A 140,885-nucleotide genomic window follows, 5' to 3' on the forward strand; every position below is an offset into this window, starting at 1 on the left:
CTTCTTATCTTAAAATTACATCCTCTCTATGTCAATTTAGTGCATCCATGAAAAAAACTAACCTTCAAACTCGAGTATATAAAATAAAATAAAAGCAAATATACATATTTAATTATTAGACCAATCACTTAAAATTAAAAAATATATATTATTTAAATTAAACCTCTAATAAAAAGATATAAAAGGGATTTTCTAGTTTAATTATTAGACCAATCTCTTAAAATTAAAAAAAATATTATTTAAATTAAACCTCTGATAAAAAGATAGAAAAGGGATTGTCTAGTTTAATTATTAGACCAATATTTTAAAATTAAAAATAAATATTATTTAAATTAAACCTCTGATAAAAAGATAGAAAAGGGATTGTCTAGTTTAATTATTAGACCAATATTTTAAAATTAAAAATAAATATTATTTAAATTAAACCTTTAATAAAAAGATAGAAAAAGGATTGTCTAGTTTAATTATTAGATCAATATTTTAAAATTAAAAATAAATATTATTTAAATTAAACCTCTAATAAAAAGATAGAAAAGAGATTTTCTACTTTGGAGAGAGAAAATATTATACAAGCGTTTTTATACATCAATTTTGAAAGCTAAAATTGTAGATATTTTTTTTTCTGTTGGATGGCGATTCCATGTGATCCGCCTTTTCTAAATACAATTTGTGTTTAGAATTGTATTTATATGTATTTTAAAAATATTTTTGATTAAAAAAATAAATATTAAATAAATATTTTTATTTTTAATATTTTAAAATTTGTTTGAGGTGTTATATCAAAAATAAAAAAATATTTTTAAAAAATACCATCAAATACACTGCTAAACCTTAACATTGCTGATCAATCGGCCACTTTTCAAATTCAAAACATTTCCGACCAAACCATGCGATATATTTGCATTTCCTTGACGGACTTTCCCAGCAACCAAACACGACATTACTTCCACGACACAACATCCCAAGATTCTCTTCCATCCTAAATTTACAGACATTTGAAAAATTCAAAAAACCTCTTTACCTCTTAAAACATAACATTCCATGAAATCACCTTAAAAAACCCAGAAGATCCACATTTAAAATCCGACCACCCCAGAATGGACTTCGTTGAATTGGAGGCGATCGAAGGCCTACGTTGGTCGTGGAACGCATGGCCAACTACCAAGAACCAAGTTTCTTCCCTTGTAATCCCACTTAGCATCATGTGCACTCCACTGATGCAATCAACTGAGCTTCCGATTCTGACTTATGACCCTCTAATCTGCACTCGCTGTGCTGCTGTTTTGAACCCTTATGCTCGTGTAGATTATCAGTCTCGCATTTGGGTTTGTCCTTTCTGCTACAACAGGAATCCTTTCCCTATTTCTTATTCAGGTATCGGCGAAACCAATCTTCCTGCTGAACTTTTTCCTACTTACAATACTGTAGAATACAAAATTGACAAGGTTGATTCTAAATTTCGGTCTAATTTGCATTTGGGTTACGGTTGGTCTAATGGGCTTTCTTCGTCTAATGTGTCATTGTCGTCTATGATGTCCGTGGGGACTCCGAGGAGCATTGGTGGTGCTGGTGTTGGTGGGGAGGTCAGGGGATTTGCGGGGCCTGTACCGGTGTTTGTGTTTCTAGTGGATGCTTGTATGGTCGAGGAGGAGTTGAGGGCAGTGAAGAACGAGTTGTTGTTGGTTGTTGAGCAGTTGCCGGAGAATGCCTTGGTTGGGCTAATTACTTTCGATGCAATGGTTAGGGTTTATGATTTGGGGTTTTCTGACTGCTCTAGGGTTGTTGTGTTTCATGGAGGACGTGAGGTTTCGTCAGAGCAGGTACTTGGATCAAACATTCAATTGTAGAATTACTTGAGTGTTTATTAAATTGTTGATTCTAATCTTTTGAAGCTTGGACATTAGTTTCCATGTGCAATTGTATGTTTTAGTGGGTCTTGTGCATATTTATTGGATGCTTCAAAAATTTTAATTTTTATTAAGTGTGCATTAATTGGGAAGGACTTAAATTTTTTATGACAAAAGGATTACTGTTTTCTGAAATGACTGATAAAAATTTCTGATTAGGAAAGCCAAACTAAGCAGCAGTTTGCTGTTGTGATTTGTGTAGTCTCTTGTGCTGGAGGTTTTATTTTTTAATTAGATGGCTCAAGCTTTATGCTTTTCAGGGACATGCTTGCATTACTTGAAAGCCGAATGGGATTTGATCATACTGCTTGATCCATACTTGCCTCTAGCACTGTTCGTTCACTTCACCTCTATAGCTTGATCCACACTAGCCATTTTTCCTAGATACCAGATAAGTGAAGGAGTATCATTGTTTTGCATCTATACCACAAATCATCAAAAAACTTTTTGATATGCGCGCGCGTGTGGTTAAATAAAAAATTTCTGTGTTACTTAAAATCACTGTTTTTCTTTCACCTTGGAACCTGCAGACCCAACAATTTCTGGGTATATACAGCACCAAGCAGCAGCAACAGCAACTTGGGAAGACTCCAGTTATCCAAAAGCTGGGATTTTTGCTACCTGTATCTGAATGTGAGTTCAATATCACCACTGCCATTGAAGAAATCTGTTCTTTAGCTGTAGTCATGCCAGGACATCGCCCTCAAAGGTGTACAGGAGCTGCAATATCAGTTGCACTTGGACTTCTTGAAGGATGCTCAGTGAATACAGGCTCCCGGATCATGATTTTCACATCTGGACCTGCAACTTTGGGGCCAGGGATTGTTGTGGACTCAGATCTTAGCAATGCCATCAGAACTCATGGAGACCTCATTAATGGTCATGCATCGTACTATACAAAATCCTGTAGCTTCTACAATCAGCTTTCACAGAGATTATCTGATGCATCTGTTGTCCTAGATCTTTTTGCTTGTTCTCTTGATCAAGTAGGTGCAGCAGAATTAAAAGGCCCTGTTGAGAGCTCTGGTGGGTTCATGATGTTAGGGGAGTTGTTTGAGTCTGATCAATTCAGAAAGTGCTTGCGGCAAATTTTTAGTCATGACGAAGAGGGGAATTTGAAGATGTATTTTGATGCAACAATTGAAGTGGTGACAACTAAAGATGTAAAAATCTGTGGAGCACTTGGACCATGCATTTCTCTTCGGAAAAAGAACAGTGTAGTCAGTGACCGTGAGACTGGGGAGGGTGGCACCTATAAGTGGAAGCTTGGTACACTAACTAATAGAACATGCATAGCTTTTTTCTTTGAATTATGTGATGAACAGAGGGCTGAACCTGGGTCTGCGTTTTTAGTACAGTTTATAACACGCTACAGGCATGGGAACATGGGAGTCCGGAAGAGGGTTACGACTGCTGCAAGAAGATGGGTTGAAAACAAGTCACCAGAAATCACTGCTGGTTTTGATCAGGAAACAGCAGCTTCAGTAATGGCCAGGCTAGCCATTTACCGAGCAGAGAGATGTTTTGCTCGAGATGTTATAAGATGGCTGGATGACGACCTTATTTGCTTTGCTTCCAAGTTTGGAGACTATATCCAGGAAGATCCGTCTTCCTTCCGCTTGTCATCGAACTTTTCTCTTTACCCTCAGTTCATGTATTACTTGAGGAGGTCCCAGTTCATAGATGTTTTCAACTGTACCCCTGATGAGACTGCATTCTTCCGCCTGATGCTGAACCGTGAAGGGGTAGTGGGTTCCCTTATCATGATACAACCTACACTTTTTCAATACTCTTTTGATGGGCCTCCTGTTCCTGTGCTCCTAGATGTTCGCTCCATTTTTGCTGACGTTATTTTGCTCTTTGATTCCTACTTCCATGTGGTGATTCATTATGGGTCCAAGATTGCTCAGTGGAAAAAGCTTGGTTACCACAAAGATCCAAACCATGAGAATCTGAGAAAGCTTTTGGAAGCTCCTGAAATTGATGCACAGCAAGTGATGGTGGAACGAGTTCCAGCACCCAAGCTAATAAAGTGCGATCAACACAGTAGTCAAGCTAGGTTTCTTCTAGCCAAGTTAAATCCATCCGTGACTCAGAATTCAACATTCATAGATGGGTCAGAAATCATACTTACTGATGATTTGAGCTTGCAAGATTTTATAGATCATTTGCAGGCCCTGGCTGTGAAGGGTTAACAAAGAGTGGTGTCGTGTAGTTTTTCCCACGTTTCTGTTTCTTTCACTAAACTACATTACGAGTTGAGAGTTCTTTGTACATAAATTTATCTGAGTCGAGGGTTTTGTTTCTATTTAGAAATAGAAGCACCTTGTATTGGGTACAATGAATATTATTTGTTTGTGCTTTGCAAGGAGAGCTGCTGGCATTCTCTTGCTGGCCTTGTTCAATGTGCATAGAGTTTTAGTGGATGTTCGATAGGTTTTGAAGATTTTGCCAAATAGGCTTCCTTTTACATATTGTTATCCTGTTTTCTTCCTTTGTTACCACCATATCAGTCTCTCGAGATTTTTCAACGTAGGATGACAAGAACCAGAAGAAATCCCGGAACCATACTTCCAGCAAAGTGCACTCCTTTTGGGTTTCTCCCTTTTGTGTTTAAAAACGATAACAGTGTTCATTGTTTGAAAATTTCAGTACACAGGTTTGAGTAACAACTCGAGGCACCGTCTCCAATTAAACATTTAACAGACGAGGGCCAGTTCTAATACAGACGCGCTCACTTCAGCTCGTCTCGCCACAAAACGAGCTGCACAATTCTGAGCCCTAGCGGACGTGCTGTCTGTGAAGCTTGGAGGGCAGGGGAGGGGGAAGGAAGGGTAGGGAAGGGGCTATTTGGTGTTCGCTTCATTGGATTGCAATGTTATCAAAATCGAGCGATTTGATGGAGGTTGAGGACTATGATATGGCAGTTTATGAATCATTGTGGAGTTTTAGAAAGAGAGAGAAGCGTATAGAGTTATTGAAAATAGAGAGGAATAATAATGAGCTAAACTCAATAGTTTTATCTTGTGTGTTTCATCAATTCATGAAAAAAGTTAATTTATTATCAATTTGATAGATTAATCACTTTTATTTTCAATTCCGTTCAATTGAGTATAGTTTTTACCATATGATTTATTATTATCAACTTTAATTTCATTCTTGTAAAACGCCCACCCTTCCTATCAAATATTATTATTTTTAATTTAGATAAATTATACCCAGTTTATTGAAATTGAGAATATAGATATTTATTTGAATGAGCACAATTTTTAAACTGTCTTGATTCATGGATTTTAATTGGATTATCTCCGGTAATCCCGGATTAATTTTTAATTATTTTTTATAAAATAAAATAATGTTATTTTTATTAAAAAAATAAATAATTAATGGATTGCAATTGAATTTTTTATTTGGTTAACCTATATTTTTGCTTTACTTTATTTTTTCTAAACCTACCATAATTTCATTTTCAAATGGAGCTGATATTTGAAACTTTGTTGAAGAGTTTCATCACCTCCTCTTTAATTGTTCTATTTATTTTTTAAAATAAATAATAAATTATTAAATAAATCTAAAAAAAATCATGTCTATTTTTTCCCTTCAAAACTTTAATATGATTTTAAAAAAATATCTTAAAAAATAATATCTACCGCTTGCTAAAAAAAAAATACAAAAAAACTCAACTTCACCGGATGACACCTCAGTCCCAAAGTACACTAATAAGTAATCCACACCGACTCCAAAAATCACACGTCGATCGATTAAAAAAAATTGAGAATATGATTTTAATAAGAAATAATGTTTTTCTTTTATGTTTCAGCTTCACCGGATGACACGTCAGTCCCAAAGTATTTGAGAATATGATTTTATTAAGAAATTAAGATTTTTCTTTTATGTTTCCACCGGGAAGCAGCCAGCCGTCAATTACGTGTCAAACCAGCATTGATGCTCTCCTAAATCATTTTTAAACAAACACCCGTCGCATGTGTAAATTAAAGAAACCACTCCCAGTCTCACATCCTTGATCTTCTTGATTGATCACTCCATCATCTCATCTCTTTCGATAATAACGCAACCGTCATTCACCCCTTCCCTGCGTTCACCCTCACCCAAATCAAACCGCTCACTCTTTTTTTTTTGTTTTCCTTCTATATAGTAAATAAATAGAGTAAAATAAATACAAACGCATTCTTTCTGGTGCGTGGGTGGGTGGGTGGGGTTGTAGAATTGTAGAAATTAGTAAGCGAACCCTGACAGGGACGGAGGAGATGTGATGTGATACGGTGATGAGAGATGGCGAGGGACGGGTACGTGGTGCCGGCGGACCCTCTGGCGGTGGCTGCCGTCAAGAAGAAGACGCATCCTGCCAGGAGTTGGATTCTCGTCGACGCTACCGGACAAGGAACCATTCTCGATGCGGACAAACACGCTATCATGAATCGAGTTCAGATTCACGCCCGCGATCTCCGAATTTTAGACCCTCTCTTGTCTTATCCCTCCACCATTCTCGGTCGTGAGGGGGCCATCGTCTTGAACTTGGAGGTTTCTTTCTTTTTTAGATTTTGATTCTTTTTTCTAAGTATTTCTTTATTTTTTTTGTTGCGCTTATTTGCTTGTTTTGAATGGTTGCAGCATATCAAGGCAATTATTACTTCCGAGGAGGTTTGTGGCTTCTGTTTTCTTTCTTTTTCCATGCCTTTTTTTTTAAAAAAAAATTGAGATTTTGAAATTAAATTTTTTGATAGCTGAATGAGTGAATTTTTGGTTTTGGGTTTAGAAAATAGTTTTCTTTGGTAGTGATCAATTGAATTTGAATTGATAATCCCCCTCCTTTGAAAAAAAAAAAGTCTCAAAGAAATCATGCTTATAGCTTTGATTATTTCGTTTTAAAACTGGAATAGGTATTGCTTCGAGACCCTTTGGATGAAAATGTTATTCCTGTTGTCGAGGAACTTCAAAGGCGATTGCCTCCTTCAAGTGTATTTCGTCAAGGTCAAGGAGATGGGAAAGAATACCCTGGTGGACAGCAGGATGTTGAAGCTGGCGAAGAGGATGGTATGCCTCATTGATTTATTCATTCTTGCATTGATAATTAAGAGTAGAGGTTTTTTTTTCTGCTGGTACTGCAAATATGTTTTCCTTGCATCATGGTTGGTTCATCTAGAAAATTCTTGCTTGTTGAGTGATCTGGGTTGTACAATACAGAGTCTCCATTTGAATTCCGTGCCTTGGAGGTAGCCCTCGAAGCCATTTGTAGTTTTCTAGCTGCACGTACAACAGAGCTGGAGACTGCTGCTTATCCTGCTTTAGATGAGCTCACCTCCAAAGTAAGTGTTTGTTTTTTCCCTTGTAATTAGTATTCTTTTATTATTTAATAATCTCCTCCTTTTACTTCTGTTGATTATTTTTCCTCAGAGAGGGAAATATGCCTGCCACATCCTGGTTAAGGAATTGGATAAAAAACTTGCAACAGATAATGTAAAATCACAAAAAAATATTGTTTGGGAGATAGATAACTATGGTGACTATTGCACGATTGTGTGTTTACTGGTTAACACTATTTGTTTTCAATGGTGCCGTATCTCTTTTTCTGTCCGCTGTGGTGGTTTTTCCTCCATTTCGAGTATGGCAGTGTGGCATATTTGCTGTTTACTGTTTCTTGACACCTTGTAGGAATGCAATAGCGTTGTGTGATGCATGTTTGATCTGGCTGGAAGAACATCTTTGAGATTTTGACTTCATAGATTTGTACTTGTGTTCTTAGGCGGAGCCCTTAGGAATTGTATTGGAAGATTGATCTTCTTCCTGAATTTAACTGTGGGTGTTTTATTTAGTTAAGTTGGTGAGTTTTACTATTTATTTTGTTAAAATGTTTTGTTGAGTTTCGTTTATTTTTCCGATTGCTACTATCAATGATGTTGCTCCTTTTATCCTTTTATAAAGCTGGCTGGGTGAAATTTTGACATACACCCCCCTAAACAAATTAAGGGTTTTGGAGGATCCCAATGTATGGTGATATAGGAGATGGTGGAATTTTGTTTATCATTGTTAGTGGTGTTATCTTTTATGTGTTCCTTCGAGTTTAAAATTTATTTTGTAATTGTGTGCATATACTGTGCATTCAACAATTTGAACTCAATAAATTACTGTATAAACAGAACCCTGCGTGTTCTAATTCCATTGCTCGAGGTTTTTCTTTCTTCCTGCAAGGCAAAATTTAGGCTGGATAAAGTTAATTTTACCTTATATGCAGAACCCTGCATGCATTGTTTATCACTATTTTGACTCTCTCCTTTCCCCTTTATAAATGGGCAGATTAGTAGCCGAAATTTGGATAGAGTTCGTAAATTGAAGAGTGCAATGACGAGGCTGACTGCTCGGGTACAAAAGGTAGGTGTATAACGTTGGTGGTGTTTGCAAAATATTTCAGTGTAAAATACTTAACATTTTAGCATCTTTAGTCATTTCAAATGTCCAGGAGACTGAAATACTTGAATGTAATAAATGAGAATAGGACCTTGAGTTGCTTTAGATCATAATACTCGGGAAAGATTCAGTGCCCTCTGATTTTGCAATCTTCTAGGCCAATTGTACTGGATTCAGTCATCTGTCACAGAAAATGTTGACTGACAGTTTAGCAGATGCACTCCAACAACTTGCATTTTTGGATAATAGCAGTTTCAACTGATTCATATACAGTGTGAGTGTTCTTTGCAAGGAGTACACGTAGCTAAGGATGTCGCTCATTCAGGGATTATGTAAATCTACATCCAGCTGGGAGGTTCTTGGCCCAAGAAATCTGCTATATAACAAATAAGTTAGGTCTTAGTTTGTGAATTTGCTGAAGGGACTGGAAAAAAACTTTCCTGGCCTAACATTAACAAAAAATAACATGCTTAACTGTCCCCTTAAATTGCAAATGTGATAGGTAATGATATTCTCATCAATTTATTGCAGGTGCGAGATGAACTTGAGCAGTTACTGGATGATGATGATGATATGGCTGACCTTTACCTATCAAGAAAGCTGGCTGGCGCATCTTCACCAGTAAGTATATCTGGCGGTGCAAATTGGTTTCCCGCTTCCCCAACAATAGGTTCAAAAATTTCTAGAGCAAGTAGAGCAAGTGTGGCAACAATTCGTGGAGACGAGAATGATGTTGAGGAGCTTGAAATGTTATTAGAGGTAGGGTTTCTGACGTGTTTTACCTTTCATTTTAGATGCTTATTTTTAATTTTAATTGGGACAAAGGGCCTATTCTTGAAAATGGATGAATTTTTGCAGGCTTACTTTATGCAAATTGATAGCTCATTGAACAAATTGACAACGGTATGTGCTTTTTATTTGCTTTTCCTTTTTTTACCACAAAAGGCACACACATTATGGCCAGAATTACAAAGCTATTTCCATCCTTTTAAATTGCATTTTGAAATATGCAGTTGCGAGAGTACATTGATGACACAGAGGATTACATTAATATTCAGGTAGGCAATGTTAAATTGAAAACTAAAGTTTGTATTCTTGTTTATGCATGTTTTCTTAAATTAAATTCATGCATCCTTTTTCTGCAGCTTGACAATCATCGAAATCAGCTGATTCAGGTGCTTACGATTTTCTCTTTGTGAATTGTATTGGGAGTCTGGGACCCATTCTCACTCACAAGCAAGCACACGCAACACGCATATGGATTGTTTATGTGTTTTGACCTGTTATTCATGTTGTGTCTTTTCACTTTTTGCTGCAGTTAGAGCTCTTTCTGAGTTCAGGGACTGTTTGTTTATCCATATATTCCTTGGTGGCTGGAATATTTGGCATGAACATCCCATATACATGGAATGACAATCATGGTTACATGTTTAAATGGGTAGGCAGAATACTTTTACTGGTGAATTTAGCTCCTGGTTATAAATTGCTTTTATTTGGTGAATCAATTTTTTTTTTTTTTTTGTATTGCCCAGGTGGTAATTGTCACAGGTGTATTCTGTGCTTCTTTGTTCATAGTTCTAATGACATACGCTCGCCACAAGGGTTTGGTTGGATCTTGAACGGTCCCATGTTCTCTAAGGGAATGTCTTGAGATTCTATACAGAGGGTCGAGTTTCTCTCTACCTCCCTCTTCACTCCCATATGCATCTCTGTTGAGACCGAGATTTGGTAAAGCAGTTCAGCCCGCAGACCATGGCAAAATCTTATAATTTGTCAAATCCTTGATCAAAGGCATCCGAAGCGGAAATTGTAAAACCGCATGCAGATTTTTTAGATACACGTTTTAATTATTTTTTGCCCGTGATAGTAAATCTTAATTTTTTAAAATTGCATACAGTATTTTACTTATTAAGATGTAATCATTGCCATAATTTTACATATCTATACATGTTTTTATATGATTGACATGAAGCATTATAGAGTAGGGGGGAATTTGAATTTGTAAGAATATTTTTTTGTGATGTATTGCGTCACGTCAGTGTGGGTGTTTAAGTTCTTGTTTGGAAATGTAAAAAAATTTATTTTTAATATTAACGTATTAAAACAAAACTATTCAAAAATATATAAAAAAAAAACAAATTAACTTAAAGCTCCATTTATTTTTTGGTTGAAAAATGTTTTTGTAAAAATTTAAAATTTTTTACTTAAAATTATTATTATTTTTATTAAATTGTTAAAATATATATATTATTTTAATGTATTTAAAAAAATACTTAAAAAATAAATTTCTTTCTAAATCTAATTTTTGTCCTAAATGCCTTGTTTCACTGTTCATACTCTAGCCTGGGACAAGGGAGACTCGCCGCGTGTTTTTGGTGAAACATACTCTCTTGTAAGAAAATAATTTTGTAAGTGAATAAATTTGTTGTTTTTTTTTTTTTTTTTTTTTTTTCTGTAAGGATAGCACAATCGATCGTAATATACGTGTGTGACTTTATCAGATAAAGTGATCCTTCTCAGGCAGTTTGTTTTTTGATGTGTGATGTTAAGTTAAAATCACTAGAGAAATATTGATAGGTATATTATATTAACTCTTAAGAACAACATTATATTAATTCCAATATATTGGGATTTAATTTCTCCTTTTCTTTTAAAAATTAAGTACACTTATCCATTCAATCAAACTTGGCCTCTGTACGTAGGAGATTTGCTAATGTTAGATATTTACCAAAGTTAACCTCTAGGAAGGGATCTGAATCAGTTTAGGGGGTTAATTAGCGTTTCCTAGCAGATTTGGCAACTTAATCTGTAGCTAATTAAGTTTGCTTTCCTGCTTGCAAAATTAACGATACATATATTTGGTATTTCTTGCTGGATCAAATTTAATATCAGCGATCACAGCTTCGATCTCCCAAGGAAACTGTGTTGGTGATTCCCTTTAGAGCTTGTAATTGTATGAATATATATTGATGAATCACCAAGAAAAGAAAAATAAATTCTAAGAATTAAGTTATTCCTTGATTATTTCCTTTTGAGTTAATTATCGTTTAGTCCTTATAGTTTATCAAAATAAATTAATTAATAAAAAATCTAATGATTAGTACTCTCCTTAAACATTATAATGCGTTTATTAAACTTCACTAATTGCTGAATTGTGTTAAAAAATAAAAATCATGATATTTATTGAATTAACATTGTAAATAATTATTATTTTATATGACAATGTTCTTAAGTGCTTACAATAAATTAAAAAAAAAAAAACATATGAATTGATTAGGAGCATCAAATTACTTTTTAACAACAACGCGTCACTAAGGCACCCTGGATCCTTAATTAATACTTGTAGTATAAATTAAAAAAAGTTAAATATTATTTATTTATTACTATTTATGTTTTTTAAAGTAAAGAAAAAATAACATAAAAAACAGGTTATAGATATATTTATAAAGATTAAATATATCGTTTCCCAAACCATGAAAACTAATAATCAATATTAATTACTTTGTGTAAACTATATATTACGAAGATCGATTAAGTTACAAGTGACAACATAACTTCTTGTTTATTATACAGTCGGACAGAGGGAAATTAGCTCTCTATCTGTTTATGATCTCTCTAAAACTGGACAGGATGAATCTAGAAATATACAGAGTCATAGAACTAATAGCAACACCCGGCACCTGCTCGTGCGTGCATGGCCCATGCGCCAGAAATACAACGAGAAAAGAACATGGGAAGTGGTCATACAGTGCTTCTGCGATCAGTTCCTCTAGCAAATCAAGGTGCATCAAGATCCCACAAAGAACTTGATTGTCCAGATAGCGGCATCGATTTCATGTTTTTTAAGGCAACAGTAGCACTGCCAGCTGAGCTGGAAATATCTGACACATCACAGCCTTGTTGTGGCCAGGAAAGTTGGAGCATCAAAATATGGCTATTGCGTTGCCAAATGCTGCCCGGTAAAGCCAGCTTGCCAGGGGAGATAGAAATGACATAGAGAGGTTACAAGGACCGGAGGAAAATCACAGTTCACAGGTAGCTGGCTAGCTCAATGACAATATTGAGCCCACCACCATGGTTGGAGCATCTTAATTTCTGGTGACCATTTTCGATAATCATCATCTTTGTTTGTTTATTTGTGTGATAGAAATCCAATGTTGATGTGACACATTTTGTAAATATGAAAAAGAAAACAATGGCCGCTAGTGGGAGTTAGAAACCAATGTGGATTTCTCGTTATCTCGGAGGCGGACTGTTGATAAGTAGTAGTGAACAAATGCTTGAAATTAGTAGTTAGCTTTGAAGAACTAGCTAGTATATTGAGCTGAGGATGTGATCCTGAGCTCGAGCTCGTGAAAGAGCTGGGTGCACTCCATGCCTGCACCAAGGGTGCTGAGCATTTTATTTGGATAAATCAATTTTAATTGACAGTACTACCATAGGAGAACTATCCTCCCAGTATGCCAAGTAAATACGTTTCTTTCTCTTGAAATCCTGTTTATTCCATAAACACAATCTGTTGAAAAAAGAAAAGTAGTTGCCATAATCACTCACAATCATATCGACGACGCCGTACCACAGGTGAAAGCCCACGTTAGTACTTTCGAATCCAATAACCAGTTGGTCTGTCATTGTCATGGTACCTTATATTGTATACAACCTTTGAATTTCGAACACAACACTCACGTGAGACACACGTGCCCGGAACCAATACTCCAAGGCACGGCTGGATAATTAATAAGTAATCAACCCTTTACTTATACCAAACAATATGAGATCTGCACCGAAGAAGAAAAAAACTACACGGTATCCGCACAGGCCACAGCGCTGCGCGGAGCAGCAGCACCAGCCACCTGCGAGCTGCAACCAAACGGTGAAACAAAAAAGCATGACAAACAGAAGCAGTGTAGGGTGCTCTACGCGCGCGTGCATACATATCAATTCACTGTAGTACTATTCTCTTTCATTATCATCGAATATGATTTGGTAAAATCATTATATAAATATTAATATGATAAAAAATGTATTCATTTATAAATAATCAGACCATCAAGTTAAAATGGATAATTCCACATCACAGGGATATAGCCAAGTAATATGTCATGAAGTTCAGAGAAAACATTAATTATAAATATATCAGTTATGTGTCTATAATAAAATTGACTTTAATAAATGATAAAGTTGACTGTGAGATCAATATATAATACCAGACATTCAAGAATAAAGGAAAATGACAATAGGCCTTCCATCGAAGTCGAATAACCGATTAATTATTATTATTATTAACGGGAATTAATTGAGGAGATAACATTATTATCCCCTTCTCTTAATACATTCTTTACTTAAAAAGTAGTATCTTTTCCTTTTTTCTTGTTTTCTTTTATCTTTTAAGAGTTTGTTTATCCCGGTCTCATAATCTAGATCGCAAGTTTAACGAGTTAACTCGTTTTTTTATTTTTAGTTTAATTTTATTCACATTTTATTCTTCAACATTTAGTTGATTTCGAACTAGATTTTTTTAAATTTTTTTTTTTTATGAGGTTATCCCGTTTCATTACTTGATTTATGGGTTTGACGAGTTAACCCGAACTAATTCGAGTTATTTTTTTGTATCTTTTGTTTAATTGATTTTTTTTCAATTCCGTCTTTGAATACTGAGTTGATTGAGAATTCAACTTTATATTTTTTTTATTTGTTTTTTATGAATTTATCCGGTCACATAACTCTAGTTACGGGTTTGGTAAGTTAACTCAGATTGACTCGAGTTGTTTTTTTATTAAATTTTTTTTTTCATTTTATCAATTGAAATTGAGTTGATTAAAATTTGAGTTTCATAATTTTTTTTATAGAATTATCCTGTCTCATAATCTAGATCATGGATTTAGCAAATTAACTTAGATTGATATAGGTCGGTCTAATATGTTGTTGTTTTAATATTTTAAAAACACATCATTTTGAATTTTTTTTAATCAAATTATGTTTTTAACCATCATACAGATTATTTTTGAACAAGTTAAATTAACATAGTTATATTAGATGAACTTTTATATATTTTATTTTTTTTCTAGAAAAACATATTTTAGTAATATCTAAATATTATTTTATATTAAAAATATTAATGTGACCCGCAATATTACTAAAGGCAATAATCAAACATAAACATAAAACACCAAGCTTCCTACAAAAAGGTTGGGTTTTTTTTTCTCCATGAAAAAGTTAAATATTTGAGTAGAATCCATTAGCAAATCGGACTTTAAGGCACATTCTCCAACTCCAAATAGAACTGCACCAAGCCAGCCTGGACAAGGGAAGTAAATTGAGAATTTTAAAACTAAATTAAGGATTTAATTAGGATAAAAAAGTGTATTTGGAAACTCAATCTAAAATTACTATATAGTTGAGGGACTTGTTCGAGGTTTGGCCAAAACAGTTCGGTTGCTTCTTTTTAAAAAACAGGCATCGTTAATAGCTCACCGTATAAGTTTTGTTTTGTAGGGAGGAGTTTCTGTGAATGTATTCGAAAACATTGAGAGCCTCGAACAAATCACATCATACCAAAGCCATTGCCATTGTCCAAATCGAACAAGACCCACTTCCAATCAATTCCTCCAGAATCTCACTCTCTTCATTCTTTTGTTTTTATTAATAATACCCCTCTCTTTAATTCCTTTTTCTCGCCCACCAAACACAAAGCCACCACCAAAACGAATTCTTTGAAATCGTTAATCACCAACCAACTCAACCCCTACTGTTTCTTCACCGATTCTTGCTTGTGATTGTCGTGGTTTTTTTTTTGGAAAAGAATAAAGAAGTTTCGTGATTTGTGGGGTCTTGATTACATGCACCATGTGGGGCACGTGAAACAAAGGAGAGTGTTAGTGTCACAGTGAGAGAGCCAAAAGGCAGGTGGTGGTGTTCGCGAAGATGATGTTAGGCCAGGTGGTGAAGGTTCAAAAAGAGAGGATAGCGGCATGCATGACTTGTCCTCTTTGCAACAAGCTCTTTAGAGAAGCCACTACTATCTCTGAGTGCCTCCATACTTGTGAGTCTCTCTCTCGCTTTTTATATGTGTGTTTATCTTGTGTTATTCCTTTTTCTTTTTGTTTCTTGATTTGGGCCTTTAATTGTTAGTTCACGTAATTCGTGTATCATCTTTTAATGCTTGAAGTTGAGCATGGCTTATATATTGTTTTGGTTATTTTGTGATATGTAGAGTATTAGTGTAAATGAAATGCGATTTTATGATCTTGGTATTTCTTTATTTTGTTTTCTTGGTCTATTTTTGCTGAATGGATTGGGAGTTTTATTTTGAAATAAAGGAAAACATTGAAATTTGATTGGCAAATTTAGCTTCCTTATTTTGCGTAGGAGCAATGTAAATGATGTGAGCCTGCAAGCTTTATAGTAATTCATCAACCATAAAGTCATCATTCTGTTAATGTTCATATATATGTAAATGTTTCAATGTTTGTTGCCATAAAGGTAAAATTATAACTTGGGGTTGTTGGGAGCTTTTGCGCTCTTCAAGTTCGTCAAAATTGCCATGTCCTTGCTTAGTTCATGCTGTCAAATGAGAACAGTAATGTGTTTGGGGATGATGAATAAAGGTTTAGATTTTGTATTTTCCTTTAGAAATAGATTTCTTTTTTAGTATTCTATCATTTAATCAGTACGTTTTAAGTGATGTCTTGCCTAGATGTTACATAAATCTCTCATCGAGTATATCTAATGCCTGCTTCTTCTTCTTTTTAATTTTTTAAAATAGTTTGCAGAAAATGCATATACATGAAGATAACTGATGAGGAGTTGGATAGTTGTCCAGTTTGTGATATTAAATTAGGTTGTTCTCCACTTGAGAAGCTCAGGTATTTGATAATGTCATTTTCTTATAAATTATTCAGTTTATGCCACAGCAATTTTGTATGATACATCTTTTGCATGCCATGGAAAAGCAATATATATGTAGCGGTTTCTTATATAAATGGACTATAGTGTCACACATATCTAGGACGTGTGCAAATGCTGTTCGAGTATTATCCATGCAGTGCAAGTGAAATTGTCTTAGGGTGTCAGCATGAATGAGAAATGAGGGTGAAATAATTTTCTAGACACTCCTCTGCCTTTTGAAACTGTAGAACCAATCCTTGAGTGAACTGATTAATGTTCTTGGGAAAAAGATATCAAAATTGCCAAGTCAATTTATTAGATATTTATACCACACAGAAAGCATATGCTTCAAACAGTAGACATGCATTGTGACACTTGAAAATCAATTATCGTGTTGCTTATACCTGACCAACATCCCTGCCCTGCAGCTCAGGTGGGATGCATGCATGCATGATTTATTTATTTGGATTCTCTGATATGGCATCTTGCAAATATTATGAACATTTGCCTCAATCTGTTTATATGCCAGAAAAATTAGAAGTCCATTTTCAAGGTACTCATAATGCTTGGAAGACAGACCAAAATTGAGAAAGTGGACATGGATTTAACTACAGCTGCAGAATCTTGAGCTTGTTTTAACTTGCTTTCATTATGTTAATCCACAGGGCAGACCACAGCTTGCAAGATTTAAGGGCCAGAATCTTCCCTTCCAAAAGGAAAAAGGCCAGGGAACCTGCAACAGTTTCCTCAGTCCCAGAAGATGTGCCCTCAGTCCCAGAAGCTGTGATGGCAGTCCCAGAAGCTGTGCCAGTCCAAGAATCTGAGCACTCGGTTCCATTGATAGGCAGAAGAAAGGAGAGATCTCTCTCTTCATTGGTAGTCAGCACACCTAAGATATCTGTCAAGTCTGTTCTGACAGGAAAAAGATCAAAATCTGTAGCTAGAAAACGAGAATCTCCCATTCCTGTTGAGGAACAGATTAAGAAAATGGATGATTACTATGAGAGTTTAAGCTCTCCCGAGACTCTAAGAAAAATTGCACAAACTAAAAGGCAGGTAGAAGTGTTTAAGCTTGAAGCTTTCTTGCCACTACCTTTTTCCTCCTTTTTTTGGTCTTTTGAAAATGATCTGCTTTTCCTTTGATGCATAGTAATTTCCTGTAATTATTTTTTCATGGTGTAGAATTCTTCTACTGCTGAGTCATCCAAACAACAGAAGCCTAATAAATTAGATGTAGAGAATGATGTTAAACCATGTAAAGAGAAAATTGATTTGTGGAAACCCTTAAATTGCTTGGTTGAAGCTGCAACTAAAACAAAGTCTAATAAGTCAGACTTACAGGAAATTATTGTCCAAATAAAGAAGCTTGACGCCCAGGAGGAAGAAGCTCAAGCACTCAAAACCAGCATTAAGGAGCATGGTGATAAATCAAAAGTTATCGGTGCAGAATCTAACTCAACTTCATCACCTTCAGGTTCAGTGAAACCTAGAAGGCTGCAAGCCATGCGACAAAAAAGAGAGGGGTTTAATATCCCAGCACAGGCTGCTGTTGATGCAAACAGTAAATGTGATAGAAGATTTAGTCCAATTTGGTTGTCATTAGTTGCTTCTGATGAGCAGTGAGATATTGTTTCTTTACCATTACTGAAGATTTATTGATGATTGAAGTCAAGTATACAATGACATGTTGTTAAATATAGTTTCTCTTTGGCATAATTTCAGGGAAGGAGTTGCGCCCTTGCCACAGATATCTTCTTGCTACTTGAGGGTTAAGTGAGTTTCATTATCCTCACCATCTGGCTTATAATCATAATGTTGGTTTGCATGTCAGTTTCCTTTTGATCATGAGTTTTGATACACACACACACACACACACACACACACACACACACACACACACAGACTCCTGGTTAAACTGTGTTTTCTAGCACCATTCTTCAGTTTTGTAAGAAATTCCATGGTTTGCTATATGTGAAATGGTAATTGCATTTTGGTACGCTAAGCTTTGTAGATATATTTTGATGTTGTATCTTATCCAACGTTTTCTATGCTACTTTGATTTCCCACATAGAATTTCCCTTAGCTTCTGTTGTAAGCTTGATATGCTCTTGTTCTCCATCATAATAGTATGATGTCTATTTCCATTTACACGTTTTGGTTTCAATGAATATGTGCTCCAGATATTCTGCAGGGAAAAAAAAACTAAATCACAGCCTAGAAGTAAACTATATTATGCTGTGCGCCAAAAAAAAAAGATAGTCATGGGAAATCACACATCACTCTGGTGGACCTTATTTTACAATCCTGGGCACATTATAGAGCTAGAGCTAACTTTACAGCCTGTTCGGTATTGTTGTCAATTGCATTTGGAAATGCTAAAGGCATCAATATGGTGCCTTTTCAACCCAACCGCTTTTCCAAACTCACACTTGGTATATGATGAGATTACCTGTTTGAAGTAGCGAAATTGATTAACTAGATTTAGGTGAACTGGTTCCTAACTGATCACATAAAATATATGCTTAAACATAGTTCTATCATTTTGGAATCTGTGATCTTTCAACATATTATTAACCTCTAATACAAATCACTCCATGACCATGAATATAATAGCTAACATACAATTCTATTGTCCTTCAGGACTCGCATGAATTGTGAGGGTGTATCTATGTTTGCTTTTTAAAATACGCAAATTATGATTTATCTGAGAAATGAACTTGATACTTGCCTCTTTCTCTCATAAAAACGTTAGAAAAATAATTATCTACATTTTTAAGCCTACTCTTATTTCGCTATATTTATGACTCTTGTGCTCTTTCATTGCCATCCCATTCTTTCGCTTTACAGAGCTACAAATTTCTGTGAAGAATATAAGATTGAAGGAATGATATTAAAAGTCCAGGAGCAAACATTCTTTTCAAATATCGGCAACACCTGAAACCCTGTTTTTCAAAATCCTGAATGTTAGAAAGCGTCAGAAAATAGGGTGTTTCCCTGCATTGCTTTATGGGCAGTTGCAGATACAATACTGTGTAAAATATTGTCTGTGAAGTTTTGCATGCTTAGCCATGTTTAAGTTTCTGATTGCACACTGGTGGTCACATTAAAATAGTGGCACATAGAATTAAAAAAAAAATGATGGTGTTGTCCCGTGAAAGAGAAGATCATGAAGCATTTTAATTGGATACATGAATTCTGCCCACCACATATGATGTTGATTTTCTTTTTCTACGCCAGAATTTCATTTGGAATATTAATAATGAATATCCAGAAGAATCTTTGCCTTTGAAGTTATATTACTTCTAAGAGCAGCTTTATGGGGGGATTCAATGCCAAGAACTTTTATTTTGAAACAAATATACGAAGAACTATTTTGGAGCTTTCTTTTAATTGTTCATACTGTTATGAAGAAATATCATCACTGGAGATGTTCTTTATTCATTTAACCCATCTATAAATTTTGTTGATTAGTTTTTGCAATTTCGCTGTAGGGATGGTAGTTTGCCTGTTTCACATATAAAGAAGTATCTTGTTCAGAAGCTGGGTCTTGTCAGTGAGGCTGAGGTAACTTCATCCTCTCTTTTTTCCCTCTAGCATGTTAATGAGTTTGTGCATGTTAAATAGTTTTATTTCCTCCATTCCCTCTTCTTTTCCTGTTGGTAGTGAAAGTGGACAGTATTTATTTCTTATCATTATCATTCAAAGATTTCTTTCCTTTGAACTTGAATGTCCAAATTACCCTGTGGTTCCTTCAAGTCATCTTCAACAACGTATGGCAGGGAAAAGGCTTGCTACTCTCTTGGTTTCTGATATTGCAATCAACCCTTTTTTATACTGTCCTCCTTAACAAGACCTGCAACAGTTTTTGTTTTGATGGAAGTGTTTACCATCTTTTTAAAAGATAAATGCCGGTGAAGTGTGTTCCAAAAATTATTTGGAAAGTACAGGCTATGAAATTGAAGAAATTTTAAAACACCGTGCGTAATGTTCAAATTTTCATAGGTGGATATCTTATTGCTTGGTCAGCCAGTGGCTTCAACGTTGCAGCTGCATAACTTGGTAGACTGGTGGTCTCAGACAGCTTCAGCATCTGAAAGAATACAGACAACCGTAGGCAGTTCAGCTAAAGATTTTGTAATGGTTCTCTCATATGGTCGTAAAGTCAGCCTCCAAAAACATCTTGCTACGGCGGCAGAATTCCATCTCTTGCAACAGTGATCTTGGTCCAGGTGGTCGGAAACAGGAGCCTTTTTTTTATCTATTTTTCTTGTAATCAAAGAATATTAGACACGGTAGAAACTATAGAAGTTATAAACGGACATAGAATGTTTATGATTATCTAATTTGGATCCACGGGTTACATTTAAAAACAGCATAACTAGGGCTCATGTTACTGGCGAAACAAGTTGGGATGGCCTTAGAAACGTTTGGCAATGGCAATCATGGGCTAGAATGGTGAATTGGTCGTCATTTTACATGGGACGTGTTAGGTTCATGCTGAATAGCGAAGATCCAAAAAAAAAACCTTGGAAATCCCAGGATGTGCATGTCTGGTCAGCTTTGAACGTTTGTTTCTGTGTTTCAAAAGCGCTTTTAATAAAATTTAAAATTTTTTTATTTTTTTATTAACTTCAAATTAATATGTTTTTAGTGTTTTCAAATCATTTTGATGTGCTGATGTCAAAAATAATTTTTAAAAAATAAAAGAACATCATTGGCATGTATTTTGGCACGAAAAGCTATTTGAAAAGCAACCGCAACCACACTGCCAAATAAACCTAAACCACGTGAAGATTTCTTTTCTTTGTAGCTTTATATGTAGATTACTGTGGATTTCTAGGGGTTTTTTGAATTTTTTTTTCTAGCTTAGTAGTTATTAAAAAATTGTTTGGGGTAGTATAAGTATCTGCAAATATTTTAATATAATAAAATTATTTTTGTACTCTTAGAATTAATAAAATTTAGAACTTTGATCATGGGTTTTCTTGACTTTTCATAATTTTGATAACAGTAAAAATATTTCATTACCTCTAGGATAAAAAAAAAATGACCTACTAGACAAGGGTATTTTAGGTTTTTAAAATTTATATGTACTGTAAAATGACTTTTTTAGCCTTAGAAAAGACAAAAAAGAAGCTATGCCTTTAGGGGTATTTTGATATTTTCATATGGGTATTTTGTGTAATTAAAAAGACCATAAGGGTGTTTTGGTATTTTTTATTTTTGATGTTTTAATCGAAAAGTTGTCGACGCGTGTTCCACACGCACCAACGAGTGGGTAGAGTCCGCGCTATTCAAGTGGCACATGCGACGCCTTCCGGTGGTCTAATCTGGTCATTCATCGTCTCACTGGATGTGTAACCGTGCTCTCTTTCACATAGTGCGGCGCGTGTAGGCCTATAATGGTTGGATTGCCGCCGATGATTGATTTTTTGTTTTTTCTTTCTTCTCTCTTGACAATTAAAGTGCACAATTACCCTCTTTATTTGTTGTTTTTCAATTTCAGTCCTCATTCTTTGAATTTCTTATTTCATCCTTATTCCTTTTATAGAAGTTTTTTTTTAATTTTTTCCTTCGGTTACAATTTCTTATATGTTTTGTTTTTCATTTTAGTCCTCATTCTTTTAATTTCTTGTTTTATTTTTATTTTTTTTATAGTTTCAGTCCTTCTAAATTTGTTCCTATTTTTTGTTGGTGTTTCATAATCCTCTTTATTTTGATTTTTTATTTTGGTCATTTTCTCTTTTATTTGAGTTTTATTTGTTTACAATTTAGCCCTTCAATTGTAATGTGTGTGTATTATGTTTTTCAATTTGGTCCTTCTACTTTCGATTTCTTATTTTTTTTCCCTTGGATTTTTTCAAAGTTTTTATAATTTTTAATTTTACCCTTCAAATCAAATTAATGATTTTTTTTCAATAGTAATAATATTTTTTCAAATTTAATAATAATAGTAATAATAATAATAATAGCTAATATTAATTGTGATTGTAGTAGTAGTAGTAGTAGTAGTATTAGTTATAGTGGCGGTTATAATAATTATAACAATAGTATAAACAGTAATAATAATAATGATGATAATAACAACGATAATAATGATAGTGGTAATGGTCACGATAATAATATTAATAACAATTATGATATTACTTATTGATAATAGTAGTAATGGTAGTAGTTGTAATGATAGTGTTAATATTAGTAATGATAATAATAATAATGATGAGAATACTAATTGTTATAATAATAATGGTGATAATTCATCATTAAATGTTATATTCGATGAGAATTGAGTTTTGTTGCTTTTTCAAGGATGGTATTTTTTTATCTAATATCCAGGATTACTAATTCGAATGGCTTGACGTTCTCTTTTATTTTTTGTCTTATGTTTTTTTAATTTTATCGTTCAACATTTATTTTTGAAAATATAAAAAGATCATTGAAGTTTTCTTTAAATTTGTTAAATAAAAAAATTTACATCGAGTTAGCTCTTGAAGATTTATCATTTATAGAGTTTATAACATTGTAAAAAAATAATTTATACTTTTAATAAAAAAAAATTAAAAAGAAATAATTTGGCATGCAGTGAAACACAAGCAAATAAACTAGTAGTTTCCTACATAGTCTCAGGCTGACTGTATCATGTTTAGTCATGATTTTTCATGATATATCTGATTGCGCAGAATTGATGCTGGAATACAGCACCAATACTCATCACATTATGTCCTTTTTAAGTCCTACGAGACATTAGCCTGATCCTGTAAAATCAAGGTCTAGTTTGCGACTCTGTGAGCATCTTTATGTTCAAGCTACATTTTCTTTTAAGACATGAAATGAATTCACCACCTACTCAGAGCACCAGTATTTCTACTGGCATGATAAAACTCTTGTAGCCAAGATCTAGATGGATTTGTGAAAAAGTTGATGGTTTAGGGTCGCTCATTTTATAACTAGTGGAATGCCATCAATTAGCCACTGCACCAAAATTCTCTAGTCACGTTGAACCTTCTTTGAATTTCTGGGGTCTTTGAAGCCTCTCTTTTGGAGGTGCCCTGCCCCAATCAACCCAATACGAGCTACTGTATTCGAGTAGCTTGATCAATCATCCAGCCATTCAATCATTCCACATATTGTGCTAACCCTAGCGAGCTAATATTCCTTTGGCATCCCAACAAGTTTATAGCCACATCATAGCCCAGAAGTTAAAGGATACAGTGAGGATAAGTTAATCCACCCATAGACGAGCAGTCAGCTACGTTCTCTTCATGTTCTGGTACATAAGACATAGGAAGATTAAGATGAACTGAAGAAAAAATCCAAGGCTAATGGGTGAGACTAAAATCATTAGAATCTCTACGTTCTTAAAGAGATGCTTGAAGAAATACATTACATAAGCAATTATTACTTCATGCAGTCATAATCCATAAGCACACTGCAGGACCTTAATTATACAGTCAATCCACCAGTATCCCCCATACATTGAGGATAAACGATTTATTTGTGCATATATATATATATATATATGTATATATCATCTTCAGGAATCATGGGATCGGATAAATGACCACTTTTCCAACAGCTCTGCTGGTTTCAAGATAGGAAAATGCCTCTGCAGTTTGAGAAAATGGGAATGGACCCTTGGGATCTAGCACCGGCTTCACCTTTCCACTCTCCAAGTAAGGCTTCAGTTTGTCCAAGACAGAGCCATTAGAAGTGAGCACGAATATCAAAGCCGGGGGAGTTATAGGACCAACTATTGTCACAACACTTCCATCTTCTTTCACTGCCTTGACTGCCCTGTCACACTGCCCTGTTTTTTGTTTTGAATATTGAACGCCAACCATTAGTGTCATGGTGGTTTAGAATAAATCTTAAGCATTAGCAGTTTAGAATACACCCAGTAATAAAACTCGCATATGCCTAGAGTACCAGTGGTAATATTTAACAAACAGAACTCACTACAGTTCATTCATGCAAATCGCGAGTAAATGGGCATGCCAGAAAATATCGAAGTATTTAATAAGTATAGAAGTGCAGCAAGAAAGAAGTTAGAAGTCAATAATGGATCTAGAATCATACCAACTGCATCATATACTACATCAAACTTCTCTGGCAGGTCCTCAAAGTTTTCCTTGGTGTAATCAATAGCCAAATCTGCTCCTAAGCTTTTCAGCAACTCCAATTTTGATGTGCTAGAGGTGGCTGCTACTGTAGATGCACCAAAAACATGCTTTGCTAGCTGTCTCAAAACGAAAAGAAAACATCAAGGAAGAAACCCAACTTGGAAAATCAAAGGGCGGACAGAAGATGATAAAATTTTTATCTATATAGAATTAGAAAGGCTACCTGAATTATTTGGGTACCAACTCCACCAGCACCTCCTAAAACAAGGATAGATTTGCCCGCAGAGAACCCAGTTCTTTCAAGACCTTCATGAGCGGTTTCAATGACAAGGGGCAGGCTGGCTGCTTCAGCAAAACTCAGATTTTTGGGCTTAAGAGCCACTAGATTCTCTTCAACAGCAGTGTACTCGGCTAAAGAGCCAAATCGTTTGGGGTGGTCCAGAGCCTTCTCATTGATGTCTCCGTATACTTCATCTCCTACCTTCAGCCTTTTAACTTGGCTTCCAACCTTAACCACCACACCAGCCACATCATAGCCCGGAACAGTCTGCAAATTCAGAGACAAAAACAAAATCAGAAGTCCTTGAAAGAAGTGTCTCATCTTCAATTTGCGAAACTATCTCAATAATTCATTATCCCTGGACCATTTAAAATTCTTCAAAACATATAGAGCATCAAACATGGCCAGCAATCATCTTCGAGTCCTAGTTTGTGCGAGGACTTGAAAGTCAGAGGCCATGCATGGCAATCTTATAACAAAAGCCAAAGATGTAGAACTAAGATTGCAACACGCAAAATTTTCTTACAGGCGCGAATATTCTAAAGTAGAAGACCCAAGAAAGAACAAACAAGCATATATAGCACTATAGCAGGAAATTAATTAAGAGTCAGAAGAGTTCTCCTTACCGGCACAGGAGAGTCACTGACTTTGAACATGCCAAGCATCCTTTTAGCATCAACTGGATTAATGGATGCAGCAACAACCTTGATCAGAACCTGATCTTCTTTCACTTGAGGAACTGTAACGTTCGAGTCTAATTTTAAGACATTGGAAACGTTCCCATATTCACCATAGACCCAAGCCTTCATTTTAGACGGAATGGAAGTACTCGATGGGATCTCCATGGTTACTGAGGAATGTGGATTCTACACTAAAAAAGGCCTCAACTACTACTACTCTTCGTTTTTCTTTTTTCACAAAGGAGAAACTCAACCCTTGAAACTTTTGAAGTCATATGAGGTACAAAACCACTGATGGCCTGCACCACTCTTTGCTTGTGTACGAATTCGGGAGTGTTTTGAAGTCTTTAAAACTACGGTAATATTTTTTTATTTTTAAAAAAATTATTTAAAACACTTAAAAAAAATAATTTAAAAAAAAATAAATAAATAAAATTTAAGATTTTTAAATAGTGTAAATATAATAATTATCTTTTTTGTTCATATACACTTTAATGTTAAAAAATCATTTAGTAAGGATAATTTTTTTTTAATATATTTAATTTATAATTATTTTAATAATTTAATATAATTTAGTTGATTTAAAAATAATTCGAACAAATCTTAATCAACTCAATATTAAATAATAAAACTAAAACAATTCATTTAAAAATAACTAAAAACCAAAAAAATATTATTACAATAAATAGTATTTTATAAAGTTTTGATATCTTTACAAAATATATAAAAATAGTGTTTTTATAAGAGAAATTGTATTTTAGCAAAAACAAATTAAAGCATGAAAAACAAGTATTGAAAAAATAAATTAATATTTTATTTTTTATTTTTAACTTTGATGCCCTTGCCAATTATAAACCATTGAGATGAATGGTGAATTTTTTTGCGGTAGAAACTAATGATGAGATTTGTGGTAGGTGAACGTCAAAATGTATATAGACTGTTTTTTGGTTCAAGTTCAATGCTCCGGTTTGGTTGGGGTGAACCCTGCTCTCTATTAGCGTGACGTGATCACATGCCACGTTAAACTACGACTTGTCAACGATGTTTTGGCATTCAATTTATCCACTGTCTCTTGCCAGCCGAGAAATTCAACTAGATAATTTCCTGATATATGCTGCGGGTTAGTTTTTTTAAAAAATAAAAAATAAAAAATATTTAGATATTATTAATATATTTTTTAGTAAAAAATATTAATTATATGGTGTTAATTTGATGTGATTTAGTGAACTATATAAATTTAAAAATAACTTTACGTAATTTGATTAAAATAATTAAAATAATATTTTTTAAAAATATTAAAATGATAATATATTAAATCGTCTTGATTTACTCAAATTAATTAACATTAATTTACTAAATTTTTAGTTAAATTTTAAAAATAATTGAATTTAAATAAATAAAAAAACCCTTAAACCAAATTTAAAAGGCGAAAACACTGCAAAGAAATGACAGCTATTTTTTAAGTAAATTTTAATAATCAATCAGTGATCCAATTTTCAACATCTGATTAATTACTGGGAGCAGTCTTTCGTAGCTGCATCACGCTGACGCTTGCATGGTGTCATTCCCCAGTTTCCTCAGCTTGGGGAGGACAGGAGGGAGCCTTGAATGATTTCAAATATTTTAAACTAATTAACCTCGATTATTTTATTTTAAGTAAATTAACTTTTAGCTTGTATGGATTTTAATTATACTGTTTATTAGTTCTGTTTACTAATAAAATTATGTAATGTTTTGATTATTTTTTATTTTTACTTCTATTTTTTAATATTTGTATGTTTTCCTTTGTTTAATTTCTTGAGTTATGTTTTTAATGTTTATTTGGATTGAAGTAATTCTACTAACGACACAACATAACTTAAATAGATATTTTTTTTCAATATGGTATTAGAATTAGTAATCCTACCACTCTCATAAAAAAAAGTTTTATGAGATTTTATTATGTTGGTATCAAAGATGGATAGCAGGAGCAAAATAATATAAATATATAACTAAATATTCAAAAATCCTAAAAATTATAAGTTTTTAATACAAAATTCAAAAATTCACATCTTGTTATAAATTTATCTCAATGAAGTGCCTTTTATTCGCTCAATGGTCTGCACATAATGCACGCTTCAAATTTATCTAGGCCATCTGCTCTAAAGCATATTACAAAAAACCAGCAGCTGCGTTAGCATTCCTGGAAATAAGTATGACACTACAGTTTGGCATGGTCAACAAAGTCTCTTTGATTTCTGCAATTTGAGCTTCCACTTCCCAATAGCGAGTGCATTAGTTGTCGCGCAAATACTTTAACCACCATGCTGGAGTCAGACTCGATATCGATCCCTCTTGCTCTTAGCCCTTAAGTGCAACAGCCTCTTTTAGCGCAGTCACTTCTGCTGCCAGTGCTGAATTGCAGCAAGTCTCTGTCTGTCCATCAACAATGCGACCTATGTAGTCTCTGCCGATCACAAAATATCTGAGAGTAGTTGTAAGGCAACTAAGCCAATATAGCTGATGGTTTTAAACTACAAAAAAGCTTTGAATATTATCATAGAACCTGCCAACAACTGAGTTTCAGTTCTCAATCTCCCATCACAAACCGTCAGTTCAAGACAATATAAAAGCTAGAACTGGTACACCGTACACAAGCACACCAACTAAAGATGAGATGTCCTAAAATCAGGATATAATATCTGTAAACATCTGCAACAGAAGGAAACACGAAGTTGCTCAACTTATAGTCTAGCAATCACTGGAGTTGCAAGAACTCAAAGATGACAGTCACAAAAGGAAGTAGAGTGGCACAAGAATATACAACACCATAAACAACCAACAAGCTGGCAGTTATGCCAATCTGATAAAAAGATTTCAGAAGATATGTATCTTCAGCCGAGTGCAGATGAGACCTTTAAGACACCGGTCCAAGATAATCGCCCTCTAAACTGACCAAAGCCTGGAATTCCCTCTCTGCCTCTAGCCACTTTGTTCCAAGCACAACAAAACGAACCACCACATCCTTTTCAATCTTTGATGTCTTGTCATTCAAGAATACTGGATTCTCTCCAGGCACATAGCGGTAATCAGGCATTTTCATACAAGAGAGGTAGATATTCTCAATTGGCCCACATCTCAAGAGAACCCCATGCTTAAGCACCTTGTGAACAATCCCGTCTAAGATCTCCCCCCTGAAAATCTTGAAGGTGATACCACTGAAGACAACAGGAAATAGCACATCCCCTGTGTGCTGCCTGACTTTTCCCTCCCCTATGCTCTCCAAAGTCGAGACAGCAAGATAGTATCCGAGATCTTTGGTGGCCCGTTTTTTTGCAAAGTCATCTAAAAGGCGGACAACAATTGACCTTTGGAGCATTAGTCCTTTGGCATCCAAGTTCTCAGCAGGTATTATGACATTCCAGGGCAACTGCACTTTGAGAAACATCTTTTTGCTGTCCACTTTTTTCACCTGTAATAAACCAAAAGGTGAGAAATAAATCAATTTCAGTTCCGATTTCAGAGTTTTACCAAGAATTTCTTTGGTGATGCAAATCAGCTATACAGAAGGGACTCTAGAGGTGCAAATTATAGATTAAGTAGCCAATCTAAGTACATTTTAAATCACAATGCACCCTACATAACCCAAACAATACAATAAGGACCAGTTATTCAACTAATACATCTTGATAATAACATGTCATGTTTTACCAACCTTAAGTGGCACCAACTAAAATGCTTAAGATACACTAACAAACAATAATGGAAAGAAGAAACCAAGTGCTTATGAGGACCTCCTAGCAGACTGACCATTGCAAACTCAACCACAGTGCCAAAAACTCATTACTTCTTGAATTAACTAGGTAGCCCAGATGCATTCTTTAGGTCCCCAAAGGTTTGCATGGATAATATTATTAATTAGAAGAAAATTTTAAAGAATTCTAACCACATGTACAGGTCAGCTGAGTAAGGACAAAATATGATCTAGAATAGAAACCACAAAAGACAGCAGCAGAATTGTTAAGCCCAGGACCTGAGAATGCAGCTGGAACTTGGGACCATGCATTCACAAAGGCATGCAGTGGATGAAGACGAGTTAAACAGCATTTTAGCACACAAAGGCCATTGGCAGACTTTAAACCAAGCAAACATTAACTATATCATCCTTTTCCCACACAATCAAACATCCCCGAGGTTTCAGAGGGGATGTTTTGCATTCATGTCAAGTATATTGCGTTGGAGTGATGAGGAGAATAAATATAACTCCTAGATTTTAAGGTGGAAATAAAACAAAGGAGAGAAATCACAGAGTAAGGATAGAGTTTGAAAGAACAGAGAGGGGACAACATTTAGCAATAACTCTAATCGTATTTTATTTCTGTTCAAGGATGCATATACCTAGAATACAAAACAACAAGAAGAAGAAACCACTGCACCAGTCAAAGGCGCAGAAAATATAGATGGTTGTCTAGTACAGTCCACAACGTACTGCAGAGAATATTAAATCTTAACTACAGCAGGTTCTCCTACATCAGACAGGAGTCTCGATTACCTAAACCTAGTGAAATAGATATTTGCAGTTCTTCCCTACAACTTAAGTTCTGTTATGAGCTAAACTTTCTATCACACTCAACTAAGATACTTCGAATGTTTCATACATGTATCATGTGTACTGTTAATATGCATCAGTCTTCTCTAGCACTACCAGAGACTGGTGAAGTGTTTCAAAATCATTTACACCTAGAACCCTGACATAGCATTATGTGTGACTCGATTTTAAATGCAAGCTTTCGATCTAAACCCAAATCAGGTGTTATGTTTTTTCCGTGATCCAAAACATAACCAAATGTTGATTAAGTTCTACAGACACATTCTTATTTGCTGATTTAGAAGGCCCAACATTGTATCATACTTGAAAAAAAATTGTAAGTCTTCCTGAAACCAAACAACTCCATCCATTTACGCATTTACACAATATCTAGTATTTAGAGTTCTCTCCTCTCTCCAATGCCACCAACAGATAATACCATGGCATGTTAAAATAAGAAAGCACAATTTGAATAATAGCCTCTAAACTCATTTCCATCAACTTTAATACAATATTTTCATAGCTAACAAAGTCCACATTAATAACCTCTTAACTTTTCTTGCTTTCTCCTCATGTTGAATAAAAACATACCCATCAACCGGCCTTTACCAAAAACCATTATGAAAAAGAACAGCTACTGACAACCAAGGAAAATTTTACAGACTTGAAAATAAACATGCTCTCGTATGACAAAAAGACGAAATCTTACTAGAATCAATAGAAACGGAAGAATTTAGAGGGGGGGGGGAACCAACTTTCGCGAAATAGGTGCGTTACAATAGACCAACATCAAAAGGGTTTCAATAATGGAGAACCTGAAATCGTTCGAGATGATGAAAGAACGCCCTTGTTGTTGATGACTCACTGAGGTGCGACTCGTTCTCCTCCTCGGTTCTCTCTTCCCAATTCGCAACGCCTCAGCTGGCACTTGTGCGTGACTGCCCATTTTTGCTTTCGTGCGGCTACTGACTGGATCCAATACAACCCTCTATTGTGTAGTTATGGTGACGGAGGATTTGTATTCAGTAGTGGCACGCCACGTGATTCGCTTTTTGTGACGATGATTTACTTTTTCCCTAAGACCCAACCGTTTTTATCCTGGCCATACAGTGTGTTTTTATATTTTAAAAAAAATAAAAAAATATTTTTTTATTTTAATTAATTTTTTATGTTTTTAAATTGTTTTAATATGTTAATGTAAAAAATAAATTTTTAAAAATAAAATAATATTATTTTAATATATTTTCAAATAAAAATTATTTTAAAAAATAATTGCTACCATAATATTAAATAAATTACCACATTATATTAATAAAAAATATATTTGAAATAAATTTAGTTTGGCATAAGCCAGATATTATAATTAGGTTTTTTTCTTGTTGGAAAGTAATAAAATAAAATTTTGAAAGGTAGAGAAATTATTAAAACGGCATCATGGCGCATTTATCAATTAAAATCACATGAAACATGTCATTAGCCATGATGGTCCTTATTGCAAAGGTGGATTTTGACCTATAAAAATCCTTGGTTTTGTTTGTCTACGCAGTTGGAAAATATTTTTAAATTTTTTTGAAATCTTTTAATTTTTTTGTTATAAATTAATATATTTTTAATATTTTCAGATCATTTTGATGTGCTGATATAAAAAATAATTTTTAAAATGTAAAAAAATATTATTTTAATGTGTTTTGGAATGAAAAGCACTTTGAAAAACAACTGTTACCACACTCTCAAACACCGTTTAAAATCCATAAGACTATAAGCACGAAATTTCTAGCGCCTAAAACCAATCCAGTTCTGTCCAAGGTTTCAACAATGATTCTGACATTACTGAGGACCTCACTTCACCGAACATACTAGTACCTCACTTCACCGAACATACTAGTGATCCACTCCAAAACAACTTTGGTAAAAAAGAATAAGGCCTCGAGATCGAACAACCAGCTTCCTCAAGAAATGCATCAAAACAATTCTTTCACGTAGTTAAACAGAGATTATCAATGAAAAAAGTTTTCAAGACAAAACCTGATTCAAATAATCTAATGAATGGGATAAGAATGTTTAAAACTATAATATTGATGGGTCATGGTTTCTCTAATCAGCCTCATTTAAGAGATAACGCAGGAAAGTCAAAACCCAAAATAGGGCTACCGGCTACGTCTTTTCAGGTGTACAGTCCCACGACTGGCCCTGGGCGCGACACGCCCAACTCTACATTAGGCGAGGACGCGTCTACGCCCAGTCTCATGTTGGGCCCGAGGGCGACGACGCCTAACTCTACGTGTCCGCGCCCCGTCCCACGACTTGACCCAGGTGCGTCCACGCCCAGTCCCATGCTGGGCTCGGGGGCGACCACGCCCAACTCTACGTTGGGCGCGGACGTGTCCACGCCCGGTCCCACGACTAGGCCTGGGTGCGTCCACGCCAAACTCTACGTTGGGCGAGGACGCGTCCATGCCTAGTTCCACGATTGGACCCGGGCGCGACCGTGCCCATCTCTATGTTGGGCGCGGACGCGTCGACGCCCAGCTATCTCTTGGGCTTGTGGCATGAATTAAGTCCAACATCCCTCAAATTGGGTGTGAAGCTGAAGGGTCACTCTACATTAAGCCCCCCATACCCTGAGCCTGAATTAATAATCATGATGCCCATTATAATACCATTAAATACGAACAAGTAGCTCATGCTTATATTAATTAGATGTGATGGCACGAACAATAAAATAATATTATTTTACTATTACAAGATTAAATCTCTACCCCTCCTACGTTATATGAAGCAAGTCAAGTCAGGTAATATAAAAAGAAAAAACCTTATACTGGGGAGGGAGATTCTGGGCTTCTTCCTCCTTAATCCTCCATCTTCTTCCTTCTACTCTTCTCTATCTTCATAAAAGCTCATTAATATCTCCATTAATGTCTTTTGCTACATAAAAAATACTTGGTACTGACTTGATTTTTGAAGGGTCCCCCATCAACACTCCCGGGGGACTTTGTGCAGATATTTATTCCAGAAATAGCTGATATTCCTCCAAAGAAAGATTTGTCCAAGAAAAAGTGGAGGTCATTGTAGGGTGATTTCAAGGTACCTGTAATTTTTACAATCTCATCAAATATGATACAAGTAGTTATTGATAAACTATGAATACCTAACCTACTTTTCATTAAACAAAAGAAGAAAGTAGCCATAGGACAGCACAGTGATAGCCAGCCATAGGCATCTTGCACCAAAGGTGGGTTGCTACAATGCTGGTGCTTCAAGCATAAACATAATGCTGGTGCCATTAGGCCACTGGAATTGAATCAAGTGAGTCCCATTTCACTATTTTACTCAATCCTAATGGCCATTGGCATCGTGCTGATGCTTTGATCATCAGCACTCTAGTCTCCCCCTGCATCAATAGAGTCTGCTCATTCCAACTCTTCTCAAATAACTGTCAACACATTCACCAAGAAAAGCAGATCTTATTATTATCCATAATAGCACACTTGAATTTCCACAGTTTATACATCATTGAAGCACATGATCCTGGCTTCTCTCGATCCAAATGAAATCCTTCTTCCAAATAACCTGACCCTCCATCTCCAAAACACCTTTGACTTGTAACCCAACAAGCATAAAGTATTCCTATTAATCCACATACACTTAACTTACTCAACAGCCTAACAGCAGTGAAAGATTATCTGAAAATGTTCAGCGAATTGAATTTGAAACAGAGTTCAAACCAAACACATGTCCATCTATCAGAAAATGTAGAAAAGGAAATTCCTTTTCTACATAGGACGTGATTTTTAACGGAATATATTTAATTAATGACGGAAGAACAATCAATGACGTGATTTTTTTGTCTTTTTAAAAAAAATATAATTATTGAAGAACAAAATACACCTTTTTTTCTGTCTTTTATCCCCTTAGTCCTTACATAGGACAGCTACGGAGATGAGGTATATCTTGGGACGTATGACAGTGAAACTGATGGTGATGATGATGATTTTGAAACAGAGAACAATTTGGTTCAGAATCTTCGTACAAATTTTCCATATGATGTCCCAAACCAGCTGTCCGGAAAATGACTCGTTTGTTTTCATATTATTTTATGTGTAAGTATTAAAAATAATATTTTAAAAAATATATATTATTTTAAAATAAAAAATATTTTAAAAAATATACAAATCAAGATAAAAACGAGCTATTAATCTTGCTAATCAATTGGCCAAGTGCGTCCTAGGAGATGAAAAATAAAAAGTTTGTTTCATGACCGGTCCTTACTGATATATTTTTTAAAGGGTATTTAATAACGTGGTAACAGTTATTTTTTTAAATTAATTTTTACTCGGAAATATATTAAAATAATATTTTTTTATTTTTTAAAAATTATTTTTACCATCAACATATTAAAATAATATAAAAATACCAAAAAATAATTAAAAATAAAAATAAAATAAAATCATTTTAATTTGTTTTCAAGAAAACCTTTGAAACAAAAAAAAAAACACACTAATCTTCGTGAAAGCTGACATTTAGTTTAGGAAAAAGCCACGATATGACAAACTATACGTTGATCCTTGAATTGTAAAATTGTGTAATTGAATCCTTATTTCATCAAATTAAAAAAAAAACAAGTAGATATCCCAAAAAAATAAAGGTGCGTGAGTTTTTCCCTTTTCTGTAATTTTATCTACTTAAGGGACCGTGCTGAAATTGTGTATCAAATATTAGGAATAAAAATGAAGATATAGTGAAAAGACGAGATAAGATGAGATTAAAAACAAAAAAATCAATGGTCAGGATTCATTGCGTCATAGAATTGTGTTGGAAATTTGGGTCACTGTATCCGTCAGTTCAAAGTTCTTGCCATATATTAAGTGGCTTGTTATTGCAGATAGATCGTGTTTTTTTGTAAAATATTAAATTTTTTAGTTTTAAATTATTTTTTTAAAATGTTTTTAAATTATATTGATATAATAAAATCAAAAATAAAATTAAATAATATATATTATTTTAATATATTTTTAAATAAAAACTGCTTTGAAAATTAACTCTTACCGAACTTCCAGACAATTAAATAGTATACGATGTTTAAGATACAATCTGTGTACCGTTGTTTAGCATGAGAAGTAAAAGAGCTGTTGCACAAATGGGAACACTCGAAAAATTTGTGTTAATCGAGGACTGTAAAAAAACAAATTGATTACATAATGTTATTGAGTACTCAATTACATAACTTGTAAAATTAGTTAAAAAACACGAAAATTAACCTAAATATTCATATTAATAATAAAAAAAAACTAATAATTACAACTTAAATATTATAAAATTTCTTTCTAAGAATTGTGTGATGAGAATTCCAATCCCAATATAATTTTTTGATATGTTGGAGTAAATATTAAGTGCGTTAATTTAAATATTAAAAAATAATTTTTATCCTTCTCTCCAACATCTCCTTAACCTTACTCGGCAAGTCCTTTTCAGATGTGAAACTCATCCACACAAAAAAAAAAAAAAACACCAAAAAAGAAAAACTGAAAGGCGAGGAGAGAGTTCATGGAAACGACATCGTTTGTTCGGGACCCTGCACTCGCACATAAATACCTGTTTCGATGAACGAAAATTGCGAAACTTGACACTCAAGAGAAAAAATTAATAATAAGAACGGAGAATATGCAGAAGCACCAGCATGGTGCTCCCGTGTCTACCAAGATTTCCTTCCTCGATTGCATCGATCTTTCCACCCCTGATATCCAGCAATCCTTTTCCCTTACAAACAGGTAATTTAAAATAATCTCTTTCTTTTTAATTTCTCCCTGATAATTAATTAATTCTGTTTTGATTCTATAAAATGGTTTTGTTTAGAGTAGGCGTGTTTGGATTGTGGATTTTTTTTCTTTTTACGTGAAAAACCATGGAATAAGCCAATAATTCATGGAGGAGGCATTAACGCAGAGTAAGAAATTTTCTGAATTGCCATTAAGTGCGAAAATAAAGGTTTTATTTAAGGGATGAGAAGCATAGACGTTATATTCCTGTTTTGGATGAGCTTTTAGATCCTGATAATCAACTTCATGGTTGGTTTCTTTTCATTTAAATTTTTTTCCTTTTTAATTCCAAAATTGTTACCTTTTCTTTTGTTTTATGAATTTACCGACAATAAAATGGAAGCAGTGATTGATTGTTTGTTTGTTTGTTTGTTTTTGGATATATTATATGGTAGTAGGAGACTATAAGGAGAGGGGTATTACATTGGAATTGAAGTCCCCGAAGATGATCCTGAAGCTCCCAGTGTCTGGTCTGCCGATGGTATTTCAATTCTTTTTTTTCTTTTTAATCCACTAATTTTTATTGAAAAGATTTTTCTTGGTGTTTTTAGAAGAAAAAAAATGGGTTGTTATTAGCAATTTCCTTTTTTTGGTGGTTGGTGTCTCAGATATTTTGCCTGGTTTGAGGCGGGCTACGTAGAAGTTTCATCAACAACCACTGTAAGTTCTTGCAAACATATTTGAAAGTATTAAGGATATTTGTGAGTCACAGTTATTTATTCATGACATGAAGTGCGATGTAAACCCTACACATGCACATGATTACATGTCATGCAAGGACATTGGGTATTAGACATTTATTGCCTTCAAATTCAGAACAGAGCCCATTTATCGTTTGGACTTTTCATATGATACGAAAATGGCCCCTAAAAGAAGCTAAGCCAACCACAAAATTTACTCAACAGAAATCGCCATGACCTGAACAACAAAACTGACCAATTGCTAAATGTGCCTCATTTGCAATTACCCTGCGTTTTGAACACAAAATCCAGTTTAAGGAGACAGTTATCTATAGCAGTTGGAAACTGAAGTTTGAACTTCCTGGCAAAGGGCAAGGGAGAGGACTGGAGATGGATCATTTCTTTCAACAGCAATTCCTGCAAGGTGATGTCTTCTGCTATGCGAATGGTCCTGTAAATCAAAGTGCTTTTGTGCCATATATATGCAGACCTTGGGGTGGAAGCGAAGTTGGGGTAGGGAGTTCTTCTATGGGGGTATATCCTACTAACATGAACAGAAGAATGATAGAATTCATGAGGAGAAGTTTCACGGTAAAGATTGAAACTCAAGAACCTGATAGCAAACGATGTTATCGTCATAAGATGAGTGAGAGATTGAGGAGACAGAGGGAGAGAAATGGTTACTTGGCTCTGCATTCTTTGTTACCCCATGACACCAAGGTTAGTTATCAATAACTTGAGTGCTAATTAATCACCATTCACTGGTGTTTATTATGCATTGCAGGTATATATGGTAGTTGCTTTTAGTTATTAATCAAAATGGTTATTTTATCAATTTCTTTTGTGTGATCTTGATTTGCAGAAAGATAAGAACTCGATTATGCTAATGGCAGCAAAGAAGATTCAAGAGCTGGAGATGTACAAGGAGATGTTGAAGAGGAGAAATGATGAGATTGAAGAGAGATTGGCAGCAAGTGGAATCAGAAATGTTGAGAGTACAAAGATTAGAATTGAAGTAGCCAATCCAACATCAGGGGTGGATCCTATGATAGATGTTCTCAAGTGCTTGAAGAGTTTGGGAACAAAAACCAGAAGCATTCAATCACAGTTTTCTGATCAGGAACTTGTGGCAGTAATGGAAATTGAAACTAAGGTATTCCCACCACTCGTTATCTCTTGTTACTTTCCAACAATGGTCTTTTTAACTGGGCAAATTTTGATGCAGCATATCACGCATGGTATACTTGTGCTTGTTATTATCACTTTAGTGCTTAGTAATAAATAGCAGCTGCAGCCTATTAGTCTCGACAGAGAGAATTGGAAACAAAGACACCATTTTTCACGATCCGTCAGTATTTACTTCGTTGTATCTATTTCAGGCATAGCAGCCAAAACGCACTAAAACGAGTTATCTTTGGCCACAAACTTGTTCTATTTTTCATCCATGGAATGGAAGGGTCAATTTCAACTTTCTCCTCTTGCTGATGCTGGCCTTGTGAACATAAAAACATAGACATGATAAAATATGCACGATTATAATATATATATATATACACACACCTTTTATTGATGCTAATTGTGTGTTTCAAATGTTGCCAGATTGAAGCTGCTGAGATAGAAAATGCGGTGAAAAGGACACTAGCATGATATTGACAAGAATTCCCACGCCGTTTCCTGGAAGGTTAGATAGAAGCCAAAGGAGAAAACCAAAACAAACGTGATCGTAACACCAGTCAGCTTGACTGTACAGTTTCGACAGATTGTAAAGTAATTGAGGTTAACAACGTTGAATATCACTGACTGGTTAGCTTCTCGATGGTTGAATTGTCTTTGAACTTTGATTGACTAAAATAAAAGCTTGAAAGACTTTTATTTGCGGCTAGGCAAGCGTTGTATTATGTTTAATTTATTATACTATTATCCATGATCAAAGGAAGGTTCAATAAAAAGACCAGTTGAGCAGTCGGCCATTTTCAAACCTGTTAAGTTAGGCCAGGACACCTTGCATTTCCTCTGGAAAGCAGTGATCTGTGTACCTCCCCTTTCAGAAATTAATAAACAAGGAAAGCGGCAAATGTCATTCTTTTTTCTTACTTAGGAAGTGATACGAGGATTTATCATAGTTAGCTGAGTGCCAGAAGCCCAGAGCACCCGTAATCCTATTAGGCTTCATCAACATAGCTTCTTTTTTAAGACATTTTATCAAAGCTGGCATAATAACAAAGAGTCTGGGAATTGACTTTTAACTTTATATTATAATTCAGAGGTTATTTTCATGAATAATTTATGACAAAAATAACTTTAAATTAGAGGTGTATATGACAAAAAAGACTCGTGACAAAGAAGGAGACATGACAGGCTAGGACTGGGTCGGAAAAGCCAGCACAATTCTGAGAACAGACAAGAGAAGCTACGATCAAGTCAAATAAGCCAGCAAGGAGATATTCCAATCTCAGAAGCTTGCAAACACTAAAAAGACCGTGTCTTTTCAGTTTATCTTATCAAAGAATGAAAGGTCACAAAAAACTGAAAAGATATGGCGCAGCTTACCAGACATCTAAAACAACATAGTAAAAGTGGAAGCAGAAAATCCAAAAACATGTTTAAGCTAATATAAAATATTATAATAAACCATCCTGAATCATCTCTCTAACCCGGATAAATGAGTGAAATTCTTTAGAATTATAAATGGAAACACAAAATGACACCATTAATCAACTAAATCGACAAAAATTTGACCACCTCAGATGTCATCAAAAGATAGGAAAGAACTGGAGTATCCTAGCTGCTGCAGAACATCTCACTTGAGAGGAATGAACCTAGAGGAATGGGTAGCACCAATACCAGGCCTACCATGCTTGACAGGCTTGTATGAGATTGAGAACTCGGCAAGATAATGCCCAATCATTTCAGGCTTGATTTCAACCTGATTGAATGTCTTGCCATTGTACACTCCAATGATGCTTCCAATCATTTCAGGTACAATGATCATGTTTCTTAAGTGTGTTCGGACTGGTTCCGGCTTCTCGCCAGCAGGGCCTCCCTTTTCTGTACCAAAACATTAAAAAAGAAATAAATCTCAAATTTATACAATCAGAAATCAATGAAAAGTTATCAAACAAACCCGATCAAGTGAACTATAGATGGACATATGAGCCCCATCAATTGATTTGAGTTTAAATAAGACTTCATACACCTAAAGTTTTCTATTATAAATGGTACAGTGGATAGAGCATTTGGAAACAAACATTTTAACACGCAACATATGATTAAGGCCTAATAGGACGATTGCTCTAAATCATAAGGGAGCTTGAAAAACAATATGCCTCTAAAAAGCCCCAATTAAGACTGGAAAACACTCTCAAGGTAAGTGGGATTAAGACCTTGTTCGTTTCTTAGACTAGAAACCATTTTTCTCACTTTTTCATGTTTGGTGGACTTCAGCGAAGTGGTTTCTCGTCAAAGAAAAAAATTAGACTTTTGAAAAGAAAAGTGTTTTTCTTTTTTTATTTTCAGATAATACTTTCCAAAACACCTCTCCTCTCATAACACCTCTCTTTCAATATGAAAATATATTTTATCTAAAAAAAACCCATCAAAATATTCTTATATCTATTTACCATTAACTAATTTGACCTTTTCAATGTGAAAAAAAATATTTTAAGGTTTTAAAAATGAAAAAAAATATTAATAGATTTTACGTAAAAATATATTTAATAAGGTTATATGTCAATAATATTATATTTAAAATATTTATATTATTTGTATAATTACAATTTATAAAATAAAATTTGCATGAATATATGATATAATAAGATTCTACATCGACCATGGTGTGTCAAATGAATCATTTACATCCACGTTCCAAATCCTTCAGCGTGATTTTTTATTAGTTATTTAAAGCTAACCTCTCCGGCTACAAAACTAACTATAAACCACGTTAAAATCTAGTTAACCTAATTAAATGTTTACTTGTTGTTCAGGTCTTATTTAGCGTTATGGTCTAATTATAATTTTTTTAAAAGTTATTTTTTTTATTTTAATACATTAATACAAAAAATAAATTTTAAAAAATAAAAAATATATTTTAAAAAGCAATATTTATCACATTTTCAAACAAAAATTCAAGCTTCCCAATTATCTCTAGCCTACAAGATATTTCACTATTCATTGGAATAGTTGGGGTAAGGTGATATTTTCATTGTAATATAATTGTCTTTTATAAATTATATGGAGTTAGATTGATTTTTTTTATTGTGCGTTAAAATTATTAATTTAACCATATGATGAAAAAAATATATTGTCTATTACTCAAGGTTGTTTTTGTCTTCTCATTTTTTTTAAACACTGTAGCTACTTTGATGCCTTTTGAGGCAAAATCAACATATCTCTCTCACAAGTTATTTTTTCCTCATTTTACATTGGTTTTATTGTGAATTTTAATGTTACTTGTGGACATTACTGTAATTGACATGTATTGAATATTATTTGAAATAAAAAAACTTGTCAAGGCGTGCATAGTAAGCGCCAACATTTGGACGACCCCTATGTTGTTCGAGCAATGCATGTGGGATCGTCCAGCCATGAAACGCCACCTTTCAAGTTGGTGTTTAGAAGGTCTCGACACCTCCTATATGATGGGGTGGCACATGGCCTAGAAGTGCCTTTAGTTTGGCGTCGATATCTTTTTTTTTTTTTTTTCATGTTCCTTTTTCTCCCCTTCTCAAATTCAACGTAATTCCCTTCAAAAATTCAGACCAATTCCTTCAATTTCTTTTTCATTCTCATTTGGTCGATGTCATCTTGACTATTATTTTTTTTTACCATGTACAAGTCATTAAATTAAAAATATTTTTCAATCCCTCTCCTTTTATTTTTTAATTTTTCGGATTTGATCCTTATTTTTTATATTATTGTTTTTTATTTTCAATAAGCTATAAAATTATTATTTTTTCAATGTCACTCCTTTTTTATTTTATTTTTTTATCTTTCAAATTTTGGTTATCATTTTTTTAATTACTATTTATTTTGTTCGGATCATTTTTTAGTTTCGTTTTTACAATTTCATTATCCATGATTTTTTTTCCTATCAAATAAATATACTTTTAAAACTCATATAAACACAGGTTAAATTTCACGAAAAGAGTAAAATAATTCAAAGTTAATAGCGTAGCATCATCCATTTGGCAGAAAGCACAATCATGATTTTTCGATGTTTAGAATAGAGGTTTTGAGCTCCGATTGAACAGTGGGCCTGGAAGGATCCAAGACGATGTCTTTCCAAACAGAGCCCGGCTTGAAAATGGGGCTTGGGTCTGTGTAAAGCTCGTAGATGGACTCTGCATCAGCCCTCAAATTGCTTGCATTTGTCAAGCATTTGTACCCCTCTGGATCAATCAGGAGCTTGTTGTCCCCATCTTTCCATGCTATCAGCTGCATTCATTTTGTGCCAATCAGAAAGTCAGTGTATAAGAAAAATGCAGTCCCTACTTGTCTTTTGAATCGATACCAGTAAGGAAATCTACAGGCAAGAACTAAGATAACTGCTGCTACTTCTGAGCTATGAGGTCTGGAAGGTGGGGCTAATTTTCGTACATAATGCAGTGTGTTCGAGGTCCATTTCTTGTCGAGGCCTCGAGATACAGAATAGTGCATCCAGGGGACAACAATCTACTATTCCAAGCTTAAATTTATCAAAAATATACAGTGGTTGAAGGTTGAAATTATAATTGAAATTAAAGATAAATAAAAATAATTTAATGTGTTTAATAAAAAAATATTTTTTAAATTGAGATTATAAAATAATTAAAAATATATATATATATATATTAATATTAATAATTTTTAATTTAAATATTATAGATTTAATTATTATTATATTATTAAATAAATAATATTTTTATATTAAATTCTACAAATACTACTTCATCATATAATCTCTTTCTATCTAATTTATATAGTATCATTCAATAATATTAAATATTATTTTTTCAAGTAAAACATAATTAAAAAAAAATTAATTTTTTTTTTCAAATCCACTTCAAATGAAATAGTTAAAAACAAAATTTAGGCTGAATTCGGTCCTGCCGGACAGTGAAAAACATCTCCACTGTCTACACACGGTAGAAAGTCAATTAAATTCACTGAACAGTGTTGAGTGAATTAAATTCACTCTCCACTGTTTATTGTTACAAAAGTGAACAGCTATCGTATGGAGACAGAGAGAAGCAGCATGAAACTGCTATTTGCTGATCTGCGTTCAAAACACAAAACATGGTGGGTCGCTCCTGAAATAAATCACGTTTCCTTAATTACCAAACACTTGTTTTCTGAAATTTATTCCAAAAGTAGAAGCAACCCAAAAACCCTCGAAATCTATTGAAATAAATTAGACCCATCACCCATCTGTCAGTTCTAAGAAGTTAAGGGTAGTTGGCAAACTCTCTTCCCTAATCGATGTGTTGTTTTAGAGGTGCCATGCTTGACACACCCTGTCATGAAACTTGAGGCGCTGTGCATTTGTGTGTGCCAGTCATTTTGTGAAAGAAAACAAGCACGAGATGCATGCGGATAAGCCTGATGGAAGAGTCTACTTACACTAGGCGGTGCTCCCACTGAATTGGTGCAATAAAGCCTGGCATTATCAACAAGTTGGCAGTATCTTTCAAATGCGCTGGCGAATCTCTTGTGGGACTTTAACTGGGAATTCACCCTCACTGCCCTTCTTGTCGTTATGGCTCTCCTGTTCAAAATCCCAGAAAAACATACCCTCTTTCATTGCTACCATGTACCATATGACAATCAACGAGAATGATGTTGATTACTACATAGCTAGTTTTATGTTTAATTACCGGAAAGAAAAACCCACTAGTTTTATCATGTTTCGATTGTTACCTGATGCCCCTAACAACAGCTAGGTAGGGGTCACAGACAACTCCAACCAGCTCTATTCTGTATGGTTTCCTGCCAGTCAATTCTCCTTTCTCGTTGTTTAATCGCTGGTCTTCTTCCTCTTGCTCTACCTTTTCCCAGTAATTTTCATCGACGGTCCCATCCTCAGCAACCTGGTACCCTGGTCCCATTCGGTAACGACACGTGTGCACATTACGAGCCATGGCAATTGTTTGCTCCACAAAAGGCTCCCATGAAAGGGTGCCATCCATGATCACATCCCGTCCTTCATTCAGTGCAGTTACTAGGAGTGATGATGCAGCATCGGTTGATGATTGGTGCACCTATAACAGACAATAAGATTAATTGCAGAATGGGATTGATTTCAACTTTATGATCCTGGAATGTTCTGTTTTTTAAAGCTAAAAATCTCTACCCAGGTGGGAAAAAAGAGGGGTGGAGTATTACCAGTTCAGCAGTTTGAAGCATGTCATCGTGATGGCCCATGTAGCTAATGGCTCTGTAGATGACATCCGACTCTTTGAATGCATCAGCCTCTACCACAACCGCCTTTGCCTTTGCTCCTGACCAGAACGGTCTGCCCAATTATTGATCAGTGTCCCGTCAATTCACAATCACAATCACAATGCATGCGCTATTTGCCACTGCTAAACATCTTTACTCCCGGCCCCATTGTTTATCGAATTCCGTAAATTAAATTTTCTTTCGACAAGATATTTGGCATGTTAAAAGGGGTATTCTAGAATCCTAACAAGGCTTTATAACGGTTTCGGGAAAGTAACGAAAGTTCAAAAAATATATGAGAAATAAAACAATTTGAATAGTAATTTTAAATTACTATTAAAAATAGTGTTCGAATACAATCGTTATTATATAAAAATTAATTCAAAATTTTATATTCAATAATCAATAAATAAGATTTATAATTCAATAATCAAGAATAAACAAGTCATCATGAAACGTTGAAATTCCCTTTTCAATACAGTCAATATCATTAAAAAGATCTGGATGAAACAATTCTAACCACATATTTAGAAACCATCACATATAATTATAATTTATTAAAGGTTTTGTTTAGAGTTAGTTTAGGGTTAATTACGATCTCATTTGGTATTCTTCAAAGATGTAGTTAGAATCATCTCGTTAAGATATTTTTAATGATACCGAGTGTGTCAAAAACAGAGCTCCAGTATATCCCTAATGATCCATTCTTTCTTTTCTTTTCTTTTTCTTTATTTATTTTTTTCTCTTGCCACATTACCTTATCTTATCTTTCTTCCTTTCTTTTTATTATTGAATCTTAAATTTCATTTTTCGACCATCGCATTTTCATAAAATTCCAAGTTAATTTTTGTTTAGATTGTTTAATTTACAAAAGAAACATGTCTTGAAATATAACTAAACAACCTCTACAAAAACATATTTTAAAATACAATTATTATTTCAAATAGTAGTTGTATATAAAAATAATATTCTCAAACACAATTATATTTGTGCTATTTTTCAAATATTTTTTAATATATGTTATTTTTTCAATATTTTTAGCGTTATTTAAAAAAAAAAGACCATGTTGAAGCCCTATTACTCTCAAAGTCTTTCGTTTTTCTGGGTTGCTGATACCCTTCTTTCATGCATGTTATACATATTTCTATTTCTATATTTAAATTATGCAGATAATAGAAAAATCATGAAAGTTATTTTTAATGTTTACGAGGTAAAATTTGATAAATGCATACTCTTTGAGAATATCTTTGGTGACAGTGCTCTTGCCAGCCCCCATACCACCACCCATAAGCAGCAGCACCGGACTTCTCTCACTCAGTGCCACAGGCACCATGACCTCCGTACAATGTGATTCCCCCTGGCCGATTGCTTTCAATTCCTCAACTATAGTAGAAAATGCCCTTGTAACCTTCAAGTTCTTGGTCACCCTCTCAAATCTTTGTTTTCTGCCAAAACCCACAAAAATTAAAACCATGACGATAATATAAATGAAAAACCATTCGATTCCTGAAACCATAAAGTTTGGTGTGGTATAAATGAAAAACCACGGCACCTCTGGCCCTTCATAAAAGAGAAAAATGAGGCCAAGTGGAAGTGGGTGAATTGAAAAATAAAAAAATTAAAGTGCCTAGAAAATACATAATTAAAAAAATAATAATCTAATGTTATTTTTTTTATTATTAAACCTAAGTCGATTGAAGTAATTTCTATTCTAAAAAAAACAATTCTACTTAAAAAAAATTAAATAACAGGAGTCGTAATTATGAATTAGATCTGCTGGAGAAGCACTTCCCTAGCCACTCCTTCAATGAGTTACGACAGGCACGATAAGATCATTGTACTTCAAAGTTCAAACTTGTCAATAATGAAGAACATTCATTGTGTCGTGCAAAGCAGCACTACTTTATAAAATATAATATTTTATATTACATTATTATAATATCACATTTCAAGCTGTGCAAGGCATGGACGGGTTAAGTCAATAAGTAATATAATATTACAAGTCATTGTCATCAAACCCTGTCTGGGATTTGATCTAGTAAAGTCGTTGGTTGTGGCTGGGATGCATTCGGGTTAATTTAAAAATAATAAAAATAAAAATTATATTTAATATTTTAATATCTCATATTTTATGATTACCCATGTTATGTTACTTGACCCCGGATTACCCTGTCGAGCCGGGTTTTATGAATATGCTAAGAGGTAAAACAAACCTATAATTAATAATTACTGCATGTTAAAATCGTTTGAAAAATGTAAAAGAAATTGCAGAATGTGAATTACCTTGTGGCAGCCATTACAATGCCTTTGAGCTTTGGTTTCTTCACGGATTCAACATCTATAACCTGCCATCCATACAGAAAATTAGAGTAAAGAGCATAAGACAAGAACAGAAAATAAAAGGTACTGTTCCTTTTCTTTTTATTATTTGGTTCTGAAAATTGATGATAAACCTGACTGATAAACAGAGATGCTCTGCTCCAATGGAATGCGAAATAAGTGAGGATGCATTTTTCAAATTCCTCCATCAGCTTCACGTACAGAGATTCAAACTCAGGTAGATTAGCAAAAAAATCATAGATGTTATTCTCACACCCTTCAGATCTTTTCAGATAATCATAAGCCAATTTGCATAGCCGTGGACACTCATCTGCATCTACAAATCCCATCTGCCTAGCTACAAAGACCAGTACAGTGAAAAATGGGTAAAATTTCTTCTTTCTTGACTCTTGAGAAAAAAACATTATTTGTCTAGAAAAAGTAGTACAACTGAACAGTTTATAATTACTTAAATTAATTTACCAACATAATCGGAGAATCTTTCAAGATTTCCCAAACGGCCAGATTCTGTCCTGACTAAGCCTGGAATGATGTGCTGGTCTATTTTAGCCTTTGATTTTCTCCGATAGTAGAGAGTTGTGGCAGCAGTACTGATGAAACCCAGTAACGAAGCGGCAAGAACTCGTGTCAAAATGACCTTGGCATGGCCGCTATTATTATCTAAAAGAAAGGAAGGAACTTTCGTCAGAGCTTATTTTCTTACTAGAAAACGATCAGACAGAGAGATTACGCAGAGAAAGAAAAAAGAAGGCTTACCTGGCTGCATCTTGTTGAAGCTTAGAGGAGGCTTCACTGCAGATTTGAGATAGTTTGCCGGGCTTTAGATGATTTTACCGATTACAGATGGAGCTCATCTCATGATAAAACAAAGATGTGACTTTGTGGGCCTTCGTTTTCATGATAAAGGATGATAAATAAATTTTTAAATGCTTAGCGATTCCCACATGACAAAAAAAAAACATTTCTTTGATTTGATGCACATCCTTCCACGTTTTATTAATTAAAATAAAAGTTAAAATATATGGAATTTTTATTCTACATGTGTCTTTATTTGTTATGTATTGTAATAGTTAATCCACGATTTTATTCTTTAAAAATTCTTATTTAAATGTTTTTCAAGAGGTAAAACGGGTTTTTTTAGTTCATTTGTTAAATGACTTCGTTGCCCTTTAGTTAACAATGATTTATGGTTTTTTTTGGCATTTTGTATTTTTAGCTACAGTGTAATGATTCTATCACGATTCAATTTTTTTAAAGCTTGATTCTATGAAGTAATTTGTAATTGAAAAATATTTCTTTTTTGTTTTAATAATTATTGAGTTCAAAGGGGTAGGATGATGTTTTTGGAAAAAAAACATTAAAAGCTAACTCGTGAGCGTGTCAATTGCGTTCGGGCAATGTGTATGGTTACACATGGTGGTTAAAAACTTGATTTCATCGCATCATTAGATTTGTCTCAGCTTCATCTTCCTCCCTGTGCGACGCGTGTGCTTATTGGACCTCCAATGAGTCACCAACATCCTTTTCTTTTCTTTTCCTCTTGAAAAATTATTGGAATTGACATCTCGCTAGACCTCTGGACACTTGATCTTAGAGCATAGTCGAATCTAATAGAGTTGAGTCTGATACCTTACTAGACTTATTAGCGCTTGGGTTCCATGCGCAACCAAACCCAATAAAATTTATATTTAATATCTATTCATAGTTTCATATTCCTTAAGTATTTGAGGTGTAGGGTAAGGCCTTTCAAGGAAAAGGAATTTGTGTAAAATATGTTGATACCGAATATAATAAAAACAAAAAAGACCAATGTCATTTCACTGGGAGCGAGTTAGAGTAAGGGTCAGTATGCAAATAGAACAAAAATGAAGATATAATTGAACTTAAATAAATGGGTATAAAATGAAATAACCATATTGTTTAGGGGTTTAAAAACATATTGGGGGTGGGGGGCCTCGCCTACATAGATAATTAAATTAAGAGCTTGAGTGGTAAATGGATGTGATACATTTTGTTGGAATAACATTATGTACATTTATAATTGATGGCTATTTTAGGAAAGATCTCATATATTTTCATTTGGAATTTTTTTTTTTTGTGTTTTAAAAGTATTTTTTTAAAAAAATTAATTTTTAATTTTTTTTCTTGGTTTGAATTAATATTTTTTTGGTATTTTTAAATTATTTTGATACACTGATATCAAAAATAATTTTTTAAAAATAAAAAAATATTATTTTAATGCATTTCTGAGTAAAAAATATTTTAAATAGTAACCGCAACCACACTTCCAAATACCCTTTAAGTGGCCTATTTACCCGTGTAGTTCATATAAAAATCTAGCTATTTCATAAAAAGAAAATTAGCTAGAAGAAAATTTTGTTTTGTAAACAAAACAACTAATGTATATTTAAATAAATAAATCGGTAATACTTATAAATAAAATTCACAGGTTGGATTATATAACTCTAGTTTGATTTACAAACGAATTTATGTTGGCCTTATTTGTAAGAGAAAAATAAAAGTTACGACTGTTTGTTTATTTGCTAGTTTTTGAATAATTGAGAGGTGGTAGAGTTTTTTTAATCTAAAAATTTATTTCTAAATACATTTTCATCTAAAAATACATGATAAATATTCTTATCATGTTAATAAATTAATTTTTAACTCTAAACACTTCAAAAAGGGTCTAAAAAACAAAATCAAACTAGAATTTTTTTTTTTTTGAACTCAATCTATTTTTCCCAACAATATAAAATTTTGACATGTTGACATTAAGATTGATATTTGTTTTTTGTTGGAATGTGGTTAATTAATATTTTTCTCTTTTCCTCAACATTTATCGACGAGTTTCTCTTCTCTCTTAGATTCATGGATTGAAAGAAATAGAAAATAATTTTTTGAACCTAAACTAAGATTACAAAAGTTAAAGGGTCCAAATTAAAGAAGAAAGGAAAATAGGTGGGCTGAAAAATATATATATATATATTTTTTTTTTTTTTATTTTGCTGATTTTGAGACCGACGACGTGGTTTTCACATGATTTACGTTGTGGGTGGAGGGCTCCGTCCAGCTCATAATGATCTTTAATATTAAAAGCATATATAATTTTATATGCTTTTGAATAATCAATAATAATGGTGTGGTTGCGTTAGGATTCAACAACCACATATAAAATAATAATAAAAAAAATACACAGCTGGAAATCACTTTACACTATTCTAACTCTATCGCCAAAGCATCTCACATATTATTGCATCAACTTGGCATTAAAATATTCTTAATATTAACAGCTGATGTGTATGTTTCACTTTTACCTGCTGCTGTATTAATGGTAGAAATTATATCATGATGTTATTGGTCTGCAAATCACTGTCTTTTACACGACACTCACAGAGGTATTTGTCGTCACTGAGGGTAAACACATCATTTTATATATCAATCTTAATTATAAAAAAACACACACACAGAGACAATTAAAGAATCTATGGTTATATCAGCACAAATATGAAGGTAAGCTTTCTTTCCCTAGCCATTCCTCCATGCCAAACGTACTTGAAATTGGACGATGGTGTCATGTTTACGAGGGACAGATGAAAAGCAATAGAAATGGCAAATCAAAACTATATATGCAAAAGCTTACTCAAGCGCTTTGTTCTTCTCACTTTTTATGTATTTTTGCAAGCGACACCTGAATCTATATCTGCCTAAAACCGTAACATTTTCATCTCTTCAATTTTCAATCTTAAATCTTCTTCGGAGGGTGTCTTGCCACCATCCTTCAAGGTTGCACACCACCATGCCATTAGCTCTATTAAGGAAACTAAAGCAATCACAGCAATGCCATCTCCAATATAGCTGTCACCATTTATGTCAATACCATATATGTGTATTCCATGATTTTAGGATCAGGTTTTTCTTTCTGTTACATGACTTTGATTGCCTAAACTTATGGTTTCGGGTTGTATAAAGATATTAAAGATGTACAGAGATAAGCGTGCATTTGTAATAAGAATAATTACAACAGTTTTTGTATCCGCTTTAAGCTCACCCTGCAAAATACAGGAGTTGGGCTTAACCGCCACTTTTGAAAGTAAAAAAAATGAGAGCAAAACCATCTAGGTGGTGGTCCAGTGGTAAAAGTTTGGGATTAAGAGGTTTGCTCCCTCTATGGTCTCAGGTTCGAGTCTTGTGATTGCTCATATGATGGCCACTAGAGGCTTACATGGTCGTTCACTTCAGGGCCCGTAGGATTAGTCGAGGTGCTCGCAAGCTAGCCCGGACACCCGCGTTAAACTAAAAAAATAAAATAAAAATCAGAGCAACATAAGAGTAGGATCACTTTCTTTCTCATGTACAAGGATAATATTTCCACCATTTTTAAATGAACGTGGAACTTGAAGGTCCATTCTTAAATAGTCCTTATATATATGATAATATATTAAGAAACTCAGAGTCATTGACTTCCTTTACAATCGTGCATTCAAAACATACAAACATGATTCAACAAGGGGGAAAAGGCTATAAATAGCCAGATTAATTAAATGGAGCCCATGAATAAAGATATCAAGCTCGCAGATTCAGCTGGAAATCTATAGATCAAAGATTGAAATTTAAATTGCTAGATTATATAAAACATGAATTCGTTTTCAGAGTCGGGCTTTTACCTCGGTGAAGTCGTGGTTGGAGATATATTGACTCTCAACTAAACATTTGACGCCACCTACAATTACAGCAATAGAATTTTTGAACTTTTGTTTTGAACTCTGACTTTGAACTCCTGTATGATCAAAAGAAAGAACAGGGGAAAAAGGGGAGGGGGTGAGTCGTCAACAGAAAAGGAAGCTAATTAATGACAACTATGCAACTCGTCCATCTATCATGGATAGGAGACAGGGTAAACAATTTTGGCTTACCAGTAATGCAGGCAACATAATACCCAGTTCCCCCCAGTCCCTGTTCCCACTTCCCAAGCCGCAAGCGCATGAAAAGCCATCAAGATGTGATGGTGGTGTATGGGAATTCATCCATCTGGTGCCAATGCATGCAACATAGCAAATATAAAAAAAAGGATAAAAACTTTTACGACAATAATTTCTAGAAAAGAAAAACTCAAGCTTTGATGAATGTTACAGATAAAACCAAGGTTATTCCTTGAAAGTAGTTTTGAGTTTTTGTTCATATTGGTGTTGATAAGTAGGACTTTCAGGGGAGAAAATCATAAATGAGAAAGCAGGACTAGGTTTATAATTATCTTGTAATTCAGTTTTCTAGAATGACCAGCGATTGCCTTCAATTGCAGTGTAGCTGATGTAATTGTGCAGTTATCATAAAAATGCCACAAACACATTATCACACAGTTACTCCTCTTTGTTCAAATTTTGCATGGAGGTATGCCAACAGAAGATGAAAAAAGTGCTACTAAAATTTACCCCCCCATTGATATTGACTATGAAGTACATTAATTTTTTAGTTTAATGTGGGTGTCCGGGTCAGCTTGCGCGTACCTTGACTAATCCCACGGGCCCTGAAGATAATGACCATGTAAGTCTCTAGTGGCCATCATATGAGCAACCACAGGGCTCGAACCTAAGACCACAGAGGGAGCAAACCTCTTGGTCCCAAATTCTTACCACTAGCCGTAAGATAGGTATGCAGAGAGCTATCCGAGCAATTCAAACTATGAAAAACAGTACTATCCTTTTCTTCTGACGATTTATGCAGGCTGGTACTCTCAATCTATGTCTTGCAATCCTTCCTTTTCTTCTGACACTCTCTCTTCTTCAGCCACAATCATTTCTCTTTTTTCTTCCTTATGCTTCACCGATGCAATATCTAATACATTTAAGTTATTGGTTCTGATCCTGGACCTTCTTGCATAAGTTGTAAAATATGTCACCTCATTATACTTCTATCATAGGATTCTCATAGCCACTATCCTGAGCTCCTCACCACGTGTTTCCTTGGAATTAATTTTCCTAGAAGGTCACTCAGATTTCACTTCAAGTTCAAAAAGTTTCAAAGTTATGGAGAAGAAGAAAAAAGGTCATCCTTCAGTGGTCCTGAACACCACAGCCAGATTACAATTTGATCTGCATCAGAAGGTAACACAGTTACCCAAATGCCATCTTCTTGCCACAAGGCCAGACTGTCTACCATAAAACCATGTTGCAGAAACAAAGGTTGTAAGATATGCAAAAGCAAAATTGAAAAGAACTGACTTCGAGGGGGAGAAAAATGCCAAAATCATGAGCCAAAGTAATATGAGGATAAAGTAGCAGAAGATGATTTGATAGAATAAGCATGGACAGACCAATATTAAGCCAGATGTTCAAGCCAATGCATTTCAAAATTACCAGCTCACGAATTTTCTGGTTCAAATCTGTCATACTAGGTTCATATTTAGGAAAATGAGGCTTTAATGCCCTTACCAGAAGTTTATTAGATTTTCTACGCAATCAAACAAATTCCCACCTCGGACTTGGTTTATCTAGTTAAGAAAATAAATCAGATGTCTTTAGTTATTGCATGGCAGTTTATAGGAAAGATCTAAAAAAAGAATAACAGTGAAGATGACAGTTTAGTTGGAATGATCTACTTACTTGAGAATAATTGTTCGAGATAAACGAAGCCTTTTTACTGCATCAAAAATTCCCTTCGGTACGTCCGCTATCTGGCTATTGATAAAATTGCTCAAAGGCATGACCTGGTTTTCTTTCAACTTCTTTTCCCCAGAACTTGAAGCAGTGTCTCTCTCAAACGGTTTCATATTCATATTTATTTTCCCAGAGGCAGAAGCTTCATGCAATTTCCCATTGCGAACTGTAGGTGCATCAGCAGCTTGCAATTGACTATCCTTGCCATCTGACTGCTTTGCATCGTCTTCATTTCTTGGATTGAGAAGAATTTTACAAGGGCTGGATTCATGGACCAGAGAAGCGCCATATTCTGCTTGATGTCTTGTTCTTGAAGAGGCACTAGGACATGCAACAGCCCAGTGATTTGACTGGAAACATCTTATGCACACACATGGAAATTCGTTTGCTCCGTTAAATGAATTAGCATTTCTTAGAATATCTGCAAGCTCACTATCTATTATCTCTGGACAATCTCGCACATGGTGACATTTTATGCCACAAAAGAAACATGTCAGGTTTCCATGAGAAGAATCATCTGTCCCGTATGATGGCATGATGTGCATGAGGGCATCCAATCTCCTTGCAAAGACAGAAGCCATCGCCTCTGAATTTCTGAATCTTGAAAAAGGCAAGGTAGAGTTCATTTTACACATGGACTTCTCATCATGGTGTCCATTTACTTTATTTATGCTAAATGAAACTTCAGTACTGTTGGCACAATTATGCATGCATACCGGGTCCTCAGTGAAGTGCTCCTCCTCCCTAGCCCCCACAATGTTTTTATCTTGGTAAGAAGAAGGATGATTCTGCCACTGAGCCTTCAGCCTTATGAAATCGGTAAAGCCATCAAGAGCTTCGCCAGTTCTTCTGTGGCAAAGATCCCGGTTCGACAATGGACCAGAAGTTTTTGGAGAAAGCCGAGTTATCCACAAGCTTGTGAGTGGGTCACTTCTGTACCCGGAAGTATTTGTGGCCTTGCCTTCAGATGGCTGTTCAGCATCGTTCATCTTACGTTTACCCGGAGAGGAATTGGAGCTTGTCCCATTTTTCTCCTTATCAGTTGCCATGTTGCATGAATTTTTTTTCTCTGCAGAGTTACTCCCGCTGATCTCCTGACTAGAAGCAATATTGGTGGATAAAAGTTTGGTCAAGGCTGGTGAAGCTGCACCATTTCCAGATGTCGACTCATTTAACTTCTCATTTGGTTGAAGAAACCGTCTGTACACATTGTCAGTCACCATACGACAGGGTATTGGAGTAGCATTAGAGTCACAGATCTTGTTGTCGAGCCCAAGTTCTTTAGATACTTCAGTTTGAGTATTGGCATTCAAAGCGACAGTTTCTTGAGCCTTTGTCTTGGGACAATACAATGACTGAAAAAGCGAATGAAATCCTATAGTTTTGCACCCTTTATCTTGATTTCTGTTACATGAAATGAGATTCTTATCACGATCCTCATGTCCATGCTTGTGATTTGCGAGGGTAAGAGCAAGAGACGGTGCCTCATCTTCATTTGATTTTAAGAACCCCTTCATCATGTTTGAGATCCAATTTGTTGGAGTTATGCCTTAAGTTGCTGCCTTTATTTTATTTTAGTATTGTCTATCTTTTTTAGTTTAATTCTGCTGAAATAAAAGACTACAGCTGGTCTTCAGGACGTGAACTAGTCTTTAGAAGTCAGTTATGTTGTTAGCTGAACAAGGTACATTTATGTTAGTGGTCATGTTAGTGGTCAGCTGAATGTGGCACATTGTAGTGCTACAAACCAGCAATTTCAGTTTGTTTCAAGTCTATTTAAACGTGTAAAGATTGCTGAAACAAGTAAGCAATCAACAATATTTTTCAGTTCAATAAAACAGTAAAAAACTTCCACTGTACAAATCAAAATCTGCATTTTGTTTTTCACCTTTTCTTTTCAATCTCTTCAAACTCTTTCAATTGGTATCAGAGCAATTTTCTTGAAGGGCCTGTGATGGATTCTGAATCAAGTTTCACTCATATTTCTCCTCCAATCTTCAATGAAGAGAATTTTCAACTATGGGCAGTAAGAATGGAAACTCACCTAGAAGCCTTAGATTTGTGGGAAGCTGTTGAAGAGGATTATGAGGTGCCACCACTGCCTAATAATCCAACTATGACTCAGATCAAAAGTCATAAGGAGAGAAAGACCAAGAAATCAAAGGCGAAGGCATGTCTGTTTGCTGCTGTTTCCACAACCATTTTCACCAGGATCATGTCACTTCAATCAGCAAAGGATGTTTGGGATTACTTGAAGAAGGAATATGCAGGAGATGAAAGAATTCGTGGAATGCAAAGCTTAAACTTGATACGTGAATTTGAGCTGCAAAGGATGAAGGATTCTGAGACTATAAAGGAGTACTCAGACAAATTGATGGGGATTGCTAACAGAGTCAGGCTGCTGGGAACATCATTTGCAGATTCCAGAATTGTTGAAAAACTTCTGGTCACAGTACCAGAAAAGTATGAAGCTTCAATTACAACATTGGAGAATACTAAAGACCTGTCAAAAATTACATTGACAGAGTTGCTAAATGCCTTACAAGCTCAGGAGCAGAGAAGGCTTATGAGGCAGGATCATGCAATTGAAGGTGCTTTGCAAGCAAAATTTGCAGACTATGACAAGAAGAAGTTCTTCAGGAAGAACGCAGCTTCAGGCAGCATTAAACCAAATCAAGGTTACAACAAAGGAAAATTTATTAAAAGGAATTTTCCACCTTGTCAACACTGCAACAAGAGTGGTCACCCACCATTCAAATGCTGGAAGAGGCCTGATCCAAGGTGCAGCAAGTGCAATCAGCTAGGACATGAGGCAATAGTCTGCAGATTCAAAAATAAAAAACAAGAAGAAGATGCTCAAGTCGCGAACCAAGATGATGAGGATCAGATGTTTGTGGCTGCATGCTTCTCGGTTCAAACCACCTCAGACCATTGGCTAATTGATAGTGGTTGCACCAACCACATGACTTTTGATAAAAGTCTTTTCCGAAATTTGCAGCCTACAGAAGCTGCAAAAGTCAGAATTGGAAATGGTGAATGCATTGAAGCCAAGGGAAAGGGAACAATTGCCATCACAACAAATTCAGGTACAAAAACAATTGCAGATGTTCTTTATGTGCCTAATATAGATCAGAATTTGTTGAGTGTGGGGCAATTAATTGAGAAAGGAATGAAGGTGATTTTTGAAAATCAACATTGCTGTATTTTTTATGCTGCTGGGTGTAAAATTCTACAAGTTAGAATGAAGAGCAAAAGTTTCTCGTTTCTGCCATTTGAGGAGGACATAATGCTTTCCCAACAAAACTCAATTATACTAAGTTATGGCACAAAAGGTTGGGGCACTGCCATCAACAAAGGATGCTTACCATGAAGAATTCTGAGGCTGTCAGAGGTATACCTCCATTTACTGAAATTACATTGAACTGTCATGCTTGTCAGTTTGGTAAGCAGAATAGAAAATCATTTCCGAGATCAACTTGGAGATCATCCCAAAAGCTGCAGCTGATTCATACCGATGTGGCTGGTCCTCTAAGCACACCATCATTAAATGACAGTAAATATTACCTGCTGTTTATTGACGATTTCTCTCGAATGTGCTGGATTTATTTCATGAAATTCAAATCAGAAGTGGCTGGAATTTTCTGGAGATTCAAGAAGAATGTGGAGAATCAAAGCAACTGCAGAATTCAAGCAATTCGTTCAGACAATGGCAGAGAATACACATCAACAGAATTCAATCTTTATTGTGAAGAAGCTGGCATTGAGCATCAACTCACAGCCCCTTACACTCCAGAGCAGAATGGGGTTAGTGAGAGAAGAAATCGATACATAATGGAGATGGCTAGATGCATGCTACATGAGAAGAACTTGCCTAAAGTTTTTTGGGCAGAAGCTGCTAACACAACAGTATTCCTGCAAAATCATCTCCTAACAAAGCTTTTGGCAGAAAAAACTCCTTTTGAAGTGTGGTATAATTACAAACCCTCACTTAGTTTTCTTAAGGTTTTTGGCAGCACATGTTTTGTTCACATTCCACAGATTAAGAGGGACAAGCTGGACAAGAAGGCAATGCAAGGTATCTTTGTTGGCTATAGCACAATTTCTAAAGCCTACAAAGTATACCTCCCTCAAACCCAGAAGATTACAATTACACGGGATGTGCAGTTCCATGAAGACGACAAATGGAACTGGGATGAAACACAAGAGATCACGGTGCTTGATGATCAAATTATTACTCCCCTGCAAAATGAATCAATTGATGAATCACCAGTACGAGGCACCAGATCACTTGAAGAAATCTATCAAAGGAGCAATGTGGCTGTTTGTGAACCAGAAAATTATGAAGATGCGCAGATGAATCCAGCATGGCAGGAAGCAATGAAGGAGGAAATACACATGATTGAAAAGAATCATACGTGGGAACTTGTTGATCGACCTGCAGACAAGAACATTATTGGCGTCAAGTGGATTTTCAGGACCAAACTGAATGCTGACAGCTCCATCAACAAATTCAAGGCAAGGCTGGTTGTCAAGGGGTATGCTCAAGTGTATGGGGTGGATTATTCAGACACATTCGCTCCAGTAGCAAGGATGGACACCATCAGATTGTTGCTTGCTGTTGCTGCACACAAAAACTGGAAAGTGTTCCAGATGGACGTAAAATCAGCCTTCCTCAATGGCGATTTACAAGAAGAAATTTATGTTGAACAACCTGCTGGATTTGTTGTTCAAGGAGAAGAAGACAAGGTGTACATGCTGAAGAAGGCACTTTATGGATTAAAACAGGCACCAAGGGCTTGGTATGGCCGAATTGATGACTACTTGACAGGGTTTGGATTTCAGAAAAGTCTTTCTGAATCAACCCTCTATGTGAAGAAAATTGATGATGATGTTCTTATTGTGTCCCTCTATGTTGATGATTTACTTGTAACTGGAAGTAATTTGCAGCAAATTGAAAGGTTCAAGCAGGACATGATGCAAGCTTTCGAAATGAGTGACCTTGGACTCATGAGTTTTTTTCTTGGCATGGAGATTAAACAAAGCAGAGGAGTGATCTTCATTGGTCAAGAAAAATATGCGAAGGAGATTTTGAAGAAATTCCAAATGGAGAATTGCAAACCAACTGCTACTCCAATAATCAGAAGGATAAATTCAGCAAAGAGGATGGGACTGCCAGGGTAAATGAAGAAAAGTACAGAAGCTTGATTGGTTGCTTGCTGTATTTGACAGCAACCCGACCTGACATTCTTTATGCAACAAACCTTCTATCAAGGTTTATGCATTGTCCAAGTGAGCTACATATGAGGGCAGCCAAACGTATCCTGCGATACATCAAAGGAACATGCAGTTTTGGTGTTAAATTTATGCAATGTAAAACACTGAAATTGCATGGCTTTTCTGACAGTGATTGGGGTGGATTCATTGATGACATGAAAAGCACTTCTGGTTTTTGTTTCAATCTAGGCTCAACAATATTTTCATGGTCATCCAAGAAGCAAAGCATTGTTGCACAATCAACTGCAGAGGCAGAGTTCATTGCTGCCACAGCTGCAGTTAACCAAGCTTTATGGCTTCAAAAGTTACTGCGTGATCTACATATGGAAGAGGAAGAAGCAACTGAAATCTCAGTTGACAATCAAGCAGCTATAGCAATCTCTAACAATCTTGTGTTTCATGGGAAAACCAAACATTTCAACATCAAATTATATTTTATCCGAGAGGTGCAGAAGAATGGAGATGTTAAGCTACTTTATTGCAGGACTGAAGATCAAATGACTGATTTGTTTACCAAAGCACTTCCTGCTAACAGGTTCGAATTTCTCACAAGGCTGATAGGAGTATGCAGCCCTTAATGCAAGGAGGAGTGTTGGAGTTATGCCTTAAGTTGCTGCCTTTGTTTTATTTTAGTATTGTCTGTCTTTGTTATTTTAATTCTGCTGAAATAAAAGACTAGAGCTGGTCTTCAGGACGTGAACTAGTCTTTAGGAGTCAGTTATGTTGTTAGCTGAACATGGTACATTTATGTTAGTGGTCATGTTAGTGGTCAGCTGAATGTGGCACATTGTAGTGCTACAAACCAGCAATTTCAGTTTGTTTCAAGTCTATTTAAACGTGTAAAGATTGCTGAAACAAGTAAGCAATCAACGATATTTTTCAGTTCAATAAAACAGTAAAAAACTTCCACTGTACAAATCAAAATCTGCATTTTGTTTTTCACTTTTTCTTTTTAATCTCTTCAAACTCTTTCACAATTCATGAATGAACTATCATGTTTAACAAATGAAGAGGAACCGGGACTTAATTTCTTGAATTTTTGTTTTGATACTTTTTCTCCCAACATACGAATGTGGATCAAGGTTCCGTTGCCTTTTGCCAGTAGAAAATAACCCAACACTGTTGCAACTTTCAACACTTTCATGGCTGTCATCATCCATGTCCAGCATTCTTTCATTTAAATTTCCATCAGATAAAGCCTTAGCCTTGCCTTTCATTTGATACCTCCGGGTTCTGCTGTATGTGGGAGACTGTTTAATGGCACAATCATTGTCTTTAGGAAGTATCTCATCATCCTGCTGAGAGCTACTCCGGACTTCCTTGGCATTTTGTGATCCTACAATCTCAGTTGCCACATCACACACATTTTCACTATGTGGAGTTTTAAAATCATTCTCTGCTGTTGACTCCAGTTTTTCTAGAGGACAGATGTAGGGACCAGTCTCCATATAATTGTCTCTCTCTTTTTCCATGCATGCAGGTGATCGATTCAAAATGTTCTCTTCCTACTGATGGTGCTTTCTGCATATTAGTGTCATGAGATTCACATTCTTCCACATAGCAAACAGGAGTGAGTTCATGGAAACGACATCGTTTGTTCTGCACCCTACACTCGCACATAAATACCTGTTTCGATGAACAAAAGTTTCGAAACTTGACACTCTCAAGAAAAAAATAATAAGAAGAATGGAGAATATGCAGAAGCAGCAGCATGGTGCTCCCGCGTCTACCAAGATTTCCTTCCTCAATTGCATCGATCTTTCCACCCCAGATATCCAGCAATCTTTTTCCCTTACAAACAGGTAATTTAAAATAATATCTTTCTTTTTAATTTCTCCCTGATAATTAATTAATTCTGTTTTGATTCTATAAAATGGTTTTGTTTAGAGCAGGCGTGTTTGGATAGTGGATTTTTTTCTTTTTACGTGAAAAACCATGGAATAAGCCAATAATTCATAGAGGAGGGATTAACGCAGAGTAAGAAATTTTCTGAATTGCCATTAAGTGCGAAAATAAAGGTTTTATTTAAGGAATGAGAAGCATAGCCCGTTTAGAAGGTCTCGGCAACTCCTACATGGTGGGGTGGCACATGGCCTAAAAGTGCTTTTAATTTAGTGTCGATAACTTTTTTTTTTTCCCTGTTTTTTTTTCTCCTCTCCTCGTATTCAACACCATCCCCTTCAAAAATTCATATTAACTCCTTCAATTTCTTTTTTCTTCACATTTAGTCTATGTATTTTTTACTATTTTTTTTTATTATGTATAAACCATTAAATTACAAATATTTTTCAATCCCCCCTCTTTTTATTTTTTAATCTTTTAGATTTAATCATTATTTTTTATATTGTTGTTTTTTTATTTTCAATAAGCTATTAAATTTTATTTTTTTCAATTTCACCCCCTTTTATTTTTTTCTTTTAAACTTGGTTATCATTATTTTGATTGCTATTTATTTTGTTTGAGATTATTTTTTAGTTTTTTTTTTAATTTCATCATCCATGGTTTTTTTTTCCTATCAATTTAATCTTTTTTTTCTTCTATTGCTATCTTTTATCATTTGATGAATTTTTTCAACTGATATTTTTTTTATATAATTTCATCATTCAAAATTAAATTGGTTGATAATTGAGCTTCTTGATTGAACATGTTTCAAGGATTTCATGGATTGTGAGTTTTAGATATGAGACCGGGTTTAGAAGGTTTGCCCGAGTTGATTTGTTTTTATTTTTTCTTTTTTTAAAACCTAATGATTTTTTATTCTGCGCCCTATTTTTAGAGTTTTGCTTTATTATTATTTTTATGTTTTGTCTTTCATGGAATTAGTTTTATGTCCATGACTAAAGTCACTAGTTTAAGAAGTTGACGTGAGTTGACTTTTGATTTTTTAGGGTTTTTTTAAATTGATTTATTTTAATTTCATCATTTAACATTTAACTTATTTTAAATTAGCCTTCCTATATTTTTTTTATTGGGTTATCTCAATCTTATGCTCATGGTAGCGAAGTTTGCAAGTTGACTTAGGTTGATTCTTTTTTTTTTTATTGCTACGGGGTTAGTCTAGGTCCATGACCAGAATCACTGGTTTCAAAGGTTAACGTGAATTGACTTTTTTAGTATCCTTGTTAAAATTGATTTATTTCAATTCCACCGTTCAATATATGATTTGTTGGAAATTAATCTTTGTACTTTTTTTTTGTTTCCTTTATGTTGGATTATCTTGATCTCGTGTCAATGATTGCGGGTTTTGAAGGTTAATCAAAATCAACTCATATTTTTTCCATTGCTTTTTTAAATTAAATTTATTTTTTTTTCTTATTTTTATCATTTGACATTGAGTTATTCGATAATCGAGCTTCATGTATTTAGAATTGACTTTCAAACTTTTTCTCTTACATTTCTTTTGATGAGATTGACCTAACCTTATATTTATGGTCGTGAAATTAGCGAGTTAATCTAATTTAATTGGTTTTTTTATTTTATTTTAGTAACATTGAGTTATTTCAAAATCCAAGTAGACTTAGAGTGGTTTTTTTTACTTTTTTTCATTGTCATATATTTTTTTGTTAGTTTATTTATTATTATTATTATTATATGTTTTAATTATATTGTTTAAATTATAAATTAAATAAACAACTCGGTTTCATATTTTTTTTCTTTAATATTATTTTTTTTACATTGAAAAACGTTTTATTCGACCCGCATAGTCTCTCACTATTTTTTCCCAATTCACCTCAACAAATCATTTATTTATAGCTCACCCTTCAAAGTTCAAAGAGAACAATCTTCGTCAATTCTCTCTCCACCAATTACACAGCCCACTTCCCCAAATGCACTTTTCACTTTAAAACTACATCCTTCACCGTAGATAACGTCCAATCCAACGGCAGACGTTAAATCATTCCTCCTGCGATAGCAATCCGCGTCCGCCTCAAGTCAATTTCCACCGATTACAACTCCTCCTTTTCATTTTCTCTCTCCTATAAATCCCCACTTTCTTCTGCCGCCAAATACCAGATTAAAAAACATTCTCTCAATTCGTCTAATATCTCGAAGTTCCCCAAATACCAGACTCTTGATTTCTTAATTCTCTGTAACCAATCATGCCCTCCTCCGCCACCGCAGCTCCGTCGAAGGCCAAAGCCAACCTCTCTAAATCGAAGAAAACCGCAGCTGCATTAACCTCTGGTGGTGCCAAGAAACCCAGAGCCTACCCTACTTATCATGAGGTAATCAATCAATCATAAAACAGCTTATGACTAATCAAATGACACGTCGTTTCATACTGTAATGCTATTTTTGGGATTTTGATGTATGCAGATGGTCAAGGAGGCGATTGTGGCTTTGAAGGAAAGGAGTGGATCGAGCCAGATTGCAATTGCTAAGTTCATCGAAGAGAAGCATAAGTCCAACCTCCCTGTAAATTTCAAGAAACTGCTGCTTGTTCAATTGAAGAAACTTGTTGCTAATGGCAAGCTAGTTAAGGTCAAGAACTCCTTCAAGCTCCCTCCTAAATCTTCCGCTAAGGATGCTGCTTCTGTGAAGAAAGCGGCTCCGGCGAATCCCAAGGCCGAGGCTAAGCCTAAGCCGGAAAAGGCTGCGAAGGCCGAGGCTGTAAAGTCTCCGGCGAAGAAAGCTGTTGTTGGGGCTAAAAATAAGACTCCGGCGAAAAAGGCAGTAAAGAAAACCAAGAGTATTAAGTCGCCGGTGAAGAAGGCAGTTAAGAAGACCAAGAAGTGAAAGCAGTTTGTGGATAGAATGACAGGACTTGTAAATTGAGGGTTTACACGGGGTTATTTGGGTATAGAATTGCTTGATTTCTTTAGGAGAAATTATTTCAATGTAATTCAACTTCATTTTGAAAGGGAATTATTTGTTTTAGTGAATATTTGGTATTGGTGTGGTTAATATTTTTTAAAAATGTTTTTTTATTTAAAAATATATTTTTAAAATTTTTAACATCATTACTACCAGAAATTAAAAAAATAAATAAATATACTTTTAAAACTAATATAAACACAGGTTAAATTTCACGAAAAGAGTAAAATAATTCGAAGTTAATAGCGTAGCATCATCCATTTGGCAGAAAGCACAATCATGATTTTTCGATGTTTAGAATAGAGGTTCTGAGCTCCGATTGAACAGTGGGCCTGGAAGGATCCATGACGATGTCTTTCCAAAAAGAGCCCGGCTCGAAAATGGGGCTTGGGTCTGTGTAAAGCTCGTAGATGGATTCTGCTTCAGCCCTCAAATTGCTTGCATTTGTCAAGCATTTGTACCCCTCTGGATTAATCAGGAGCATGTTGTCGCCATCTTTCCATGCTATCTGCTGCATTCATTTTGTGCCAATCAAAAAGTCAGTGTATAAGAAAAATGCAGTCCCTACTTGTCTTTTGAATCGATACCAGTACGGAAATCTACAGGCAAGAACTAAGGTAACTGCTGCTAGTTCTGAGCTACGAGGTCCGGAAGGTGGGGCTAATTTTCGTACATAATGCGTGTTCGAGGTCCATTTCTTGTCGAGGCCTCGAGATACAGAATAGTGCATCTAGGGGACCACAATCCAGGATTCCAAGCTCAAACTTACCAGTTTTCTTAGAACTGACAGATGGGTGATGGGTCTAATTTATTTCAATAGATTTCGACACTAGTGACTCAAATAGCATGGTGGCCCGACAAAAACTCAAGGGTAGTTGGCAGACTCTCTTCGCTAATCGATGTGTTGTTTCAGAGGTGCCACGTTCATGCTTGACAAACCCTGTCATGAAATTTGAGGCGTTGTGCATTTGTGTGTGCCAGGCACTACGAGAAAGAAGAGAAGAAGCACGGGATGCATGGCGGATAAACCTGATGGAAGAGTCGTACTTACACTAGGCGGTGCTCCCACTGAATTGGTGCAATAAAGCCTGGCATTATCAACAAGTTGGCAGTATCTTTCAAATGCGCTGGCAAATCTCTTGTGGGACTTTAACTGGGAATCCACCCTCACTGCCCCTCTTGTCGTTATAGCTCTCCTGTTCAAAATCCCAGAAAAACATACCCCCTTTCATTACTACCATGTACCGTACGACAATAAACGAGAATGATGTTGATTACTACACAGCTAGTTTTATCATGTTTCGATTGTTACCTGATGCCTCTAACAACAGCTAGATAAGGGTCACAGACAACTCCAACCAGCTCTATTCTGTATGGTTTCCTGCCAGTTAATTCTCCTTTCTCGTTGTTTAATCGCTGGTCTTCTTCCTCTTGCTCTACCTTTTCCCAGTAATTTACATCAACGGTCCAATCCTCAGCAACCTGGTACCCTGGTCTCATTCGGTAACGACATTTGTGCACATTACGAGCCATGGCAATTGTTTGCTCCACGAAAGACTCCCATGAAAGGGTGCCATCAATGATTACATCCTGTCCTTCATTCAGTGCAGTTACTAGGAGTGATGATTGGTGCACCTATAACAGACAATAAGATAAATTACAGAATGGGATTGATTTCAACTTTTGATCCTGGAATGTTTTGTTTTTTAAAGCTAAAAATCTCTACCCAGGTGGAAAAAAAGAGGGGGGGATGGATTCTTTACCAGTTCAGCAGTTTGAAGCATGTCATCGTGATGGCCCATGGAGCTATTGGCTCGGTAGGTGACATCCGACTCTTTGAATGCATCAGCCTCTACCACAACCGCCTTTGCCTTTGCTCCTGACCAGAACGGTCTGCCCAATTATTTATTGATCAGTGTCCCATCAAATCACAATCACAAGGCATGCACTATTTTCCAAAGCAAAATTCAATTATCTTTACTCCGTGCCCCTTTGTTTATCGAACTCCGTACGTAAATTAAATTTTCTTTCGACAAGATAATTGGCATTTTAGAAGGGGTATTATAGAATTCTAACACAACTTGATAAAAATTCCAAGAAAGCAATATAAGTAAAAAAAAAAAAAAAAAAAATAGCACAATCACTTTGAAAATAGCGGTTGACATAGCTGCTGTTACAAATAGTAATTGTTTTGAAAATTATGTCTTTTGATTTAATTAACATGTTTAAAAAATCAACTTAAATTTTTATTAAAATATAAAGAGTAATAAATAAGATTTAAAATCCAATGTTTAAGAAAGAACGAGTCATCGAAGATATTTTGAAGTTTCATTTTTGACACACTCAGTATCGCTAGAAAGATCTTGAGAGACGATTCTAATCACACGTTAAAAGATCACCAAACATGATCGTAATTTATTAGGGTTTTTCTTAGGTTAGTTTAGGGTTAATTACAACATCATTTTGTATTCTTTTAAGGTATAGTTAGAATTGTCTCGTTAAGATATTTCTATGTTAATTTTTATTAAGATTAATTAATTTGTAAAAGAACATGTCTTGAAATATAACTAAACAAAAAAAAAAATTAAAACGCGATTGCTATTTCAAATAGTGGTTGTATACAAAAATAATATTCTCAAACACGATTATATTCAAACTTGTTAATTTTCAAATAATTTTTTAATATATATATATTATTGTCCCAAAAATTTTAGCAAATTACATTTTTTTTTTTAAAAATCCCCATGTTCAAGCCCTATTACTCTTAAAGTCTTCTTTCGTTTTTTTGGGTAGCTGATACTCTTCTTTCATGCATGTTATATATATATATATATATATAATACGCAACATAGAAAAATCATGAAAGTTATTTTTAATGTTTACGAGGTAAAATTTGATAAATCCATACTCTTTGAGAATATCTTTGGTGACAGTGCTCTTGCCAGCCCCCATAACACCACCCATAAGTAGCAGTACCGGACTTCTCTCACTCAGTGCCACCGGCACCATGACCTCCGTACAATGTGATTCCCCCTGGCCGCTTGCTTTCAATCCCTCAACTAGAGTAGAAAATAACCTTGTAACTTTCAATTCCTCGGTCACCCTCTCAAATCTTTGTTTTCTGCCAAAACCCACAAAAATTAAAACCATGACGATAATTTAAAGTATCCATTCGATTCCTGAAACCATAAAGTTTGGTGTGGTATAAATGAAAAACCACGGCACCTCTGGCCCTTCATAAAAGAGAAAAATGAGGCCAAGTGGAAGTGGGTGAATTGAAAAATAAAAAAAATGAGGCCAAGTAATATAATATTACAAGTCATTGTCATCAAACCCTTTGCGCTTTGGTTTCCTCACGGATTCAACATCCATAACCTGCCATCCATGCAGAAAATTAGAGTAAAGAGCATAAGACAACAAAGACAAGAAACAGAAAATAAAAGGTACTGTTCCTTTTCTTTTTATTATTTGGTTCTGAAAATTGATGATAAACCTGACCGATAAACAGAGATGCTCTGCTCCAATGAAATGCGAAATAAGTGAGGATGCATTTTTCAAATTCCGCCATCAGCTTCACGTACAGAAAAGTTTGTAACTCTGGTGCACCAGCAAAAAAGTCATATATGTTATTCTCACACCCTTCAGATCTTTTCAGATAATCATAAGCCAATTTGCATAGCCGTGGACACTCATCTGCATCTGCAAATCCCATCTGCCTAGCTACAAAGACCAGTACAGTGAAAAATGGGTAAAATTTCTTCTTTCTTGACTCTTGAGAAAAAAACATTATTTGTCAAGAAAAAGTAATACAACTGAAACAGTTTATAGTTACTTGAATTAATTTACCAACATAATCGGAGAATCTTTCAAGATTTTCCAAACGGCCAAATTCTTTCCAGACTAAGCCTGGAATGATGTGCTGGTCTCTTTTAGCTTTTGGTTTTCTCCGATAGTCGAGAGTCCAAGCAGCAGCGGCACTGATGAAACCCACTAAGGAAGCGGCAAGAACTCCTGTCAATTTGGCATGGCCGTTATTATTATCTAAAAGAAAGGAAGGAACTGTCGTCAAAGCTTATTTTCTTACTAGAAAACGATCAGACAGAGAGATTACGCAGAAAAAGAAAAAAGAAGGCTTACTTGACTGCATCTTGTTGAAGCTTAGAGGAGGCTTCACTGCAGATTTGAGATAGTTTGCCGGGCTTTAGATGATTTTACCGATTACAGATGGAGCTCATCTCATGATAAAACGAGCATGTGACTTTGTGGGTCTTTGTAAATAAAGGATGATGGATAAATTTTTATATGCTTATCGATTCCCACATGACAAAAAAAGAAGAAGCATTTCTTTGATTTGATGCACATCCTTTCACGTTTTATTAAATAAAATAAAAGCTAAAGTATATGGAATATCTTTTATACATGCATGTGTCTTTGTTTATCGTGGATTAAAATAATGAATTGATAACTTTATTCTTAAAAAAATCTCATTAAAATGCTTTTTCATAGATTAAAATGATCTTCTTTTTAGTTCATTTATCATTTGTGAATCGCTAAGGGGGTGTCTTGATTTTTTCATTAATCTTGTGTACATTTAAATAACTCTGTTGCCCTTCAGTTAACTATGGCTTATGGTTTTTTTGGCATTTTGTATTTTTAGTTATAGTATAATTATTCTATCACTTTTGGATTCAGATTTTTTAAAGCTTGATTTTTAGGGGCTAATTTATAATTGTAATTTTTTTCTCCTAATAATTCTTGGGTTCTAAAGGTAGGACGGTGTTTAAAAAAAAAACATTAAAAGCTGACATATGAGCATGTTAGCCTCTTTTGGGCAATGCGTGCTGTTGCATATAATGGTAAAAAAATTGATTTTATCGCATTATTAGATTAATTTTGTCCTCGTCTTCATCTATGTGAGACGCGTGTGCTCGTCGGACTTTTGATGAGTCACCGATATTTTTTTTTCTTTTCTTTCTTTCCTTCTAAAAATTGTGCATAGCCCCTTACATTTTCATATTAGCCCTTCAAGTTCATTTTCTTTTGATTTTTTCCTTGATTTTTTAATATCTATTTGTTTTATTTTGATTCATTTCTCAAATTTTCTTTTTTCTTTTTGCAATTGCATCCTCCTTTAAATTTTTTGTCTATCAAATTTGGTCTTTATTATTTTGATTTTGTTTTTTTTTTTACTTTTATTTTGTTGATCTATTTGTTGTTGGTGTTTCAAAATCCATCATTTTAATTTTGATTTTTAATTTTAGTCCTTTTCTCTTTTATTAGAGTTTTATTTATTGTCAATTTAATTTTTTAATTCTAATTTATATATATAATATTTTTCGATTTAGTTCTTCTGCTTTTGATTTTTTTATCCTTGGCTCTTTTGTCAAGGTTTTTATAGGTTTTAATTTTATATTTCAAATCAAGATTATGATTTTTTTCAATAATAATAATAATAATAATAATTTCAATTTGATCTTTCTTCTTTTGATTTCTTATTTGTTTTCTTTATCCTAAAGTTTTTATGATTTTTTATTTATCCTTTAAATCAAGTTTATGATTTTTGTTATAGTAGTAATAATAGTATTGGTGATAGTAGTAATAGTAGTAGTGGTGATAGTAGTAATACTAATAGTGATAATTACAATGATTGTCATAATAATAATGATAGTAATAATAATAATGATATTAATAATGATAATGATACTAATAATACTGCTACTAGTGATAATAATGTTAATAATAATGATAATAATAATATTTTATTATGATAGTAATAGTGGTGATGATGATAATAATTGTGATAATAATATTAATAATAATAATAATTGTGATAGCACAACAACAACAATGATGATGATAATGATAATAATAATGATAACTAAAATAATAATGTTATTAATAGTAATAGTAATAATGAAAACAATCTAATAACACTGCTAATAGTGATAATAATTGTAGTAATAGTAGTAGTTTTTTATGATAATAATAGTGGTAATGAGAGTAATAATTGTGATAATAACAATATTGATATTGCTAAGCAGAAAGAATAATAGTAACAAATGATAACATTAGTAGGATATTATTAATAATAATGATAATAACACCACAACCTCCAATAATAATAATAGCGGTAGTAGTTTTTACATTTCGATAAAAAAAATAGTAATAGTAGTAGTAGTTTATTATAATGGTTGTGATGGTTATGGTTATGATATCAATAATTGTAGTGGTGATAGTAATAATAATAACAATTGTAATAATAATAAAATCAACAACTCAAAATAATAATAATGATATCAATGATAATTTTAACAACAACAACAACAACAACAATAGTATTAATGCTAATAATAATAATAGTAGTAGTAGTAGCAGCAATAGTAGTAGTAACAATGATAATAGTGATGGTAATAGATAATAATAATAATGTTAATAAGGCCAATGATAATAAAGGTAGTAATAGTAACAATAGAAGTAGCAATAATAAAACGATAATAATAATGTTGGTGGTGGTGGTAGTAGTAGTAGTAGTTAATAATAATAATAATAGTTAGAGCTGAGCATTTCCGGTTCGGTCCGGTTTTGAACCAAAATAAACAACCAAACCGATTTTTTTTTTAATTTTTTGAACCGAACCGAACCGAAAACTGGTTCAAACCGATTAATTTCGGTTCGGTTCGGTTCGATTTTTTTCTCTTCCAAACCGGTTCAAACCGAAATTTTTCCAACTTGTTCACAGTCCCAAAAAAATCCCTAATCCCTACGTCGAAGAAGGCAACTAAAAATCTTCCTTATTTGGGCATTTTGATGCTCTGTGCCCCGACCGCCCACAATTAAAACAAGAGCTTCCAAATCCAAAGCTTCTGCTACGCATAAAAAAGAAAAGATGTCATGTTTGTTTGCTGAAACTTGTATGAACAAATTGTCCAAACCAGCAGCCACACAAGCCAGCAAAAGATAACAAGGAAAAAAAAGGGGGAATGAAAGGAAAAAAAATCCACAACTTGACACTTACCCATATCATGCATGCACCCCATAAAGCCTGTAACTTTAGGTTTACAAAGAGTAAAGGGAGGGGAGAAAAATCAAAGCAAAGGAGAGTAAAGGAAAGGGAGAGGGATATGCAGAGAAGGGGGGGCTAAAAGGGATATGCAGAGAAAGGGGGCTAAAGGGAGGGAGGGATATGCAGAGGAGGGGGATATGCAGAGGAGGGGAAGGGAGGGCTAAAGGGAGGGAAGGGGCGGTTGATGGCTAAAGTGATTTTAGGGTTAGAAAATGTTGTATTTATACTTACTTTTTTTTAAGTGTTGGCTGGTTGAACCGGTTCGGTTCGGTTCAATCGGTTTCAGACTTTAGAAACCGAAACCGAACCGAACCGGAATTTTTTTGTGATTTTTTAATCGGTTAATTCAGTTTTTTTTTGTTCGGTTTTTTCGGTTATTTTTTTTTCTGGTTTTCTCCGTTTTCTCGGTTTTTTTGCTCACCCCTAATAATAATAGTAGTACTAATAATAATAATAATAATAATAATAATAATAATAATAATAATAATTGTTATAACAATAATAATAATTATTATTATAATAGTGATAAAAATAAAAACAAAGGTAATATTAGTAGTTGTAACAAAAAAAAAATGTATTAACAATAATAACAACAACAACGATAATAACACTGATAATAATCATAGTGCTAGTGATCATGATAATAATATTAATAATAATGATGACGATAATAATGATAATGATATTACTTATTAATAATGATAGTGATAGTGATAATGATCATGATAATAATAATAATAACAATGATGACGATAATAATGATGATGATATTACTTATTAATAATAATAATGATAGTGATCATGATAATGATAGTTGTAATGATGATGATGATGATGATAATAATAATAATAATAATAATAATAATAATAGCAATGATAATAATAATAAAGATAATAATAGTAATAGTGATAGTAATAATTCATCATTCGATGTTATATTTGTTGGGGATTGAGTTTCACTGTTTTTCCATGTACGATATTTTCAGTCTAATAACCGGAGTTACGAGTATAAAATGCTCATGTGGCCCGACATTCTCTTTTATTTTTTGCCTTATTGGTTTTTTTTTCTGATTTTATCATTCAACATCAGTGTTTTTAAATAAAAAACGGTCATTTAGGTCTCCTTTGGAATTATTAAATAAACCAATTCACATCAAGTTAACTATAATATAGTTTGGGTGTTGGGTGTGACATCTTAGCAGATCCATAGGTGCTTGGGCTTATCGTGTAGCAGATTTCAATAGGATTGGGTTTGACATCTCGCTAGATCTCTGACACTTGATTTTAGGGCATAGCCGAGCCCAATATAGTTGAGTCTAATATCTTAATAGACTCACTAGCGCTTGAACTCAATGCGCAACCGAGTTCTATAGAGTATTTGGAGGTGTAGGGTAAGGCCTTTCAAGAAAAAGGAATTTGTGTAAAATATGTTGGTACAACATATAGTAAAAACAAAAAAGGGCAATGTCATCCCACCGGGAGCGAGTCAGAGTAAGGGTCAATATGAAGATAAAAAAAAGATGAAGATATAATTAAACTTAAATAAATGGGTATGAAATGAAATAACCATATTTTTTAGGGGTTTAAAAAAATATTAGGGGTGGGGGGCCCGCTGCATAGATAATTAAAGTAAGAGCCTAAGTGGGTGATGTATGCGATACATCTGGACCGTTGGAATAATATTCTACACATTGATAATTGATGGTTCTTTTATGAAAGATCTCATCTATCTTCGTTTGTAAGTAACCTATTTACACGTGCAACATTTTGGTTCATATAAAAATCTAGCTATTTCTTAAAAAAATAAAAATTAGCTAGAAGAAAATTTTGTATTGTAAACAAAACAGTTAATGTATATTTAATTAAATAAATCGGTAATACTAATAAATAAAATTCACATATTAGATTATATAACTCTAGTTTGATTTACAAATGAATTTATGTTGGCCTTTTTTTTAAGAGAAAAATAAAAATAAACGACTCTTTGTCTATTTGCTAGTTTTTGAATAATGGAGAGGTGGTAGAGTTTTTTTAATCTAAAAATTTATTTTTAAATATATTTCACCTAAAAATACATTATAATTAATTTTTTAACTCAAAATACCTCTAAATCGGTCTAAAAAACAAAACCAAACTAGAAAAAAAAATTCTTTTTCAAACTTTTCCAGACCCCATAAAAGCTTAAAAACACAATAAGAGATATTGACACTTAGATTGAATTTTTTTTTTTTTATCGGAATGTGGCCACCTAATATTTTTCTTTTTTCTTTACCGTTCATCGACGAGCTTCTCTCCTCACTCAAATTCATGTATTGAAAAAAGTACAAAATAAATTCTTGAACCAAAGGTAAGACTAAAAAAGTTAAAGGGTCCAATCCAAAAAAATAAAGGAAAATAGGGGGCTGAAAAAAAGCTGCTTTTGAGACGTGGTTTTCACATGATTTACGTTGTGGCTCCGTCCTGCTTTATATTAAAAGCATATATAATTTTAATCAATAATAATGGTGTGGGTTAGTCAGGGTTCAGCTACCATATAAAATACACAGCTTTAAATTTGTTTTTATTTTTTTTACTTTAAATTAATATTTTTAAATTATTTTGATACGTTAATTTTAAAAATAATTTTAAAAAAATAAAAAAAATATTATTTTAATATATTTTTAAATAAAAAACATTTTAAAAAAGTAATTCCAAACGGACCGTTACTCTATCGCCAAAGCATCTCACATATTATTGCATCAACTTGGCATTAAAATATTCTTAATATTAACAGCTGATGTGTATGTTTCACTTTTACCTGCTGCTGTATTAATGGTAGAAATTATATCATGATGTTATTGGTCTGCAAATCACTGTCTTTTACACGACAGTCACAGAGGTATTTGTCGTCACTGAGGGTAAACACATCATTTTATATATCAATCTTAATTAAAAAAAACACACACACAGAGACAATTAAAGAATCTATGGTTATATCAGCACAAATATGAAGGTAAGCTTTCTTTCCCTAGCCATTCCTCCATGCCAAACGTACTTGAAATTGGACGATGGTGTCATGTTTACGAGGGGCAGATGAAAAGCAATAGAAATGGCAATTCAAAACATTATATGCAAAAGCTTACTCAAGCGCTTTGTTCTTCTCACTTTTTATGTATTTTTGCAAGCGACACCTGAATCTATATCTGCCTAAAACCGTAACATTTTCATCCCTTCAACTTTCAATCTTAAATCTTCTTCGGAGGGTGTCTTGCCACCATCCTTCAAGGTTGCACACCACCATGCCACTAGCTCACCCTGCAAAAATGAGAGCAACATACGAATAGAATCACTTTCTTTCCCAGGTACAAGGTAACATGAACTGTCTCCCAACCAGACGACTTCTACAAAAAGAAAATGGTGGAAATATTATCCTGTGGAACTTGAAGGTCCATTCTTAAATAGTCATTATATATATGATAATATATTAAGAAACTCAGAGTCATTGACTTCCTCTACTAACAAACAACAGGTTTGCTGTGTTTGAAGGGTTCGTAGATGATTTTGAAGGTGTCAGACTACATTACTTAGGTGAGAGTATGTAGTAACATAACATTGAAAACTCAAATTGTCTTCATGAAGAGACTCCATCAAGCAAATGCAGATTCAGTCATATAAATCATCAATGAAGGAAACTTCAATGCAACAAGAATCAAGATTCAGAGTGTAAAATAGGCAAATAGAAGAAAGATCATAAGGCCATATTCTGATGAGTCGTGATCCTTAAATAGCCAGATTAATTACATGCAGTCCATGAATAAAGATATCAAGCTCGCAGATTCAGCTGGAAATCTATAGATCAAAGATTGAAATTTAAATTGCTAGATTATATAAAACATGAATTCGTTTTCAGAGTCGGGCTTTTACCTCGGTGAAGTCGTGGTTGGAGATATATTGACTCTCAACTAAACATTTGACGCCACCTACAATTACAGCAATAGAATTTTTGAACTTTTGTTTTGAACTCTGACTTTGAACTCCTGTATGATCAAAAGAAAGAACAGGGGAAAAAGGGGAGGGGGTGAGTCGTCAACAGAAAAGGAAGCTAATTAATGACAACTATGCAACTCTTCCATTTATCATAGATAGGAGACAGGGTAAACAATTTTGGCTTACCAGTAATGCAGGCAACATAATACCCAGTTCCCCCCAGTCCCTGTTCCCACTTCCCAAGCCGCAAGCGCAGGAAAAAGCCATCAAGATGTGATGGTGGTGTATGGGAATTCATCCATCTGGTGCCAACGCATGCAAAATAGCAAATATCAATAAAAGGATAAAAACTTTTACGACAATAATTTCTAGAAAAGAAAAACTCAAGCTTTGATGAATGTTACAGATAAAACCAAGGTTATTCCTTGAAAGTAGTTTTGAGTTTTTGTTCATATTGGTGTTGATCAGTAGGACTTTCAAGGGAGAAAATCATAAATGAGAAAGCAGGACTAGATTTATAATTATCTTGTAATTGAGTTTTTCTAGAATTAATGACCAGCGATTGCCTTCAATTGCAGTGTAGCTGATGTAATTGTTGTGCAGTTATCATAAAAAAGCCACAAACACATTATCACATATTTGCTCCTCTTTGTTCAAATTTTGCATGGAGGTATGCCAACAGAAGATGAAAAAAGAGCAACTAAAATTTACCCCCCATTGATATTGACCATGAAGTAAATTAATTAGAGCCGTAAGATAGGTATGCAAAGAGCTATCCGAGCAATTCAAACTATGAAAAACAGTACTATCCTTTTCTTCTGACGATTTATGCAGGCTGGTACTCTCAATCTATGTCTTGCAATCCTTCCTTTTCTTCTGACACTCTCTCTTCTTCAGCAACAATCATTTCTCTTTTTTCTTCTTATGCTTCACCAATGCAATATCTAATACATTTAAGTTATTGGTTCTGATCCTGGACCTTCTTGCATAAGTTGTAAAATATGTCACCTCATTATACTTCTATCATAGGATTCTCATACTCACTATCCTGAGCTCCTCACCACGTGTTTCCTTGGAATTAATTTTCCTAGAAGGTCACTCAGATTTCACTTCAAGTTCAAAAAATTTCGAAGTTATGGAGAAGAAGAAAAAAGGTCATCCTTCAGTGGTCCTGAACACTACAGGCAGATTACAATTTGATCTGCTTCAGAAGGTTATCCAAATGCCATCTTCTTGCCACAAGGCCAGACTCTCTAACATAAAACCATGTTGCAGAAACAAGCTTGTAAGATATGCAAAAGAAAAATTGAAAAGAACTGACTTCGAGGTGGGAGGCAAAGGCCAAAATCATGAGCCAAGGTAATATGAGGAGAAAGTAGCAGAAGATGATTTGATAGAATAAGCATGGACAGACCAATATTAAGCCAGATGTTCAAGCCAATGCATTTCAAAATTCCAGCTCACGAATTTTCTGGTTCAAATCTGTCATACTCGGTTCATATTTAGGAAAATGAGGCTTTAATGTCCGTACCAGAAGTTTATTAGATTTTCTACGCAATCAAACAAATTCCCACATCGGACTTGGTTTATCTAGTTAAGAAAATAAATCAGATGCTGGAAACTGGAAGCATGTCTTCCCAACTCCAACAGTAAACAAGATGCCGTGATGAACAAACACAGCCTATTACAGGTATAAACAGGCCACACTTCAGATTAAACTAAACAAAAGCTCAACCATATGGTTGAAAACAACCTGCAATTTATCTGTCTGTATATGATGTCTCAAACAATTAGAGGGGTGCAGATATCCGAGTGCTAAAATGTCTTTAGTTATTGCATGGCAGTTTATAGGAAAGATCTAAAAAAATAATAACAGTGAAGATGACAGTTTAGTTGGAATGATCACTTACTTGAGAATAATTGTTCGAGATAAACGAAGCCTTTTTACTGCATCAAAAATTCCCTTGGGTACGTCCAATATCTGGCTATTGATGCTCAAAGGCATGACCTGGTTTTCTTTCAACTTCTTTTCCCCAGAACTTGAAGCAGTGTCTCTCTCAAACGGTTTCATATTCATATTCATTTTCCTAGAGGCAGAAGCTTCATGCAATTTCCCATTGCAAACTGTAGGTGCATCAGCAGCTTGCAATTGACTATCCTTGCCATCTGACTGCTTTGCATCGTCTTCATTTCTTGGATTGAGCAGAATTTTACAAGGGCTGGATTCATGGACCAGAGATGCGCCATATTCTGCTTGATGTCTTGTTCTTGAAGAGGCACTAGGACATGCAACAGCCCAGTGATTTGACTGGAAACATCTTATGCACACACAGGGAAATTCGTTTGCTCCGTTAAATGAATTAGCATTTCTTAGAATATCTGCAAGCTCACTATCTATTATCTCTGGACAATCTCGCACATGGTGACCTTTTATGCCACAAAAGAAACATGTCAGGTTTCCATGAGAAGAATCATCTGTCCCGTATGATGGCATGATGTGCTTGAGGGCATCCAATCTCCTTGCAAAGACAGAAGCCATCGCCTCTGAATTTCTGAATCTTGAAAAAGGCAAGGTAGAGTTCACTTTACACATGGACTTCTCATCATGGTGTCCATTTACTTTATTTATGCTAAATGAAACTTCAGTACTGTTGGCACAATTTTGCATGCATACCGGGTCCTCAGTGAAGTGCTCCTCCTCCCTAGCCCCCACAATTTTTTTGTCTTGGTAAGAAGAAGGATGATTCTGCCACTGAGCCTTCAGCCTTATGAAATCGGTAAAGCCATCAAGAGCTTCGCTAGTTCTTCTGTGGCAAAGATCCCGGTTCGACAATGGACCAGAAGTTTTTGGAGAAAGCCGAGTTATCCACAAGCTTGTGAGTGGGTCACTTCTGTACCCGGAAGTATTTGTGGCCTTGCCTTCAGATGGCTGTTCAGCATCGTTCCTCTTACGTTTACCCCGAGAGGAATTGGAGCTTGTCTCATCTTTCTCCTTATCAGTTGCCATGTTGCATGAATTTTTTTTCTCTGCAGAGTTACTCCCGCTGATCTCCTGACCAGAAGCAATATTGGTGGATAAAAGTTTGGTCAAGGCTGGTGGAGCTGTACCATTTCCAGATGTCGACTCATTTAACTTCTCATTTGGTTGAAGAAACCGTTTGTACACATTGTCAGTCACCATAGGACAGGTTATTGGAGTAGCATTAGAGTCACAGATCTTGTTGTCCAGCCCAAGTTCTTTAGATCCTTCCGTTTGAGTATTGGCATTCAAAGCGACAGTTTCTTGAGCCTTTGTCTTGGGACAATACAATGACTGAAAAAGCGAATGAAATCCCATAGTTTTGCACCCTTGATCTTGATTTCTGTTACATGAAATGAGATTCTTATCACGATCCTCATGTCCATGCTTGAGATTTGCAAGGGTAAGAGCAAGAGAAGGTGCCTCATCTTCATTTGATTTTAAGAACCCCTTCATCATGTTTGAGATCCAATTCATGAATGAACCATCATGTTTAACAAATGACGAGGAACCGGGACTTTCTTGAATTTTTGTTTTGATACTTTTGCTCCCAACATACGAATGTGGATCAAAGTTCCGTTGCCTTTTGCCAGTAGAAAATAACCCAACACTGTTGCAACTTTCAACACTTTCATGGCTGTCATCATCCATGTCCAGCATTCTTTCATTTAAATTTCCATCAGATAAAGCCTTAGCCTTGCCTTTCATTTGATACCTCCGGGTTCTGCTGTATGTGGGAGACTGTTTAATGGCACAATCATTGTCTTTAGGAAGTATCTCATCATCCTGCTGAGAGCTACTCCGGACTTCCTTGGCATTTTGTGATCCTACAATCTCAGTTGCCACATCACACACATTTTCACTATGTGGAGTTTTAAAATCATTCTCTGCAGTTGACTCCAGTTTTTCCAGAGGACAGATGTAGGGACCAGTCCCCATATTATTCTCTCTCTCTTTTTCCATGCATGAAGGTGATTCAAAATGTTCTCTTCCTAATGGTGCTTTCTGCATATTAGTGTCATAAGATTCACATTCTTCCACAGAGCAAACTTGCGAGGCCGAAACAATTTCTGTCTGTAATGTGTGACTTGCATCACCAACACCTCCAATCCTGACATTAGGTTCCTTGGAAGTTGGGCCATTCTGTGCCACATCCAGTTTCGTTTCATCTATTTAAATTGAAAAATGAAAAAATCAGTGTCCTGTTAGGAATGAGAATATCGAAGCATGAACAACCAGTTTCTTCAGGCACCTAAAAAGAACAAATATATTGATAAAATAACAAGGAAGCAGATTGATGAACAGCTCTGAAGAGAATTTGAATAAAATGTTTGATTCTCCTGCTGCAATTCAATTAGGGACCGTGTAGAATCTTTTTGTCTCTCACATCAAGTTTAGGTTATTTATTTAAACAAAATATGCAGAACAGTACAACGAAGTAATTTCTAATAATCCAGTGCTTTTAGGACTCCAGTTGCAACGGCTACAGAAGTTCTTTAAAACTATTATGTGGATGTGTATTTTAGAAAGGTAGGAACTAAACTAAGTTGAGAAGATCAAATCAAGCACCTGACAAACTTGGAAATTTGGTTTCCCAGGTCCTAGATATTTCATCTACTTGAAGATTGATCGGATCATAAATATCTTCTGCTTTATTGTTTCTTGCATCCTCCATTTTCTGCAGAAAAGGTAGCCCAACTGCTGTTTTCATTTCCTCCTTGTGATCATCAGTTGCTGCCAAATGAGAGATTTTCAGTAAAGTAAGACAGGTTTCATCTGTACTGGATAGCAATTTCTATAGGTTGACATTCACCAATACATAATACACTATACCTGCAAGGAATTCATAATTACCTATTTTGACTTTATGCCTTGATTCACTTGACAACGGAAATAGGCCTGTATCACTTGTAACGAACTTTGTGGGGTTGTCTCTTCCAGCAACTTCACTCCTCACGTCAGATTCTTCTGGAGGAGTCATGAAAACTTTTTTGCCGATAGCTTTGTCAGCATTTGATCCACTTACCATATCACTTGGTCCTGCACCCCGTAACAGAGAGGGTTTTTGGTTGGAGAAGGTTCCATCGGCGCATTTAAGACTCAAACCTTTCTTTGGAGACCAAACTAGTTCAGACAGGGCATTGGTGGCCACAAATGTCATGTCTACACTTGAAGCTGCATTTGCACCTGCACCTGAATCATTCTTCAATCTTCTCTGAATGCACTGATTGGAATAACCCAGGGAAAATCCTAAATCAATTACAGGTTCTATGTTTTTATCATTTGTATCCATCTTTGCGGGATGAACTCTTCAGTGGGCAATCCTGAAATGCCAACGAGGCCCAGGTCAGACCTCTCCATGATCCAAAACATGAAACTCTGTCTCCACAAAACAATAAAGTCAATATATATTAATGTAGACTGTCAAGAGGCAATGATCACATGATGAAGCATAAGATATAATTTTCTGGAAAAGTTGGTGGAAACTAGTTCAGACCTTTTTTTTTTTTTGCGTGCAATGGCAAGCTTAATCAACAGAGGGTAACAAGCAGTGGAGATGGGGAAATTTCACAAGGGGTTCAGAGCAAAAGGAGAGTTTTTGAAAATGGGGGTCATGGCCCTACCAACCCCTCCTCAAGGTTCTACCAGTGAAGATAAGACTCACTCTTCCTCCAGTAATCTTTCCCAGCGAAAAGATTCACAGGTCCTATGTTTATAGCCATTTATTTGGAATCATAGGAAAAAAAAGTCTGAAACCGTATGCTGCCAGGCATCATGATGCATAAGCATTCCAAATTACATTGTAATGTGCTTGTTTGACGGTGACCATTCTGCTAAATCATTCATTTATAAGACATCAATTGTAACATTAATCAAGCATAGGACAGAAGAATCATGTCTTCACAGCTAAACCAAAAATGTTACCGTCCTCTTGAAGGACATGGATCTGCGAAAAGTAATGATTAATTACTTATCCACATGAAAACAATGGTTCTTTCCTTCAAGAGTTAAACCATCATTGCCTAGAGTATAGGGGGTAAAGAAGATCGAGTAATATAGTAGTTGTAATTAGTAAGGACTAAAACATCTTCACTTCCTTCTAAGAAAAAAACCCTAATAGGATGAATCCAGCATTGCCTGGCATACAAAGAACATACAACATATGATTGAATCTCAGAAAACAAAGGAATAAAACTTTCTTCCAAAATAAAAGGCAAAGGAATAATATAAGAACTGATAAATGATTTGTATTTCATCTGCAAGATTGGATAAATACATCAACAAAAGAGGAATTTAAAATCACACGACCATCATCTCAAAACAAGAAGTCTCTGGTAAATGTATGAAAGATTTGGAGAGATATCCTTGAAAAGACCATCAAAATCCAAACAAAATCTACTTACAGCTAAAAGCATTAATGAAAAATGAGAGAAACACAAGAACAGAAAAGAAGATTTTAGAGACCCACATACCTAACAGTCCCTTAAATCCCTGAAAGAAGTAATCTTCCTATTGCTGATCCTATGAAGCACAAGCACTAGCAGACACCTTCTGAACAAAGCAAGACGATTAAGTACGCTTGGACTTTTACTTTTTAGACAAGTAGAGAGAAGGAAGGAGGACTTGGTCTCAATAACAGAGTGGCATACAAAAACACAAGGTGGCTGCCATGCGTCCTGCTACAATAAGCACACATACTGGCTTTTGCTGAGATTCTAAAGTATGAGGTTCAGGGAAGGCCACGAGGAGACATGGTTTGCCAATAAATATCAAGTCAAGCTACGTCTACTTATCACGGTCCTATCTGTTTATGTCATGGTATGATAAATAAATAAAGATAGCTACGAGATTAGTAAAGGGTAGCGCGCATCATCATCATCATCTGTCAAAATCTCTTCTTTTTCCGGGGTTCCTGGGAAAAATGTAAACTCTTCGACTTCGGAGTCAGAGTACAAATAATCTACTTTGTAAAGTTTCGAGGTTTTTGCCTCATCCACAGGGAAAGCCAATTAACATTGATGTCACCAATTATTTCAGTTCACTTTGTGTTTCTCTATATCTTTATTTAATGAATAAATAACAAAAAAAAGTGGGTTCCTGTGCCCCGTCAGGAATCCAAAAAATCCATGATTTCTTAGGTCCCGAGCTGACCATATTCATCCCGTATCTCACAGTTAATCAGGTTTTAGATTTTCTTTTAAATTAAAACATACTACCTCAAGTGCTTGAATTGAGCAAAGTAAACAAATTACCAGCATGTATTCCAGCAACCATTCGATCGAGGAAGAAAAGGAAATTGTTCGATCTCGAGTTGGTGATAATAATCTTTTCGGAGGAGGATCCAGCCGATCGACTGTTGTTGACTACTTGCCCTATCTATGGTAGTTACTTTAATCTTCTAATAAGAAACAAGATGATCATATCATTGGCTGTTCTAGAATCATCAACAATTATTATAAAAAATATAGAACAGTGAAATGAATTCAATTTAGGCGTATTATAATTATGAAACATGGATGGATTATGTGTCAATGTATTTATTGATAATATAGGAATTTAATTACCTATTATTTGATCCCCAATTTATTTTTCAATTAAACTCCCTTTCTCATTAAACATACAAAATCAAGTAACATAAAGATATATTTCTTCCAGTAACGTAGGGGCATAAAACTCAAAATTATACATATCTTCGTACGTAGTTTTGTTCTCGGTCAAGATCTCCCTTGAATCCCATCAACCCGAAGCTTCACGAGACTCGAACGATGATGATGGTTGCAGTTATAACTCATGGTTTTATATTGTTTAATTAATATTTATTTTTATATTTTAAAAGTATTTCTTTTTTAAATTAATTTTTTAATGTTTTTAAATCATTTTGATAGATTGAATTTAAACATAATTTTTAAAAAATATAAAATATTATTTTAAGTAAAGATATTTAAAAAAACAACTCAAATTATATTATTAATATGTTATATAATATTAATTTTACCGAACTAGAATAACTACATATTATATATCATATTTTATATTTGATAGATATTAGATAAAATAAAATATATATAATAATAATAATATCTCTATATGTCACTCTCCAAAATAAATCCAGCAGAGACCCTTTCCTAGCTGGAATTCGACAATCCATGATTCCCCCACCACAACAACCACAAACCTAGTCGGTACTTCTCTCTCCTCCAGACCTAAGCTTCCTCTTCCCGGCTTCATCCTCTTGCTCTGCTCCAACCGTGGTGGCAGTTCCCACAACAGCCACATAGCAGCTCCACCACCACCACTTTACATTCTCTGCCGATTAATTACAGTCCTTTTATCATCAAATCACAACATCTATTGCCCTTCTCATGCCACCCAAATCTTTTCCCCATAGTAGCCTTTACAGCAATCCAAAAAAAAACCTGAACGACCAGCCACCACTTTAAACCGATAGTCTCTCCACCTCTCAGCTCTTTTACACACAAATCCTCGACGGTCTCTCTCCACCATGCTGCTCCTCTCTCCTCTAATATATTCTTTCCTTTTCGCTTCCACCACAGTCCCAAAACTCCAACCGCACTCCATTTTCATACACAAATCGTGGCCTAAAATCAAGCCAAGATCCAATAAAAATAACAACCACCTTCAATCCTAAAAAAAATCGAGTTTTCACGGTCTCTTTAGTAGATTTAAAACAAAATATATATTTTATATGAAGTGTAGAACTGTCATTTCATAAATAATAATTTTTACATGGAGAACTGGATAAGCTTACCTTATCATTTACAGTGAAGACGAAAGTTTCTCTTTTAGAGTAGCATTGGATAATATAAAAAATGGTGGATAAGATAAAAAAATTGATTTATATACGGTTTAAAAATACACTAAATAACTTAAGAAAAAACTATCATATCCGATTCATCATTTTATATCATAATAAACACTCTATTAATGCTTAATATGTTAGAGCAAATGTAGTGTAAAAGTAATATAAATTATATTTTAGAATTTTATTAAGTTACTGTAATGAATTGATTTTTTAATATGGTATTAGAATCTTGATGAGAAATATTTTTTTTATAATATTTTGTTTAGCATTATTTTTTATGAAAAATCTTTTACTTAAAATTAATTTTTTTATATTTTTAAATCATTTTAATGTGCTAATATTAAAAAATATTATTTTGATATTTTTCCAAGTGAAAATCATTCTAAAAAATAATTATTATCGTATTCTCAAATACCTCCTTGAACTTTTAATTTTTTTTAAATTATTTTTATTTTAAATTTTTTATTTATTTTTTAATTGTTTTGATATGCTAATATCAAAAATATTTTTTAAAAAAATATTATTTTAATATATTTTTTAACACGAAAAACTCTTTTAAAAGCTATCATTATCAAATATCTCTTTAAACTTTAGACTTTTCATATTAAAAAAAATAAATGAATAGAGTTAACATTACTTGAGGTGAAGATCAAGGAAATATGTAAACATAAATCAAGAAAAAACAACTACGTTTTCCAAAAATCTGCTGATCGAGCAATTATCCATGGGAAATTCCGCCTAAAAGAAAATATTCCTAGGTAATGTAGTTTGAACTTTTATCGGGTACTGTAATAAAGCTGCGTGTTTAACATATTTTTCATTAAAATTTAAAGTTTTTTCATTTTAAATTAATATTTTTATTTTTATTTTTATATTATTAGTATCAAAAATAATTTTTTTTAAAATATATTATTTTAATATATTTTCTAACCAAAAATTATTTTGAAATTTAACCAAACTACGCTCTCAGACATTTACGACTGGACACTGAGAAACATCCACCAAAATTCCATGGTGGAAGGGCCACCGACATCCCTTTCCTATATCCGTAACAATGCCACAAAAAATAGTTCCTCGGTACGTAGCTGATCCCTTTAATTCCCACATCCACCAATGCGAGGAGCTCCTTTTTTTATGAATAAAAAAAGGAGAGCATTTATGCTTTGAATTAATTTGTTGGCTTGAAAGCTTTGAATGGTAATGGAAGGGAAGGAAAGATCATCACTTGTTTCAAAATTAGATCAGATGGCCAACATCTTGACAAATTGAATGGTGTTGAAGACGGGCCCATGATTTCACACCAGCTAAATCCAGTTCATCATAAAGTCGTCTTTGGATAGGGTTTGCATGTATTCAAGTTTCTGTCACCATTGAAGGATCTGGACCATCTTGTATCAATAGTGGAGGCCAGCTTCACCATGTCCATGGAAAAGGGATGAGTCCCTTTCAAGCCTTGCTTATCCATGGAGACAATACAAGATGCAGGAACCACTCATTTGCTCTTCTTCTTCTTCTTCTTCTGCGGAAAGAATAACACTACACAACAAATTAATGTATCTTTCTTCATAAAGGATTTGATCACAATATTAGTTTTGTCGAGCGTTTTCATTGATTATGACCGACTGTCTTGCCGATTCACCCATGTCCCGTGATATTTACTCTCTCTCTCTCTCTTTTTGGTGGAAATGGCACCACAAATTTGTGGACAAGGTAAGATAACAAAACCTCGGCAGACGATGAATAGCTGAAGCGGTGTCAATCGCTATGTGGAGGAGTGTCCATACTGGGGGGGCTATTGCCTGTCTCTTAAAATCTATAATTAAACGGTAATGAAAGGAGTGATGATCTTTTTTTCTTTTTTTTTTATCAGATTGATTATATGACTGGAAGCTTTTATAATCCAAAACCAATAGAGGCAGTGCAGTGGAAGCTGATAGCATGTTGAGGGAGGGCAATCCCAGCAGTCAAGCCATGGAAGTTTATTAGAAGGAAGTCTTTACTGGAGATTTGCTAAGATTATAAATGGAGAGATTCCAAATTATGGGAGATATCCAATTTTAGGCAGTGAGACTCTGCATTATCCTCCTAATGTAATCTTAACAGTGCATGCAATTACAGTTCTTAATTTTAGCTACGGAATCCTTATTATTGTCTGTTATATTTCGACTTTAGTGTTCTTTCAATCTGCTTCAGAAAATCTTTTTGAAAAAAAAATCTCAGATGATTTGATTGTAAGAATATTCAAACTTTTGTTAGAAAAAACCTAGAAATTTATTTGAAGATCAAACAAAATATGTGATTTTACTAACTCGAGCCAACGTTTTAACATAGAAAAAATTACACCCACACCTTGCATCGTGTGATAAACAGTTGTCGGAATTATATCTGTATTCAGTCTTGGTTCCAATAGTCTTAATAAAAGCAACTCTTTTAATGTGATCAGATATCATTTCAGGATTTATTTTTTTTACGTGTTCATGTTTTAATAATACCTAAGCTTTAATTATAACTTTTTAAATAATGAAACATTCGAATATATTTGCCGCGGCTTTCATAGTCTTAGATTATTACCATGTTTATTTTTGATACTTTTAGATTATTTTAATGTTCTAGTATAAAAAATAAATCTTAAAAAATAAAAAAAAAAATATTATTTTAATATATTTCTAAATAAAAAACATCTTAAAATACAATAGCTGTCACAAATATCATATAATTTCTTAACTGGGCAAAGAATCCGTTTTATAGTAGATGGACACACAGATAATAATGAGAGAGTGACCTAAGCTTGCATTTGGGCCGATGATTCATCCATCCATCCCTCCATCAAAGCTACAGCTAGCTTATGTGGGTCTTCCCTGTTGAGCTTGATAAATTTTGTGAGATTCCAAAACCACCCGCTAGGCACAAACTCGCTCTTTTCACAAACAAAATTGCATAATTAACAGACACCTTCAGTGAATATGAAAGCTTTGGAGGGGAGGGAGGACGAGATTCTTACCCAACGAGAGCCACCGTGAGAAAAATATAAATCATCCATCTTTGATAAATATTGGTCCATAACTCAACAAGTGGATAAAAACTTCCTTGAAACGGATACGGATAGGGGCACGATGTCTCCTTGACCTGGAGACTCTCACTTCCGTGCAAGTCTTTGCCCTGCTCCAAGTAACAAAGCCTTGCCAATCGCACCAGTGTGAAGACCGCAAACCAGTGCTACTGTTCCGCCTACAGCTATCCATTTCCAATCAATACCGTGATCCTTGTGTCTTTGGATATCTACAGCTGGACTTCTATCCTCCTCCTCATTAGCAGTTTCTGAAGAATCCATGCCTTCATCAAAAGACACTTTTGTGGTAATTCTTGCCATAAGCGCGCATCTGGACAACGAAGCTTCTGATTTCCTTGCATTCTGGTATGCTCTCATACCAGAATGCAGTTTCTTCACTGCTCCCCACATCGCATGACGAACCCCCAACTTGGCCACATCTTTGGGTATCCCCATGTCCTCGTAATGTAAAAGGGTAACCTCACATGCAGAAATCTGTCCGTCTCCTTTACGAGATTCCACTATATGCGTGCATCAAAGACACAAAACAAAAGGCACCATTACTTTCTCAGTGATAAAGTCCGCCAAATTGTGAGATTAAGATTGTGTAACCAACAACAGTGCTCACCTGCCCTAATAACCCAACCTGAGAAATAAAGGTCAACACGCCTTAACTTGTCACGCTTGTGCAGGCCTGGATAAGGCACCCCCTGCAATTTTGTAGATTTGCAAGTCAACAAAGATTGCCATAGCATTCAACAACCAATGCAAGATGAATTTATACTAACTTAAAAAGAAGTAAAACTTCAGATCCAGGTCAAAAAGGGAGATTCAAATGTTATATCAATCTAGTTGCCAATACACTACCATGTACAGGAATGATTGAATTGATAGACGCAACAAAGAACATATCAAGTTTTTATATATCAGAAGCAAGAACCCTACGCTACCATTCGCCTTTATTTCATCCTTAAATTAACCACAGAACTCCAATCAAACTCTTCCTCCTTAATAAAAAAGGCAAAACAGATAGGGGCCTGTTCTTCAGAAGAATGAAGAAGAAACAAACAAGGACAAAAGGCAACAGCAAGCAACAATTACGAGATGTCTCCATCAGTACCTTGGTCACGCAATAATATGTCTTCCCAGCATCCCATATTCTTCGACCAATGATATATTCTCGATCACTACAGAAAAATGGGAACTGCAAATTGGACAAGGAAACCTCTTCTCAATCAATGATACATGTTCAAACAAGAAAGTGGAAACAGGATATCAACAAACACAACTTTGTGCATAATTTATACATCAAACCTTTTTTATCCAGTGCACAATCATTGTTCCTGTATGAGGATATTCTTCAAGTATTTTGAAGTAAGCAAGCATTGTATCCCATTTAGGACGAAACTCATCATCCCAGAAGAAATCTCTAACCAACTCTGGAGTCGCATCCTCAAAGACAGATCTACTTCGGTAAACAGTGGGACCTTCCTGATAGAAAAAATACCACCAGGAGCTAATATGTGTTACTCTCAAAATCATTATCTAGCTTTGCCATTCAGTACATGATTTGAAGAGAAGAAGGACAATAAAGGAAACATTATTGAACATTGAATGATGGGGTACACAAACATATTAGAATATGCATGCTAAGGCATCTAGGCACACAGCACCAGGCATTTTAGCCATTAACTAAACAACCAACCATGGATATACATGTCAAGTGGAATAAAATATAGACTCCTCAAGACCAAATCCAGAAAATGCAAAGGGAACTAAGTTGGGAAATTTTCTGCAATATTCATAAACTCCCATGATTGAGCAATCCCAGCATATAATAATGATGCTCGAACCATGTGGTTACAGGATGGTTGCTAAAAAAAACCACAACTATTTCTCACAGGCAGTTTCAGCAGTGAAACACAGTTTGAATCTACCTGAGGCTCATGGCGCCAAGCTTGGTATCTCATGTTTGAGGTTGACCTTTCCATCATACATTGCCATTCCATCTGTCTATCCTTCCCCTCCAGCAGATGCAATAGGTGTTCTAAGTCATTCTCAGTGACAATGTCCTCCCTGTCCTCTAACTCACCAGAGGAGCTGCATGAAAGTAGCATACCACAAACCAAGTCATCTTTATGAACCAATAGTACACCATTTCCAGAACAACACATTAATGATAGCCAGGTATCTTATATGAAACAACTCAAACAAATACAAGCCCAACATTAATTAACACCCTACAATAATCCAATGAAACTGTCCACATCTTTTGTGTGTGCACACGTGAGAGAGAGTCAACACTTTGGAAGTTACTTTTTCAAGGAAGGAGTCTGAGATCACTCGAAATAAAAGCTACAATTATCATAGATCATAAGAGACCTTTTTTTTTTTTAAGATAAAGGCACAACTAACATATATCAAGAGGCCCTTCTTGACGTTTCACTAGAACCCATGGTTATTTTTTGACCATGCAAGGAATAAAGGACACTGCCCAATAATAACATTTAAGAAACCAAACAATATTGTCACTGCAAATGCTGTTTAATTTGATCCGTGCTTATAACACTAGAAGGAGTCAGTTAGTACTTAAAAATTTCAATAATCAAAACAAAGAAATTTCAGATGCTCTAAACTCTTTGAAATAGTGACTTGACATCAGTTAATAACACCAGGACTTGGTATTCACCCCTACAACTGGTTTCCAAACAGGACATGAATATATCTAGCAAATAGGTGTAACTAGAACTAAGAAATGCACAAAGTCTCACACCCCTAGATACCAGACGATGCACAGTTTCTCGACTAAAAACTGAACTCAGAACATTCATCATTTATGATATTACCTATTAAAAAAATGCATAGACAATACATGTTTAACACTCATTTATCGCACCCATATAGCTAACTTTGTACCATTCCATCACGTTACATTTCCCATAGCACTTTAAAGCAGTAGCTTAAGCACTCGTATTCCTTAAAGCTTCTATGCAACTACACAATTGTGATAAGTAGGCCTCAACGATCTCAAACTAGCGCACTTCATCATTGTATGCAAAATCAGCCAACTAGCATGCATTATTGCTAATTTCCCTCGACTGGCCAGGAATTTAGAGCAGCCTACACAGCAGTTTTCTGGTGTGCGAAGTGCAATATATAATTAATTTCATTGCAATTAGAAATTTAAATTAATCAGAAAAAGGCTGCATCCAAAATATTAATTATAGCAATTTAAAACCATGAAAAATAAATAAAGGAAACTAGAAAAAGGAAAAGGAAATGCAGCTAACCTAATAGAACCGCCACTTCTCCCCCCTGGATTCCTCTGTGAGGTTGCCGAAGATGAAGCCGCAGCGGCGGGTGCTGATTTTCTATTTTTACCCTGGAAATTGGACCAAATGGTGCGGCAAACAGAAAAGGCCGAGATAGCCGTAAAAGCGAGCCAGAGACGCCGAGCTCCGAATCCAGGAGGCGCAGTCCAAAGGAACCTAAACTTGCTCCTCAAGCCAAGAAAGACCAAGCCAGTCCACCTAGGCCGCCAAGACCAGCCAATAACGAGGCCGATCATAACGGATAGCCATATCGGTACTGCACATAGCAAAATGTCGACGAGTGTTTCAGTTATGGAAGGTGTCTTTAGAAACTCCATTAGATCGAAGAAAGGCTCGCCCATTGCGAGAAAATTAGTTTTTTTTTTGCTGAGCTGGGCTGAGAGGGTTGACGATCTACATGGACGAATTAACTGTTTGTTTGTTGATTTTGGATATTTTCTTTTTAGTTAGTCTCTGACAGATCCAGAGACAGGGATTTTAGAGGGGGAGAGGGTAGTTCTGTGGAGAGAGAAAGAGATGGAGTTGGGAGTTGATTTCGTTGTTGAGGTCATATTACGTGGCAGTGGTTTAACCGTTGATGGGAGTTTGGTCTTGGGGCGGGTGGGAGGTTATTTTGGGATCCGATACGTACAGGTGAAGGAGCGTCTAAAACACGTTCCTCTTTGATACCCTTTTAAGCCGCCGGATTGTATTTATAATTATGCTACCTGGTTTAAAATTTTTTTATTTAAAAATATATTAAAATAATTTTTTTATTTTTAAAAAATTATTTTTAATATCAGTACATCAATTTAAAAATATAAATTTTTTATTTTAAATAAAAAAATTAAAATTTAAAAGAATACAATACCCGAATATACCCTAAATTAAAATTTTGGATTACATGTTTGTTTTCTTGTGGTAAAAACAATTACCAGCTCAAGTATTGTGTGAAATTTTGATTCAAACTTTACTTTTAATTTTTTGTCTCTTTAGTATTTTGCTTTTTCAGTTTTTTTATTCAAAAAAATATTAAGAGTGATATTTGTTATTTTGTAAGTTTGTTATACATGACAAGCAGGGCAAAACCATGATATGAGGTTTGGAGAGGTAAAATTAGAAATAAATTTTTGGGAGATCAAAAGTTAAAATTTACTTATTTTATAGTTAAAATTTAAAATTATTCAAGGAGAGGCCGGGGGCAAAAAATTTACAGAGCTTTTACCAACCATCCCCTGTATCTGCCCCTAATGATAAGATATATTGAATGAAACCATTAATATTTTGTTTAAATTAAATTTGATTGATTTAAAAATTTATTATTAAATTTGGTTTAAAATTAATCATGTTTTAATTTGAGTTAAACTTGAGTCAAAATATGTACTATTTATTGCAACTTTAAGGTCTTAAATTATTTTCATTGTTAAAGAAACTAATTTGGGTCGTTTTTTTAATATGATTTTAACTAGACAAGTAATTCTTATATTTTTTACATAGTAATAAAAAAATATTTATCATCCATTTTTTGAATATTAAAAGATATCATAAAAATATATATATTTATATAAGTTCATCATTCCATAATATATTTATAGTCTACTATAAATGGGGTTTGGCTTTAACAATAAATGTTAGCTTAAGGTTATTTTATTCTATTCTTGTTTGTAAGATCAAGTAAAAATTTTTTTATAAATTCATCATTTCATAATATATTTATAGTCTAATATAAATGGGATTTGGCTTTAACAATAAATGTTAGCTTAAGGTTATTTTATTCTATTCTTGTTTGTAAGATCAAGTAAAATTTTATTTTATTTTGTAGATGGACATCAATCCACTTATAAAGTTAAAGCTAAGATTTTGATTTAATGTTCATTAAAATCAATCAATTATCTAAATTATATTAAGAAAAAAATACTTTTCAAGTTTTTTTATGTCAGGTAGTGTTTAATATCGTGATAGTGGTTATACTTTGAAATATATCAAAATAATATAAATATATATTATTTTTAAAATTTATTTTTAATAATTGGACATACAAACGACTCTAAAAAAAAACAAAGCAAGAATTATTTTTTTCAAATTTTGTAAAAAGTGTAGCGTGGCAACAAATACAAATGGTACCTTTGGAAGAGTTTTCACGCTCTTCCGTTGCGTTTGGGCAAGGGTTGCGTACGTAAAGTCAACACGTGAAAATTGAGTTTTAATTACGAGGATAAGGCTATCGGTAAAGGAGATAAATAAAAGAGTTGAAAGCGATTTTTCGTTTGATAAATAAAAGAAAAGAAAAAAGATTATCGGTAAAGGAGATGCTTCGCGGTAGGAGATATTCCCCAGTCATAGTCGGTGCTATGTGATGTACGCTAGGTTAGCTGTTCTCTTCCACCCACATCGTGCCACCTACAAAATGCAGTCGCCAAAGGATTTAATTGATTGGGCCTTCTTCTTCCTCGTGTACATGCCATGCCACATCTTGCGCAGCCCAGTTCACTTTTTCTCTCATTTTACACTAGTTAAGTTCAGTCCCTCTAATTTATCACGACCACTTAATTAGTCCATATAGTATGATAAATAATTAAATAGTCTCCCAGCATATATTGATTATCTTTAATTTAGTATATTTTTGTTCCAAAAATGCCCAGTTGCATTCCTGATATTACCACTGAGGTGTTTTTGCACAGATGTTTTTTATTTTTTTTGCCCCTTCCTTTACGATATCTTGTAATCTTTTGCTTGTAAGAAAAAAAAAAGAAAATTTATAAGTGGATTAAAACTTGATGGAGTGGATTTTGAATTATTCAATATTTTTTTTCAAACACGTTCCGTCACGATAGGAATCTATTTACATGTCACATAAATAAGAATTAATCTTTTATGTTACATTAATTAAGAAGTTAACAGCCAATGAAAGACCGGGTTTTCGAGTTTATTGTTTACTGATAATTTCAAAAAGCTCCAAACAATTAAGCAATTATAGAGCCTATTTTTTTTTTATAGAATCTAAAAAAATAACCCCTATCATAATATCAAATAATTTATAATTTCTTTTTAAATAATGTTCACTATGGAGCCTATTTTTCTTTTCCTATATTCTATTGAAAGGATTTCTTGGGATTTTTTTCCTGAAACTCCATGAACAAAAGACTATGGATGACATGATAAAGAAATTGCTTTATATCGTGGCAGAGATTTTTTTTTAAAATATTTTTTATTTAAAAATATATTGAAATAATATTTTTTATTTTTTAAAATTTATTTTTAATAATAACATATCAAAACAATATAAAACACAAATAATTTTGGGGACAACATGAAGTATTTAGAGGTCAATAGGAGGATCGTTCCACAAATCAATTAAATGACAAAATTAAATTTGAACATGGGTCCTTATCCCATTGACTCAAAACTAAAGATAATGAATTTGTGTTCAAAATAGTCGACTAATCAGGATGTTGGATAAGATGTTCTAAGCATGTAATACAATTTCATACAGAATATTACAACATCGACTTCAGAAGTTAAGAATATATATCAGAAAAACATTTTGTCCATTTTATGTCTCAACCAGTCATTTAATAACTCAGGAATATTCTTGCTCCAATTCTTACTCCATGTACTTGTTGATAAAGCAAATGTATACTTGTTAATATTTATTTAAATTTGTTTTCATCTTTTTGATGATAGAAAATATTGTTAGAAACACTTAAAAAACATATATGAATCAAGCTATATTTAAAGTCTGTTCGATATTGTGGTAGCGGTTGCTTTTTAAAATGTTATTTATTTAGAAATATATTAAAATAATATATTTTTATATTTTAAAATTTATTATTGACTTTAGCATACCAAAACAATTAAAAAATAAAAAAATAATTTTAAATAAAATAAATAAATTTTAATAAGAATTGGTTTTCTTGCTCCAATTCTTACTCCATGTACTTGTTGGTAAAGCAAATGTATACTTGTTAATATTTATTTAAATTTATTTTCATCTTTATGGTGTTTTAATGATAACAAATATTGTTAGAAACACTTAAAAAAATATATGAATCAAGCTATATTTAAAGTCTGTTTGATGTTGTGGTAGCGATTGCTTTTTAAAATGTTATTTATTTAGAAATGTATTAAAATAAACAATTAAAAATATTAAAAAATAATTTTAAATAAAAAAATAAATATTTAACAAACACACTACTAGTTGCATTACTAAATAGATTCTTAAATGTACTTTCATAAAAAAATTTGGATTGAATTATTAAATTTATAACTCCCTGATGATTTATAAGTAAAAGAAATTGAGATCTCGATCGATGTTTATTTTTTTAATATCTATTTTTATTATAAAAGGGTAAGAAAATTATTTAAAATATGAAAAGGAAAAGAAGAATATTTTGAAGACAACAACTTTGTGTGAGGAAGAATTTGGTGGATACAATGAGCAACAAAATCTCACTTTAAGTCTTTCTCTCTTTTGAAATTTGCCTTTTTTGCTAGTGTTTTTCAAATTTGCTGTTAAATGCTTTTTTACAAATTCTCATGCCGTCAAATCACAAAAAAAAAAAAAAAAAAAAAAGTAGTAAAAAGTATTGAATATGGGCTTTATCGAGCATAGGGAATACTTTTTTTCTCTTGCGAATTGCCATACACACTCAAGATGTCTCTCTTCTCTTTTGACTCTTCTATCTATGGATTACAAAGTTAGTTTCATGTGCCCTCTCCTCTCTATTGCATACAAAAATTATATCCTTTCCTATGATTCTCATACAAACAAAATGATTCGACGACTTTAGTGTACGGACAGATTATGAGCTTCAAAATTCCATGAAAAGTAAAGCCAGATTTCGTCTAGGTATAATTGGTTTCTATTGGTTCCTATGTATAATAACCGTATATAGAAAATTTTATACACGATTTTTTTTTTATCATTAAATATAGCAGAAACTACGTAATGATATTTTTTATTTTTTAAAAATAATTTTTGATATCAGCACATCAAAATGATCTAAAAACATCAAAAACATATTAACTTAAAGCAAAGAACAAAAATCTTAATTTTTTTTAAAGCATTTTTGAAACGCAAAATCAAATAAAGTCTCAAAATTGTCATAGAGTGTCGGTCTTTTTCAATTCATAAGATGTAATTATCAAATCATTATTCAAAATATATAAAACCCAACAAATTGGTAAATACAATTAAAACACTAATAAAAAAAAACAAAATTAGATTGGTATCTATAAGGAGCTAGATCCAAATTTATTTAATTAAAAGAGAAAAGAAATGAAGGCGAGAAAGGTTGCTGTCTATGATTCTGGCCAATAACAATTTAAGTTAATTATAATAAACAATTCATTAATAAGATAATATTTGATTAATTTTTATATAAAAAAACATATTTAATAGACATGTGAATATTCTTTGCACATCATTTATGATTTTAGTTTTTTTTTTAAATACGAATGATAACAGTAGATGGTAGGAGTAATTGTTTTTTTATTAATAATTCATTAAAATGATTAATATTTATAAAAGATGTTTAAAATACGTATTCAAATTCTTTATAATTAGTATTCACACCTTCTTGCTCATAATTTATAATAAATAGTTTTATTAGGTGGCAATGCTTATAATCTTTCTAATAGCTAGATGTAGCATACATGTCAGCCAAATGCATGCCAATATTAGATCAATATTTATATCTATATTTTACTATGTTATGATAGGATTATGAGTTCGATGATTATGATCATATCAGACAAAAAGGACTGATTATGCGTATATAATCCCTATCTTCTGTGAATGTACAACTTGCCAAAGCCATCAACACAATCACATGGTGGCTAGCTATTTTTTTATGCTGATCAAACCCACATGGCCGGACATGATCCAGGAAGTAAATGGTGTTTATCAGATCATGGGCAAGGAACAAGATCTGCGTAGAAACAGACCCACATGGTGGGATTGCAGATGACTGACCCACATGGCATTAAAAAGGAAGGAATTGGCTAATGACTGAGGAGCTGGGTTATGATGGCAGTCGTAAGGCAAAAAGGAGCAAGTTCAAAGCTCAATTTGGCAGCAGACACTCCTCTCATGCAACACATAAAGTGAAAGCAACTACAAGCTTCAATATTCTTTGCAACTCTCTACAAGCAAAGCCAGTCTGCCAAAATCTCTCTGTTTGTTGTATTTTTTTTTTATCTTTTGAGTCAGATTTTCACACTAGACACCGATTCTGTTTTTCAACGAATTTGGTAAAGAACAAAGAAAGGTCGTGCAGACTAGCTAGAGGTGGCATTTGGAACCAAACTCCAAGAAAAATTCTTTTTCAATGGTTTTTTTTTTCCACGCCTCAAAGTCTTTCGAAGAGTAAGTAGAACTGTAGCATATTTCTTCTTGAGAGATGCATGCTTTATCTTTGATGACGTAATTGTCTTAATCAATTAACTTGGCTTCTTGAAAGAAAAGAGAACCACAACTAGCTAGGTGCTTATTTACAGCACCCTCCCTAATTTTGGCAAGTTGAATGGTTCAGCACACAAACAGACACGCCATTGCAGTAAAAGTAGAACTTCCTTAATTAATCCATCTAGGATATAGATTGTTACGTCAGAGCAGGTCCTCTTGACTGCAATTTCAAAGGGATTTTTACAATCAATATTGAGAAAATCACTAAGGAAGCTGTGTGTGTGTGTGTGTGTAAAATTATCACCAGAAAAGTTACTGTATAATAGAAATCTTTAACATGGCATACCTGTTTAAATATCCTGATTCTAGCTAGCTAGATGATCACATCCGATTCTTTAATTAGCCTCAATTGTACATGTATGTACGTGTTTCATTGATCTTCACTGGTGCTTTCTTGTGAGCTGCGAACAGAATATAAAAAAGAGACACAAATTGAAATACTGAACATAATGCAAGATTGCCAGATTTTGAGAGGTGAAGAGCTGTAGTGGGCTAAAGATATCAGGCCATTGATTGAAGTTCCATAATTAAGGGTTTCCAGCTAGCCAAGAGGTTAATTAGCCTGTGATTTTGAGTTGGGGGGAATGAAGCCTGGTCCGAGATCACTCAAAAGATGAATGCGTGCTCTTCAGGTGAATGGTCTCGAACCAGACAGCATTCCCCTCAACTGTGTAGCAACGAAAGAGAGAGAGACTGTTTGATATTTGGCCATGCATTGTTCGTTCATGGGCCCTTATATACGTGAGAGCTGAGGATGAGTTAACAATAGACTATGAGTAAGTATCTTTTTGTGGGTCATATATTGACATGGAGTCCCACTTTCTACAGCTTCCCTACCTTCTAATCATGCTTTCACAGAGTGTTAAAGAAGAAACTTTGGCTTTGTTTGCTTTGAGTACCCAAATATTCACTTTGCTTGTTGCACGCAAATTGTGATCCTCTCTACCTATATAGGGATTGAACTGTACAACTTTTAACATTTTTGGAATGTCTTGGCATCTGTACAAAACAAAAATCCTTGGTACAAGTACAAGGATTTTGAGTGTATATATTACGGATTGAGGATTGAATGATACAAACACCTAGTTTGGCGGAGAAAATCGAGGACACTTGTCAATGATTGATAATAACTGGGCTCAAATCGCAGGGATTTGCGTACAAAATTGAGGTCAAAGCAAGAACTTTTGTCCGTATCTATCGAATAACAGAAGCATACCAAAAACTTTCTCCCGCCTGCCTCGCCTCTCATCAGCACATCTCATATGCAAATTGATTATCCAATGGAATAAGGTACGCTCGTTTGTAAATTAAAGAAATGTACTTTTAAAAAAATCCCATTATTAATCATTTCTTAAGGAACTAATTAATAATATCTCGTATTGGAGAACTTATAATGGAATGAAAAACGCGGTAAAGAAATGGGACTCGTTGATGCATGATGATCTTGACAGGGGTGTTTAAAGGATATCTCTTTTGGTTTCCCACTCGAGGAAAAAGGGGTAGATAGGAGGTGAGAGAAGCTTGTCATCAATGTTTTCCCTAAACAGTTCGATTCCAAGCTTAAATGTAAAGAAATACAGGTTGGCCTGTTAAAGCTTTGAACAGAGCCATAAAGAAGGGTGGAGGAGTGGGCATGAGAGGAAAAAGTAGGGGGGAAGTAGGTTTTATTAAGTGATGCATACTGTGTAACATGGTTATTGCCATGTTTGTAAAAGTTGACCACTTGCTATTCAATTTTTTAATGAACCATCAAGGATCAACTGGCTTGGTAGAGATGGGAAAAGGAATGGGAAAATGACACTAAAGATACATGGAATTGCTACGAGAAACAGCTTTGAAGTCCTCTGCTTACAGAGCACTGAAGCTGAGCCATTGACTGCACATGCTGTTGGGGTCCAATACCATATATAGTGCATGAAAGATAACAGTAATGTCCTCCTCGTCTAACAATACTGTGTTTCTGCTCGACATACAGTGGTAAAATCTGATAAAAAAAAAGAGAGAAGAGAGAGTAAGTATTAGATTGTAATTTGTAATACTGCACGCTTCCTAATACCACTTCTCCTGTTCTCCCTCGAACAAACTGGGAAAAAACATAGCAATCTACTTCTCAAACCATTATGCTCCTGCGGCCACAAGTCCCAAGGCCTTCTCCCTTGCACCAGAATCCGAACAGTGGGAAAATATGAAAACTGATGATATTTATGCCCAGGGCTAGCAACATCATCCATGTCAGAAGCCTCATAACAGAACAATTTGCTTTTTAATTTATTTATAAATTGTCTATATATTATTGGATCAACTTTACACAAGGACTAAGTACTTCCTCGATGAGATTCAAAACAGAACACCAGCACTAACGCTTTCATAAGTAGGCTCCCTCTCACAACCTTTGTCATAGATTCAAAATCGAGATGATAAAGTGGAAATCAAAAAACGAACCCACTCACTACACCAGTTTTCAAGAACAGAACATTTCGCATACAATGAAGTGTTCTTTGGAAATCTGTAAAAGGTAACCACGAGTTGAAGTTTGACTGGCTTGCGTATGCTAGCTGAGATATTCACTCGTTAGTCGATTAAATAGATTTAAAATCGTTTCCTAAGAACAAATTCGAATAAGTTAATGCTCGCTTGTAGTGAAATTACTGTTTTAAGAACATATTATTGCAAGACGCAAGTACTTTATCTTAATTCTTACAAAAATATGACAAAAAGACATTAACAGAGAACTAGAGTTACCATTGACCAATAAATTTCTTATATGCGTTACTATTTACTAGGACAAAAAATTTATAAAAGATTAAAAACCATGTCTTTTTTTTTTAACTTTAATTAATTATTTCTTCGATTACATCCGAACATTTTTTTTCTCTCCAAGCATTCTATAGCTTAAAGTTAAACTCGATTTCGGTTGGATTTACATAAAAAGAATCGAAATTAGACACCAAACAGTTCCGGTACAAGGCATAGGTTTTACCCGAGTTTTCTCAGTGGCAGAGATTTTTTTCCTTTTGTTATAAATGAGGTTTTTATCATCAAAGCTACGAGGCAGGAGCTCACCCTACTACAAAAGCATTACGAAAAATCGAAGAATTGTAACAGGAACACAAGCAAACGACAACTTCTATCTATAAGAATGGCAAAAACTCCATCTACTACAAAAATCTGAGAATCTGTCTGGAATCCCTCACAGCAGCCACGGGCAATGTTGTATTGGACAAGATTGAATCATCTGATGAGTCAAAACAGCATTGCCTGAGCTCTCAGATTTGTGAATTCTCATTTCTTGAGCACCCTGTTTCGTGGATGCACAATTTGGGACAAAAAATTGACAGCTGAACTGCCATTCCAGAGCTTAAAGTAGACCCAATTTTAATGCAAGTCCTTTTGACCAGCAATATTTTTTTTCTCACCGCAAAAAAGTCTCCTTTTGCTGTTTGATTACCAAAAACACTTGAACACAAGGTGCTTTACTCTCTATGGGCATCTTTTATTTTATTTTATTTTGCTTTAAGAGCTTTTCATGATGACGCTTACTAGAATTATGCAAAACAAAGATTTGGCAAAGGCACAAATTTCCACTCTAACAAAGCACAGCCCAGCATCGGGGGACCCCCTGTCCCTGCCTCCCTAACTTTCCATCCCCTGTCTGCGTGTGACATACCATTCAAGAACACAATCAAACAAACGACTATTAAGTACACAAAATCTTCGTTAACTTCAAGTTTTTCTACCAAATGGACAATTTCCATTTCTTTTCTAGTCCTCGGATTGATAGAAAAGTAAAATCAGATAATTCAAATACGTAAAATAAAATAAAATCAATATTGGAAGACCAGCAGTTTGTGCCACACTTTCCTGTGTTCTAAATAAAAAGTTCGAGACCAAGCTGTTTGCAGAAAAAAGGGAATTGTTTATATAGAAATCATAAGTTGCAGAAAAATCACTTACCCTTCATGGATTCCATAAACAAGGAAACAAGCCGTTGCAACTTATAAAGGGGCGACTTTTAACCTTCTTCAGAACAATCGCCAAAAACAAGAGAAATTGGGACATTTTGCTTCATATATATTAAGATCTCACACAGAATTAAGACTGGGCATCAATGCCCCATTAAAGCATTCAAAGGCCAATTGTCAAATTACGAAGATTCAAAAAACGTGAACCACATTTCTACGTTGGAAATTTTTGTTTCTGGGTACGCACCAGATGAAAAGTTTTATAATTCGTTGCCCCACTGCATAGGCCAAGGAAACCTGTCATTCCAGATTACTAAATCAGCTGCACTTTTAGTAAAATCACTGCTTGAAAACAGATAGCTTGAGCAACCAATGAACATCTTACGAAACAGAGCTGACCTCCAAAGATTTGCATTAGGAGAAACGCACTCTCTAAGTGGAAGTGCTTGCAAGAAGTAGGCAGGTGGTTTATGACCAATGGGGGACGTACAGCTCGGTGGTTTGCCTCATTTTGTTTACGAGCCTTGTACATCTTTTCCGTCTCAATCACAGCCAACCTTTTCACCTGTGGAAAAATAAATGATGCATTAGGACAAAACGACCTAAAAGTAGAAGCAATCACAAGTATTTGAAGGTATAACCAAAAAAAAAAAAAAAAACACTAAAATGAAAGGCAAATTCACTGAACATATAGACTCCCTGATATAGTGTAATTATTGTTTTGTTTTTTCAAAAAAAAAAAATATATTAATACCTCGATATTGAAAATATTTTGATATTTTCATACTATCCATGTTTTTTTTTCTTTTAAAATACAGTTAAATAACTCAATTATTCTTAAAGTTAATTTTTGCAACTAACATATAATGTCTTTTAACTTTTTGAAACACAATAAAAAGAGAACTTTATTCTTAAAATTAAAAAATAAAAGTGCATCAAGCTGCCTTTTGGATTTTTCATTACAATAATATTTGGTCTTCTTATATAGATTAAATATTATTTAAATAGAAAAAATTGTTGGCACGTGAATGATATCCGCTCACTTTAAAAAGCATATGTAGTGCTTTCCGGTGACCAAAAAATCCTTTTGCCATGTCATTGAAAACACCGTCGCATTCTCTTCTTATTAATGTAGCGCAAGTTAGTGGTGATGAGGTAGTTTGTTGTCAGTGAGACTTTTTTTTTCTTTTCTCCTAAAAAATTACAGCTTGGTTTTCTTTATTATTGGTATTTCAACTCTAGTTCTTATTCTTTTGATTTTTGATTTTTGTTTTTGATCTTTTTGTAAAAAAATTATTTTTTTTCAATTTCATCATTCAATCCTAATTTTTCATGCATTATTTTTTTTAAAAAAAATTGATCCTTATTCGTTTGATTTCTATTTCTTTCTTGGACCTTTTATAAAGGTTTTATTGGTTTTCAATTTCATCATTCAATCTAGATTTATGATATATTATTTTTTTTATTTGATTCTTATTCTTTTGACTTTTTTTATTCTTTTGCTAAAGTTATTTTTATTTTCACTTTCACCCTTTAATAAAAAAATTATAGTTTTCCTCTAATTTATTTTTTATTTTTATTTTTTTAATTGTGCAAAATATCTTTTTTCTTGATTTCACCTTTCAGTGTTTGATTTGTTGGGGATTGGGCTTCGTTGTTTTTCCATGCATGGTGTTTCTGGTCTAATAACTTAGATCACAAGTTTGAAGAGTTAACGAGGTTGACATCTTTTTTTCTGGCTTATTTTATTTTTCGATTTTATCTTTTGACATTATATTTTTTTAAAACGGCTTTGTAGTTTTCTTCAATTTATTTTCTATTAGGTTATTCCGATTTTAGGACCTGAGAGGCGGGTTTAACGGGTTAACCTGACCTGACTTAACTCTTATGGCCCAAGTTACATGTCTATCATGCTAACTTGGATTGACTTGGACCCTTTTTTCTATTTATTTTTTACGCAATTTTATCCTTGCATATTTAATTGAAAATTGAATTACATTGTTTTACTACTCTTGAAAAATAATATTTCTCTCAAATTATCGTCATTGTTTATATATATAATTTTTATTTGTTTATTTTTGTTGTTTATTTTTTTATTATATAATTAAAATAAAATAAAATTATTTAACTAATTAAGGTTATAAACCGAGTTGTTTAAAAAACCTCATGGCATCTAAATATTATTTTTTATATATAAAAAAAAACACGGACTCTTAACGAAGCCCGAGACCACGTTTAGTTTTTTCTATGTATAAACTAAATTTGATAGAGCATCCTCCTGACTGTAGGCGTATTCCATAGCATGACAACCCGATTGCACTCGCCAAGACATGACGTCTGTGAAGTCTTCTAAATCCTGGAAAGCGAAGCCATTATTTGACTACAGAGTTTGGTTCATTTATTGCTAACGACGAACAATTATTTTTTATTCTTTATATTTGAAATATTTATCATCATCAGATTTATTTATATCTTTCTTTTAGTTTTTATATTTGTTTCTTTTTTGTAAATTTCCTTTTTTTCTTCATATTATTTTTAAAAATTATTATACAAAAACTAAGAAAATCATGTTTTATTGTAGCAATTGTAATGTTATTCTATTTTTCTACTATGTTAAAAATTATTTCAAGATTTTATATGTTTTTATTTTATATTATTATTTATAAGCATTGATTTTTTTATTCATAATTATATTTTTTACTCGATGTTAAAAAATAAATTAATAACATCTGCAAATTTAGAAAAAAAAATTATTCAACTCGTAGCTAGACAAATAGAATATACACGTTAATATTTATTTATTTATTTATTAACATATATAGTTCTCAATTTATTTAATTAAATGCATGAATTTTCGGTTTATAATTAGGATTTGTTTTTGTAAAATAACACATTAAAAAAAACTTTATATTTATTTTTTTACTAGAAATAATTATCCTGACAAAACTCAGTTTAAATACTAGTAAATCCTAAAACTTATAAACTTATAAAAATAATAGTAAAAGGAGAATTAGAATAGTGTCACGTTGAGGTCCCATGTCCACCTCTAGTTTGACTGCGAAATATCTACATCACGACTATTCTTTTAAAGAGAGGCTGCTAGGCAGTCGGACTCAGAGGAGTAGAGGAGTGTTTTCTGGCAGTGTCCTCATCGAATGGGCTTTGTTTGGATATTGTAATCTTATCCATTGTGTTCCTAAGTTCCAGTGAGATCTCCAACACGGCCTTCTGATCTGTTCAAGTAAATTTGTCGGAATTCGATGCATATGAAATTGTGCATGGAAAGCCAGAAGCCCGTCTATATCCCACATGTTGGCTTCCCATCTGATGAATTTTAAGCAATTTTTTTCGAAGATTTTAGGGGAAGATTGGATGAGGAGTTCAGGATTAGATGAGACTGGCTTGAGAGTGCAAGGATAAATTGATTAATTCTCCCACTACCAATGGGACATGCTTGTGTTTAGAATTCTTGCTTGATTAACCGAAAACACCCAAGTGCCCTTCAGGTATCTTCTCTTCATTTACTACAACCTTAAGCATGCTTGTGTTTAACACAGCACAGCACAGCATTTACTTCCTCAACTTTACCCCCTCTCCCTCTCTCAATTGCGGGTCATGCTGAAGCAACAATACGTCATTCGCATCATCGGGCATATTGACCAATCTTCTTAGATTTTCTTGATTCGAAAATCAGCATCCAACGAGAACAGTTCTTCATATTTTCTGTTGTTCTACCAAATGTTACAACGTCAACTGTTCTCTTTTCAACGACCCTATTATCAGAGTAATACACAAAGATTTAAGAAACAGCTAGCTCGAGTAAAACAGGATCAAAAACTGGAAGATCAGCATCTTGTTTCATATTTTCCTAACCATGTGCTTCAAACAGAAAGAAAGAAAGCAAAGTAGGTGCTCCGTCAGGAAAAAAGATTACTCAACAAGAGTGCAAAACGGGAATGCTTTGCATAGATATTATAAGTTACAGAAAATTTACACTTCATAAATTACATAAACATTGCAACAAGTCTTTGCAACTTAAAGGGGAACAACATTCACATGCTTCAAGCAGTCGCAGAAAGAGAATTGGGACCTTTTGTCTCTTACAAATTAAGAATTAAGAGCTCACCACAATATTAAGACTGAACATCAATGCCTGCATAACTCTGCCCATTAACCTCATCGGGTGGACTTTACTCATTTATCTCCTCTGCTTGCTGGGTTTCATCTTCAAATTTGCTAATAGCATGGCCTTTCAGGACACTATGCTGAGAAACAGGGTTGCTGGTATCTTCTCTGGAACTATCCTGACTTTGGTTTTTTTCATCATTGAAATCTCTTTTCACTTTGTCTGGCTGAGATGAATTCACTCTATTATTGCAGCTCTTCCTTCGGCCCAACTTTGGTGATTTTGCACGTGTTGGCGGCAGCTGACATTCAGATGAAGGCACATTTGTCAATATATAAATCATAATAAACTTGTTATCCTGGGAAACTTGCATCTGTACATGATCTTCTGTCATCAGTCACTGCTACATACTCTGATGATTTAAAATTAAAAAATAACATCCCAGGTTCGATAAATCTTTACTAGAACAGCAGGGGGGGGATGAATCTATATGCACTACCTTCTTTAGTTCAACCTTAGGTGGTGGCCCTTCATGGTAGAAACTAGGCATTGGGTTAGCCTTAAACGTCAAACTCTTCCTTAGTTGCTTGATGGCTGCCTCCTTCTCTTCCTTGAAATTTGTCACGTTGAAAAGACAAATCAAGAAACATGACAGAATCATTTGCTTTGACAATGGAGATAGAGTGATAGACTGAGTCACTCTTAACTACTCTTTGCTATCAAGCTGCTTTAAGTACTTTACCTTGGTCCTTGCTTCACTTTGGGTTTTCTCGGCCTCCAACGCTTGATATTTTTCCTCTAACTTTGAATAGAACTATAAGATTTAAACATAATAAAACTGTTATGAGTCTTGGCCTTCAGGTATGTTTCCATCCCAAAAACTTGCATTAAAAAAAAGAAAACAACAAAACAGAACTTCAACTCTGAATGAAACAAAGAGATCAAGGCAGCACCTCCTTCCGCTTTTCAGCCCGTTCAGTGCATCTAAATACAGGGGCTGCTACGGCAGTTGCCTTGGACATAATAGGCCGTGCAGATGCTGTGGTACTATGCAGCGTCAAGGAATGAAATCGATTTCAAAAAGAGAAATCGAGCAACAGAGGTGACAAAAGTTTAAGAAATGAACAAAAGAATCTAGTTCAAACTTAATCTGCTAGAAAGAGGATACGAGGAAGTGACAGAACAATTATCTTCCTCATCTGGATGCTTCTTATTATTTGGTTGCAATGGCTTCCTTGACACTGAAAGTGGCTGCAGTTAAGCAAACAAGAATTCCAGTATCAACTAGGAGTATAGTTTTCCAATCCCTTAATTATATTAAGACATGATTTTCCAATATATCTGAAGTTCACCACCGCATTCTGAAAAATATCTTCTTCTTCTTTTTTATTTTTTTGAGAAGAAAAACATATCTACTTTGAAAGCTATGCAGTAAGCAGTTGATTCTGCTACATGAGCTTCCTTAGAAGGCTAAATTAATAATTACTAACAATTTTACGGTCAGCCACCATACCTGGTTCTGCTTCATAGGGTTTTGACGTAATACATTGTTTGCCTTGAATGATTTGTTCACACCATTGGTGATATCAGGTTCAGGCCCAGAAGGACGAATTCCTGATGAAGCACGCTTTTCAGTTGCTAGGGCAAATGGCTGAGGAACAGTGTGTTTTGTTCGAGCAATGGCAGCAGAAGCAGGTTTTGATACACGCTTTATAGATGATTTTTGTTGACCAATATCCTTTGATTTTCTGTTTACTGCTTTAACCTTTTTCACTTTTAAGCCATCCTCAAAATTTGAGCATACAACATGCTGCCCTTCCTTGCTTTTTTCAGCATGGGAAAGTTCAGTAACCTCAACTGAGACTTCAGTGGTACATTCCTTCACCTCATATTCCTTTGCTTCAGTACTCTCCTCTGAACTATGGAGCTCAGGAACCCCATTGATAGGTTCGTAGGACTCCAGAACACCATGATCATGAGGAACTGTTTCATGAGTTTGATCATGGGAGACACCATTTGAATATACGATGACAGAGTCTGACTCCTTGTCCATGCAGATGTCAGTAACTTCTATACCCATTTCACTGGATCAAGACATACAATTATCACATTAATAATCATACCCTGTTGCATATCTGTGTCGCAGGAGAACCTTTACTCCATCCCCCTCAGTTTCCCCCTTTTATTTTAGAAATTCTTACAAAGCCAGTGTTAAACGACCACCAACCATCTGAAGCTAAACAATTTCATCTCTCTAGCCATCCCTTTACTTGCCTTAATCCATGGTAGCTTTAACAAGCATGCAAATTTATGCAAATTATTTAAGAAAAAGAAGCAGCAAACACTCAGAATCAAATTCCTTGACAACAAGAGTAACAGAGGCACATAAATTAATGAGCACCAGAGAATAGGAAGTTAACAAAATAGGTATGCCCATTTCGTAATTATGACAATAAACCCAAGCAGACAGACCCAACAAAACATAGAACCCAGAACTAGAAAAAGTCCCATTTTCCATTCAAGCAAAAGAGAGAACCAAAGAAAAAAATCTTATCTGTATTATTTCATCTGAGCAAATTATTTCATTCAAAAAGGAAATAACTTTAGTCGTTTTTCAAAAAGAGTTTAACAACAAATCATCTCATACTGGAAAATGATGATACACACAGCGGCAAAAACAGCACTCATTCTTTGAGCTTGAAATCATACAATACAACCTATTTGGGAAAAGAAAACAAGGAGACTCTTATTAAACAATAAGCATCCCATAAATCTCAAAGAAATACAATAATTTCACGCTCTAGGAAGAACTCCGCTGTACTTAGAAAAATAAAGCTTCAATTTTCTGTCAGGATACACACAGCGGCAAAAACAGCACTCATTCTTTGAGCTTGAAATCATACAATACAACCTATTTGGGAAAAGAAAACAAGGAGACTCTTATTAAACAATAAGCATCCCATAAATCTCGATGAAACGCAATAATTTCCACTCTCTAGGAATAACTCCACTGTACTTAGATAAATAAAGCTTCAATTTTCTGTCAGTTTCCTGTGCTGCATTTTCTCAGCAATCAAACATACATAGAACCAGATTTATTTTGCAAACTTAAAAAGAAAACTAGATTTTCCAGTAGGTATCCGAGAAGAAAATCATAGCTAAGTCGAAGAGAAGATAAGAAGCAAGCAAAACGACACCGAAAGGGTCGTGAAAGCAAAATGCATTGATGAATTCAAACCCACATTACATTCCATGCATGCAATGTAGGATGAGAAACAGATCCAGAGTGAGAAATTGAATCAGAGGGTGTCAAATTTCGTAAAGAACTCACATTTTTTAGCCCGATCTGTCGAGGAACAATATTGAAAACTGACCAAGGTTTGTGTTTGTGTTTTTTTTTTTTTGGCTTTTGTCCTTCGCGTTCTGTTTGCCTTATGGAGCTGTGTTTTCTATGTTTCTGTTACTGGTTTCTTTTATAGTCTTTTTTGTCTTTAAGCGCCTCCGGTCGGTGTTCGCTCTGTCATTACACGCCGTTACTTGCTTTTCCCAGTTTGAATTTTGAAATTTGAGTGAACTGCAATTTTAGGATTTCTATCTTTTACTTTTTTATATTTCAATATCTCTACTTTTAGTTTTTCTATTTCAGGGATTTACTCCAAAACTTTTGCAAATTTACAACTTTTTAAACCGCTCAGGTAAATGTTTTTTGAAATGAGTCAAATGACACTATCCACACAGTAACTTCTATTTTTACTACTTACACGGTACTTGACTATTGAAGGACGTGCTCATCATTTAATTATAGAGAAAATCAAGCGCCACTTCAAGAGGACAAAATTAATGATTTTAAATGATTAAAAATTGCAATAATTTACAGATACAATTAACCATTTAATATATATATATATATATATATATATATATATATTAAATGGTTAATTGTATCTGTAAATTCTATTAATAAAGTCTCTCATTTTTAATATAGTATTAAAGCAATACCTTTCTATATTAAGTTTTCTTAATATTTTTTTGCCTTATTAGCGGACAGTTTTCTTCTCAATTGCTACTCGCTGACCATTAGTTTCTTCTAATCTTTATTTACTTTCTTTTGATAACCCTTCTTATTTTTGTTATTTTCTTTCTATTATTAGATACATCTCTTATTGGAAATTTATTTTATTAACCCTTTTTTTATTTTTGCCAATAAGAAAACTATTGATCAAGTGATTTAAACTCTAATCCTATAATTTACAAGTGCATATATATATATATAATAATTAGAATCACAATTGAAAAACCATTTTTTTTTCCTATTATGCTTTTTATGGAATTTCTTTGTTCATGAAGTGTTAACTTCATGCTACATTTTCCATGTTTTTCATGTTATAAACTCAAGTAAAATTTACTTAATTTTTTATTTATTTATAAAGAGTTAAAAATTGTCCCATATTTTTTTTTATGTAGTTATTATTAGCTTGAATAGCCTTGGTCTATTGAGGTTATTTTTTTTTTTAAATAATCCTCCATATTTCATTATTATCTTTTAAATATAGATATCAAATTCTTAAATTTTTTGTTGATTTTGTATTCTAATCCAATCAATACAATCATCAATTATAGAAAAAATCAATTGCCACATCAAATAATGAAATTAAATATTTTGAATAATTGAATATTGCAATTTATTTTCATAATTATTTGGTTTTATTACTATTTATGCATTTTAATTGATTGATTATAATCATACATTCTATCAAAAGTTTCTTTTTTTTAACACTCCTGAGCAGGTTGTAGTCTACAATGTGCGAGGCTAGGTGAATGAAGCCTGTCTATAGCCTTAAAATATGATTTTGTCTTTGGGAAATGATGCTTGCTTTTGGTTCTTTTCTTTGATATTTTAATCAATGCTTAGTGATTTTATTCCTCGATCCTCCACACACACACACACACACACACACACACACAAATATATATATATATATATATATATATATATATATTAAGTTATTTTCACAAGAGATCAATTGTACATGTCTGTCTACATATATTATCATTTCTGGCATGCGGCAATTAAATTTATCTAGATATTAGATTGAAAACAGATAATTATCTGCATCGAAATTGATTATAAATTCAGCTATTGTATAGGACGGTGCCAGGTCCCTTTTGTTAGCAAGAACGCTACAACAGGTGACAAATATTCTCGTTCAAGAAATAATGGCTAGCTAGTTGCTCTTATCTCAATTGATTATCTAGCTATTGCATGGAATTTATCACACCTACCATCCTCAATCTCATACACACGTCTTCAACTTTTATTTCTCATTGGAGTTGGTCAACAAAGAGAATCACCTTACAAGGATTAGATCAATCTTTATTCAATGCTGACGCTCCTGGCATTTCTTTTTCTGTGAACAAGGAGGAGAGGACGAAGGGCGATTTAACCACTCCATGCATGGAAGGCAGCAGGGCCCCATCACTCCTAGAAATCTATGGAGAATTAGCTTATCACCTGTTATTTGATTTTTAGAACAAATCGTGTAGAAGAATACCAACCGAACCAGAATTATAAACTAGGTTAACATCTTCGTTGCCAAGGCAAAGTCCAGATAGGAATTGCTAACCCCGTTGGCAGATGGCTTTGTCTTTTCTCTCCTTTAAACAACAACCTAGGGTTTTCACAGAGAATAACCCTTTTGTTTAGATGAGAATCTCCTATCCCCTCCATCACCGAGTACAAACCATGAGTCCCATGTTCAATTATTTTAAAAACAACAGAGCATCACTTTACTGAAAGCAGCTTTGTAAGCATAATACACACTTCAAAAATAGCCAACTCACTTAGAATCTGATTTAAGAATGGACGAATGATCATACAATCCGCTATAGCTTTAGATGAATTCATGCTATTTTTTCAATGGCAATGGCTAAATCTTAATGATATTACTATTAAAAAAAGAAAAAAGATGAATCCATTTAATTTTCTTGGTGTTTAATATTTTAAAACTACTACGTACTGACAATAATGAAGAGAGTTTGAGAGAAACAACGTAGTTGTGCAGGTGCTGGTTTCACTTGAAATAGTGAGACGGGAAACAAGGAGCCCACTTGGAAATCGCATCATAAATCTGTTCATGCAAATAGAAAATTTCATATTTTTCTAAACGTCCTAAAGATAATGTTTTTTTAACGGAAATTGGCAAAGTCATTTGGAATGTTTGGCTTTGGCACTGTAATATTTTCAAGAAGATGTTCTTATCTTAACCAAAAAGCAATATATAGAAGAGAAGACGTTCCATCCAGATAATTGCAATGGCCCCGTCCTTGATTATTCCTGCTTAACCCTTTTGATAAAGCCCCGACACCCTCTATTTAATTTAATACACACTTCTTTAATTTAAGTTCAATTTAGAAATGCTTGTAGTTTTTTAAAATATTTTTATTTAGAAATGTATTAAAATATATATTTTTTAATTTTTAAAAATTATTTTTAATATTATCATAGTAAAACGATATAAAAAATTAAAAAAATTAATTTAAAACAACAATAAAAAAAATACAATTAAAATACTAAAACAAACCATTCCTGTGCCCATTTTGTTAAACATCATTCAGTGTCCTTAGCAAGCAAGAAAGACAGACAGGTGACTGATTGGCGTTGTTGCTTCCATATCTACCTAAGACCTTTAGCTGGTAGCTAGGCCTTCACCATCGCTGTCCAGGCAACTAGTTTATTCTTGACTACTGAAAGCTCAAAACTATGTTGGTGGCAAACATCACCCACCCGTATAGGATAATTGGCTGCCATTTAATATTTCCATGATCGAGCTTTTTAGCTTCGTGAGAGATCGTGAGTGGAGTAGGTATTTTTGATATTATATATATAGAATAAGGTATTTTTTTCTAGGCAATCATAGGAAGCAAAGATCATGAGGCAATCATGGGAAAAGACAGTGGTGAGCCCGTGAGCTGTGAGGCTGTGCTTTTCTATGGGTTTGGAGAGACCGTGAGTGGAGTAAAAGGAAGGGTGGCATTTTAAGGCACATATACTCTTCTAAATTTTAGAAGAATAATAATCACGTATTGGACCCCACATACATATATTATATATACCCCTCCATCATGCCATTAATCTTGAATTCCAAGTGAATGATTTGATCATCAAGTGGTTCCCACACTTCCTAGATTGTACATGCCATGATCGATCTACAAATAAAATTTTCTCCCGTCTTTCTTCTTTTTACCGAGTCCATATGCATTAAATTGCTAAACGTAGAGCATGAAAGAAAACTCGTATAAAATTTGTAGACACGAGACAGACCAGTGTTGCAGGTGAATTTGGTTAAGGAGGACTGCCAGCATGAAAAAATGACCGTTGCCAAGTGGAACGCACCGTATCAGCCAATCCCTTTTCCTTTACTTATACGCACCGTTTCAATAAAATGTGTAACTACCTGCACTGAGAAGAATGCCGAATCAGCATTCAGTTATTCTGCTACTGCCTATGTATGCTATCAATTGTCACAGAGTGGACATGGACAAAATGAATGAGAACAAGAATTAATCCAGCTGTGGATTCTCCTCCTCCTCCTCCCTCCTCTCCCTACGTTCTCTCCATTTCTCTAGTATCTTCTTCCCTTTTCTCTTAGCTTAGCTAACCAAATACCAGGGAAATCACTCCACTGGATTCAGTCCAGATCATAGGAGGTTTCATAGAGACAGAGTCTTAATTTATACATGCTTCTTAAACCAGAGAATTATAATCAGCAGGCCTTCTTAAAACTATTCAATGAACCTAAGCTATTTGTCCATTGTAGAAAAGAATGAAAACCAACCTTTGAATTTAGTAGAGAAATTTTATGGCGTCCACGAAATAATAACACATAATCTAATATTTGAGATGCTTATTTTGAATGTAAACTACAGCTCAAGTGTATTTGATGGAAAAAAAACATGGGAGTAAATTTCGTTTGGGAGATAACAGATCATATTGCAGCGCCTGTGCGCCATGCTATATATGTAATGGAGGTTGACACACTTTCTATATGCAGTCGAAGCATTTTCGACGATATCTTTGAGCAAGTCCCAAGGCATTGTCATCTCAACGCCTGTGGAATTAGTTCAAATTTCATGGAATTTAGAATAAAAGCTATATTACTTTACTTCCTTTCCATGTCATATGAATGCTGGAATCTCCATTGTCGTTGATTCAAATAGATGGTTTACATCACATATTTCAGAGATGAAACATGGGCATGGGATAATATTCAAAATGTCGCACTGTCAAGTCCGGAATTATAGAGCAGAGTACAAGGAGTAATCTATTTGGAAAGCTAAGAGGCTATTTAACAAGAGTTGCAAAGCAAAGTACAAGGATAAACCTGCAGGTTTATGGCTGTATCATGCAAAACCAAATGTATGCATGTATTAGCTTGTTTGATTGGCATTATGCGTAAATGTCACCAGAAGGATCTTTTATGGCTATATAAGATCTACGTGCTCATCTATGAAGCCATGAGAGGGTTTTCCTACAACAGGATCTCATTGCGTCTCAATATATGAATAGTGACATGCAAATAGCAGTGGTAAAATTAACTTGAACATGGAGGGAAATAGGGTTGAAGCATGCTGCATGCTACATGCTGCATTAAAAGATTATGACTCCAAAAGATCTGCTGGGCTGGCATCGGCCCAATCAACATGGGTTCAGCCCATATAATTGGGCTGGGCCCAACCCAATATATTTAATTATATAATTATAATAATAATAATAATATAATATATAATATTAAATAAAAAAACAAAAAAATTTCAAAAATCCTTTTAAAAAATTTGTGACTTTCTCTCGTGAATATTTTTTTTTACCAATTTTGCTTAATATTGGTTTGTATTTTTACTCTGTAAGATACAAATCCGGTATTAAAGTACCTGGTTTTCTCTGAAATGTTGTAAAAAAATTTAAAATTTAAAAATCTCAAAAAATATTTTCCTCTTAAAAAAAACAAAACAAAAAAATAACAAAAAATATTTTGTTTTCATGCATACGACCAAGTTTCTCAAAAATATAAAATATCATATCGTATTTCCATACAAAAATTCAAGAATATGTATTTGTATGCATTTTAGGATTTAATAACAAGTTTATTAAAGTCATGAGAACTTGACCTATATTTCAAATATCAAAAAAATTATTTTGTTTTTTGTTAGTATCCGAGATTATGGACTTATATGTAAGATGTATTCCTGATATTTAATAAAAAGATAATTTTTTTTTATTTTTATATTGACATTAGAACGGCTAGGTTTTTAACCTGATAAGATAATGATCTTCTTACTAAGGAGAACTTTTCTTAAACCTTAGACATACCAACGATTAGAAAACACAACAATACCTTAGTTTATATTAGACAATTAAATAATGCAGCTTACCTCAGGTAAGACATATTAGGGGTGCCAATACCTTTTCTTCACGCAACCAGTCCTCATGCCTGACCTCTGAGACTAGTTAGGGTTTCTAGTGATCAAAATATTAGGTGGTGACTTCCATTCCTCTTTTTTACTGATAAAGAACAAGAATTCCTTGTCTTTTTCATTCTCGATCCAGGAGGATGATTGTCGCGACGCCGTACACGTGTGACATATGAACTTTTACTAATACATCATACATCAACTATACTAAATATATGAATTATCATATTCAAAGTACACATATTGAACTTACTCAAAAAACACTTACACATAGTAAGAAATATTAAATTATTTATTTCAACATGTAAGACATAGGCATGTAGCATGTCTATATATATGAACATCAATTCTCTATTCCAACCCTAGCTAGAAGAAGCAGTCTTCGACCTATATGTCCAGGTGCATATGCTTATGATTTATGTCTTGGTCAGGAGGGGTATTCTTGAAGTAAGAGATGCTAATTGTCTTCTATATTTGATTCCAAATAAATTTGTTGATCACCTTGTATTATAATCACTAGTGTATTTGGATAAAATTTGTACAAAAAATCTATTGATGCGTAGGAATCTAATCCAACTGAATCAAGCTATGTGCTCTTTATGTCATATTAAAACATAACAAGTGCATTATTTATTCCTACATGTTTCATGGAAGTTTTGGAAACGTTTCATGGCATGATTTGGATTTGCTTGGTGTATGCCTAATTCGGTGGAGGAGATGCTAAGATAGTTGCCTATAATGATTAAAGGTCAATTTCAGCAAAAACACTGACTCCGCTAGCATATGGTATCTCGTGGACTATATAGACTGCTCGGAATAGTTATATTTTTAAGGATGAGAAGATGGACTGGACTAAATGTTTGATCTCACACTTCACGGATTATCAGTTTGGTTAAAGTTATTGGTATCAATGTTTCCATACACTAGAAATGATCTTTTCAGAGGATCAGAAGGAATTTTGAAGTGGACAAACTAGTACAACAAATGTAGCTCCACATTCTTATTTTCCTTTTCAAGCTGTTTTCCATCATGTATATCTTTTACTTTTTTGTATGTCTCCTTTTATCATTTTCTAGGCAGAACTTCATACACTTAATGGAGTTATGTAATCATCAATAAATTAAATTTGACTATTATAAAAAAAAAAGAGTAGCATATTTGGATGAGATTCATTCATTGGTGGGGTCTATCTTAATGTTGCTCTGGAAATATGTCAGACTTTTTTCTTCAATCAGAATATCTTGTTTATGGAAAGCTCGTATGATATATGTTGTTCTTTTCAAATCTCATGGTCCCCTTGTCTAAGTAGAAATGAATTTATTTTCAATAATAGGTCGCCTAATTATTGTCATAACCTAATTTTTAAATTTCTAGAAAAATATATATTAAAAAAAGGTGAATGAAAAATGAATTTGAGAATTGGGTCAAGACAATACAAACTGAAAGTTTGAGGACTAATAATGATGAAATTATAAATTCAGGAGTCAATTTGATAAAAAATTAGAAGAATTGATAACTTTAGAGATTTAATTAAACTTTGATTTAATTAATTAATGCAATCAAGGGTTTAATTGAAGAAATATCAAATTCCGGGTCAATTTGGATCAAAATTGCAAGAAATTAAAGTTCAAGAATCAAAATGAATAGACTGTGATATTATAGGAGGGTTAATTGATTTTTCAAGGATAATTTTGAAAGAATTAAAAGTTGAAGAGTCAATTAAAAATTGAATTGATTAAATTTGAAACCAAGGACCAAATAAATTTAGTTGCATGGTTTTAGTTTTTATTAATTTTAAAGTTTAGTTTATGTTCTAGCTTTATGGGTTATTGTTTAGTCCTGTTTTGTTTCGTAAAGTACTTGATATTTTGATTTTGTTCTTCTTTCTTTCTTTATACAACCATATCTTACTGGCTAGCTATAAGAGATTTTAATGAAGTTCTTGATTTTTATTTAAAAAACTAATACTTTTTAAATGATTTAATTGATTTAGAGCATGTTTGGTATTGTGGTAATGATTGTTTTTCAAAGTGTTTTTCACTTGGAAATGCATCAAAATAATATTTTTATTTTATTTTTTAAAATTTATTTTTGATATCAGCACATCAAAATAATTTAAAAAAACCAAAGAAAAATTAATTTGAAGCAAAAAATAAAAATAAAAAAATTCTAATTTTTTCAAAAATATTTTTGAAGCTAAAAAACAAATAAGTTTTTAAGTGACTACGAGTATGTGTTTTTTGAGAAATTTCAGCGTGTGTGTTTTGAATGTGATAATTCCTATACATTTAATGTAGTTTATGTATGATATATTAATTGCGGTTCAAGTATGATATCAAGAGATCACTAGTGTGCCTTTAATATTTCTTATTAGATGATTATAAGTGTGATAGAAAAAAAAAAAAAACCTCTCTTCCTAGAATCACTTCCTCTCTCTCCATTATAAAACATACTTTCCTTTCTAACATTTTCTACGAGGTAGTAATTTTGCTCGCTCGATCAACTGGTGATTGGTCAATTGACTTGTGTGAAAAATGCTTGGATTCTTACAAATGACTTGACATGGGTTGAAGTTTGAAATATAATATGGTCTCAAAACTGAAATCACACGGAGCCTTGAATAACAAGCTGTATTTTCAATTCATGTGAGGGGAAAAAAAAAAGTAAACAGATAACCATATCCAATTCTTCGGATTATAGATTAGACCTTGATTTAGAATTGGTAATTGGAAAACCAACTCGCTGAGTCCTTCGACTGAATGATGATCAATGACCATATATATATATATACATATATATATATATATATATATATATATATATATATATATATATATATAGGGCTAGGAAAATAGTTTTTAAAGAGTCCAACAATTGACAAATATAATTTAACCTTCAAACAAGCATGCTCCTGAAAAGTATTTCAATAATTCCACAAGTATTCCAGCTCATAAAAAACGGAAATAAATTAAATAAGAGGGGGAAATGCCTTCATGGGCATGTCTCTATTACAATCCTCATATATATATATATATATATATATATATATATATATATATTTGAAAATTAATGCATTCAGACCATATATTTATTTTAGGAAATTATTTGATTTTTAAAATGAATAACTTTACATATTTGTAGACAGACTATAGAGAAAGTGACCACATTGTAGTCGTAAAAAGACCTTGAATTGAAAAAAAAGAAAAAAGAAAAAAGAAAAAAAGAAAAAGTAGCCCTAGAATTAGTATTCATCGTATCCAAAAGTTTGCAGATGAAGACGGGTGAGTGAGATTGCTTATGCTGAAGAGAAAAAAGGCGGTGCTTGAATCCAAGCCACGAGATCCATGAGATGACCATCCAGGTCCAAAGACTGGAAAAACCTGGTCATAGCAGCCGGTGCATGCTAGCCGTGGAAAACGGTATTTGACTTTGATCGCTCGAATTAGCCTTGCAAAACGGTCATACAGTGAATTAAAAAATTATAAATATATAAGTTTTAAAATGAGTTTAATAATATTTATATTCTATTCATTGTCAGTGTTTAAATTTAGAATTTCAAATATTTATATCCTACCAAAACAATAGATATTAAAAAAACACTCATTCATTAAAATTACTGCTACGAGTTTAAAAATTATATATACTCCTGCAAAAAAAAAAAAAAAGAGGAAGGAAGAAAACCAAAAGGCCGACCGTGGAAAATTCTTAATTTTACCTGTATGCGGCATTACCAGTTCCAAAGGGGACACATCTTCATCTTCTAAAATTGTGTGTTTATTTTGGAACTCGTGCCTTTTCCTTGTTAATGTATGTTCCATACTTGGAGCAATTTCTAATCCGACCTCCGGAGGGTAGGCTAGATTTCATGTGCAGATGATCCATTGGGCTTTATCGTCAACAATATCCCTGGCTAGTTCATCCCATATTGCTTCATTACACCTCTTGCGTTCTTCTCAATCTCAAGTTCTTTAAATGTTTTCAAGAGAGATGCGCATACCGAATCTCCTTTATGAAGAGATACATATGTATGTATAAAAAGTAATTAAAATTGTTATGAAAAACATCATTAGCATCAATTCTATCTAGTAATGTTTAACTACATAACAAGGAAAAAATAAAATATAAAAGAAACGATGAGTTTATGATTGTATCTGACTCGAATATTACATCAATAATAAAACATGTTTACTAACAATTATTATGAGCGCGTTACTCTCCTCTCTTTTCATGAATGTATTGCACCTTATGGTAAATTGTCATGCCTCTCATTGTGTTCGATGTATTCTTAAGAAAGCTCTTGCGTTTCCGTCTAATTCTTGTATTATGCAACTTCATAGGTCCTTTTAAGATCTCCGGCAAGGTGATGCTTCAGTTACTATGTACATGCAACAAGTAAAATCATTATTTGATGAATTGACTGCTACTTGCCGACTTATCTTCCTTGAAGACTTCAACCTCTATGTGTTTCGTGGCCTTTGTGGTGAGTTTAAAGACTTGGTAACCAGCCTCGTAACCAAGGCAGAACCGTTGTCATATGTCGACCTTCATAGCCATCTGCTAACTCATGAGTTTCTGCACAAGACCTCCCTTTAATCCATGGACGCAAACTAATCTCTACTGCCTCAGCCACCTCTGTTGCCCACACCATCAATGTCGCCTTTTGCTCATCTTGCTCAATATCAGCATAGCCCTAATTTCAGCCGTAAAAGAGGCCGTTCTTGTGGGAACTGATGTCCCAATAGCAACCGCCATAGCCACCAACACAGGCCTGAAATCCGTGGCTTCCATTCCTTTACTCCTGCTGATTGGAGGTAGAGCAACTAGCAGCAGAACATACGACCTTCTTGGTTTGGACAGTGGTCCTCTCATCAATCTTTTGAGCAGACCGTTGAGTATCAATTGTGCTTCTCCTTTGGTTACACAACCCCTCAATATGCCCAGTTTCATGGCAGTGGCTAACAGCCCTTTGTCTATTTTGTTGTTAGTAATGTTTCTGCCCCTACTTAGTTCTTGGACACCGGTGCAAACCAACACTTTACGCCTGATCTTGCAACTCTAACCAATTCTGCACCCTATCTTGGTAATGATTATTTGCATGTTGGTGACGGTAAGGGCCTTTCCATATCTCATATTGGGCATACCATTTTATGTTTCCCAAAACATACTTGTAAACTATCTAACGTTCTTCATGTGCCTTATATTACCAAATCATTGCTTTCTGTTCAGAAATTTTATTGTAATAATCATGTTTATTTTGAATTTTATGCATTTGTGTTTTATGTCAAGGATTTCATCACTAAGGAAGTCTTATTTCCGGTCAGAGTAATGATGGTCTCTATGTTCTATCTGAGTCTTCTGCCATGCCCATACCTCAAGCTTATTGGTTTCTTTACGTCTTTGCGATTGCGGATCTGTGGCATCGTTGATTGGGTCATCATACTTCTTGTATTTTTAATTTGTTAGTTTCCAAAAATAAAATAGCTTGTACTTCTAGATGTTCTTTTACTCAATGTCAAGCTAGTCTGCTAGGCAAGTTATCGCGTTTGTCATTGAGACCTTTAGGTCAAAAACTACTGTCCCACTTGATTTAATATTTAGTGATGTTTGGGGCCCTGCTCCCATGTTTTCTTCTTATGGTTTTCATTACTTTGTTATCTTTATAGATGCGCATACAAAACATATATGGTATTATCCCTTTGTTGCCAAATTCGTTGTGTTTTCTACATTTCATTACTTTCAAATACTTGTTGAGTGTCAGTTTTCACGCAAAATTAAATCTGTTCAAACTGATTGGGGTGATGGATATTGTAATTTACATAGCTTTTTTCAGATTATTGGTATTCATCACAGGTTAATTTGTCCTCATACACATGGGCAAAATGACACCGTTGAGCATCGCCATCAGCATATCATCGAAATTGGCCTTAGTCTCTTAGGACAATGTAGTGCTCTGCTACGGTTTTGGAACTATGCATTTGAATCATTAGTATATCTTATCAATCATATATCTACTCTTGTCCTCCATAATAAATCTTTGTTTGAGTGTATGTTTCATCGTACTCCTAATTATGCTTTCCTGCGTACTTTTAAGTGTCTTTGCTTTCCTTTTTTTACGTCCATATCATGCTCATAAATTGGATTTTTGTTCATCTACATATGTGTTCTTAGGAAATAGTTCCTCTCACCTTGGTTATCGTTGTCTTGATTTAGCATCTCAACGTATTTATGTTTCTCGTCATGTTCGTTTTCATGAAGATGTGTTTCCTTTTGCAAATTCTGAACAGATAGCACAACAACGAGTCACCTCCTCACAACCTACACACTTGCCAACCTTAAATTCTTCCCTAAATTTTCACCCCACTGCCCCACCAACTCACAATACCAACAGCTCTACCCTAGCACTTGCCGAACCCAACCAGACCCATCACTTGCCAACCATGTCTGCCACCACCCCATCACCACCCAACTCTGCCCCTCTGTCACCATCTGCTTATTTTTCTAATGATCATTATGCAGGAATAGGTTCTTCTCCTTCAGAATTGCAGGTTTCCAGGTTTGTTACTGTAGAGAAGACTGGTTCTGCCGCAGGTTCTCCCATCTCTGTTACTACGAACTCCAGCCCTCCAATAGGTTCTCCAGCCGACCTGTAACTCTTTGTTGATTTCTCTTCTTATCCTCTCCAATAGTTCACTAGTTCAGGTTCTTCTCCTCCTCGTTCTGCCACTCGTTATCATCCCATGGTTCTTTATCCTCGGTTGCTAAAAACTGCCCTTCTAACAGCGTTTGCAGCCACATCTGCTGCTCTAATCTATTGGGTAATGTCTTCTCCTACCTATGAACCCATTGTATTTTCTGATGCTGATAGGTATGAGGCTTGACGTGGTGCCATGCGTGAGGAAATTCAGGCCTTGCGATTTAATGACACCGATCTATAACTTTTTTCCATCCTTTGATGAATGTTGTTGGCAGTCGGTGGATGTACAAGATAAAACGCCATGTGGATGGCAGCGTTGAGATGTATAAGACACGCCTAGTTGCTAGAGATTTTACTTAGCAAAAAGGCATTGATTACTCTGAAACTTTTAGTCCTGTTATTAAGTAAGCAACCGCCAGATTAGTATTTTCCATTGTGGTTTTGCGTGATTGGAAGATTAATCAACTTGATATCCATAATGCCTTGCTCAATGGCTTTTGTGATGAAAAGGTCTACATGAAATAACCTCTAGGTTTTATTGACTCTGCTATCCTCTTTCATGTGTGCCAGTTGCACAAGTCTCTATATGGTTTAAAACATGCCCCACAGGAATGGTACACTTGTCTGAGTGATTTTCTGCTTTCTATTGGTTTTCACACTTTCAAGGCTGACACCTCCTTATTTATCTTATCTGTTGGTGCTGATATCTTTTATCTTCTTGTTTATATTGATGATATTCTGCTTACGGGTAGTAACCCTATGATGCTTCATTGCCTAATACAGTTGCTGAGCTTATAGTTTAAGCTTTGTGACTTAAGCATCGTTCATTATTTTTTAGGCATTGAGGTTCAGTCCATCGATATGCGTCTGATGTTACAACAACATAAGTATACATTTGACATCCTTACTTGGGCAGGTATGACCTCTTGCAAACCTGTTGATACTCCTATCTTTACCTCCAAAGCTACCATTCTGCTAGTCTTTTGTTTTATAATCCTACATGGTTTCGTCAAATCATGGGTGCTTTTCTATATCTCACTTTACAAGACCAGACATCTATTTTGTTGCTAATATAGTCTGTCAGTTTATGCATGCTCCTATAGATTCTTATTAGGCTGCTGTTAAATGCATTTTGTGTTATTTTCAAGGCACGACATCCTATGACTTATATATCACTCGCAATTCCTCCTTCACTTTACTTAGCTTTACGGATGCAGATTGGACAGGTAGTATCGATGATCGTAAATCTACAGGTGGTTACCTTGTTTTCTTTGGTCAGACACCGATTTCATGGAAATCAAGCAAGCAATGCACAGTTGCCCGCTCCTCTACTGAAACTGGGTATAAAGCCTTAGCAGACAGCACTGCTGAGGTTATCTGGCTTCATTATTTACCGACAGACCTGCAATTCCTTTCTGTTTCTGCTTTTACTCTTACCATTTGGTGTGATAACCTTGGTGCTACTTATTTATCCGCGAATCTTATCTTTCATGCTCGTACTAAACATGTTGAGGTTGATTATCATTTTGTACGCGATAGGGTTGTGAAAAAAGAGATTCAGATTCGTTTTATCTCTTCTCAGGATCAACTTGCAGATGTCTTTACTAAGCCGTTTCCTACTGCTTCTTTTACTGCTTTTCACTTCAAGCTTCGGGTCGATTCTTCATTCTTAGCTTGAAAGGGCATGCATATATATATAAAACTACTCTAGTGTTGTAATCTCTTGTATATTGCCTTACCCATATAAATAGGAAAAGTTGACTAACTAATAGGTTAAGCCTCCTACTTCTTCTCAACTCATTTAATAATCTTAATCTCTCTAAATGCTCTAATTTAAGGTATTAAGACTTTTAATGTGAGCCAAATAAGAATAAAAGGTTTTAACCTTACCTTCTCATTCTCTATCCATCCAAATCTGCACAAACAAACACGGTATAAGGAAATGACTCAATCCTATTTTAAGAGTAAGTATTAATTACTCTAAGGGGTGGGTTTAAGAAGGTGTTAACTATTAGAGGGGAATTTTATTTATTTTTCTTTCAGAATTTCTCTAAACTTTTTCTTACACCTAATATTAGATCTCATCATTATATATGTGGTTACTATTTTTCATCTATATTTAATTTAAGATTTATTGGATTAAAGCTTTTTACACACTAATAAAATAATTTTGACACATCGTCCTCTCATCATTTTTCTACATCTTTTACACCTTTCTTTAATTTTTTAAAGTTAATCACGTATATCCTCCTCCTTTTTTTTTTTTTTTTTTGAGAAGGAACTAAATACAAGGATGCGGCCTCCAAGTTGCCTAAAAGATGGTGTCTTAACCATTTTGCAAGGCTAAATCGCGCGATCAAAGTCAATTACAGTTTTGCACGGCTAGCATGCACCAGATACTAGATTCAAACAACACATTTTTCTCTTCAGCATGAGCAATCACAGTCACTCGTCTTCATTCGAATCTTTTGACTCCTTTTTTCTTTGTTCAATTCAAGGTCTTTTTACGGGTACGTACTACAATAGAGACCACCTTCTAGATAGTCTACTAAACTCTCTCAACTTGTAAATCACAATATTTGCAGACGAAATTTGTTAATTAGGAAGTTCTAAGATGTAAGGTTATTCATTTTCAAAAATGAAATAATTTCCATTGTTATTCCAATATGGAAAAAACATGTGAATATAATACAAATACATACATGTTAAATGAGTTAGTCTAGCTAAATGGTTTGGATGCATTCATTTTCAAAAAAAAAAAAAAAAAAGAAACATGAGGATCATAATTGAGACATGGCCATGAAGGCATTCCTCCCCTTATTTTATTTCCTTTTTTTAGGAGCTGGAAATACTAGTGGGAATCACTTTCCAGGAACATGCTTGTTTGAAAGTTAAACAATATTTTATCAATTGTTGGACTCTTTGAGAACTATCTTCCTATCTCCCTCTGAAAAAAAAAATCCAGTCATCGATCAACATTCCCTCAAAGTACTCAGCGAGTTGGTTCCTCGATCGATTACCAATTCTATATCATAGTCTAATCGTAATATAATTCAAAGTATTGGAAATGATTAATTGTTTACTTTCTTTCTAATATACAGAACCGTCAATAAATTGCTTCATGGATTTTGAACCTCACATGAATTGTACATATAGCATGTTATTCATGGCTCCGTGTGATTTGGATATTAGACCATGTTATATTTCAAACTTCAACCCGTGCCAAGTCATTTGTAAGAATCCAAGCATTTTCCGCACAAGTCAATTGACCAATTAACAGGTGATTGAGCAAGCAAAACTCCTGCCTCGTACGTAAGACATGGACATGTTGGATGTCTATATATATGAACATAATTCCCCTGCTCCAACCCATTCTCTTCCAGCCCCCTTTTTTTTTTAACTTTCAGACGCATTATCTGCAACAGAGTCCTGAAGTTCATTTCAACAAAAAAAAGAAGAAAGAAATGGCCTTCAACGGAAAGAGTCGTGTCGCAATTTCTTTCACATTGTTCACCATTTTGTTCACTTTAAGCACACTACAATGTGGTGCAGCCATGAGGCCATTGCATGGAGAGCAATTGTTGAAAAAACATTTTCCACTTATCGAGTCCCTTCAACGAGGCCCAGTGCCGCCATCTAAGGGTTCCCCTGGCACGCACATCCCAGACCAGCCAGAAGGAAGTGGTACCAGCAAGTTGAATGAAATGAACTTTGTTGGCCGTGCCAATCGTCAACCACCGCCTGCCTTTCCCAGCTCAGTTCCTGAACAATCCAAAGCCTCTAATTAGTCCACTGTTTTAAGACTGCAACCGGGATATATATAGCGATAGGGTTTAATGCCCTAAATAAACCGAAAGTGTTAACAAATGTCATGGTGTTGAAATATTCTTGTTCTTTAATAAATACTGGGATGGTTTGGTGCAAAATTTCTCCAAGTCTGTGTGTTTTTAAATACATAAGAAGGCATTTCATTTTATACATACATAGTGGTTGGTACTATTGCGTGGGAATAGCCCACCACCCCTTTTTTTTTTCTTTTTTTTTTTTGGGGTGGGGGGGTGGGGGGGTGTGGAGGTTACAGATATTCAACATGGATATTTACATTAAATTTAATTTCAAATGAAACTATAACGATGACTATTTCATGTTGTTGGTTATGTGCTCTACATGCACGTATTTATAATATTATCATTGGGCTTTATCGTCAGCAATATCCCTGGCTAGTTCATCACATACTCGCTTCATTACACCTCTTGCGTTCTTCTCAATCTCAAGTTCTTTAACTGCTTTCAATAGAGATGCACATACTAAATCTCCTTATGAAGAGATAAATATGTATTTATAAAAAGCAATCGACAATGTTTAACTACGTATTTATGTGATCCGGAAGAGAATTAAACTGAGTGCAGAAAAGGCAATTTTTATATTTGTGGACAATGTCCTCCCACCGACTGGTATCAAGCACTTTCTCTCTTCCCCCTCCTAATGAAATGTGCATAATACATCTATGAACTTTGTTGTTACTCAATTTTGGACCCCACGTGCTAGAGACGGTGTATACCTCTTTTGAACAGAGTGTAGGAGTTTAGCTCATATTCGCTAGAAGATTGACAAAAGCACATAAAGAAATATTTTGTTTTTTAACCTTGTTTGAGCTGTTTTCTGCTCTTTTTTATCCTTCCCCTTTACTACCAAAATTATCAGGTTTTCTTAGGTTGATCAAGAGTCTTCATAATGCTAAATTCGTTCTTTTTTATCTGGTCTTTAAGGTTGAATAAATCCCTCAGAATTTGCACTAAAAAAATAGTTCTGCTGCTGTCGCAATTTTTTGTTTCAACTTAGGCTCTGATTCTGACTCAGTTTCGTATGATATCTGATCATCCTAGGTATATTCTGTCACTCATTACATGTTGAAAAATTGACATACACCTTTATTAGGTCCTAGGGATCATTGTTCTTAGAGCAGATTCTCAGTCAGATTTGGATGCTCAGTATTGTCAGATCAAGAACCTTTTTGACCAACTAGATTACTACCAGTTTCTGTTATGTAAAAAGATTTTATCTCACTTCGACTCCTTCATCAAAGTTATAGTCCTAGACACGTAGATGAATTTGAGCTTTTGAATCACTTGATTTTGATATCAGAGGCTCAAGATGTTCCCGTTTGAATATCTAACGTGAAGGCAGAGAATTCTGCCGCGAGAAGGATATTGACCCGAGTCTGCACTAAAAAAACTCTATTTTTGGCCTAGTTTTTGTGATTTTTGTTCTTAGTTCATACTCTCAGTCATATCAAAATTCTCGGCATTCATCAGTTTTTGAGTTAGACCCGGAGATCCCTTTCGACCAACCAAATTACTGCTAGATTCTGTTCTGTAAAAAGATTTTATCTCACTTCGACTTCTTCATCAAAGTTTTAGTCCTAGACGCGTAGATGAATTTGGGCTTTTGAATCACTTGATTTCGATATCAGAAGCTCAAGATATTCCCATTTGAATATCTAACGTGAGGGCAGAAAATTCTGCCGCGGGAAGGATATAGCCCAAGTTCGCGGGACTGATTCGAAGGATTTTTTTTGGACCAAGGACTGAATCGAAAAGTGTTAAAATGAGGGATTGAATTAAAGAATGATATTGAAAGCTGGAGAGGGGGGTTGGATCATCATAAATGACAGGATTTTTACCACACCGAATAAGGAAAATAGGACCTTGCAGCTGCACCCTCCAGCTGATTTCTTTCTCTTTTTTTTCTCTGCTGTTTTCCTTTCTCATCACGCCTGATTTTTGGAGCTGAAGACCACGTTTTTGTTGCCTCATTTCAAAGGGAGCAGCTGGCCCTATGGAAGGAAAGAAAAGAGCCACACCATCCTCTAAAACTGGAAAGAAATCAGACGTAAAGCACCAACACAAAATCAGAATATTGCAGTTTCCTTTTTGCGTTTTTTTACTGCAAATCAGTAGGGATTTGCGTCCTAGGATTAATGCATTGAATCCTTCCTAAATAGAGACATATTTAGGCTATATATAAACCCTTCTAATGACCTAACGAGGGCAGCAAAAAGAGAGCAGAAAAATAGAAAAGAGAGGGCAAAAAAATAAGAGAAAAACAGAGAGAAAAGAGCAGAGAAGGAAACGCCAAAGATAGAAAAGAAAAACGCAAGAGAGGCAGAGTAAAAAACGCAGTAAATAGAGGGAGTTTCTTGCTTGCATTCTGGTGTCACCGTGAGGAGAAGGGAGAAGAAAAAAGCAGGAAAGGGAGAGAGCAGAAAGACGAAAAAATAAGAGAAAGAGGAAGAGAGGAAGAGAAGAAACGTTTGGTCTGCACCACAAGCTCTGCTGCTAAATATTGACAGAAACTTTCATCTGTCAAAACCAGTGAGACCTGCAGAAACGGGGAGATCTGCAGCATATAGAGAGGAAGTTTGGCTGCTAAACATTGAGAGAAACGTTCATTTGAGGTTTTGTATTTCATCTTCTGCAGCTAAAACTAGTGAGACCTGCAGGTATAAGTCTCCACTTTCTCCTCCCTTGCCGCATATAAATCTCTTATTGTTTTGATGTTTTAAAAAATACTTGTTTTGTATTCTGGCTTTGCACTTTCGTTTTCTATTTTCTTTTTGCCATACAATGAATGCTTGTCTTCTGTTTCTTTCCGTGGCTTTGAGTTTAGACGGTTATTTGTGTTAGAGTTGCGGGTTCCTTGTTTTGTTTTTTTTCTTTCTCTGGTGCATGAGGAACCGTGGGGGTTGTCATCAGCCCACTCTTCAGTTCAGATGTTTTCCTTTTCTGCTTTATAATCTGGGATGGGGTATCTTTGATAAGTTTAGGCCGGGGAAGGAAATTGAAATTGCGGGGAAACCCCTTCTGCAATTGCAGTAAGGTGTTGGGCAGATTCTAAGGGGGGAGGCGTTTTCCTTTGTGCTGTTAAATGACAGCATTTGTGTTACTGTTCAAGTGAATTATAATTCACTTGAACAGTGACAGTTTAATTTTTAGGGTTTAAGAATGAACCGAATTTATTTGAGAAAAGTTAATTTTGAGAGGCCATCTTTGTTTTGTTATATTTTATTCATTTTTGCAGAATTTTGAGAATATATATATATATATATATATATGCACGGTTTGTCGTCTTTAATTGTGATTAATTGTGATGCTTATGTTTCGATAAAAAAAAATTGTTTTCTTGTGTGTTGCATACGGCCAATACCCTAACATGTTTTGAACGTTTTTTTAAAAAAAAATATTGAAAGTTTTGAAAATGTGTTTTCGCATGGATTTCTTAAACACAACAAAAATTATTTTCTTGCATTTCTGGATTTTACAACATGTTTGTAAAACTCCAAAGGGTATTGGCCAATATTCCAAAAAATATAAAAATCTTATTTTGGGGGAATTCATCTATTATTCACTGTTAATGTTTGGATAAAGAAATCCTTAAAGGACGAATATCCAAAATATTATTGGGAATAATTTGTTATTATTCACTGTTAATATTTGGATAAAGAAACCCGGAGTGGTAAATATCCAAAATAATTTTCTAGGAATAATAAATCCGCACACATCCTTGAAAGAAGCCTTGATTATAATCGAGGACATTTCAATTTTTTACTCCACGGTTTACGAGCCGTGAGAGTATAAAACACCAAGACAAAAAAAAATAGGTTTTTAAAGCACCCTAGATTTCTAAATTTTTGTCCCTCCTCCTTGCGATTTACGAGTCGCAAACTCTTGAAATACCAAGGGAAAAAAGAGCTTTTAAAGCATATGGAATCTCCTTGGATTTCTACCTTAATAAATTTAATTTGAATCAAATACAGATTTCAAGAGATCTGCATTGGTTCTCCTTGGCATTTTGTAGACAAATCTAAAGGTATGATCAATATTGGCCAAAGGTTCTTACTTTTAGACTTTGAACCCAAATCCATTCATCATAGCAAACCTATCCAAACACCAACACAATAGAAATTATAAAGCAAACCAAACACCAAGCAGCTTACCTTAGGTAGGGCGTACTAGGGGTGTTAATACCTTCCCTTTACGCAACCAGTCCCTTGCCTTAGAATCTCTGAAAGACCAGTCAAGGTTCCTAGTGACCATAATACTAGGTGGCGACTCCCTTATTCACAAAAAAAACAAAGACCCCGAAACCAATCGAGGATCGCTGCGACGCCGCGCTCCGCTCGCGAGGGTGCGACAAACTTATCCAAAAAAACAAAAAGTTTAACTACATTACAAGACAAAAAATAAACCCTAGAAAGAAACAGTGAGTTTAGTGATTGTGTCTGACTCAATTATTACATCAATAATTATTATTCTACTCTAGTTATTTTACGGCAAAAAATAACACAAAGTTTACGTGATTAAATTTAATTAAAATTTTAATTTTAAAATGCGACATATATTTTAATATGTCAAAATATGTCGCACGTGTGCTGCGTTGTGACGAATATCCTCTCGGATCGGAAAATAGAGGAGACAAGAATAAAAAATAACCTTTTTTTCCATAGGAATCAAATACAGGCTGAAGGATGCTGCCTCCGAGTTGCCTAAAAGATAGTGTCCTAGGTACTTATGCGTGTCTTGACCATTTGGCAACGCTTGTTCGAGAGATCAAAGTCAATTGCCGTTTCGCACAGCTAGCATGCACCGGCTACTACATGACCAGGTTTTTCCAGTCTTTGGACGCATTGATTCAAGAAACACATTTTGGCTCCTCGGCACAAGCAATCTCACTCACCCGTTCATCTGAATCTTTTGGACACGATAAATACTAATTGGAGGACTAGCTTTTTCTTTGTTCAATTCAAGGTCTTTTTAGGAGTGCTTACTTCAATAGAGGCCACCACCTTCTCGATAGTCTACTAAACTCTCTCAACTTGTAAATCACAGAATTTGCAGATGAAATCTGTTAATTAGGAAGTCCTAATATGTATGAATAATTTCCATTGTTATAATTCTAATATGGAAAAACCTGTGAATATAATTCTTTTTTTTTTAGGAGCTGGAATTCCTGTGGGATTATTGAGTCACTTTCCAGGAACATTCCTGTTTGAAAGTTCAATGATATTTATCATTTGTTGGACTCTTTGTGAACTAACTTCCTAGCTCTCTGAAAATATTCAGTCATCGATCGGCATTCCCTCAAAGAACTCTGCTAGTTGGTTTTTCTATTACCAATTTTCTAAATCAAAGTCTAATCCAAATATAATTCAAAGAATTGAAAATAGTAAATTGTTTACTCTTTTCTTTATTCCTTTCATAGCCTACGGAAATTTTCGATAACTTGTTTTATTCATTCACAATCTCATATGAATTGGACATGTATAAAACATATTATTCCAGGTTCCGTAGCATATTATATTTCAAAATTCAACCCATGCCTAGTCATTTGTAAGAATCTATTCATTTTCCGCACAAGTCAATTGACCAATTAACAGGTGATTGAGCAAGCAAAACTCCTGCCTCGTACGTAAGACATGGACATGTTGTATTTCTATATATATGAACATCATTCCCCTGCTCCAGCTCATTCTCTTCCAGTCCCCTTTTTTTAAACTTTCATACGCATTCTCTGCAACAGAGTCCTTAAGTTCATTTTAAAAACATGGCCTTCAATGGAAATAGTCGTGTCACAAATGTTTTCACTTTGTTCACCATTTTGTTGACTTTAAGCACACTACAATGTGGTGCACCCATGAGGCCAATGCATGAAGAGCAATTGTTGAAAAAACACGTTCCACTTATCGAGTCCCTTCAACGGGGCCCAGTGCCGCCATCTGAGCCTTCCCCTTGCACGCACATCCCAGGAGGAAGTGGCACCTGCAAGTTGAATGAAAAGAACTTTGTTGGCCGTGCCAATCGTCAACCACCGCCTGCCTTTCCCAGCTCAGTTACTGAACAATCCAAAGCCTCTAATTAGTCCACAGTTTTAAGACTGCAACCGGGATATATATGGCGATTATAGGGTTTCATTCCCTAAATAAACCGAAAGTGTTAAACAAATGTCATGGTGTTGAAATATTCTTGTTCTTTAATAAATACTGGGATGGTTTGGTGCAAAATTTCTCCAAGTCTGTGTTTTTAAATACAGAAGAGGGCACTTCATTTTATACGTTCATACTTGCTAGTTCATCACATGCTTGCTTCATTTTACCTCTTGCGTTCTTCTCAATCTCAAGTTCTTTAACTGTTTTCAATAGAGATGCACATAGAGATAAATATGTTGTTAAATAACCATCTCAATCCAATAACTTAACTTGTTAGGTAAGGTTTCAAGATATAATTTTATATTATTCTTTAACACATCATCTCAAGTGAAAGTTATTTGAGCTTGAAACTTGCACAGGCTCACACTATCTTATGCTTAATTTTTATCAAATAAATAGGGATGGTGAGATTCGAACTCGTGACTGCTTGGTCATCAAAGCTCTGATATCATGTCAAAAAATTATCTCAACCTAATAACTTAAACTATTAAGTGAGGTTCCAAGATATGATTTTATATTATTCTTTAACATATGCATTTATAAAAAGTAATTAACAATGTTTAACTACGTTACAAGAGCAAAATAAACCTTAGAAAAAATTTATGAGTTTAGTGATTGTGTCGGATTTAAATATTACATCAATAATTATTATTCTACTCTAGTTATTTTATGACAAAAAATAACACTAAAGACAGTCTTGTGGTGATTAAATTTAATTAAAATTTTAATTTTAAAATGCGACATATATATGTTTAAATATGTCAAGATGAATGATTTAAAAAAAAAACACATGGCTTTCTTCTCCAATGTTTTTGTTTTCATATACATATTTAAAGATTAGTAAAAATGTTTTTTTTTCTGAATTTTTTTTTTCATAAACAAACAATCCTATTATTTTCAGAAGACAAATAACGGGTCGGCCACAACAAGGCTCGCCCTCTGAATCAAGGTTTAAGATTTAAGTTTAGGCTTGCACAACCAATCATTTACTCAGACTCTTAGAGACCATAAGTTCCTAGTAATCATAATACTTGGTGGCGACTTCTAAACCCTCATCATAATTAAACCCAAAACCTTTTTCTTCCCAACAACACACCTTTCATGAAGGCACATTTATATTTTTGCGAGCTCAGTCATTCAACGTCACCCCGCGATAGGATGGCGACTCCGCTGGGGACAACCTTGTCTGGTTGGACTAGCCTTTGCATGTTCGATTGTTTGCCTATTTGTGTTGGTCGATCTCAATTTTAGCTCGTATTTTACTGTCTTTTTACTTCTTGTTCTTGCATAAGTATGTCAGGTGTGGATTAATGCCCTCATGCATTTTAAATTTTGTGAATAAATTCAATTTTAGGTTAGATAAGAAGTAGCGGTCTGCCTCATGACTTTTAGTCGGAGTTCAGATTCATGAAACATCCAACTATGAGCTGAGTGTTTACTCGATAATGGCGGTCACACTATGCCCCAACCATTCCTTATAAACCCTTATATTGCCTTCACGTAATGGAGTCACTAGGCAGTTCATAAACCTTTTGAGACCAGGTAGAAAGCTTACCCTCATGTAGTGGCCTAGAACCTTACCTTAAGGTATGGACTCCCTAATAATTTATTTTTCATCCATGCATATACATCCATTCATTGTAAATAACATACATACATGTATCATGTTGAAATATAGGTCCCCAAAGAGTCTACACCACCCGACTTCGAGCAAGAAACATGGAAGATGAAGAGCGTGCTCACCGTAATGCTCATTTTCAAGAAGAGTTGGAGTCTCTGAAGGCAAAAGTGACTCGTCTCACCAGCTTACTTGAGCAAACACTTAGAAATGCCTATGGTGAAGGTCCTTCCAACCAACCCATCACCTTTGTTCAGACCCCGATAATAGCTCAACATGAAGAAAAAATGGGCATGGTCAAGAGCCCCTACACAATCCAGCATATGTGCGGTCAGAAGCACCGACACTAGCCCCTGTAGTTGTAGAAGTGTTTGCCACTGAATCCCACAAGACAAAGTCATCTAATGACATTGATTAAGATAAGATGACAGCACTGGAAGGCAGAATTAGAGCCATTAAAAGGGTAGACTTATATGACCCAGTACGGGCAGCAGGAATATGTCTGGTCCTAAATGTGGTTATACTGAAAAGGTTTCGTGTTCCTGAATTCATCAAATACATTAGAACACAATGCCCTATCACCCACCTCAAGTCTTACTGCAACAAAATGACAGAAGTAGTACATGATAAGAAACTACTGATGCATTTTTTCCAAGATAGTTTAAGTGGCGCGGTATTGAGCTGGTACATGAGGCTGGACAATACAAGGATCCGAAGATGGAAAGACGTGGTAGAAGCTTTTGTTAGGCAGTACAAGTACAACATGAACATTAGTCCCGACAGAACCAGCTTGTCCAATCTAGAAAAAGGAGACAAAGAAAGTATAAGGGAGTATGCCCAAAGATGGAAAGATTTAGCTGTACAAGTGCATCCCTCATTCTTTGATAAAGAAATGGTAACTTTATTTGTCAACACACTCAAGCCGTCGTACTATGAGCATGTGATGGGTAGTTCACTACAACAATTTACTAATGTTGTGGTAGTAGTTGAGCGCATAGAGAAAGGAGTCAAGAGTGATAGAATTTCTGCACTCACCGAGAAAAGAGGCTTCAAAGGAAAAAGGAGAGAGGTTGACCATGTTGAAGATGGCTGCAGGGGTAGGAAAAATCAATTCCAAAACTACCACACCCCATCCCAGATTGCCAATATCAATCTCAACTCTTCATTTCCCACCAAAAAACCTGAGTCCCTAAACTTTCAAGCCAAAAGCCAAATTGAAAATTTTCAAAAAAAGAATTATCAAATGGTCCAGGAACAGCTAGCCCCATTTCAATATAACAAAAGCTACTAAGTTTCGGACTTGTAGCTCCAGAACCACTCGTACATCTGTAGCCACCTTACCCCAACTGGTACAAACCCAACCTCACCTGCGAGTACCATGCTGGCGCTACGAGGCATAGCATTCATTCCTGCAATACCTTCAAGAAGAGATTCATGTAATTTATTAAAACTAGATGGATAACATTTGAAGAAACTCTACTTCAATTTTTAGAAAATAGTATTTATTTTTCTTTTAAAATTTCTCCGTACGTCACTTTCTTGAAATTTTTCTTACACCAATATTATATCTCATCATTATACATTATTTAATAATTTTCATCTATATTTAATTAAAAACTTATTGGATTTACAATTATATATAATTATTTACACGCAAACAAAATATTCTTGACACTTCATTCTCTCATTTCTTTACATCTTTTACACTTGGCTTGCGATTCTTAACGTTGAATCAAACATAACCTTCGTTTTTTTTCAAAGGAACCAAATACAAGCTTAAGGATGCTGCCTCCGAGTTGCCTAAAAGATCATAGTGTCCTAGGTATGTATGCGTGTCTTGACCATTTGGCAACGCTTGTTCGAGAGATCAAAGTCAATTACCGTTTCGCACATAGCTAGCATGCACCGGATACTACATGACCAGGTTTTTCCAGTCTTTGGACGGATTGATTCAAGAAACACATTTTGCTCCTCAGCACAAGCAATCTCACTCACCCGTTCATCTGAATCTTTTGGACACGATAAATACTAATTGGAGGACTAGCTTTTTCTTTGTTAAATTCAAGGTCTTTTTAGGAGTGCTTACTACAATAGAGGCCACCACCTTCTCGATAGTCTACTAAACTCTCTCAACTTGTAAATCACAGAATTTGCAGATGAAATCTGTAAATTAGGAAGTCCTAACATGTATGAAATAATTTCCATTGTTATAATTCTAATATGGAAAAACATGTGAATATAATTCCTTTTTTTTTTTTAGGAGCTGGAATTCCTGTGGGATTATTGAGTCACTTTCCAGGAACATTCCTGTTTGAAAGTTAAATGATATTTATCATTTGTTGGCCTCTTTGTGAGCTAACTTCCTAGCTCTCAGAAATATTCAGTCATCGATCGGCATTCCCTCAAAGAACTCTGCTAGTTGGTTTTTCTATTACCAATTTTCTAAATCAAAGTCTAATCCTAATATAATTCAAAGAATTGAAGATAGTTAATTGTTTACTCTTTTCTTTATTCCTTTCATAGCCTACGGAAATTGTCGATAACTTGTTTTATTCATTCATAACCTCATATGAATTGGACATGTATACAACATATTATTCCAGTCTCCGTACCATGTTATATTTCCAACTTCAACCCATGCCAAGTCATTTGTAAGAATCCAAGCATGTTCCGCACAAGTCAATTGACCAATTAACAGGTGATTGAGCAAGCAAAACCCCTGCCTCGTACGTAAGACATGGACATGTTGTATGTCTATGTATATGAACATAATTCCCCTGCTCAATCATACGCATTATCTGCAACAGAGTCCTTAAGTTCATTTTTAAAAAATGGCCTTCAATGGAAATAGTCGTGTCACAATTGTTTTCACTTTGTTCTCCATTTTGTTGACTTTAAGCACACTCCAATGTGGTGCAGCCATGAGGTCACTGCATGAAGAGCAATTGTTGAAAAAACGCTTTCCACTTATCGAGTCCCTTCAACGGGGTCCAGTGCCGCCATCTGCGGCTTCCCCTTGCATCCCTGGAGTAAGCGGCACCTGCGAGTTGAATGAAATGAACTTTGTTGGCCGTGCCAATCGTCAACCACCGCCTGCCTTTCCCAGCTCAGTTACTGAGCAATCCAAAGCCTCTAATTAGTCCATACAGTAGTAAGACTGCAACCGGGATATGGCGGTAGGTTTCATGCCCTAAAATAAACCGAAAGTGCGGCTGGGACATTGTCTACTTATTAATCCTGTATTTTGTTCTTTCGTATGCCAATTAAGTACTCTATTTCTTTCTTTTTTTTCCTTCTTCGGAAAAAAGAAACGTATAAACAGCAGCTTTACGTATAGCTTGTGTGCATACAGTTGTTATACCTACAAATGTCATGGTGAAGAGTATGATTTATACATGTATCGAATCTATCAACAACAATATTTAAGAATCAATCTGAGTTTTTCTTCTCTTTTTCTTCTTCTTCTTTTTTTTTTTCAATTTTGCTAGTTAGTGAAATATTCTTGTTCTTTAATAAATACTGGGCTGGTTTGCTGCCAAATTCCTCCAGGTCTGTGAGTTTTTAAATACATAAGAGGGCACTTCGTTTTATTGCCTCGATTAGCTTTCCTTTTTCTTTTCCTTTTTATTTCGATTAGCTTGCATCCTTCATTTTTTTTTTTAATTTAATTTCAATATTAGGAAGAGCATAATTGGTGTTGCTTAAACACAAATTCCTTAATTCAATTTAATAAAATATCTCCTGGTTAATTACAACGACAAAAGCCCTTTTAATTTCTTAATTTAAACAGAACACGAAGCCTGAAAGTACGTATATTGCCTATCCGAGTATGTATATATGCTCGGACTTATTGCCATCTTCCCCCAATCTGAATGCATCATGTATAAATGGAGGTTTACCCACCTTGCTTTTCATCAAAAGGATAATATTGTTAAAATCAACATATGGTACTGGTACGTTCGTAGGGCTACATTAAAATTAAAAGTAAACTATAATTTAGTCCCTGTGTTTTTTATGATTTAGTGAGTTAATTAACCTTTGAGTTTTAAAAATTACAATCTAGTTTTTTTACCAAATTTGACTGTTAAGTGTTTTTTCTAATTTCTATTACCCTATCTTAATGTATTTTTAGTTTTGTCCTAATAGGTGAGATTGAAATTTTTTTCATTAAAAATGATGGACATTTCAGAGAAAAGGAATAATTAAATTGTTATGAAGAGCTAATAGAAGGACCAAATTCTAAAATAAAATATGAAAAATATAGGGATTTAATAATGGGTTTTTTAAACAAAAGGTATTAACTAATCATTTGACTACAAATATTGGAATCAAGTAATAATTATCTAAATACTTTAAGAAAACTAGGGATTTTTATGATGTTTTAAGTAAAGAATCTTAATATATTTTTTTAATCATGTTATAACAATTTTATGTCATAGTTTAGTTAATTAGCATGTAGGACATGTTAGAGGTCACCAGTTCAAACTCTGAGAATCGCAAATATTTTTTAAATTGTGACGAACAAGTAACAATCTATCGTTTATTATTTTTTAAAACAAAAAATAAGAGATAGATGCATGTCATTCATTCCCCTAATATCTAATCTGAAAATAATAGTAGTAATAATAAAGTATCAGTCATATTGAAATTAGTTTTTTATTATTAAATTTTTCAAATTGATTTCTAACATGATTTATATTTTTTTAAAAAATTATTTTGTCTTTCAATTACACAAAATATAAACTTGCTATTTTAAAATTGTTTATTGACTTGCTTTAACAATTATTAAAAAAATTTAAAACAAAAACAATGATTCTAGTTAAAAAAAAATTATATTAAATAAGATAGATGAGAGATACATTAACAAAAAAAAATTCAAAAAAAATATATTTTTTAATTTAAAAACAATATCAAGAAATTTATTGAGACCTATGTGTTTTTTAATATTTCAATAAATTTGAATGCCGATAGCATAGCAAGGAAATACGTAACTAATTTACTCTAGAAGCTTTGTTGTTAGCTAGCTCTCCTCATGCCACATGCCTACTTCAACAAGTAACTTGAAATTAATTAAGGCGCATGTTCAACAAAAAAAGAAATACTTAGCTAGTTTTTTGAAATTATTTCTGAAATTATATATTTTTATGTTTTAAAAATATTTTAAAAAAAATTCAAATCATTTTGATGCGCTAATATCAAAATTAATTTTTAAAAAAAATATTAATTTAATATATTTTCAAATAAAAATTACTTTAAAAACCAATCAAAACAACACACTCAAACACCGAAATAAAAAAGTCGCCATCCAGAATGGTTTGGTACTAAATTTCAAATTATATATGGATCAGGATGGCCACCAAAAAAAAAAAAAAAAGACAGTAAACGCTTTACTGTTTAAGTACTATATATTATTATAATACTACTATATGGTCTTCCTAAAATTTTGACCTAGCTCCAGTCAAAGACTAGCTTCATTAATAATATAGATAGAGCATGCTGAATTTGAAGCCAGCATATTTTCCTTCTCTTCCATTTTCCAACCTCAATTTCAATACGCAATTTTTAGTTGATCCAAAGCCATCTTTTGAGTCAGTATCCACTAGCTAGAGGAACTGCGTCGAGGCACCGTGGCATGGTCTACAAAAGCATGAATTAGTCGGGCCGGAAGGCAGAGAATTACCTCAGTAAATGGACTGGTCATATATATAATTGTAAAGTCTATCTTTCCTCTGTTATATTGCTAAGGTGAAACAGTGACACAATCCATGGAGAGATTTGATACGTTCTGGTTGTGTTTGATTCGATGTTTCAGGTTGGTGAAGGATGGTCTGGCCTCTAAACCATTAATGATATATGTCCATGATAGAAACCAGTCTGTATTGAGATGGTGCAGTGATAAAGCCACACTGTTCTAAAGTGTATAAATAGTACTGCAAGTCGATCAATCCATTTATTAGATAGAAAAAAATTACAAAGTTTCAATATCCATTATCCAGAGAAATTTATTTTCCAAACATATACAATTTTCTCTTTACAGAAAATAGAAAAAAAAATATCAGGAGTGTATTTTACTAATTTGTACTGCTGATACAATTGCAAAAATAAAAGAATGGAAGAGCCCATGATGATAGGAGTTTTTCAGGACCTGTGATGTGGTCTAGCATCGCTGATCCTTTCAAACAACTTCAACAGGTGCAAACTACGACAAAGACATCCTGAGCTTCAGGTTTTAAATTTCTGAATCCAGGGAATCAAGATCGAATATATAGGAGAGCTTCAGCTTTGATTAGTAGCCACCCCAAACGGGACCGCATGACGTGGGAAAGCAGTATCAGGAGGCAAACCGTTGCCAGCATAGTGCATTTCGTTAACTAGTGGACAACTTGGTCCGCCGCTACCAGGAATGTTGGTGCATCCTGAGCCATCCGAAGGGGGGATAGTACCCCTCTGAAGAGACTGCAATGAAAGGTCTGTAGTCAGGTCTTCAGGTAATATCCTAGTAGCTTTGTATAGTTGAACATGTAAAGAAAGCAGCAGTAGAACTGCCAAAACAATGTTTAGACTGCTCATGATTTCTGGATGACAATGTCAAAACAAGGATGAAGAATTTTGTGGGGTGATGAGGGGTATTTATACATTGAAGGGTTTGGAACTGTTTCATTTGTTGAAAGATTTTGGTTGTTGACTACCAGGTTTTTGCCTCCATAAAAAACTTTCAAAGAATTGAACTGGTCTTAAACAAGAAGAGGAGGTTCTCTTGAACTTGGATACCAAGTTTTAGTCTCCGTTTTCTACCTACCTATATCCATAAACATTTTCTTTTCTTCTGCTGTGACAAGTTTCCTGTCAAATTTATGGCTTGAGTTTTGACGAGGGTAGGTTTCTTTAAAAGGAAATTTCTTGGAACTTCAGTTGCTTTGACCTTGAATGCTTGATGCTTAATCACGATGTGCTTGTGGCTGTCAATGGTGAGGCACATGGTTTCAAGAAGATTTTCTAGGATGCGATCGTCGTACGTGTCATCCAATTAAAGGCTTTATCTTTATCATCCCAGTGGATTAAACAGTCTCTACAAAGTTCAAACGTTCCATCCTAGATGCTGAGTTGCTCACAACCATTATAAAACATGTCTGGGCTTTTTTGTCTATCCCTTTCTTGCAATGGAGATACTCCACACTGATGATTGCAGGAAAATAGGTCGGTAATGGCATCAATCTCTACATGACCGCAGGATTTTAATACGCGCACCCTCCCAAGTCCCAAGAAACCATAACTCGAATCCCACTCTTAACCATCAGATGAGACTTCATTCATGATTGTGGTTTAGATAAGAGCTGAACCTGTGTTGTGGTTTCTCAATGGATAATTAATGTGGTTTTCAAATCTTAGTCTGTAAAGTTGGGTTATATTCCATCAGATGCTCATTTCAACCATTAATCAAAACCCAGGAAATACATCAAAGCCTCATTATAACTAAAAAGCTGGAGGCAGAGAAGGCAGGAACACTCTTTACAAAATGTTTTCTTATGAAAAGATTACAACCTCACTCCAATTCTGAGACCTAATACATTATTACAACGGGGCAACCACCCACCAACTTGCATGGGATTCTTTCAATGTCCATTTGAAGGCCGAAATACTGTATAGCCATTGACACCGCTTGCCATATTTGAATACTCTGGGTTAAAGTATGGGTAACTATCACCGTCAGCATTCCTCATGTTCATCAAGGAAATATCAGAACCAGATATCTGCCACTGGTTTGGAATCAACCCATCAATATGCCCATTTGCATAAGGCAGTGGGCTAGCTTGTGGAATAAATTCCCTTGGTGTGTCAAAATGGCTTCCAGAAGAGCTATAGCTCCTCTGAAATCCACCATCATGGTAACTCCTGGTCCGCTCGAACCTGCAAGAGCTGCTGGTTGAGGAACCCAAATCACTCGATATACCCATGTCACTTGGAAAAGAAAACTGTCGATTCAATAGGTGTGGACCATTGCTATGGAAGACTCTGCTTGCCTCAGATGCCTTCCCAACAGCATGTTCATCATTAAGCAAATCATTGATAATATCAAGATGTGGGAACTCATCTGTCACCCCACCTGGGGTCTGACACCCAGAAGTACAGGCTGGGAACTCACTGGAGTAGTGCTCCTGTGATCTGCTGCATATAGGATTGTACAAGTCAATTTTTTGTATGCCATTTACCAGGGAAGAAGGGTCACTGCTCATGCTTCTACTAGCATCCCTTTGAGAGCTCTCCATCCATTGGCGTCCATTCTGTAAGACATCCTGAGTTACCATGCCAAAAGGAAAGCCGGATTGGAGAGCGTTTGGGTCTACCCTATCAGAGTTCAAAGGTGGTAAGAACATTGGTGCAGATACCAAAGTAGATGGCTGCACGTGTGCTGATAGGTTCACTCTGGTACTTGGAGAGTTGGTAAGACTGAAACCAGATGAACTAGAACCAACAGCATTACCAATTATGGCATTTCGATAGGACTGAGGAACATAACTACGAGTAGCTGATGAAGGGTCAGGACCCAGCCAGCCAGCTGCACTAACTGAACGAGCAAGTAAAGGAGTTGTTTGGACCAGGGACACAGGAGCAGCAGTTGGCCTTGGACCGGGCACCAGAGGAGCACTGGAGGGCCTCGACATGGCAGGCAATTGTTGCAGAGTTGGTTTGTCAGACTGTTTTGCAGTTGATGCATTCTGGGTCTCGGGTTTGGGAATAGCAGCATTTTTGGGGGAGGTAATTGACGTGGCAGCTTTATCAGCCTGCTGTGAGCAATTTGAAGATGCTTTCTTAACTAGACCAAGATCCACGGTTGCTGAACCCTTGCTTTCTGACTTCAGTGGTACAGTGGATGAGACATTTTTAGGACTTCTTTGAGGGCTTCTGGGAGAAGATGGCACAGCTGCTGTCTTTTCTTTAGGTCTTTCAACATCAACCAGGTCTTTGTCACTCATCTGCTTTTGCATAGAAACAACTTTGTCTTCCTATTTCATAGAAAAGAAATGCCCATCAAGGAATATCCAAGTACAACAGATTATATGTATCCATGAAAATAAAGCAGCATTCAGAAATAGAAAAGCAAAATATTTAACAAATTCAACTCAAATTGAGAGGAAAAGGGGGGATATAAATTCACATGGCGGCAAAACCTTCACGAGTTGCCTTTCAACTTCATTGGAATTAAAAAATGAATGGGAAAATAAAGAAAAGAAGAGTTTCATAGCAAAGACAGCTAAACACTCCTTTGCGTTCATTAATTCCTAAATTCTAAAGAACATATTCTATGCTCCTAAAGGAAAAACAATTCCTCTTCCCAAAACGAGGAAGAGAGAAACAATAATTAAAAAACACAAGGAAAAAAAAATAGGAAGAAGAAAATGGAGGGAAATCAATTTAAAAACACTTGTGCTGTAGGAGCAAGGATGCTAAACAACACGGCAGAGAAGAGCCTT

General features: G+C 34.5%; 15 protein-coding genes and 2 long non-coding RNA genes across 28 annotated transcripts in view; 6 read left to right on the forward strand and 11 right to left on the reverse strand.

Moving 5' to 3' along the window:
• The first annotated feature begins 841 nt into the window (after nt 1-841).
• On the forward strand, nt 842-4,379 carry LOC7467524 (protein transport protein sec23-1). The gene is made up of 2 exons (XM_024607619.2): nt 842-1,820; nt 2,438-4,379. Exons 1-2 carry the CDS (start codon nt 1,098-1,100, stop codon nt 4,100-4,102), a joined length of 2,388 nt encoding a protein of 795 aa, XP_024463387.1. The 5' UTR covers nt 842-1,097; the 3' UTR covers nt 4,103-4,379.
• Nucleotides 4,380-5,831: 1,452 nt separating this feature from the next.
• Nucleotides 5,832-10,298, forward strand: LOC7467525 (magnesium transporter MRS2-2). The gene is made up of 11 exons (XM_002311624.4): nt 5,832-6,449; nt 6,540-6,569; nt 6,809-6,962; nt 7,113-7,234; nt 8,223-8,297; nt 8,865-9,092; nt 9,192-9,236; nt 9,347-9,391; nt 9,479-9,508; nt 9,652-9,771; nt 9,866-10,298. Exons 1-11 carry the CDS (start codon nt 6,201-6,203, stop codon nt 9,950-9,952), a joined length of 1,185 nt encoding a protein of 394 aa, XP_002311660.1. The 5' UTR covers nt 5,832-6,200; the 3' UTR covers nt 9,953-10,298.
• A 4,516-nt stretch (nt 10,299-14,814) lies between these two features.
• LOC7467526 (E3 ubiquitin protein ligase DRIP2) lies at nt 14,815-20,695 on the forward strand. The gene is made up of 7 exons (XM_024606816.2): nt 14,815-15,375; nt 16,099-16,198; nt 16,886-17,276; nt 17,562-17,839; nt 17,943-17,993; nt 19,712-19,784; nt 20,223-20,695. The coding sequence occupies exons 1-7, from the start codon at nt 15,258-15,260 to the stop codon at nt 20,436-20,438; spliced, it is 1,227 nt and encodes a 408-aa protein (XP_024462584.2). The 5' UTR covers nt 14,815-15,257; the 3' UTR covers nt 20,439-20,695.
• A 2,852-nt stretch (nt 20,696-23,547) lies between these two features.
• LOC18101581 (2-methylene-furan-3-one reductase) lies at nt 23,548-25,621 on the reverse strand. The gene is made up of 4 exons (XM_006379803.3): nt 25,247-25,621; nt 24,564-24,887; nt 24,297-24,456; nt 23,548-24,027 (listed from the first exon to the last, which is right to left on the reverse strand). Exons 1-4 carry the CDS (start codon nt 25,463-25,465, stop codon nt 23,762-23,764), a joined length of 969 nt encoding a protein of 322 aa, XP_006379865.3. The 5' UTR covers nt 25,466-25,621; the 3' UTR covers nt 23,548-23,761.
• Nucleotides 25,622-27,935: 2,314 nt separating this feature from the next.
• Nucleotides 27,936-30,849, reverse strand: LOC7473447 (DNA-directed RNA polymerase V subunit 7). Its single transcript, XM_002312532.4, has 2 exons — nt 30,683-30,849; nt 27,936-28,751 (listed from the first exon to the last, which is right to left on the reverse strand). Exon 2 carries the CDS (start codon nt 28,725-28,727, stop codon nt 28,197-28,199), a length of 531 nt encoding a protein of 176 aa, XP_002312568.2. The 5' UTR covers nt 28,728-28,751; nt 30,683-30,849; the 3' UTR covers nt 27,936-28,196.
• Nucleotides 30,850-35,465: 4,616 nt separating this feature from the next.
• On the forward strand, nt 35,466-38,245 carry LOC7473448 (transcription factor bHLH92). 5 transcript variants are annotated; one of them, XM_052454853.1, is made up of 6 exons: nt 35,466-35,635; nt 36,079-36,164; nt 36,292-36,343; nt 36,702-37,083; nt 37,226-37,516; nt 37,963-38,245. In XM_052454853.1, exons 4-6 carry the CDS (start codon nt 36,754-36,756, stop codon nt 38,008-38,010), a joined length of 669 nt encoding a protein of 222 aa, XP_052310813.1. In that variant the 5' UTR covers nt 35,466-35,635; nt 36,079-36,164; nt 36,292-36,343; nt 36,702-36,753; the 3' UTR covers nt 38,011-38,245. The 5 variants fall into 5 exon arrangements, with proteins under 5 accessions (XP_052310813.1, XP_024462138.2, XP_024462140.2 ...); XM_024606370.2 differs by having other exon boundaries at nt 36,082-36,164; nt 36,676-37,083; XM_024606372.2 differs by having other exon boundaries at nt 36,082-36,164; nt 36,734-37,083.
• Nucleotides 38,246-38,825: 580 nt separating this feature from the next.
• On the reverse strand, nt 38,826-39,774 carry LOC7467528 (40S ribosomal protein S15). The gene is made up of 2 exons (XM_052455121.1): nt 39,747-39,774; nt 38,826-39,411 (listed from the first exon to the last, which is right to left on the reverse strand). Exons 1-2 carry the CDS (start codon nt 39,772-39,774, stop codon nt 39,164-39,166), a joined length of 276 nt encoding a protein of 91 aa, XP_052311081.1. The 3' UTR covers nt 38,826-39,163.
• A 1,701-nt stretch (nt 39,775-41,475) lies between these two features.
• On the reverse strand, nt 41,476-47,043 carry LOC7473449 (calmodulin calcium-dependent NAD kinase). The gene is made up of 9 exons (XM_002312534.4): nt 46,876-47,043; nt 46,582-46,779; nt 46,233-46,456; nt 46,063-46,124; nt 45,012-45,224; nt 43,723-43,852; nt 43,258-43,598; nt 42,961-43,105; nt 41,476-41,796 (listed from the first exon to the last, which is right to left on the reverse strand). The coding sequence occupies exons 1-9, from the start codon at nt 46,883-46,885 to the stop codon at nt 41,563-41,565; spliced, it is 1,557 nt and encodes a 518-aa protein (XP_002312570.4). The 5' UTR covers nt 46,886-47,043; the 3' UTR covers nt 41,476-41,562.
• A 2,544-nt stretch (nt 47,044-49,587) lies between these two features.
• On the reverse strand, nt 49,588-80,896 carry LOC7473452 (uncharacterized). 5 transcript variants are annotated; one of them, XM_052455176.1, is made up of 8 exons: nt 80,383-80,896; nt 78,743-79,288; nt 78,479-78,643; nt 75,801-78,078; nt 74,077-74,192; nt 73,828-73,940; nt 73,110-73,218; nt 49,588-49,813 (listed from the first exon to the last, which is right to left on the reverse strand). In XM_052455176.1, the coding sequence occupies exons 2-7, from the start codon at nt 79,200-79,202 to the stop codon at nt 73,111-73,113; spliced, it is 3,240 nt and encodes a 1,079-aa protein (XP_052311136.1). In that variant the 5' UTR covers nt 79,203-79,288; nt 80,383-80,896; the 3' UTR covers nt 49,588-49,813; nt 73,110. The 5 variants fall into 5 exon arrangements, with proteins under 5 accessions (XP_052311136.1, XP_024461991.2, XP_024461989.2 ...); XM_024606223.2 differs by lacking the exon at nt 49,588-49,813 and having other exon boundaries at nt 72,806-73,218; nt 78,743-79,233; nt 80,383-80,895; XM_024606221.2 differs by lacking the exon at nt 49,588-49,813 and having other exon boundaries at nt 72,806-73,218; nt 80,383-80,895.
• On the reverse strand, nt 50,619-53,940 carry LOC112328637 (uncharacterized). The gene is made up of 3 exons (XM_024608468.2): nt 52,719-53,940; nt 51,033-51,147; nt 50,619-50,896 (listed from the first exon to the last, which is right to left on the reverse strand). Exons 1-3 carry the CDS (start codon nt 53,819-53,821, stop codon nt 50,846-50,848), a joined length of 1,269 nt encoding a protein of 422 aa, XP_024464236.2. The 5' UTR covers nt 53,822-53,940; the 3' UTR covers nt 50,619-50,845.
• Nucleotides 61,846-62,929, forward strand: LOC18101583 (histone H1). Its single transcript, XM_006379807.3, has 2 exons — nt 61,846-62,272; nt 62,364-62,929. The coding sequence occupies exons 1-2, from the start codon at nt 62,147-62,149 to the stop codon at nt 62,781-62,783; spliced, it is 546 nt and encodes a 181-aa protein (XP_006379869.1). The 5' UTR covers nt 61,846-62,146; the 3' UTR covers nt 62,784-62,929.
• LOC7473451 (calmodulin calcium-dependent NAD kinase) lies at nt 63,072-67,199 on the reverse strand. The gene is made up of 9 exons (XM_002312536.4): nt 66,999-67,199; nt 66,708-66,902; nt 66,355-66,581; nt 66,178-66,236; nt 65,770-65,982; nt 64,625-64,754; nt 64,174-64,496; nt 63,913-64,057; nt 63,072-63,372 (listed from the first exon to the last, which is right to left on the reverse strand). Exons 1-9 carry the CDS (start codon nt 67,006-67,008, stop codon nt 63,139-63,141), a joined length of 1,536 nt encoding a protein of 511 aa, XP_002312572.4. The 5' UTR covers nt 67,009-67,199; the 3' UTR covers nt 63,072-63,138.
• Nucleotides 80,897-83,748: 2,852 nt separating the features above from the next.
• LOC112328351 (uncharacterized) lies at nt 83,749-84,912 on the forward strand. Its single transcript, XR_002983136.2, has 2 exons — nt 83,749-84,443; nt 84,604-84,912. It is a non-coding gene; the product is annotated as an uncharacterized LOC112328351 (long non-coding RNA).
• Nucleotides 84,913-85,430: 518 nt separating this feature from the next.
• LOC7473453 (uncharacterized) lies at nt 85,431-89,674 on the reverse strand. Of its 2 annotated transcripts, XR_002983135.2 has the most exons (7): nt 89,073-89,660; nt 87,720-87,882; nt 87,097-87,273; nt 86,903-86,986; nt 86,411-86,492; nt 85,735-86,303; nt 85,431-85,650 (listed from the first exon to the last, which is right to left on the reverse strand). XR_002983135.2 is itself a non-coding variant. In XM_002312538.4 (6 exons), exons 1-6 carry the CDS (start codon nt 89,453-89,455, stop codon nt 85,870-85,872), a joined length of 1,323 nt encoding a protein of 440 aa, XP_002312574.4. In that variant the 5' UTR covers nt 89,456-89,674; the 3' UTR covers nt 85,431-85,869. The 2 variants fall into 2 exon arrangements, 1 of the variants encoding a protein (XP_002312574.4); XM_002312538.4 differs by having other exon boundaries at nt 85,431-86,303; nt 89,073-89,674.
• Nucleotides 89,675-94,860: 5,186 nt separating this feature from the next.
• Nucleotides 94,861-96,241, reverse strand: LOC112328333 (uncharacterized). Its single transcript, XR_002983098.2, has 2 exons — nt 95,846-96,241; nt 94,861-95,719 (listed from the first exon to the last, which is right to left on the reverse strand). It is a non-coding gene; the product is annotated as an uncharacterized LOC112328333 (long non-coding RNA).
• Nucleotides 96,242-103,451: 7,210 nt separating this feature from the next.
• LOC7473455 (protein WVD2-like 3) lies at nt 103,452-107,127 on the reverse strand. 2 transcript variants are annotated; one of them, XM_002312540.4, is made up of 7 exons: nt 106,979-107,127; nt 105,161-105,731; nt 104,816-104,898; nt 104,601-104,694; nt 104,390-104,461; nt 104,147-104,257; nt 103,452-103,948 (listed from the first exon to the last, which is right to left on the reverse strand). In XM_002312540.4, exons 2-7 carry the CDS (start codon nt 105,725-105,727, stop codon nt 103,712-103,714), a joined length of 1,164 nt encoding a protein of 387 aa, XP_002312576.1. In that variant the 5' UTR covers nt 105,728-105,731; nt 106,979-107,127; the 3' UTR covers nt 103,452-103,711. The 2 variants fall into 2 exon arrangements, with proteins under 2 accessions (XP_002312576.1, XP_024462035.1); XM_024606267.2 differs by having other exon boundaries at nt 105,161-105,936; nt 106,979-107,111.
• Nucleotides 107,128-138,810: 31,683 nt separating this feature from the next.
• The window catches only part of LOC7473456 (TNF receptor-associated factor homolog 1b), a 9,610-nt gene continuing 7,535 nt past the window's right edge, over nt 138,811-140,885 (reverse strand). For both annotated transcript variants that reach the window (XM_024606401.2, XM_024606403.2), the window contains one exon: nt 138,811-140,417. In XM_024606401.2, the coding sequence (XP_024462169.2) occupies nt 139,026-140,417 (1,392 nt within the window). In that variant the 3' untranslated portion in view covers nt 138,811-139,025. The remainder of the gene's footprint in view (nt 140,418-140,885) is intronic.

Source organism: Populus trichocarpa, chromosome 8 (genome assembly GCF_000002775.5).
Source record: "Populus trichocarpa isolate Nisqually-1 chromosome 8, P.trichocarpa_v4.1, whole genome shotgun sequence".
NCBI lineage: Eukaryota > Viridiplantae > Streptophyta > Magnoliopsida > Malpighiales > Salicaceae > Populus > Populus trichocarpa.

Excerpts from the sequence above, each read along its gene's own strand:
- LOC7467524 (XM_024607619.2), top strand. The coding sequence starts at position 1,098 with ATGGACTTCGTTGAATTGGAGGCGATCGAAGGCCTACGTTGGTCGTGG. Across the intron at positions 1,821-2,437 it reads GTGAGGTTTCGTCAGAGCAG|ACCCAACAATTTCTGGGTAT; the intron begins GTACTTGGATCA and ends TGGAACCTGCAG.
- LOC7467525 (XM_002311624.4), top strand. The coding sequence starts at position 6,201 with ATGGCGAGGGACGGGTACGTGGTGCCGGCGGACCCTCTGGCGGTGGCT. Across the intron at positions 9,093-9,191 it reads AGCTTGAAATGTTATTAGAG|GCTTACTTTATGCAAATTGA; the intron begins GTAGGGTTTCTG and ends GAATTTTTGCAG. Across the intron at positions 9,509-9,651 it reads ATCGAAATCAGCTGATTCAG|TTAGAGCTCTTTCTGAGTTC; the intron begins GTGCTTACGATT and ends TTTTTGCTGCAG.
- LOC7467526 (XM_024606816.2), top strand. The coding sequence starts at position 15,258 with ATGATGTTAGGCCAGGTGGTGAAGGTTCAAAAAGAGAGGATAGCGGCA. Across the intron at positions 16,199-16,885 it reads TCTCCACTTGAGAAGCTCAG|GGCAGACCACAGCTTGCAAG; the intron begins GTATTTGATAAT and ends GTTAATCCACAG. Across the intron at positions 17,840-17,942 it reads TTAGTTGCTTCTGATGAGCA|GGAAGGAGTTGCGCCCTTGC; the intron begins GTGAGATATTGT and ends GCATAATTTCAG.
- LOC18101581 (XM_006379803.3), bottom strand. The coding sequence starts at position 25,465 with ATGGAGATCCCATCGAGTACTTCCATTCCGTCTAAAATGAAGGCTTGG. Across the intron at positions 24,888-25,246 it reads TCAGTGACTCTCCTGTGCCG|ACTGTTCCGGGCTATGATGT; the intron begins GTAAGGAGAACT and ends CTGAATTTGCAG. Across the intron at positions 24,028-24,296 it reads TGTAGTATATGATGCAGTTG|GGCAGTGTGACAGGGCAGTC; the intron begins GTATGATTCTAG and ends AACAAAAAACAG.
- LOC7473447 (XM_002312532.4), bottom strand. The coding sequence starts at position 28,727 with ATGTTTCTCAAAGTGCAGTTGCCCTGGAATGTCATAATACCTGCTGAG.
- LOC7473448 (XM_052454853.1), top strand. The coding sequence starts at position 36,754 with ATGGATCATTTCTTTCAACAGCAATTCCTGCAAGGTGATGTCTTCTGC. Across the intron at positions 37,084-37,225 it reads TGTTACCCCATGACACCAAG|AAAGATAAGAACTCGATTAT; the intron begins GTTAGTTATCAA and ends CTTGATTTGCAG. Across the intron at positions 37,517-37,962 it reads TAATGGAAATTGAAACTAAG|ATTGAAGCTGCTGAGATAGA; the intron begins GTATTCCCACCA and ends AAATGTTGCCAG.
- LOC7467528 (XM_052455121.1), bottom strand. The coding sequence starts at position 39,774 with ATGGTTTCTAGTCTAAGAAACGAACAAG. Across the intron at positions 39,412-39,746 it reads TAGTCTAAGAAACGAACAAG|AAAAGGGAGGCCCTGCTGGC; the intron begins GTCTTAATCCCA and ends GTTTTGGTACAG.
- LOC7473449 (XM_002312534.4), bottom strand. Across the intron at positions 43,599-43,722 it reads TGCTTCAAACTGCTGAACTG|GTGCACCAATCATCAACCGA; the intron begins GTAATACTCCAC and ends TGTCTGTTATAG. Across the intron at positions 43,106-43,257 it reads GCTGTTGTTAGGGGCATCAG|GAGAGCCATAACGACAAGAA; the intron begins GTAACAATCGAA and ends GATTTTGAACAG.
- LOC112328637 (XM_024608468.2), bottom strand. The coding sequence starts at position 53,821 with ATGGCAACTGATAAGGAGAAAAATGGGACAAGCTCCAATTCCTCTCCG. Across the intron at positions 51,148-52,718 it reads TCTCGAACAATTATTCTCAA|ATGGATGAATTCCCATACAC; the intron begins GTAAGTAGATCA and ends CATTGGCACCAG. Across the intron at positions 50,897-51,032 it reads TTATGTTGCCTGCATTACTG|GAGTTCAAAGTCAGAGTTCA; the intron begins GTAAGCCAAAAT and ends TTGATCATACAG.
- LOC18101583 (XM_006379807.3), top strand. The coding sequence starts at position 62,147 with ATGCCCTCCTCCGCCACCGCAGCTCCGTCGAAGGCCAAAGCCAACCTC. Across the intron at positions 62,273-62,363 it reads CCTACCCTACTTATCATGAG|ATGGTCAAGGAGGCGATTGT; the intron begins GTAATCAATCAA and ends TGATGTATGCAG.
- LOC7473451 (XM_002312536.4), bottom strand. Across the intron at positions 66,582-66,707 it reads AAGATTCTCCGATTATGTTG|CTAGGCAGATGGGATTTGCA; the intron begins GTAAATTAATTC and ends TGGTCTTTGTAG. Across the intron at positions 64,755-65,769 it reads ACCAAAGATATTCTCAAAGA|ACCGTTCTGGTCAGGAGCAA; the intron begins GTATGGATTTAT and ends ATAATTGGGCAG.
- LOC7473452 (XM_052455176.1), bottom strand. The coding sequence starts at position 79,202 with ATGGATACAAATGATAAAAACATAGAACCTGTAATTGATTTAGGATTT. Across the intron at positions 78,644-78,742 it reads TAATTATGAATTCCTTGCAG|CAACTGATGATCACAAGGAG; the intron begins GTATAGTGTATT and ends CTCATTTGGCAG. Across the intron at positions 73,219-73,827 it reads CCAACCACGACTTCACCGAG|GGTGAGCTAGTGGCATGGTG; the intron begins GTAAAAGCCCGA and ends TCATTTTTGCAG.
- LOC7473453 (XM_002312538.4), bottom strand. The coding sequence starts at position 89,455 with ATGGGCGAGCCTTTCTTCGATCTAATGGAGTTTCTAAAGACACCTTCC. Across the intron at positions 87,274-87,719 it reads CTTGGCGCCATGAGCCTCAG|GAAGGTCCCACTGTTTACCG; the intron begins GTAGATTCAAAC and ends TTTTTCTATCAG. Across the intron at positions 86,987-87,096 it reads TTGTGCACTGGATAAAAAAG|TTCCCATTTTTCTGTAGTGA; the intron begins GTTTGATGTATA and ends TCCAATTTGCAG.
- LOC7473455 (XM_002312540.4), bottom strand. The coding sequence starts at position 105,727 with ATGGGTATAGAAGTTACTGACATCTGCATGGACAAGGAGTCAGACTCT. Across the intron at positions 104,695-104,815 it reads AATTGTTCTGTCACTTCCTC|TACCACAGCATCTGCACGGC; the intron begins GTATCCTCTTTC and ends GACGCTGCATAG. Across the intron at positions 104,462-104,600 it reads GGGCTGAAAAGCGGAAGGAG|TTCTATTCAAAGTTAGAGGA; the intron begins GTGCTGCCTTGA and ends TAAATCTTATAG.